Here is a 130,812-nt window from a genome sequence, read left to right as displayed (position 1 = left end):
TAGCTTGATACATGAACATAGATACATTTCTCATAGTGTCATTAATTTACATAACTTGTTACCGTTTGGGTTGTGGTAGAGATAGTTATTTAGATATTTTGTTCTAACATCATTACACACTCGACATACACATAAAAGTGATATTCATCTTCAAAACAATAAGTTTTATAAATCCTACAAAGTCTATGTTCTCTTGCAATACCTTCATATCTGCCTTTTTCAATAAATAGATCATGTGAGCCACAACAAAATGGAGAAAGAGCTGTTCTAAACTTATGTAAATTTACACTTAATAGATAAGGTTCTAGTATAACAGTTGTCTTAAATGTAGTGTAGTAATTTGCTTTTCTAGAACTCGACAAGGAACCATGCCATTTGGATGTACATATCTTTTAAGGCATGAGTCAAACGGGAGAAGAAATGCTGTGGCATATCTACATGTAGCTGTAACCAAATATAACCATATCTACCTGTTGCTGTAACCATATATAACCATGTCTACCTGTTGCTGTAACCAAATATAACCATATCTACCTGTTGCTGTAACCAAATATAACCATATCTACCTGCTGCTGTAACCAAATATAACCATGTCTACCTGTTGCTGTAACCAAATATAACCATATCTACCTGTTGCTGTAACCAAATATAACCATATCTACCTGTTGCTGTAACCAAATATAACCATATCTACCTGTTGCTGTAACCAAACATAACCATATCTACCTGTTGATGTAACCAAATATAACCATATCTACCTGTTGCTGTAACCAAATATAACCATATCTAACTGTTGCTGTAACCAAATATAACCATGTCTACCTGTTGCTGTAACCAAATATAACCATATCCACCATCATGTAACATGTTTTTAACGTCTACCCGTCTCTACCCCAGCACACAACACCAGCAGCACCCGTATACGCTTGCATTACTGATGGCGTCAATACCGGGTATTGATACAGGCATTCTAGGGCACTAATACCCACGGGTATCCTGCGACATCCCGGGTACAACCACAGACGCTGAAGGTACAGCACGGGTAGACTGCGACATTCCCGGGGTACAACCTCAGACGCTGAAGGTACAGCACGGGTACCCTGCGACATCCCCGGTACAACCACAGACGCTGAAGGTACAGCACGGGTACCCTGCGACATCCCAGGTACAACCACAGACGCTGAAGGTACAGCACGGGTACCCTGCGACATCCCGGGTACAACCACAGACGCTGAAGGTACAGCACGGGTATCCTGCGACATCCCAGGTACAACCACAGACGCTGAAGGTACAGCACGGGTATCCTGCGACATCCCAGGTACAACCACAGACGCTGAAGGTACAGCACGGGTACACTGCGACATCCCAGGTACAACCACAGACGCTGAAGGTACAGCACGAGTACACTGCGACATCCCAGGTACAACCATAGACACAGACCGGTACAGCATGAGTATGTGGAGTATTATTGACATACTGTTGCCTGTACCTATATACTTACCTATTTCTGACGCCGCCTACCCCGTAGCTGGAGAAGCCCTGGTGATATGACAATCTCGCATCCAGTAAAGCAGACCCTTGTTTACCCGTACGTGATGAGCTCCGGATTAAACGACAACTGTGGGTCTGTCAACTGGCGGTCTGTCAACTGCCTGTAGGAATATGTCCAGTGTTCTCAATGGCGAGAGAACGACGTCAAGGGGAATTCCCTATCTGAGTCCAGTGCGCATGCTCGTGAATAAACAGCTGATTACGGGACGATTCGCTTCCGAAGTCGTGGATTATGACGGTGTAAACGGTGCACACATGCAAGGCGTTGACAGGTGCGTTCGAGGCGACTTGGAAGAACACAGGTGAACCTTTGTCTGTCACTCCTTTCTTCCTATCAACCATTCAATCAATCAAGTTTATTTCGTAATTCAGGCACATGGCCCATAGTACAGTTGTAAGATAAATTATATTTTAGGTCACGTGTCCAGAGTGTCGCTGGCAATCTCATTTTAAATAATGTATATAAACATAAACCTATCAAACGTATCACTCCATAAATTATAGCTACTTTATCAAGCGTAGTACATTAATGTCACAGGATTTAAATAAATTTGCAAACGTGATATTACCTTTATATTATTTATGTAATGAGGTAAGAAAAGTATTTCTCAAGTGAATATATTTCTTACATACAAAAAAGACATGGTATTCATCCTCTACGAAATGAAGGTCACAGTCTTTACATATAGATTCTGTATGAGGTATACTTAACGATGACCTTTTGCGAATAATGTTGACTCAAAAGTTGTGAAGAGTCGAATTTTACACATTGCTCTAACTGATCGTTTGTCTCTGAGTACTGTTATGTATAAGTCGGGTTGCAGAAGAGATTTCATATTAGCATAATGCACTAAAAGATAGACGACTCTCAACTGTGGTACCATGATTGGAAATATATAAATCTCTTAAGCGTCTTCTAAATGCAGATAAAAACATGTTCTTATCACCAACATCTTGGAATAACCACACATACGCTAAACCGCTTTTAAATAACATGAGTCTCACACACGATGCCCAATTGACTTTTCCATTCTCATCTAAGCATAACATAACATTGGACGGGGTATCGACTTGCATTTATTCGCAAAATCTGAACCCAGTACTTAATTACCCTTATTGTATAAACATACAAGAACGTCCAGTTTCACCAGTATAGCTTATGTAAACGTGATGAATGAATGAATGAATGAATGAATACTCTTTATTTCCCCCAATGATTTGGAGAGTAGTACATACGATTACATTACATTATTTGACAACGGCAATGACAACATACATATAAATACAACAGATTGAGCTGGGTAAGCAGTAATGAAGTGATGCATGAAACTGTATTTACATGATGTGGGACATAGCTTCACAAATACAATATGAGCTGACATGTTTAGCCACGATACTCATGAATGTTGCCCAGCTGTCAAGTGTCATGTCCTGGACCACATCTGTAATGACACCGAGGTATGTCAGAACCTTGACGTCATCACTAGACGTGTCCTCAAGTCTGAGATAGGTGTCAAGGCTAACCTTGTCAAATAATGACTCACTAAGTACATTTCCCTGCTCCATAAGAGCGTCACAATAAAGCAATTGGTGCTTAACAATGTCATCACATTCACAGTTACAGACAAGACACAGTCATGATTTTACAGGTAATATGCCGAGCTTTACAAGAGCATATACAGGGGGGAAGCAATATCATACCATACACAAAGAGACCAGAGACGATGTGGGGCAAGGCGGGTGTGGATAGCACTAAACCTATACATGTATGGACGTTATTGCGAAAAATTTCTCCCATTCATATTTTCAGACTCACGCGTAGCTCGTTGTACCATGCTTTTCCATACACTCTTAGATGGAAATTCCCCAGAGTTGATGAGTTTACCTAAGACGCCTGAGAATCCATACTTTTGGGCCACATTTAGCAGATCATGTGTTATGGATCTGGCACTGTGTGAGAGAGTCGTGACATACTGGGATAATCTAAGATATAGAGAAAATCGGCTTCACAATGGTTGTGCCTGCTGCTCTACAGAGTCGTCCCAGAAAGAGAAGCTTCATTTTCTCCACCTTGCCCAGCATTGACTACAATCCTAGAACCTGAGTTGTAGCAGCTGTAGAGGATCTCCTGTGAAGGTTTTGGACTCGTCGTGCAAAGTAGCGCTGTAGGGTTTCCATCTCACTGATCTCACGGTTGTTGATATTAGGCCAGAGCTCACATGCGTAGAAGGCAGAGGAGAAGATCACTCGTTGCCAGATATTCGATGAAGGTACTGGGCTCAATCCTCCATCTCTAAGACCAACATCTCTCAGGGAGTTGATTGTCTGTCGCGCCTTAGCACAAGCTCTGGTAGTTCGTTCACTTGCTTTTTCCGTGTGTATCAGAGAGCCGGCATAAATCGTACTGCTTTGGATCTTCATTGTCACATCTCCAATTCTGAACACAGGTCTATTACAATGTCTTCTGTTATTGCTAAAAGACAAGACACAGCTGTTATTGGCGTTATACGTCAGTCTCCAGCGCCGAGCATACTGGTGGATAGTATCAAGAGACATTCAGTCCATGTACACTCGTACTCACAACAGTAGTGTCACCAGCCAGTACTACCGCCGGGATGTGCTCCTTACCAACAATTAGTCCACATTGTAGATTATCAAGCTGATATATCAGGTCATTAATATAGACTAGAAACATCCATGCTGAGAGCACGCGACCTTGTCCTACTCCTTGTTGGACATGAAACAAATCACTTGTCCTCCCATTGTATTTAACACAAGCACTTGCTTCTTGGTAAGATTGACGGATAATGTGCCATGCACGGCCTTTCACACCAAGATTGTATAGTTTCAGTAGCAACCCCTCATGCCATATCCTGTCGAAGACCTTTTTGTTATCCAGAAAGGCAACATATATATTTGAGTGTCTCCCTGGATGATAGGAAATAGCCTCTTTTAACACATATGTAGCAACACTGGCGCCATGCTCTTTCCGGAAGCCGCACTGGAGACGATGTGGGAAATCAGGATTAATAGATGTAGGACTCCAGTCTGTCTAGCAACAGCCTCTCAAATACCTTCCCAATCACGGATGTTAGAGTGATACCACGATAATTAGCTGAGTTGCATTTATCTTTATTATTCCCTTTGTAGATTGGAATAATAGTTCCAGTTCTCATCATGACAGGTGTGTAACAAGTACTGATCATCACATTGTAGAGTTGTGCCAGATGTATAAACAGAAGATTGTCAGCATCATGGAGGTGTTCTACAGAAATACAGTCCGGCCCAGGAGACTTATTCTTTTTCAGCCTCTTAACGGTTGATTTCACTTCATTAGATGCAATACTTGTCGTCGGGACTGGGTCGGTCTTTGATATGTTACTGTTTGCTATATTACAATCCTTTGATTTTGTTTCCTCATAAAAGTCCGTTTCAAACTCAGGCCTACCGAGAGGAGACGGCAGATCACCATAGTAATCAGTCCACATATTGCAGATGTCCTCGGGTGTGCTGGCCGTCTTGTCTTTATACTGTAGAGATGTACATGTTACATTAGTCTTCCTCTGTTTCCTGACAGTTCTAAAAAAATCACCAATGTCCACTTCACAGGCAGAGTTGAGCTCTGTATACTTGTGTCTGTCCCATTGCCGTTCGGCTTTTCTTTTCTGTCAACGGAAGTTGCATTTAGCTGCTGTATACTGTTTATAAGAGCCACGTGCATCTCCCCTAGGTTTACCTTGAGATATCCATTGTCGTCTAGCATGACGCATCTGGTAGTGGTAGTAGTCTAGACTAGATCCTCTCCAATAGGGTCGAAGGTATGGTCTGTAGTATCCTGTTGGGATGTACATTGCTGTTGACGTGTGGAGAGAGCTCACTATAGCATCAAAATAATATTCCACCATATCGCTGTCAGCATATGTCAAGTCTGGTAGGGTGTCACCAAGTATTTTGTTAACTTCAGAGGATTACATCTTCAGTTCAATGCCATTCGCCTTCTGCCATTTGTAAGTTGGGGGAATACATAGCTTTTGCTGTGTTAGGAACGTATCACTAAGGAATGATACCACCACTGGTGAATGATATGTATGATGTAAACCTAATGTACGTATGATGTAAACGTGGTGTACATATGATGTAAACGTGGTGTACGTATGATGTAAACCTAATGTACGTATGATGTAAATGTGGTGTACATATGATGTAAATGTGGTGTACGTATGATGTAAACGTGGTCTACGTAAGATGTAAATGTGGTGTACGTATGATGTAAACGCGATGTACGTATAATGTAAACGTGATGTACGTAAGATGTAAACGTGGTGTACGTATGATGTAAACTTGATGTGCGTATGATGTAAATGTGGTGTACGTATGATGTAAACTTGATGTACTTACGATGTAAACGTGATGCATGTATGATGTAAACGTGATGTACGTATGATGTAAACGTGATATACGTATGATGTAAACGTGTGGTACGTATGATGTAAACGTGTGGTACGTATGATGTAAACGTGGTGTACGTATAATGTAAATGTGGTGTACGGATGATGTAAACGTGATGCATGCATGATGTAAACTTAATATACGTATGATGTAAACGTGGTGTACGTATAATGTAAACGTGGTGTACGGATGACGTAAACGTGATGTACGTATGATGTAAACGTAGTGTACGTATAATGTAAAAGTGGTGTACGGATGATGTAAACGTCTGCATGTATGATGTAAACTTAATATACGTATGATGTAAACGTGGTGTACGTATGATGTAAATGTGGTGTACATATGATGTAAACGTGGTGTACGTATGATGTAAATGTGGTGTACATATGATGTAAACGTGGTGTACGTATGATGTAAACGTGGTCTACGTATGATGTAAACGCGATGTGCGTATGATGTAAACGTGATGTACGTAAGATGTAAACGTGGTGTACGTATGATGTAAACTTGATGTGCGTATGATGTAAATGTGGTGTACGTATGATGTAAACGTGTGGTACGTATGATGTAAACGTGGTGTACGTATAATGTCAATGTGGTGTACGTATGATGTAAACGTAGTGTACTTATGATGTAAACGTAGTGTACTTATGATATAAACCTAATATACGGATGATGTAAACGTGATGCATGCATGATGTAAACTTAATATACGTATGATGTAAACGTGGTGTACGTATGATGTAATTCTAATATGCGTATGATGTAAATGTGATGTACGTATGATGTAAATGTGGTGTACTTATGATGTAAACGTAGTGTACGTATGATGTAAACGTGATGCATGCATGATGTAAACTTAATATACGTATGATGTAAACGTGGTGTACGTATGATGTAAACGTGTTGTACGTATGATGTACACGTGGTGTACATATGATGTAAACGTGATGCATGCATGATGTTAACTTAATATACGTATGATGTAAACGTGGTGTACGTATAATGTAAACGTGGTGTACGGATGATGTAAACGTGATGCATGCATGATGTAAACTTAATATACGTATGATGTAAACGTGGTGTACGTATAACGTAAACGTGGTGTACGGATGACGTAAACGTGATGTACGTATGATGTAAACGTAGTGTACGTATAATGTAAAAGTGGTGTACGGATGATGTAAACGTCTGCATGTATGATGTAAACTTAATATACGTATGATGTAAACGTGGTGTACGTATGATGTAAATGTGGTGTACATATGATGTAAACGTGGTGTACGTATGATGTAAATGTGGTGTACATATGATGTAAACGTGGTGTACGTATGATGTAAACGTGGTCTACGTATGATGTAAACGCGATGTGCGTATGATGTAAACGTGATGTACGTAAGATGTAAACGTGGTGTACGTATGATGTAAACTTGATGTGCGTATGATGTAAATGTGGTGTACGTATGATGTAAACGTGTGGTACGTATGATGTAAACGTGGTGTACGTATAATGTCAATGTGGTGTACGTATGATGTAAACGAAGTGTACTTATGATGTAAACGTAGTGTACTTATGATATAAACCTAATATACGGATGATGTAAACGTGATGCATGCATGATGTAAACTTAATATACGTATGATGTAAACGTGGTGTACGTATGATGTAATTCTAATATACGTATGATGTAAACGTGATGTACGTATGATGTAAATGTGGTGTACTTATGATGTAAACGTAGTGTACGTATGATGTAAACGTGATGCATGCATGATGTAAACTTAATATACGTATGATGTAAACGTGGTGTACGTATGATGTAAACGTGTTGTACGTATGATGTAAACGTGGTGTACATATGATGTAAACGTGATGCATGCATGATGTTAACTTAATATACGTATGATGTAAACGTGGTGTACGTATGATGTAAACGTAGTGTACGTATGATGTAAACGTGATGCATGCATGATGTTAACTTAAAATACGTATGATGTAAACGTCGTGTACGTATGATGTAAACGTAGTGTACGTATGATGTAAACGTAGTCCACGTATGATGTAAATGTGGTGTACGTATGATGTAAACGTAGTGTACTTATGATGTAAACGTGGTGTACGTATGATGTAAACTTAATATACGTATGATGTAAACGTGGTGTACTTATGATGTAAACGTGGTGTACGTATGATGTAAACGTAGTGTACTTATGATGTAAACGTGATGTACTTCTGATGTAAACTTAATATACGTATGATGTAAACGTGATGTACGTATGATGTAAACGTTGTGTACTTATGATGTAAACGTGATGCATGCATGATGTTAACTTAATATACGTCTGATGTAAACGTGGTGTACGTATGATGTAAACGTGGTGTACGTAGGATGTAAACGTAGTGTACGTATGATGTAAACGTGGTGTATGTATGCTGTAAACGTGGTGTACGTATGATGTAAACGTGATGTACGTATGATGTAAATGTGGTGTACGTATGCTGTAAACGTGGTGTACGTATGTTAAAACCGTGGTGTACGTATGATGTAAACGTGATGTACGTATGATGTAAATGTGGTGTACGTATGATGTAAACGTGATGTACTTACGATGTAAACGTGATGCATGTATGATGTAAACGTGATGAACGTAGGATGTAAACTTAATATACGTATGATGTAAACGTGGTGTACGTATGATGTAAACGTGGTGTACGTATGATGTAAACGTAGTGTACGTATGATGTAAACGTGGTGTACTTATGATGTAAACGTGATGCATGCATGATGTAAACTTAATATACGTATGATGTAAACGTGGTGTACGTATGATGTAAACGTGTTGTACGTATGATGTAAACGTAGTGTACGTATGATATAAACGTGATGCATGCATGATGTAAACTTAATATACGTTTGATGTAAACGTGGTGTACGTATGATGTAAATGTGATGTACGTATGATGTAAACGTGATGTACGTATGATGTAAACGTAGTATACGTATGATGTACCAGTTTCCTTTGTTTTGATTTTGCACCGGCACAGAAATTCTGCTTGTTTTTTGTTTTTGTGGCCAAGTGAAGTTTTAAGTATTTGTGTATATGTTTCATTTCAGCTTTTAACTTTAGAGACAGTGCACTACAAAATCTTCGATACTGTAAGAGCAGCCCTGCACCCTGCATTTAACAATAGACCACTATACGGGGTCAGGCCAGGCTTTGACCCATGCGCTTGCACTCGGCAAAAGTTCCATTTCAACATTTAACTTTACAGATAGTACACTACAAACCCTTCGAGTTATACAAGCCCTCAATACAACGAGCCCTGCATTTAACAATAGCCACCTTGCTGAGTCAGGCCAGGTTCTGACCATGCGCTTACACTCAGCACAAGTTTCTTTTGTCTGTCTGCTTTAGTTTCTCTGGTCAGCTTACTATCTATTGTGTATGTAGTTTTAAACGTTTCGGTCAGGCATGTCTTACACATATGTTGAGGACATCTTCCCGAGGCAAGAGAGTAAACTGACTTTAAGAACTGGACTTTTATAGTCAGTTAACTCACTTGCCTCGGGAAGATGGTTTGAGGAAGTCATTTTGATCGGTTTGTTTAAAATTAACCCCTTGGTGAGTGCATTGAAACAATCATGATAAGCCCTGAAAATATAATATAAAAATCATAATTTATTTTTTCAAAAAACATAACATAGCTGGAGAGACTTCCGCCCGTATCCCCCTCAAGACATATATGATTGAAAGGACAGAGCTGCAAAACATACATATATATCACTTTTGGAGGGTCCGCCCGGAGAGCGGAAGGTCCGGGGTTCGATCCCCGGCCGCGTCATACCAAAAGACGTTAAAAGATGGTACTTGTTGTTACCCTGTCTGGCGCTCGACATTGAGGGGCTAAAACAAGGACTGGTCGGCTCGGAGTCAGTATACTGTGTCTGAGTGGGGTATTCATGTTAAACTGCGGCATGGTATCTCAGTGAGCTAGCACTATAAATCGGCATCAGTCCGGACTAGTACAAGAAGCCACAGACACACACGTGCATGCACGTCGCTATATAAGTGCAATAATCTTGGACGCGACGTTAAACCCAATTTCACCTCACCTCACTTTTGGAGGGTGGATATGGGCGCAAATCTCTCCAGCTGCATTATGCTTTTTTGAAAAAAGATTTATTTATTTATTTATAATGTTTATGATTTTCAGGGCTTATTATCACGATTGTTAACAATGCACTCTGAATAAACATGGCTGTCATCTGAACCTGCAATAAGCTTCGTGTGAGTGTTCCCCACCCACATCATACACGCTACTTCATTTTGTTTTGTAGTTGTTTGTTTTTTGTTTAATGACTGATGAGTACAGTATTCCAGGCGTACGGCTGTAAATAATCGGGTCTGGACCAGACAACCCAGTGACTGACATCAGCGGCATCGATCTCCCCACTTCGGATACGATGGCAACGGACGATCCATTTCGTCGTCATTGACAACCAGCTAGGTTGCTAGGGACCTACGTTGCTAGGGACCTACGTTCTTACCCGGAATCCCCACAGGTCGAACTAATAGTCGTCATTTAGCCGCTTAATGCCGAGCGCCAGGCAAGGTACAAAGTACCATCTTTACAGTTGTGGTATAACATAGCCAGGGACCCATACCCTCCGCTCTACCACTAGACCACGGAGGCGGTCGAGTACAGAAAGAGAGATATTTAATTGTCATGGCAGAACAGATATGTTTTAATGTTTGAATCGTGAGTTGTGATATTTCAAAACGCGGAACCTGTTTCTCTTTCTGCTTCTTCAACACGTGATATGTTCACAGGACTTCCTGGAATGAAGGAGTGAGTGAGTGAGTGAGTTGGGTTTAACGCCGCTTTTAACAGTATTACAGATAAATCAGGGCGTGTCAGCTTAATGTGGGTGGAAAGTGATGCAGGTCTCAGACGTTTACCACTTCCCTGAAACCCACGAGCATGGGTATGGTGCTGACAAACCTAGAAACATAATCAGGGCCAACAGGGATTCGAACCAACAGTCAGTGAGTGAGTGAGTGAGTGAGTGAGTGAGTGAGTGAGTGAGTGAGTGAGTGAGTGAGTGAGTGAGTGAGTGAGTGAGTGAGTGAGTGAGTGAGTGAGTGAGTGAGTGAGTGAGTGAGTGAGTGAGTGAGTGAGCATGGTTTTATGCCACTTTTGGCAATATTCCAGCAATATCATGTCAGGAGACACCCGAAATGGGCTTCACAAATTGTATCTATGTGAAGAATCGAATCCGGGTCTTTGTTGTGATGAGGAAACGTTTCAGCAACAAGGCTACCCAACCGTGTTACCCAACCCAAGGTTACAGATGTAAAAGGACAAAAACTTCAGCAAGAGATTTGTGAAGCTTTATTCTATTGTGTACAACTGATGGACTCCACATGTTGAACAGCATTGCAGGTGGAGAGGGGGGGCGGGGGTCTCCAGACATCTCACACTGCAGGTGGTGGAGAGGGGGGCGGGGGTCTCCAGACATCTCACACTGCAGGTGGTGGAGAGGGGGACGGGGGTCTCCAGACATCTAACACTGCAGGTGGTGGAGAGGGGGGCGGGGGTCTCCAGACATCTCACACTGCAGGTGGTGGAGAGGGGGGGCGGGGGTCTCCAGACATCTCACACTGCAGGTGGTGGAGAGGTCTCAAACCTCCTGCATGAGCTAACACACTTATGTTACTTTGTCCAGTTCATATTTACGGTAGTTATGGTATCAGGGGGCAACTGCTGAGGGGGTAACTACCAAAGGGGTAACTACAAAAGAGGTACTGCTGAGGGGGCTACTTATTTAGGGGGCATTGCTGAGGGGGCTACTTATTTAGGGGGCACTGCTGAGGGGGCTACTTATTTAGGAGGTACTGCTGAGGGGGTTACTTATGTAGGGGGCATGGCTGAGGGGCTACTTATTTAGGAGGTACTGCTGAGGCAGCTACTTATTTAGGGGGCACTGCTGAGGGGGCTACTTATTTAGGAGGCACTGCTGAGGGGGCTACTTGCAGAGGGGGAAACTATCGAAGCCGTACTGCTGAGGGGTGCTACTTATTTAAGAGGAATCTGGTGAGGGGGCTACTTATTTAGGGGGCACTGCTGAGTTGGTATGCTGAGGGGACACTGCTGAGCGGGTATGCTGAGGGGGCACCTGTTTGGGGTGGTGGGGAGGGGTGGGGGTGGGGATGTGGGGTTGGGGATGGAGGGTGGTGAGCTGGGAGTGCAACTTCTAAGGACTAACAAAGGAGTACACATCCTGAATGGTGAGTGAGATGTTTCTGCCATAAAGGGCTCATTTGCTGAATGACAACTGGCATCTCAAGACAATGCTATCTGTCCACTTCACTAAAGCAATACTGAGCAACAGATTTCACAGAAAACACAACCCTGACAACTTGATGACAATTGCTGAGAAACAAGAAATTGTTGTGTTATAGGAAAATAGACAAAATCATTAATATTGTTCCAGTGTTGAAAAATACATATCAACATATTTGCATATTGTTTGGTAAAAAATACTGCAGTGTACTCAAATTACATAACATACACACTATTCACATCTTGTTTCAGTACTTTAGTGGAGAAATGACATCAGTTGACTGACCAGTAGAATACATCACACTTCACCATCAACACATCGCAGCGGTCACTACAAGGACACGGTTCATAGTTTGGTTTTCAGAGGAATCGATGCCACCTAAACAAGGGAGGTAACCCTGATCACATTTTTATTTTCTTCTCTGCAATGTATTTGAATCCATTTAACTGCACCGGCACACATCTGAAAACTTCTTCATCAAAACCATATTGTACTACTGTACCTGGCCTGCACTGAACACACTGCACTAATAATTTAACAAAGTGAATACTCATTCCTGTACAGAAAGAGATTATCTGACACATTTTTCAAAACCATCTGATTTACACAGATGCAAGCATAATATAAATAAAATTCACAATTTCAATTTTATCCTTTGTAAACTCTGATACAGCCGTAAAGTCATACAGTTGTAAAGTCATACAGCCGTAAAGTCATACAACCATAAAGTCATACAGCACAGCATGGCACTACAGTCGTAAAGTCATACAGCCATAAAGCCATACAGCCGTAAAGTCATACAGCATGGCACTACAGCCGTAAAGTCATACAGCCGTAAAGCGATACAGCCGTAAAGTCATACAGCCGTAAAGCCATACAGCCGTAAAGTCATACAGCCGTAAAGTCATACATCCGTAAAGCCATACAGCTGTAAAGTCATACAGCCGTAGCCGTAAAGTCATACAGCTGTAAAGTCATACATCCGTAAAGCCATACAGCCGTAAAGTCATACAGCCGTAAAGCCATACAGCTGTAAAGCCATACAGCCGTAAAGTCATACAGCCGTAAAGCCATATAGCCGTAAAGTCATACAGCCGTAAAGCCATACAGCCATACAGCCGTAAAGTCATACAGCATGGCACTACAGCCGTAAAGCCATACAGCCGTAAAGTCATACATCCGTAAAGTCATACAGCCGTAAAGCCATACAGCCATAAAGTCATACAGCCGTAAAGTCATACAGCATGGCACTACAGCCGTAAAGCCATACAGCCGTAAAGTCATACATCCGTAAAGTCATACAGCCGTAAAGCCATACAGCCGTAAAGTCATACAGCCGTAAAGCCATACAGCCGTAAAGTCATACAGCCGTAAAGTCATACAGCTGTAAAGTCATACAGCATGGCCATACGTGGATGATGCGAGGCTCTCAATCATGCCTTCAAATAGATTCCAACAATAAATACGCAGCCCTTCCCACCACAACAAAACTACAGGTTGCCAGGTAACACCAACAATGAACAGTGAACAAACTCCAAGATTGTCGATATGATCATGATTATTATAACCATGGTGATATGATGATTGTTGTTATAAAATTAAGAAGTGCCATTGGCTTCAGGAAGCAGCACACAGACAAATCACACACGCAATTCAATATAAAACACACTGGGGAGTGTCCACATGGCAGGCAACGTTCAAACAATGACCCCAGTCGTGAGTGAGCCACCACACCACATATGAGGGATGAGGAGGAAACACACTTCATCAGCCTCAGAAACAATTTGTCAGAATTATATGACAGAAGACAATGTGACACAGATTGTTAATATTTAGGATTTGAGACCACTATTATCAGATCCAGGAAAGGCAAAGGGACACAACTCTGCATGGCAAGTTGCCTCACATGTCAAGGTTATAATATTAATTCCAATAACTGCTCTTCTGAATTTATCCCCAACTATGAAATTTAAGAATCATGACAAATTCTCTCCAAAAAAATCAAACTCAACAAGGTGTGTGTGTTTGAGTGTTGTATGCCGACAAAGACACTCTATGGTATATACAAGGGTTATTGCATGGGCAGCATTGCCTCCTAGAGGTCAACTTCACCAGACTCACTGATTGGTTTTAGAGGTTGACCTTTGACATAACCTTGACTCTCAGATTCATTTTCTGACTCGGTGACACTCCCACTGTGGACGGTGTCGATATCTGAGTTCTCCTCCATGCCGGAGAGGTTTGTGTTGGATTCATCCACCCAGTGCTGTATTCGGTCATTGTCACTGAGCTTCATGCGGGTCTGGCCGGGCACGGGACTCTCGCACGGCTTCGTCACGTCGGCCTTGCATCTGTCCATCCCTATCATGTCTGTCATGATCGTTGAGCTCCCGTCTCCAAGCGTCCGTGATGAGTGGGTTGACATCACCTCGCTTCTATCCAATGTGCGCCCAGAATGTTGAGAGAGAATTTCAGCACTGAGATCAAAGTTTCCTGTGTGGATTGAGTCGATGTGCGGCAGCTCTTCCACCGTGTCTGATGCATGCTGGGAACTTGCTGTGTCATCACTTTCTGAATACTCGTCCTCTTCCTCTTCCTCATCATCATCCTCGGAATCATCCGCATCCTCGGTTTCATTTTCAGCCTCGCTTTCACCGGGACCAGCCTCTCTATCATCCTGAACTGGACTCTTCTCATTGGCTGACGAGGGAACCTTGACCGGGACCTCCGAACAGTCTTCAGTGTCAGCCTCGTTCCCGTCATCGATCTCATCCACCGGCGACTGAAAACTTGGGGAAACTTTCACTTCAGTATGAAGGCCATTTCCTACAATAAGATAACTGCTTTTAGGGACGTCCTTAACAATTTCATAACCCTTGCTGTCTGTTTCGGGCTCGGAGTGGGGGTAGTTCTCGGAGATTGGTTCGGAAAGGATGCTGCTGGTGAAGGACATGACGCTGCACCCGGACGGGGTCCGAGAGTGTCCCATGTGGGCGTAGATGTGGGTGGTGCCCCGGTGGGGGTTGTCCTCCATCTCCTTCTCAATGCACAGGACCATCTCATTGTACGCCTGCCGCGCCTTCTCCGTGTAGTCCATCAGCTTGTTGAACGTCTCCTGAAACACCAGGGAAGAAAGGAGTGAGTGAGTGAGATGAGTGAGTATGGTTTTACGCCACTTTTAGCAATATTCCAGCAATACCACGGCGGGGGACACCAGAAATGGGCTTTACACATTGTACCCATGTCGGGAATCGAACCCGAGTCTTCAGCGTGACGAGCGAACGCTTTAACCACTAGGCTACCCGACCACCCGACACCAGTGAGTGAGTGAGTGAGTGAGTGAGTGAGTGAGTGAGTGAGTGAGTGAGTGAGTGAGTGAGTGAGTGAGTGAGTGAGTGAGTGAGTGATATAACGTTGTGTCAACTTGATGTGGGAGGAAAACCCGTAGCGATGTAGGTCTCCGACATTTACCACACGAGAACACGTATGGTGCTTCAAAACCTCAAAACATGATCGGGGAGATCCGGGATTGGAACCCACAATCATAGGTTTCTGACTACCCAAAGGACTCTACACTCTACACAGCAAATGTCTGTGCCTTAGATGACTGGGCAACCAGCGATAGAAAGTGGCACTAGTCTTATAGGCCTTGCCATCCTGACCAATAGTTAAGGTATGATAAGGACGAGTAGAATTTTGCCATTTTTAAGGGTTTAGCTATATGTTATCATTATAGTGAGTGAGTTGGGTTTAACGCCACTTTTAACAGTATTCCAGTTATATCGCGGCGTGTCAGCTTAATGTGGGAGGAAAGCCCGAAGTGATGCAGTTCTCAGACGTTTACCACTTCGGTGAAACCCACGAGCACTGGTATGGTGCTGACAAACCTAGACACATAATCGGGGGGTGGGGGGAACCAAGATTCGAACCCACAATCATAGGTTTCTGGCGTGCCCAAGAGACTGAACTCTGCACAGCGAATGGCGCCTCAGAAGACAGGGCCACCTGGGCCACCCGTGCCCCCTTGTTATCATTATAAGCACTAGAGTACGAGAACAGTTATTATCCCCAGCAGCCTGAGTTACGTGATGCTGTACACCATGGAATTAATGCAATGATCCACACTTTCGGGTTGCAATGCAGACAATCCAGTGATTGATATTGTCAGCCTTGTTAAAAAGGGCTAGGTCACTTGATGTGAAACACTTGCTATTTGATGAGGAAAGACAAAAATTCTCTGTATATTCATTGATCAAAAGGGTATTTGAAATAATCTTCAACACCAAGGCTCTTTCCATTGCTACGTTCAATGATGAAGGGGAGGTAACTCCTATATAAGGTGTTCAGTTTAGGTTCCAACAAGATTACCTCCTTCTTTGATAGGCATTTAGAAGTTGGAGTACTAAGTAAGGATAAGAATTTATGGATAAACAACTTCTTTATTACAATTAAGAGTGACGTTTCGGTGTAGGTGCTAACACCTTTATCAGGCAAGTGATAGACAGAGTGTGGTAGACAAGTGTATATACACAAGTAGGAGGCAATGTTTATACAGTAGAGTAGATATTGTTATACTGGAGTGGAGAGGCCTGTTTTGTATACACAAGGGTAGTGATGACAATCATCTTAATTGTAATAAAGGAGTTGTTATCCTTACTAAGATTACCTCCCTTCACTTGGATACCTCAACCCAATACATATGGTGTTTTAAACAATCGGTTTCCCTAGCAACTATTGTCTTTTCTCTTCTCCCTATCTCAATATTGTGTATTTACCTGAACATACGATTTTCGCAAGATTGTTGCTGATGTTCTATATTTCCTCCATTTCTTGAAGTGTTAGTCTGTCTACAGACCCAGATACACATATACCAAATACAGCCCATGCAAGTCTATAATGTTTGGCAAAATGACAAGTTGTTTCAGAGACTAGATGTTAGTCTAATGAAGTGTAGAAGTTATGGACGAATAACATTTATAGGATAAGTAAAGATTTTAGACAGCATGGTTACACTTACAGATGGGATTTTCATCTCAACACATCACCGAGAATATATATATACTGTTGCCCAATCTAACTCTGCAGTAGAAGACAAGGGAGGTAACTCACCTCACAGCCGTCATAGTTGAACACTCCCGCACAGCTGACGGGGACCAGCTTGGCACAGGCGCGGCCCAGGGCGCGGCGACCCAGGGCGAACACGAAGGGGATGTTCTGATCCTGACACATGTTGAGGATGTTGTTGAGGGCATCGTCTAGTCCTCCTGCAGCACGGATAGTTCAACGTCATTTACAGTGTCACACACATATATATATTGCGTATGTGTTGTATAACGTGAGTCATATGTGTATATGTGTGTTATACTCCTCGTCAGATGTGTATATGTGTAATACGTGTGTCATATGTGTTATATCGTGTGTGTCATATGGGTAAATGTTAGATTGCGTGTGTCAGATGTGTATATGTTATACTATATGTCAGATGTGTATATATGTAATAAAACGTGTCAGATGATGTGTATATATGTAATGACACATGTGTCAGATGTGTATATATGTAAAAAAATGTGTCAGATGTGTTAATGTTATACTATATGTCAGATGTGTATATATGTAATTAAACGTGTCAGATGTGTATATATGTAATGAAACGTGTCAGATGTGTATGTATGTAAAAAAATGTGTCAGATGTGTTGATGTTATACAACGTGTCATATATGTGTATTTATGTATTGTTCAACATGTGTCACATGAATATATGTAATATAACATGTCTGATGTGTATAGACGTGTTATGTCATATGTATATATGTAAAACAACATGTAAGATGTGAAGATGCTTGTACACGGGACGGACATGCATGCATGAAAGGATGCAACTTGGTGAGACTGGGCCACTGGGTTCCCGAGACACTGAGGACAAATAACCTGAGGCGGGTTCAACAACTTGTCTGCTGGTGTGAAACCAGTGAAAAGTCAGACACCCAATATGTACAGTGAATATAGGATCCCATTTGACAGATACGTCACAACGCCGTTATCTGCATCCGAGAACTCGGACTTGTGGACTGTGGGCTTGTGTTTAAACTAGACTGATGTGATGACGTTACCTTTAGATCTGCATCCGAGAACTCCATCACGGAACCCTAACATGGAACAAAACGGTGGACTTGTGTTTAAACTAGACTGATGTGATGATGCTACCTTTAGATCTGCATCCGAGAACTCCATCACGGAACCCTAACATGGAACAAAACGGTGGACTTGTGTTTAAACTACACTGATGTGATGACGCTACCTTTAGATCTGCATCCGAGAACTCCATCACGGAACCCTAACATGGAACAAAACGGTGGACTTGTGTTTAAACTAGACTGATGTGATGATGCTACCTTTAGATCTGCATCCGAGAACTCCATCACGGAACCCTAACATGGAACAAAACGTTGGACTTGTGTTTAAACTAGACTGATGTGATGACGCTACCTTTAGACTGGATCTTCTCCAAGTTGGGCGAGATGATGACGCACTTGATCTTCTTTAGCTTCAGGTGCTTCGTCACCTCTCGCAGCCCCAGCACCAGCCTCCGCCGCACCTTCGCCTACAACAACACCGATGTTAAACTAAATATATATAATTACAAAACAAGAAACCGGTGGTTACTGTTTTTATCAAAACGAGCGTATTTCAAAACTTGGAAATATGATGAAGCTGCAAGGACCCCTGATGATGATGGTAACCGTGGTTATGCCTGGAATGTGTTTGGGTGATGTTTCTTTTAAAGCTTGAATATGTTCTGGGATCATTTGCACACCAGGATCCAACGAGAAGGATGAAATGTATAGTGTGAGAAAGGAGAATTCTTGAAAATATATTTTATGAGCAAAAGCAAGATACTTAATGAAATAGGCTGCAATAAAAACTGTAACTGTGACGACAGTATTTATTACCAAATTAAATTTCTGGTATAAGGGTGTGAACGAATACAACATTCAAGCTGTTTATTGACTATAGACTGTTCTCGCAAGGAAAAAATCTAGCAATACTACTGCTGTCTACTGCTGTACCCCAGGTCTGTCTACTGCTGTTCCCCAGATCTGTCTACTGCTGTACCCCAGGTCTGTCTACTGATGTACCCCAGGTCTGTCTACTGCTGTTCCCCAGGTCTGTCTACTGATGTACCCCAGGTCAGTCTACTGCTGTTCCCCAGGTCTGTCTACTGCTGTACCCCAGGTCTGTCTACTGCTGTATCCCAGGTCTGTCTACTGCTGTTCCCCAGGTCTGACTACTGCTGTACCCCAGGTCTGTCTACTGCTGTATCCCAGGTCTGTCTACTACTGTTCCCCAGGTCTGTCTACTGCTGTAACCCAGGTCTGTCTACTACTGTTCCCCAGGTCTGTCTACTGCTGTAACCCAGGTCTGTCTACTGCTGTATCCCAGGTCTGTCTACTGCTGTTCCCCAGGTCTGTCTACTGATGTACCCCAGGTCAGTCTACTGATGTTCCCCAGGTCTGTCTACTGCTGTATCCCAGGTCTGTCTACTGCTGTTCCCCAGGTCTGTCTACTGCTGTAACCCAGGTCTGTCTACTGCTGTATCCCAGGTCTGTCTACTGCTGTTCCCCAGGTCTGTCTACTGATGTACCCCAGGTCAGTCTACTGATGTTCCCCAGGTCTGTCTACTGCTGTATCCCAGGTCTGTCTACTGCTGTTCCCCAGGTCTGCCTACTGCTGTTTACTGCTGTTCCCCAGGTCTGTCTACTGCTGTACCCCAGGTCTGTCTTCTGCTGTTCCCCAGGTCTGTCTACTGCTGTTCCCCAGGTCTGTCTTCTGCTGTCTACTGCTGTTCCCCAGGTCTGTCTACTGCTGTACCCCAGGTCTGTCTACTGCTGTTTCCCAGGTCTGTTTACTGCTGTTCCCGAGGTCTGTCTACTACTGTACCCCAGGTCTGTCTACTGCTGTATCCCAGGTCTGTCTACTGCTGTACCCCAGGTCTGTCTACTGCTGTTCCCAAGGTCTGTCTACAGCTGTCTACTGCTGTACCCCAGGTCTGTCTACTGCTCTTACCTTGACAGGGTCCTTGTGGAACATGCGGTCCTGGAATCGGACCAGGTCCTGGAGGAACTCTGTGCAGCACATGTCGATGTCCTTGTCCAGGACCTGGTTGCAGTATCTACAACAGGAGGCCATGGTCAGCAAGCTTTCTTTACTTAGCACAGAACCTTACACTCTGTACCTGTGATTGGGTTAAAGAGTTATTTCCCTTTGGGATTAAACAGATTTACTCTGAACCTGCAACTGCGACATCAAAGAGTTATCTCCCTTAGTCCGTAGAGAAACTTACTCCCTGGACCTGCGACTATGTTCAAGAGGTATCTCCTGTGGTACACTTCACTCTCGATCTGCAACTGTGTTATAGAGTTATCTCCCCTTTGACAGTGTGGCGACTTACTCTCTGAACCTGCGACTGTGTTATAGAGTTATCTCCCCTTGGACAGTTTGGCAACCTACTATCTGAACCTGCGACTGTGTTATAGAGTTATCTCCCCTTGGACAGTGTGGCGACTTACTCTCTGAACCTGCGACTGTGTTATAGAGTTATCTCCCCTTGGACAGTTTGGCAACCTACTATCTGAACCTGCGACTGTGTTATAGAGTTATCTCCCCTTGGACAGTGTGGCGACTTACTCTCTGAACCTGCGACTGTGTTATAGAGTTATCTCCCCTTGGACAGTGTGGCGACTTACTCTCTGAACCTGCGACTGTGTTATAGAGTTATTTCCCCTTGGACAGTGTGGCGACTTACTCTCTGAACCTGCGACTGTGTTATAGAGTTATCTCCCCTTGGACAGTGTGGCGACTTACTCTCTGAACCTGCAACTGTGTTATAGAGTTATCTCCCCTTGGACAGTGTGGCCACTTACTCTCTGAACCTGCAACTGTGTTATAGAGTTATCTCCCCTTGGACAGTGTGGCGACTTACTCTCTGAACCTGCAACTGTGTTATAGAGTTATCCCCCCTTGGACAGTTTGGCAACCTACTCTCTGAACCTGCGACTGTGTTATAGAGTTATTTCCCCTTGGACAGTGTGGCGACTTACTCTCTGAACCTGCGACTGTGTATTTTCATCATGGCCTTGAGGTCCTTGCTGTGTCCGGTGATGGGGCTGTTGACGCCAGAGCTGAGGGGGCTGGCCCCGGGGGACAGGGGGCTCATGGAGATCGGTGACGTTTGGCTGATGGGGGACAGGTCGGCACTGGTTGAGGCACCGTTCCCCAGCTCCATCGAACTCTTGGAACTCAAACCTGTCAAATGAAGTGGAATAAGACAAGACCAGCACAGGCTGCTGACACCCGAGTCCACCCTGAGAACCAACAACGGACTCTCTCTCACTCTCACTCACTCACTCACTCTACAGTTCCTGGCCCCACTTACCGTCTTGAGACAGGTCACTCTCCGCATTGACGACACCGATACCCACGGGAGGCCTGGTGAGGGAACATAGAGAAGCATATAGTCTATACCAAACATATAAATCAAACACACTCACACACACAACATAAGAAACACACACACACACAAAACAGCAAACACACAACAACAAACACATAACAGCGGACATACAACAGCAAACATACAACAGCAAACACACAACAGCGGAAACACACAAAACAGCAAACACAACAGCAAACACAGACACAACAGCAAACACAGACACAACAGCAAACACAGACACAACAGCAAACACAGCGGACACACACAAAACAGCAGACACACACAAAACAGCAAACACACAACAGCAAACACAGACACAACAGCAAACATACAACAGCGGATACACACAAAACAGCAAACACAGACACAACAGCAAACACAGACACAACAGCAAACACACAGACAGCAGCAAACACACAGACAACAGCAAACACACAACAGCAGACACATAACTGCGGACACACACAAAACAGCAAACACAACAGCGGACACACAACAGCGGACACACAACAGCAGACACAACAGCGGACACACAACAGCAAACACAACAGCGGACACACAACAGTTGACACAACAGCGGACACAACAGCAAACACACAACAGTTGACACACAACTGCGGACACAACAGTTGACACAACAGCAAACACAACAGCTGATTTACAGCATCACACATACAACAGTACACTCACACAAACAGTACACATTATTATAAAGTTACATATTAGGCTCAACAATAACCAAAATGTAACAAATTGTTTGTACAAATTGTTTGCATCGTGTGAGCTGTCCATCCATCTAACCCTTCTTACTCTGCTATATGCAGCCCTGTGGGGTCGTTGTCATCGTCCAGCAGACGCATCTTCTTCTTCTGCTCTCGTTCCTTCAGGATCACCTATGGCACAAAGGTCAAGGTTACAAGAACACCAACATTGAGGGAGGACAATGTTGAAGAACGCCGACATTGAGTAAGGACAAAGTTGGAAGAACGCCAACATTGAGTAAGGTCAAGGCTGAAAACATGCCAACATTGAGTAAGGTCAAAGTTACAAGAACGCCAACATTAAATAAGGCCAATTTTACAAGAACGCCAACATTGAGTAAGGTCAAGGCTGGAAGAACGCCAACATTGAGTAAGGTCAAAGTTACAAGAATGCCAACATTAAGTAAGACCAATGTTACACAAATGCCAACATTGAGTAAGGTCAACTTTTCATGAACGCCAACATTGTGTAAGGTCAACATTACAAGAATACCAACGGTGCGTTGGTGAAGTGAAAGGTTCCAAGAATACCAACATTGTGCTTGTGAAGGAGGACAAGATAAGAACCATGGAAAGTCAACTTGGATGGAAGCCAGAAACGTAAGTTGTTATCTGGCTTCATTGCATTATTTCACTGCGTGTCAAGTCACATTCAGCGATATTCCAGCTATATTATCAAGGCTGGACCAGACTATCTAGTGATTGAAATTGACAAAACAATTCATGTCTTTTGGGTACCCAATCAACCAATTCACTGAGTCGAACCACACAATTCAACTGGTTACCTATTGCGACCAGCACAAGTTGTTGGGGACCGAGCCTAACTACACAATTCAACCGGTTACCTATTGCGACCAGCACAGGTTGTTGGGGACCGAGCCTAACTACACAATTCAACTGGTTGCCTATTGCGACCAGCATGGGTTAATGGGGACCGGGCCTAACTACATGATTCAACTGGTTGCCTATTGCGACCAACATGGGTTGTTGGGGACCGAGCCTAACTACATCATTCAACTGGTTGCCTCTTGCAACCAACACAGGTTGTTGGGGTCCAAGTCTAACTACATGATTCAACTGGTTGCCTCTTGCAACCAACACAGGTTGTTGGGGACCGAGCCTAACTACACGATTCAACTGGCTGCCTCTTGTGACCAGCACAGGTTGTTGGGGACCGGGCCTAACTACACAATTCAACTGGTTGCCTATTGCGACCAGCATGGGTTAATGGGGACCGGGCCTAACTACATGATTCAACTGGTTGCCTATTGCGACCAACATGGGTTGTTGGGGACCGAGCCTAACTACACAATTCAACCGGTTACCTCTTGCGACCAGCACAGGTTGTTGGGGACCGAGCCTAACTACACAATTCAACCGGTTACCTCTTGCGACCAGCACAGGTTGTTGGGGACCGAGCCTAACTACATGATTCAATTGGTTGCCTCTTGCGACCAACATGGGTTGTTGGGGACCGAGCCTAACTACACAATTCAACCGGTTACCTCTTGCGACCAGCACAGGTTGTTGGGGACCGAGCCTAACTACACAATTCAACCGGTTACCTCTTGCGACCAGCACAGGTTGTTGGGGACCGAGCCTAACTACATGATTCAATTGGTTGCCTCTTGCGACCAACATGGGTTGTTGGGGACCGAGCCTAACTACACAATTCAACCGGTTACCTCTTGCGACCAGCACAGGTTGTTGGGGACCGAGCCTAACTACATGATTCAATTGGTTGCCTCTTGCGACCAACATGGGTTGTTGGGGACCGAGCCTAACTACACGATTCAACCGGTTACCTCTTGCGACCAGCATGGGTTGTTGGGGACCGAGCCTAACTACACAATTCAACCGGTTACCTCTTGCGACCAGCACAGGTTGTTGGGGACCGAGCCTAACTACACAATTCAACCGGTTACCTCTTGCGACCAGCACAGGTTGTTGGGGACCGAGCCTAACTACATGATTCAATTGGTTGCCTCTTGCGACCAACATGGGTTGTTGGGGACCGAGCCTTACTACACAATTCAACCGGTTACCTCTTGCGACCAGCACAGGTTGTTGGGGACCGAGCCTAACTACATGATTCAATTGGTTGCCTCTTGCGACAAACATGGGTTGTTGGGGACCGAGCCTAACTACACGATTCAATTGGTTACCTCTTGCGACCAACACAGGTTGTTTGGGACCGGGCCTAACTACACGATTCAATTGGTTGTCACTTGCGACCAACATGGGTTGTTGGGGACCGAGCCTAACTACATGATTCAACTGGTTGCCTCTTGCAACCAGCACAGGTTGTTGGGGACCGAGCCTAACTACACGATTCAATTGGTTACCTATTGCGGCCAGCACAGGTTGTTGGGGACCGAGCCTAACTACATGATTCAATTGGTTGCCTCTTGTGACCAACATGGGTTGTTGGGGACCGAACCTAACTACACGATTCAATTGGTTGCCTCTTGTGACCAACATGGGTTGTTGGGGACCGAGCCTAACTACACAATTCAACCGGTTACCTCTTGCGACCAACATGGGTTGTTGGGGAACGAGCCTAACTACACGATTCAATTGGTTGCCTATTGCGACCAGCATGGGTTAATGGGGACGGGCCTAACTACATGATTCAACTGGTTGCCTCTTGCAACCAACACAGGTTGTTGGGGACCGAGCCTAACTACACAATTCAACTGGTTGCCTATTGCGACCAGCATGGGTTAATGGGGACCGGGCCTAACTACATGATTCAATTGGTTGCCTCTTGCGACCAACATGGGTTGTTGGGGACCGAGCCTAACTACACAATTCAACCGGTTACCTCTTGCGACCAGCACAGGTTGTTGGGGACCGGGCCTAACTACACAATTCAATTGGTTGCCTCTTGCGACCAACATGGGTTGTTGGGGACCGAGCCTAACTACATGATTCAATTGGTTGCCTCTTGCAACCAGCACAGGTTGTTGGGGACCGGGCCTAACTACACCATTCAATTGGTTGCCTCTTGCGACCAACATGGGTTGTTGGGGACCGAGCCTAACTACATGATTCAATTGGTTGCCTCTTGCGACCAACATGGGTTGTTGGGGACCGGGCCTAACTACACGATTCAATTGGTTGCCTCTTGCGACCAACATGGGTTGTTGGGGACCGAGCCTAACTACACAATTCAACCGGTTACCTCTTGCAACCAGCACAGGTTGTTGGGGACCGAGCCTAACTACACGATTCAATTGGTTGCCTCTTGCGACCAACATGGGTTGTTGGGGACCGAGCCTAACTACACGATTCAACCGGTTACCTCTTGCGACCAACATGGGTTGTTGGGGACCGAGCCTAACTACACAATTCAACCGGTTACCTCTTGCGACCAGCACAGGTTGTTGGGGACCGAGCCTAACTACACAATTCAACCGGTTACCTCTTGCGACCAGCACAGGTTGTTGGGGACCGAGCCTAACTACATGATTCAATTGGTTGCCTCTTGCGACCAACATGGGTTGTTGGGGACCGAGCCTAACTACACAATTCAACCAGTTACCTCTTGCGACCAGCACAGGTTGTTGGGGACCGAGCCTAACTACATGATTCAATTGGTTGCCTCTTGCGACCAACATGGGTTGTTGGGGACCGAGCCTAACTACACGATTCAATTGGTTGCCTCTTGCGACCAACACAGGTTGTTTGGGACCGGGCCTAACTACACGATTCAATTGGTTGTCACTTGCGACCAACATGGGTTGTTGGGGACCGAGCCTAACTACATGATTCAACTGGTTGCCTCTTGCAACCAGCACAGGTTGTTGGGGACCGAGCCTAACTACACGATTCATTTGGTTGCCTCTTGCAACCAGCATGGGTTGTTGGGGACCGAGCCTAACTACATGATTCAATTGGTTGCCTCTTGTGACCAACATGGGTTGTTGGGGACCGAGCCTAACTACACGATTCAATTGGTTGCCTCTTGTGACCAACATGGGTTGTTGGGGACCGAGCCTAACTACACAATTCAACCGGTTCCCTCTTGCGACCAACATGGGTTGTTGGGGACCGAGCCTAACTACACGATTCAATTGGTTGCCTCTTGCGACCAGCACAGGTTGTTGGGGACCGAGCCTAACTACATGATTCAATTGGTTGCCTCTTGCGACCAACATGGGTTGTTGGGGACCGAGCCTAACTACACGATTCAATTGGTTGCCTCTTGCGACCAACACAGGTTGTTTGGGACCGGGCCTAACTACACGATTCAATTGGTTGTCACTTGCGACCAACATGGGTTGTTGGGGACCGAGCCTAACTACATGATTCAACTGGTTGCCTCTTGCAACCAGCACAGGTTGTTGGGGACCGAGCCTAACTACACGATTCATTTGGTTGCCTCTTGCAACCAGCATGGGTTGTTGGGGACCGAGCCTAACTACATGATTCAATTGGTTGCCTCTTGTGACCAACATGGGTTGTTGGGGACCGAGCCTAACTACACGATTCAATTGGTTGCCTCTTGTGACCAACATGGGTTGTTGGGGACCGAGCCTAACTACACAATTCAACCGGTTCCCTCTTGCGACCAACATGGGTTGTTGGGGACCGAGCCTAACTACACGATTCAATTGGTTGCCTCTTGTGACCAACATGGGTTGTTGGGGACCGAGCCTAACTACACAATTCAACCGGTTACCTCTTGCAACCAGCACAGGTTGTTGGGGACCGGGCCTAACTACACAATTCAACCGGTTACCTCTTGCAACCAACACAGGTTGTTGGGGACCGGGCCTAACTACACAATTCAACAGGTTACCTCTTGCGACCAACACAGGTTGTTGGGGACCGAGCCTAACTACACAATTCAACCGGTGACCTCTTGCAACCAGCACAGGTTGTTGGGGACCGGGCCTAACTACACAATTCAACCGGTTACCTCTTGCAACCAGCACAGGTTGTTGGGGACCGGGCCTAACTACACAATTCAACCGGTTACCTCTTGCAACCAGCACAGGTTGTTGGGGACCGAGCCTAACTACATGATTCAATTGGTTGCCTCTTGCGACCAACATGGGTTGTTGGGGACCGAGCCTAACTACATGATTCAATTGGTTGCCTCTTGTGACCAGCACAGGTTGTTGGGGACCGAGCCTAACTACACGATTCAATTGGTTGCCTCTTGCGACCAACATGGGTTGTTGGGGACCGAGCCTAACTACACGATTCAATGGGTTACCTCTTGCGACCAGCACAGGTTGTTGGGGACCGAACCTAACTACACGATTCAATTGGTTGCCTCTTGCGACCAACATGGGTTGTTGGGGACCGAGCCTAACTACACGATTCAATTGGTTGCCTCTTGTGACCAACATGGGTTGTTGGGGACCGAGCCTAACTACACGATTCAATTGGTTGCCTCTTGCGACCAACATGGGTTGTTGGGGACCGAGCCGAACTACACGATTCAATGGGTTGCCTCTTGTGACCAACATGGGTTGTTGGGGACCGAGCCTAAATAACACAATTCAATGGGTTGCCTCTTGTGACCAACATGGGTTGTTGGGGACCGAGCCTAACTACACAATTCAATGGGTTGCCTCTTGTGACCAACATGGGTTGTTGGGGACCGGGCCTAACTACATGATTCAATGGGTTGCGTCTTGTGACCAACATGGGTTGTTGGGGACCAGGCCTAACTACACTATTCAATTGGTTGCCTCTTGCGACCAGCACAGGTTGTTGGGGACCGAGCCTAACTACACGATTCAATTGGTTGCCTCTTGCGACCAACATGGGTTGTTGGGGACCGAGCCTAACTACACGATTCAATTGGTTGCTCTTGTGACCAACATGGGTTGTTGGGGACCGAGCCTAACTACATGATTCAATTGGTTGCCTCTTGCGACCAACATGGGTTGTTTGGGACCGAGCCTAACTACACGATTCAATGGGTTGCCTCTTGTGACCAACATGGGTTGTTGGGGACCGAGCCTAACTACACGATTCAACTGGTTGCCTCTTGTGGCTGACTGGGAACCTCAAGGGGGTTTTCACTGTGAATACAATCCATACCTTCTTCAAGGGACTTGGTTTCTTGGGCTTTGCATTTTCTCTCTCTTTTCCTCGTTTGGCCGGTGCTGATGAATCCAATAAATTGGCTGACACTTTGGTCTGACAGGAAGTAGAAAATTTACATTGAAAACATTGTTTGGTTTTTCTTGTTTCTGCAACCTCCAGGTTTTTCAAATTTTGAAGTATTCTACTGTCATTAATAAAAGTTTGGCATCCTCAATGTGCTAAAACTGTCATAAATAAAAGTATAGCAGTAATGATTGTCTTGGTGCTCAAACTGTCGTAAATAAAAGTATAGCAGATATGATCGTCTTGGTGCTAACACTGTCATAAATAAAAGTATAGCAGTAATGATCGTCTTGGTGCTAACACTGTCATGAATAAAAGTATGGCAGTAATGATCGTCTTGGTGCTCAAACTGTCATAAATAAAAGTATGGCAGTAATGATCGCTTGGTGCTAACACTGTCATTTATAAAAGTATGGCAGTAATGATCTCTTGGTGCTCAAACTGTCGTAAATAAAAGTATGGCAGTAATGATCGTCTTGGTGCTAACACTGTCATGAATAAAAGTATGGCAGTAATGATCGCTTGGTGCTAACACTGTCATTTATAAAAGTATGGCAGTAATGATCTCTTGGTGCTCAAACTGTCGTAAATAAAAGTATGGCAGTAATGATCGCTTGGTGCTAACACTGTCATTTATAAAAGTATGGCAGTAATGATCTCTTGGTGCTCAAACTGTCGTAAATAAAAGTATGGCAGTAATGATCGTCTTGGTGCTAACACTGTCATGAATAAAAGTATGGCAGTAATGATCGCTTGGTGCTCAAACTGTCATAAATAAAAGTATGGCAGTAATGATCGCTTGGTGCTAACACTGTCATGAATAAAAGTATAGCAGTAATGATCGCTAGGTGCTAACTCTGTCATGAATAAAAGTATAGAAGTAATGATCGCTTGGTGCTAACACTGTCATGAATAAAAGTATAGCAGTAATGATCGCTTGGTGCTAACACTGTCATGAATAAAAGTATGGCAGTAATGATCGCTTGGTGCTAACACTGTCATGAATAAAAGTATGGCAGTAATGATCGCTAGGTGCTAACTCTGTCATGAATAAAAGTATGGCAGTAATGATCGCTTGGTGCTAACTCTGTCATGAATAAAAGTATGGCAGTAATGATCGCTTGGTGCTAACTCTGTCATGAATAAAAGTATAGCAGTAATGATCGCTTGGTGCTAACACTGTCATGAATAAAAGTATGGCAGTAATGATCGCTTGGTGCTAACACTGTCATGAATAAAAGTATGGCAGTAATGATCGCTAGGTGCTAACTCTGTCATGAATAAAAGTATGGCAGTAATGATCGCTAGGTGCTAACTCTGTCATGAATAAAAGTATGGCAGTAATGATCGCTTGGTGCTAACTCTGTCATGAATAAAAGTATGGCAGTAACGATCATCTTAGCACTACGCATGTCGGAAGTCAATGTTAAAGTAGGGCAGCAATGATGGTCTTGGCTATGACTGATGCAAATCATTGCTAAAGTATGGATTACAGTGCCATGAATGTCATAGATATAAGTATAGCAGTAACGATCGTCTTGGTGCTAAAACTGTCATAAATATAATTATAGCAGTAACGGCCCTCTTGGTGCTAAAACTGTCATAAATAAAAGTATGGAAGTAACGGTCGTCTTGGTGCTAAAACTGTCATAAATAAAAGTATGGCAGTAACCGGTTGTCTTGGTGCTAAAACTGTCATAAATAAAAGTATGGAAGTAACGATCGTCTTGGTGCTAAAACTGTCATAAATAAAAGTATGGCAGTAACGGTTGTCTTGGTGCTAAAACTGTCATAAATAAAAGTATGGCAGTAACGGTTGTCTTGGTGCTAAAACTGTCATAAATAAAAGTATGGCAGTAACGGTCGTCTTGGTGCTAAAACTGTCATAAATAAAAGTATGGCAGTAACGGTCGTCTTGGTGCTAAAACTGTCATAAATAAAAGTATGGCAGTAACGGTCGTCTTGGTGCTAAAACTGTCATAAATAAAAGTATGGCAGTAACGGTCGTCTTGGTGCTAAAACTGTCATAAATAAAAGTATGGCAGTAACGGTCGTCTTGGTGCTAAAACTGTCATAAATAAAAGTATGGCCGTAACGGTCGTCTTGGTGCTAAAACTGTCATAAATAAAAGTATGGCCGTAACGGTCGTCTTGGTGCTAAAACTGTCATAAATAAAAGTATGGCAGTAACGGTCGTTTTGGTGCTAAAACTGTCATAAATAAAAGTATGGCAGTAACGGTCGTCTTGGTGCTAAAACTGTCATAAATAAAAGTATGGCAGTAACGGTTGTCTTGGTGCTAAAACTGTCATTAATAAACGTATGGCAGTAACGGTTGTCTTGGTGCTAAAACTGTCATAAATAAAAGTATGGCAGTAACGGTTGTCTTGGTGCTAAAACTGTCATAAATAAAAGTATGGCAGTAACGGTTGTCTTGGTGCTAAAACTGTCATAAATAAAAGTATGGCAGTAACGGTCGTCTTGGTGCTAAAACTGTCATAAATAAAAGTATGGCAGTAACGGTCGTCTTGGTGCTAAAACTGTCATAAATAAAAGTATGGCAGTAACAGTTGTCTTGGTGCTAAAACTGTCATAAATAAAAGTATGGCAGTAACGGTTGTCTTGGTGCTAAAACTGTCATAAATAAAAGTATGGCAGTAACGGTCGTCTTGGTGCTAAAACTGTCATAAATAAAAGTATGGCAGTAACGGTCGTCTTGGTGCTAAAACTGTCATAAATAAAAGTATGGCAGTAACAGTGTCTTGGTGCTAAAACTGTCATAAATAAAAGTATGGCAGTAACGGTCGTCTTGGTGCTAAAACTGTCATAAATAAAAGTATGGCAGTAACGGTCGTCTTGGTGCTTAAACTGTCATAAATAAAAGTATGGCAGTAACGGTCGTCTTGGTGCTAAAACTGTCATAAATAAAAGTATGGCAGTAACGGTCGTCTTGGTGCTAAAACTGTCATAAATAAAAGTATGGCAGTAACAGTCGTCTTGGTGCTAAAACTGTCATAAATAAAAGTATGGCAGTAACGGTTGTCTTGGTGCTAAAACTGTCATAAATAAAAGTATGGCAGTAACGGTCGTCTTGGTGCTAAAACTGTCATAAATAAAAGTATGGCAGTAACGGTCGTCTTGGTGCTAAAACTGTCATAAATAAAAGTATGGCAGGAACGGTCGTCTTGGTGCTAAAACTGTCATAAATAAAAGTATGGCAGCAACGGTCGTCTTGGTGCTAAAACTGTCATAAATAAAGGTATGGCAGTAACGGTTGTCTTGGTGCTAAAACTGTCATAAATAAAAGTATGGCAGTAACGGTCGTCTTGGTGCTAAAACTGTCATAAATAAAAGTATGGCAGTAACGGTCGTCTTGGTGCTAAAACTGTCATAAATAAAAGTATGGCAGTAACGGTCGTCTTGGTGCTAAAACTGTCATAAATAAAAGTATGGCAGTAACGGTCGTCTTGGTGCTAAAACTGTCATAAATAAAAGTATGGCAGTAACGGTCGTCTTGGTGCTAAAACTGTCATAAATAAAAGTATGGCAGTAACGGTTGTCTTGGTCCTAAAACTGTCATAAATAAAAGTATGGCAGTAACGGTCGTCTTGGTGCTAAAACTGTCATAAATAAAAGTATGGCAGTAACGGTCGTCTTGGTGCTAAAACTGTCATAAATAAAAGTATGGCAGTAACGGTCGTCTTGGTGCTAAAACTGTCATAAATAAAAGTATGGCAGTAACGGTTGTCTTGGTTTTAAGATCACTTTGTGGAAGGGCCCTGGACTCTCCACCTCTCCTCACCAATTTCTCCTCTTTCCTCCGCGCGGGGCTCTTCCTCCCGTCCTCCTGAGATACCTCCTTCTTCTTCTGAAACGTACAACATCAGAAGTTAGCGTCGTGCTCTAAGCTGGCGCCACTATTGTTTTAGTTGCTGGGTAACGGATAGTTGTTGAACACGGCAGTATTCCAGCTGATCCACAACCATCTCCGGACATACACAAACTGGTGCTTCATATTGGAGTGAGTGAGTACGGTTTTACGCCGCTTTAGCAATATTCCAGCAACATCACGGCAGGGGGAACCAGAAATGGGCTTCACACATTGTACCCATGTTGGGTATGAACCCGGGTCTTTGGCGTGACTAGCGAACGCTTTAACCACTAGGTTTCCCGACCGCCCGTCTTCATATTGGAAGAGTGGTGGCAGGATACACTGATGCATGACTGGATCGTGATATTTTACTTCCCGATACAAGTATTGATCGCAGTCGCACACTCAGTAGAAAATATTGATTCACATCTTAAATGTTTACCTTATAACTGTTACACCAAACACTGATTAGTAGTGAAAAGTAGTAGTGAAAATTAGAAGTGAAAAAGTAAATATTTTCATCCATTGCACCATACTTGACACTGCCAACTGTAAATCGTCAGTGTGCGAGGTATTTAGCCATCCTGTCTATGACAAATATGGCTAACACACCACAGATAAGAGCACTTACAAGAATCGTGATACGAGTGAGAGCTTTAACCACTAGGCTACCCCACTGCCCCTCATTAACACGAGGTACACACAGTATTTCAGTAGGAACTCTGAGATCACAACATGATATGAATAGAATCTCGTAACAGCGACCAAAGCACCACCTACAAGCATGGCGGAACACAAGGACATGGCCAATAATGGATGCACCCGCTGCATTTAAATTTTCAGTTTGCTATCGAAGAAATGGCATGCAAATGGCAGCGGAAATGTATCAAACACTCATCATGTTGCATCAGTGATCAGAAAACACTGTTACACATCCTACTTGGCAGAAACTCACATGTCCCCATCTTGATCAGGGGGGTTTAGTGTACAATACACACCCTGCTTTGCGGAAAGCATGTGCTTTCCATGAGTGAGTGAGTGAGTGAGTGAGTGAGTGAGTGAGTGAGTGAGTGAGTGAGTGAGTGAGTGAGTGAGTGAGTGAGTGAGTGAGTGAGTGAGTGAGTGAGTGGGTGAGTGAGTGAGTGGGTGGGTGGGGTTAGGGTGTATGAGTTGGGTTTAACATCTCTTTTAACATTATTCCAGTTATATCACGGCGTGTCAGCTTAATGTGGGAGGAAAGCCCAAAGTGATGCAGGTCTCAGACGTTTACCACTTCGGTGAAAACCACGAGCACGGGTATGGTGCTGACAAACTTAGTAACATAATCGGGGCGAACCGGGATTCGAACCCACAATCATAGGTTTCTGGCGTGCACAACTCTGCACAGCGAATCACTACGCCTGAGACGACTGGGCCACCCCGTGAAGACCTTGTTAATGATTGGGACATGGGAGTTTCTGATAGTTAGTGAGACATTTCAGTTTGGACAGTTAAAGATGTGTCGTGGGATTCTCTCACATCAAGAGTACACCTTACAATATAGTGCCATTACAGGGCATTATTCAAAATTATAGACATGTTATATCGCCATAACAGGGTGATATTACATTATACAATAACTGAATGTAAGCATTGTTTGCAGTTCATTGTGCAACCTGCACTGTCAAATGTAACGGAACAGTAGAGTGTGCATATTATACATAGTTTGGGGTAAATATGGGCTGAATTTCATTATTATTTTTTTGCTCATTATTTTGGATATTCCGCAATATCAATAAGTACCGTATTCGACGTAATAAGCGCCCCGCTCTAATAAGCGCCCACGGCGATATTAGCTAATATATTGGCTAGTGAACAATCCAAATGAGCATCCCTTCCAATTCATCAATGTTCACAAGACTTATTCATTCGTGTATAATACGCACTCGTGTGATACATGCAACCTTAATCATGGGCAATTAAATCCTAGAAAAATATATCTGTCGTCCATAAACCTTTCAGGCTGTCAGCATAAACCACGAAATGTATCTTTCAACTCTGTTTTTTTTCACCAAAATAATATTCTAATAAGATACCCCTATTTCTAATTTTGAGAGCGCCCTGGGTGCTTATTAAGTGAAATACGGTATGTATCATGATATCACGAGACCTTTGGGGAAACTCGGCTCTACACGAGCCATCAAACAGAGGCAGCCTGTGATCCAGGTCGGAAATAAGTAGAAATTAAAAACTCCTGTGATTAATCTTGCTTAGTGTGCCACGCCCCTCACCTCCAGAGCCGTGATCATGGCTCCGATATCAAATGCAATTGGCTGCTTTGACTTCTTCCCGCCTCCTCCTCCGCCATCTTTCTTGGCCTCCTGGACCACAGCTGGCTCTGAGATTATTCCCCCTTGTTTGGAACTCTTCTGTGACTTGCTGGAGCTCGCCTCCTGACTTCCAGCGAGGCCCTGTTTGGGTTTGAGACTCAACTCTTTCAGCATCTGCTGCTCCAGGCTGATCTCGGCCAACTCCACCTCCGCCGCCTTGTTGGCAAGCTCTCGCCGTTTCCGCCGTTTCCGGGCACTTTTTGATTCCTGTTTTGAGTCTGAAAGAATAATTGACACATTGAGTGAGGTTGGTTGGTTGGTTTGTTGTTTAATGCCGCACTCATCAATATTTCAGCGGTCTGTAAATTATCGGGTCTCGACCAGACAATCCAGTGATTGATATCATGAGCATCGATCCACGCCATTGGGATACGATGACATGCATCAACCAAGGACACATAGAGGATGAGGGTGGACTCTGAGTAGCCATCATTTCGGTGGCCAAGTGCGACTTAAATCTATGACAATCTTAAGTGAGTGAGTGAGTGAGTTGGGTTTAACGCCGCTTTTTACAGTATTCCAGTTATATCGCTGCGTGTCAGCTTTAAGTGGGAGGAAAGCCAGAAGTGATGCAGGTCTCAGACGTTTACCACTTCGGTGAAACCCACGAGCACGGGTATGGTGCTGACAAACCTAGAAACATAATCGGGGCGAACTGGGATTCAAACCCACAATCATAGGTTTCTGGCGTGCCCAAGGGACGCAACTCTGCACAGCGAATCGCGGCGCCTTTGACGACTGGGCCACCCGTGCCCCCCTATGACAATCTTGGCAACCTAAATGTAATGATGACTGGTGACAATATCTGTTTGAGATATCTGTTGCTCCCTAAAGACGTAGGTTCCTAAATATTCATTTCAGGAGCTTCTTGGCTGAGCGAAACAGTTGAGGATCATGAAAAATTCGGTGTTTTTTTCTGTAGTGAGGCTGGGCACACAATTTCATAAAAACATCCCAAAAATATTCCTAACTTTTTTTGTTCAGTAGATACTAAACCAATGAGTAGATATAACATTAGAAACATAGTTTCACATCTTTTGTTATTTTCAAACTTGTAAGGAACTATACCCAAGGCAACATCGTCATGAATTGGAGCCTTATAACACTTAGTGAGTTGGGTCGGGCACCTCACTGATCGGCATTTCAGTTGTCTCATGGTATGTCGTCATGAGCAGGGAGTGAGTGAGTGAGTTGTGTTTAACGCCGCTTTTAGCAATATTCCAGCAATATCATGGCGGGGGACACCAAAAATGGGCTTCACACATTGTACCCATGTCGGGAATCGAACCCGGGTCTTCGGCGTGACGAGCGAACGCTTTAACCACTAGGCTACCCGACCGCCCTGAGGAGGGAGTGAGTAAGTGAGTTGGGTTTAACGCCGCTTTTAACATTATTCCAGTTATATCACGGCGTGTCAGCTTAATGTGGGAGGAAAGCCCGAAGTGATGCAGGTCTCAGACGTTTACCCAAGAGCACGGGCATGGTGCTGACAAACCTAGAAAAATAACCGGGGTGAACTGGGATTCAAACCCACAATCATAGGTTTCTTGGACCACTGGGCCACCCATGCCCCCCCATGAGGAGGGAAGAGAACCTGAAGTGATGCAGGTGTCGGATGTTTACCACCTTGTTGAAACCCACTAGGACAGGACGGGTATGATGCTGACAAACCCAGAGTGACATGTTCCTATTGATATCTTCACATTCCATCAGTGTATTCAGGTACTGAGCCGTGAACATCGGCAACACACTGACAGCCCCTCCATCACTACTCTCAAGTCATCACTGTTCTGCTTGTAATCAGTGAAGCATGCCCGACCCTCTCTGTCCCTGTCGGCCTCTAATGGTCATCAACATCACGTGCATGTCTCAAGGAATTTACAAAGAAAAGGCCATAGGCTAAGAAAATTTGCCACACTGAATCTGAATGGTCCCGTGGTCACAGGGGATGCAGCAAGCTCCTCACAGCGACAGCCCGTTCGCGGAGCTCTCTATACTTTCGCTGCCACCAGTCATAACTCCCCACTGTGATAGGTGGCCACAACCATGCTTGGAGTTGAACTAGCAACCGAAAAACCGTTATGTTTACAAACAAGTGACGACTGTCGTGACGCCGAATACACTGCTAAATTATTTGAAATTCTGTTTCATTAAAACTATCATGTTATTGATATAGTAAGAATCTAAGGGAGAAGTTGGTTGATTTTCCGTTAGTTTGCAATCTCGAACCAATCTGATTATTAAAACAACAAAGTAAATTCCTCTGGAAACCATGGTCAGTTGTAAACCTTTTCAAAATGAAATATGATGGTATTCCCAAAGACATAAACAAAGGTATAAACGGTGCTACATTTGGGGTTAGAGGGCAAATTTCAATATTCTTTTAATGGCTGCGTCCACATTGGTGGCAGCGACGTTACCGAGAGTGTAACAAAGGTGTCACACGCTGGGGGGGAGCTTGGGCATGCAGGTGTATCTGTCAAGTGGGTTTTTGATAGCTCAGGGTTTATCTACACTTGCTCAGAGGCTGCTATTCAGCCCCTAGTTTGCAGCAAATGATTGTGATTTATAATCCTAAATCATTTGTTTTAAATATCAGAGAGATATTGTAGGAGAGGACACTGTGAACAGGATGCTATTAATGTCCAGGGGTTGTAAATCAATGTATTGTTTTGTTCCTTTTTTTGTTGTTTAACGCCACACTCAGCAATATTCCAGCTGTATGACGGTGGTCGGTAGAAAATCGAGACTGGACCAGAAATCCAGTGACTGACAACATGAGCATCAATCTATGCAATTGAGATACGATGACATGCATCAACCAAGTCAGCGAGTCTGACCACCTGATCCAGTTAGTTGCCTCTAAAAATGAGTTGCTGAAGACCTATTCTACCCCAGTTCTTCACGGGTCAGTTGTGTCCTGGGCCTCGTATCGGGATACACTACTGTATCAGCATATTGTTACACCACTCATAATGTTACAAAAATGGACAAAATCAAATATAAGCTTTTTCATCAAAATTATTTTAAAAATGTGAAGCAGTAAGCATTTCACATTTCATATTTCCCATCTGCTGTTACAGGATTCACATGAATAGTTGTTAGAACTAGAATGGCCTGTACCCTCATCAGATAAAGGAAGATCTAAACATAGCAATTACTTTAACTGTCATGAACTTATGGTCAATGAGAGCCGAACTGCTAGTGAGATAGCTGGACATGGAAATGTAATAAGTAGTTGATTGTGCGTACAATGAGTTGCGGACCAGGTAGACTAGCCTTGCTCCAAGGCTGTACTGAAAGAAAAGTCCATGGATGTGTAGTAATTCTATGCTCCTGATAGGCAAGTCTAGACATGTGGACAGTACAGGGGAATCCACTCTCTTATAGGGAAAACTTGTGCTTATTTACATCATCTAGAAATTATGATTTAAACTAATAATTATTGCTGAGAGACTTGAGCAAGTCTACAGGCAGAGTGTGTCGCTATGACAGCCACCCTCTGCTTCCCGCAGCAGTTGCCATCACAAAGAGACTCGGTGTCCATGGCTGTGGTGAAATATTAATGCTGAGTGTGGTGACAGTTAGCTCCCTCACATGTGTGTCACAATATCCGTCATGGAACAGTGTTAAGAAACAAAAAATCACAGTTACAGTTTAATGGTCGACTCATTTGTAAAACAAGTAGCTAGTAATTAGTCTAACACACATCACTGTAACGACCAACAAGGGAAGAAATACCCACAGACAAGGCGCTGTACCTCCAGAGCACATTCATGGAAGGGCTGTCAATTAGGGATTCTCAGAACTGCTTCTAACTGGGGCCAGGGGGGTATATTCTGTTCTAATCAAACCAATCTCATCTTGTGGAAGTAATGTGACATTCTGACCTAGAAGCATGTGAAGCCTGGCCTCTCCATGGGAACCTCTCGGTTCATTCATGTCGACTCCTACTGGGGCAGCCCCACCTCCCAGGCCAACCTTCTTGTGTATCAGCTAGCTTACCCACAATAGCAGCATATATACACACCATAGCAGCATATATACACACCATAGCAGCATGTATACACACCATAGCAGCATATATACACACCATAGCAGCATGTATACACACCTTAGCAGCATATATACACACCATAGCAGCATATATACACACCATAGCAGCATATATATACACACCATAGCATCATATATACACTATAGCAGCATATATACACACCATAGCAGCATATATACACACCATAGCAGCATATATACACACCATAGCAGCATATTTACCCACCATAGCAGCATATATACACACCATAGCAGCATGTATACACACCATAGCAGCATATATACACACCATAGCAGCATATATACACACCATAGCAGCATATATATACACACCATAGCAGCATGTATACACACCATAGCAGCATATATACACACCATAGCAGCATATATACACACCATAGCAGCATGTATACACACCATAGCAGCATATATACACACCATAGCAGCATATATACACACCATAGCAGCATATATATATACACACCATAGCAGCATATATACACCATAGCAGCATATATACACACCATAGCAGCATATATACACACCATAGCAGCATATATACACACGATAGCAGCATATATACACACTATAGCAGCATATATACACACCATAGCAGCATATATACACACACCATAGCAGCATATATACACACCATAGCAGCATATATACACACCATAGCAGCATATATACACACGATAGCAGCATATATACACACTATAGCAGCATATATACACACCATCATGACCATAGCAGCATATATACACACACCATAGCAGCATATATACACACCATAGCAGCATATATACACACCATAGCAGCATATATATACACACCATAGCAGCATGTATACACACCATAGCAGCATATATATACACACCATAGCAGCATATGTACACACCATAGCAGCATATATACACACCATAGCAGCATGTATACACACCATAGCAGCATATATACACACCATAGCAGAATATATACACACCATAGCAGCATATATACACACGATAGCAGCATATATACACACTATAGCAGCATATATACACACCATAGCAGCATATATACACACCATAGCAGCATATATACACACCATAGCAGCATATATACACACCATAGCAGCATATATACACACCATAGCAGCATGTATACACACCATAGCAGCATATATATACACACCATAGCAGCATATGTACACACCATAGCAGCATATATACACACCATAGCAGCATGTATACACACCATAGCAGCATATATATACACACCATAGCAGCATATATACACACCATAGCAGCATATATATACACCATAGCAGCATATATACACACCATAGCAGCATGTATACACACCATAGCAGCATATATACACACCATAGCAGCATGTATACACACCATAGCAGCATATATACACACCATAGCAGCATATATACACACACCATAGCAGCATATATACACACCATAGCAGCATGTATACACACCATAGCAGCATGTATACACACCATAGCAGCATGTATACACACCATAGCAGCATATATACACACCATAGCAGCATATATATACACACCATAGCAGCATGTATACACACCATAACAGCATATATCATGTATATACACACCATAGCAGCATATATATACACACCATAGCAGCATATATACACACCATAGCAGCATATATATACACACCATAGCAGCATATATACACACCATAGCAGCATGTATACACACCATAACAGCATATATACACACCATAGCAGCATATATACACACCATAGCAGCATATATATACACACCATAGCAGCATATATACACACCATAGCAGCATATATACACACCATAGCAGCATGTATACACACCATAGCAGCATGTATACCCACCATAGCAGCATATATATACACACCATAGCAGCATATATACACACCATAGCAGCATGTATACACACCATAGCAGCATATATACACACCATAGCAGCATGTATACACACCATAGCAGCATATATACACACCATAGCAGCATGTATACACACCATAGCAGCATATATATACACACCATAGCAGCATATATACACACCATAACGACATGCATGGATCGGTTGCCTGTGATACGTAACAATGGGATGGACTTCCAAACACAAGGGTGCTATACAACACCAGGGAGTGTAATACGTAAACACTCTGGTGTTATATATGTTGAAAAGAGCTGTGTTGATATCACACGTTGCCAGGTCAGTGTATGATACAGTGCAACAGTGTTACAGTGGACTGGTCTAATGTTGTTCCTGACCCCACATAACCCTGGCCAGGTCAGTGTATGATACAGTGCAACAGTGTTACAGTGGACTGGTCTAATGTTGTGACTGACCCCACATAACCCTGGCCAGGTCAGTGTCTGATACAGTGCAACAGTCTTACAGTGGACTGGTCTCATTTTCTTCGTGGCCCCTCATAACCCTTGCCATGTCAGTGTCTGATACAGTGCAACAGTGTTACAGTGGACTGGTCTAATGTTGTGACTGACCCCACATAACCCTGGCCATGTCAGTGTCTGATACAGTGCAACAGTGTTACAGTGGACTGGTCTAATGTTGTGACTGACCCCACATAACCCTGGCCAGGTCAGTGTCTGATACAGTGCAACAGTGTTACAGTGGACTGGTCTAATGTTGTGACTGACCCCACATAACCCTGGCCATGTCAGTGTCTGATACAGTGCAACAGTGTTACAGTGGACTGGTCTAATGTTGTTCCTGACCCCACATAACCCTGGCCAGGTCAGTGTCTGATACAGTGCAACAGTGTTACAGTGGACTGGTCTCATGTTGTTCATGGTCCCACATAACCCTGGCAATGTCAGTGTCTGATACAGTGCAACAGTGTTACAGTGGACTGGTCTAATGTTGTGACTGACCCCACATAACCCTGGCCATGTCAGTGTCTGATACAGTGCAACAGTGTTACAGTGGACTGGTCTAATGTTGTGACTGACCCCACATAACCCTGGCCATGTCAGTGTCTGATACAGTGCAAAAGTGTTACAGTGGACTGGTCTAATGTTGTTCCTGACCCCACATAACCCTGGCCAGGTCAGTGTCTGATACAGTGCAACAGTGTTACAGTGGACTGGTCTAATGTTGTTCCTGACCCCACATAACCCTGGCCATGTCAGTGTCTGATACAGTGCAAAAGTGTTACAGTGGACTGGTCTAATGTTGTTCCTGACCCCACATAACCCTGGCCAGGTCAGTGTCTGATACAGTGCAACAGTGTTACAGTGGACTGGTCTAATGTTGTGACTGACCCCACATAACCCTGGCCATGTCAGTGTCTGATACAGTGCAAAAGTGTTACAGTGGACTGGTCTAATGTTGTTCCTGACCCCACATAACCCTGGCCAGGTCAGTGTCTGATACAGTGCAAAAGTGTTACAGTGGACTGGTCTAATGTTGTTCCTGACCCCACATAACCCTGGCCATGTCAGTGTATGATACAGTGCAACAGTGTTACAGTGGACTGGTCTAATGTTGTTCCTGACCCCACATAACCCTGGCCAGGTCAGTGTCTGATACAGTGCAACAGTGTTACAGTGGACTGGTCTAATGTTGTGACTGACCCCACATAACCCTGGCCAGGTCAGTGTCTGATACAGTGCAACAGTGTTACAGTGGACTGGTCTAATGTTGTTCCTGACCCCACATAACCCTGGCCAGGTCAGTGTCTGATACAGTGCAACAGTGTTACAGTGGACTGGTCTAATGTTGTTCCTGACCCCACATAACCCTGGCCAGGTCAGTGTCTGATACAGTGCAACAGTGTTACAGTGGACTGGTCTAATGTTGTGACTGACCCCACATAACCCTGGCCAGGTCAGTGTCTGATACAGTGCAACAGTGTTACAGTGGACTGGTCTAATGTTGTTCCTGACCCAACATAACCCTGGCCAGGTCAGTGTCTGATACAGTGCAACAGTGTTACAGTGGACTGGTCTAATGTTGTGACTGACCCCACATAACCCTGGCCAGGTCAGGCTCTGGCCCTCCACAACAGGCAGCCTGGTGCGAACATCCCAACACACCTGGCTCCACACACAGTATTGACTGACTAGGACGTAGATGTATACCCCAACACACCCAGCTCCACACACAGTATTGACTGTCTAGGACATAGAGGTATACCCCAACACACCCAGCTCCACACACAGTATTGACTGTCTAGGACATAGATGTATACCCCAACACACCTGGCTCCACACACAGTATTGACTGTCTAGGACATAGATGTATACCCCAACACACCCAGCTCCACACACAGTATTGACTGTCTAGGACATAGATGTATACCCCAACACACCCAGCTCCACACACAGTATTGACTGTCTAGGACATAGATGTATACCCCAACACACCTGGCTCCACACACAGTATTGACTGTCTAGGACATAGATGTATACCCCAAACACCTGGCTCCAAACACAGTATTGACTGTCTAGGACATAGATGTATACCCCAACACACCTGGCTCCACACACAGTATTGACTGTCTAGGACATAGATGTATACCCCAACACACCTAGCTCCACACACAGTATTGACTGTCTAGGACATAGAGGTATACCCCAACACACCTAGCTCCACACTCAGTATTGATTGTCTAGGACATAGATGTATACCCCAAACACCTGGCTCCAAACACAGTATAAATTGTCTAGGACGTAGATGTATACCTTTATCAGCTGTAGATCACAGCATTATTAGTTCAACTGATCAATAAATCTTAGCAGGTGTGAGGTGCTAGTCTGCCATAGTCTCCCTGATTCCGAGCAAGGCTTCTTTGTGTATAAATGACACGTCAGGGATCAGTGTAGACCAACATTTAGTCTTTGAAATCTTATATTACACAATACCCTTCTCGACTCTAAGATTAAACAAATAATTTTCCCCGATGCTGATTTAATAGAGCTAGCTAGAACTGGCTAGACTTGCTTTTGTATACATATGCACATTGGTTTTTTTCATAAAATGAATATATTCCACTGTCATGGTGCAGGACTGGGATGAGTGAGGCAGACACCAGGAAGAGATGTCTGCACGGAGAACAGATCACAAAGTCACATGGTGTGATGTATTCAAACGTGCTGGGGTCAATGCAAGCAAACCCATAAAAGCAATAAACTATTCAGGCCGTGTGTCCCTGCATGCATGGTGGCTTGTACAAGTCCGGGCTGTAAGGCCATCCGACTGCATCATGGATGCTCTCAGTCAGACCTCTCCAACTCTTTCAACACTAGTCAGTTACTGCTGTGACACCGAGTTCCCAGAGACTCTTGTGTGTTAGATGAAGTCTACATTTATCAAGGAAATTATCTCCTTGTAAAACATCATGGCTGCTATGTTATACATCATTCGAAACGTCTAATCCTACTGTTTATACATATGAAAGTTATGTTCAACAAATTATTTTAAAAATATATTTTGACAATTTTTAGCAAAAATAAGATTTCAGAAAATCCACGTATCTATTTCTTTTTTATTTTTATTGTTTATGTAATTTGAAAATTATTTTATAGAGAAAACAAAATATGCTGACTCCGAGACGACCAGTCCTTCAGGTACACAACACAACCTCCAGGCTAGACCACAACACAACCTCCAGACTAGACCACAACACAACCTCCAGGCTAGTCCACAACACAACCCCAAGGCTAGTCCTCCAGGCTAGCCCACAACACTACCTCCAGGCTAGCCCACAACACAACCTCCAGGCTAGTCCACAACACAACCTCCAGGCTAGACCACAACACAACCTCCAGGCTAGCCCACAACACAACCTCCAGGCTAGCCCACAACACTACCTCAAGGCTAGCCCACAACACTACCTCAAGGCTAGCTCACAACACTACCTCAAGGCTAGCCCACAACACTACCTCAAGGCTAGTCCACAACACTACCTCCAGGCTATTCCACAACACAACCTCCAGGCTAGCCCACATAACAACCTCCAGGCTAGCCCACAACACTACCTCCAGGCTAGCCCACAACACAACCTCCAGGTTAGCCCACAACACTACCTCCAGGCTAGTCCACAACATAACCTCCAGGCTAGCCCACAACACAACCTCCAGGCTAGTCCACAACACAACCTCCAGGCTAGCCCACAACACAACCTCCAGGCTAGCCCACATAACAACCTCCAGGCTAGTCCACAACATAACCTCCAGGCTAGCCCACAACACAACCTCCAGGCTAGACCACAACACAACCTCCAGGCAAGCCCACAACACAACCTCCAGGCTAGACCACAACACAACCTCCAGGCAAGCCCACAACACAACCTCGATGCTAGTCAACAACACAACATCCAGGATAGCCCACAACACAACCTCCAGGCTAGCCCACAACACAACCTCCAGGCTAGACCACAACACAACCTCCAGGCTAGTCCACAATACAACCTCCAGGCTAGCCCACAACACAACCTCCAGGCTAGTCCACCACACAACCTCCAGGCTAGTCCACAATACAACCTCCAGGCTAGCCCACAACACAACCTCCAGGCAAGCCCACAACACAACCTCGATGCTAGTCAACAACACAACATCCAGGATAGCCCACAACACAACCTCCAGGCTAGTCCACAATACAACCTCCAGGCTAGCCCACAACACAACCTCCAGGCTAGTCCACAATACAACCTCCAGGCTAGCCCACAACACAACACAAATACAAACAACATCCGGAGTTCAGTGGGTGCACAGGACACAATACACACTGAGACCGGCCGGCGGCTGCCACTAGTGTCAATAAATCAATGCCTTTGTCACCGATACCGATTCCAAGAATAGCAGCTCTCTAACAACAATCTCCAACACAGCAAGCTCCACAAAAGTCAATACTTTTAGTATGTCACTTCACATGTAAACAGTCCAGAGATTAACTAGACTTAGGTTTAAATTCACATCACGGCCATATCAAGATTTTTCTTTTTCTCAGATAAACCATTGTGAAATTTACAACAAAGGCTAAAAATGGCCCACGTCTCTTATGAAAAGACATTTCGTAAATTTCTCTTGCCATGTGTTTTTCAAGAAACTAAACATAAAGAACATATATCCCTGTGTGTGCGTCTGTGTGCACAGTGCAGCATGTTTGCCTGTGTGAGTGTGTGTCTGTGTGTGTGTCTGTGTGTGTGTGCTCAGTGCAGCATGTTTGCCTGTGAGTGTATGTGTGTGTGTGTCTGTGTGTGTGTCTGTGTGAGTGTCTGTGTGTGTGTCTGTGTGTGTGTCTGTGTGTGTGTGCTCAGTGCAGCATGTTTGCCTGTGAGTGTATGTGTGTGTGTGTCTGTGTGTGTGTCTGTGTGTGTGTCTGTGTGTGTGTCTGTGTGTGTGTCTGTGTGTGTGTGTGCTCAGTGCAACACGTTTGCCTGTGTGATTGAGTGTATGTGTGTGTGTCTGTGTGTGTGTGCTCAGTGCAGCATGTTTGCCTGTGAGTGTATGTGTGTGTGTGTCTGTGTGTCTGTGTGAGTGTCTGTGTGTGTGTCTGTGTGTGTGTCTGTGTGTGTGTGTGCTCAGTGCAACACGTTTGCCTGTGTGATTGAGTGTATGTGTGTGTGTCTGTGTGTGCTCAGTGCAACACGTTTGCCTGTGAGATTGAGTGTCTGTGTGTGTGTCTGTGTGTGTGTCTGTGTGTGCTCAGAGCAACACGTTTGCCTGTGTGATTAAGTGTCTGTGTGTGTGTCTGTGTGTGTGTGTGCTCAGTGCAACACGTTTGCCTGTGTGATTGAGTGTCTGTGTGTGTGGCTGTGTGTGTGTGTGCTCAGTGCAACACGTTTGCCTGTGTGATTGAGTGTCTGTGTGTGTGTCTGTGTGCGTGTCTGTGTGTGTGTGTGCTCAGTGCAACACGTTTGCCTGTGTGATTGAGTGTCTGTGTGTGTGTGTGCTCAGTGCAACACGTTTGCCTGTGTGATTGAGTGTCTGTGTGTGTGTCTGTGTGCGTGTCTGTGTGTCTGTGTGCTCAGTGCAACACGTTTGCCTGTGTGATTGAGTGTCTGTGTGAGTGTCTGTGTGTGTGTCTGTGTGTGTGTGTGTGTGTGTGTGTGCTCAGTGCAACACGTTTGCCTGTGTGATTGAGTGTCTGTGTGTGTGTCTGTGTCTGTGTGTGCTCAGTGCAACACGTTTGCCTGTGTGATTGAGTGTCTGTGTGTGTGTGTGTGTGCTCAGTGCAACACGTTTGCCTGTGTGATTGAGTGTCTGTGTGTGTGTCTGTGTCTGTGTGTGCTCAGTGCAACACATTTGCCTGTGTGATTGAGTGTCTGTGTGTGTGTCTGTGTGTGTGTGTGTGTGTGTGTGCTCAGTGCAACACGTTTGCCTGTGTGATTGAGTGTCTGTGTGTGCTCAGTGCAACACGTTTGCCTGTGTGATTGAGTGTCTGTGTGTGTGTCTGTGTGTGTCTGTGTGCTCAGTGCAACACGTTTGCCTGTGTGATTGAGTGTCTGTGTGTGTGTCTGTGTCTGTGTGTGCTCAGTGCAACACGTTTGCCTGTGTGATTGAGTGTCTGTGTGTGTGTCTGTGTCTGTGTGTGCTCAGTGCAACACGTTTGCCTGTGTGATTGAGTGTCTGTGTGTGTGTCTGTGTCTGTGTGTGCTCAGTGCAACACGTTTGCCTGTGTGATTGAGTGTCTGTGTGTGTGTGTGTGTGTGCTCAGTGCAACACGTTTGCCTGTGTGATTGAGTGTATGTGTGTGTGTCTGTGTCTGTGTGTGCTCAGTGCAACACGTTTGCCTGTGTGATTGAGTGTCTGTGTGTGTGTCTGTGTGTGTCTGTGTGTGTGCTCAGTGCAACACGTTTGCCTGTGTGATTGAGTGTCTGTGTGTGTGTCTGTGTCTGTGTGTGCTCAGTGCAACACGTTTGCCTGTGTGATTGAGTGTCTGTGTGTGTGTCTGTGTGTGTGTGTGTGTGTGTGTGTGTGTGTGCTCAGTGCAACACGTTTGCCTGTGTGATTGAGTGTCTGTGTGTGTGTCTGTGTGTGTGTCTGTGTGTGCTCAGTGCAACACGTTTGCCTGTGTGATTGAGTGTCTGTGTGTGTGTCTGTGTGTGTGTGCTCAGTGCAGCATGTTTGCCTGTGAGTGTCTGTGTGTGTGTCTGTGTGTGTGTGTGCTCAGTGCAGCACGTTTGCCTGTGTGATTGAGTGTCTGTGTGTGTGTCTGTGTGTGCTCAGTGCAGCATGTTTGCCTGTGAGTGTGTGTGAGTGTGAGTGTGAGTGTGTGTGTGTGTGTGTGTACTCCCATAATGTGAGTTGTGAAGCCATTCGTAAGGTTGCACACTCACAAAGCGAGATCCGACGTAAAGTACACAATTTCTAATCTCCGTGCAAAATAATGCTATTCTCCAAAGCTGGACATCACTTGTTTGTCAAGTTTCAAGCAAGACGTGTGAAGTAGTTCCTCCGGTTGGCACCTCGTGGCGCTGCCCCAATACACAGCGCAAAAATTTAACCAATCAGCTTGACATCATTTGTTCGTAAAATTTTAAGACGTGTGAAGTAGTTCCTCCGGCTGGCACCATGTGGCGCTGTCCAATACACAGCGGAAAGGGCATACCTTCAATGTACAGAGTCCGTAATCTATTTGGTGAGTTGCATTATCAAAGAATTTGAAGGAATTTCCTCAACACATGTCTCTCTTCCCACAGTTGTTTGGTCTTAAAAATAGGGGACGACACATAAAAAGAGTCACAGTTGTTATTTTCAGCAACATCAGTTGGAGATACCGTACATAACTTGCAAGAAGATAAAACTCAGCTTTGTTACATTAAAAATGTAAAAACACAACAGTCAAACATGTGATTACAGATATCAAGATAGGACAGTGTACACAGGCCTCCACAGAGTGATAAGTGTTGAGTGGAGATATGTTTAAACAAGTAATGCCTGCTTTCAAACGTCTCCCGTGACAACAGATACCCCAATACAGTGGATGGGGGGTGGGCGACGGGTGGTTTAGGACGGTTTGGGGCTTGGAGTTAGGGGAGGGATCGGAGTTAAGGGAGGGGTTGCAGTTACGGGAGGGATCGGAGTTAAGGGAGGGGTCGCAGTTAGGGCAGGGGCTGTGATTAGTGAGAAGACTGGTATGTCTATAAGACTAAATAAGAACATAATAAATTTGACAAAAAGTGAGCATGGCTTACTAATACCCAAGACTCCAACATATTTCTAAGTTATAAACATGGAAAAGCAATATTTCTAAAAAAAACTGCAACTCAAAATCAAACTTTGCACGGGAAGGACTCCATGACATAGCTGTTAAGATACAGGTCTCACAAACGTATCAGTTTTCAGAAAATCCAAATATTGATATCAGACTTCACACTGCACCTCTTCTACGGGTATAAAAATTTTTCACCAAGTTTGAAAAGATTCTAGGGAGTAGTTTTAAAGTTACAGGTCATACACAAAAATTTCCTCAGAAGGACGGACAGAAGAAAGGATGGACTGAATTCCTTGGTATACCTATGACCCTTTCAGATCGGGGTTATAATAAACAGCCTCAGAAAAGTGACCTCGAGCCAAGGCCTCAGAAAAGTGACCGTGACCTTGGAAGATCTCAGAAAAGTGACCGTGACCTTGGACCAAAGGGACATAGAAGAAGCTCACCTTGCCAGTTGTCTGTGTTTTCATCGCCAGTCTGTTCACGACTCAGATCGAAATCATCCGACTGACGTGACGAACATCGTGATACGTGTGAACTTGGACTCTGAAAAATACAAATGAAAAATGGATCAAGTCTGGTGTTGTAACTTAAACTAATGTTTTGCTGAGTGAGTGAGTGAGTGAGTATGGTTTTACGCCACTTTTAGCAATATTCCAGCAATATCACGGCGGGGGACACCAGAAATGGGCTTCACACATTGTACCCATGTCGGGAATCGAACCCAGGTCTTCGGCGTGACGAGCGAACGCTTTAACCACTAGGCAACCCGACCGCCCCGTTTTGCTGAGATAATAAGTTACTAAGTTACTAAGTTACTAAGTGAACGACCAGCCGCCATCCTGATGTAATCGCCCAGTTGAGCACTGAATGAGTGTCAGCCTTCACATGTCAGTTACATCCCTGGCACCGGGAGGGGGACCTCTTCAGCCTTCATGACAGCCATCCTCACAGGTGTAGAGGAACCCAGCATCAGAATAGAGTTGAATCAGGATTCGAACCATGAACAAAATATTCAGGTGCAGAACTGTCCTCTTCTCTATGTAAAAGGGGACATAACTCTGTGAGCGGCAACACACCTCCTCTGCTCTATGTAAAAGGGGACATAACTCTGCGAGCTGCAACACTCCTCCTCTTCTCTATGGAAAAGGGGACATAACCCTGCGAGCTGCAACACACCTCCTCTGCTCTACGTTTAAGGGGACATAACTCTGTGAGCTACAACACTCCTCCTCTGTTCTATGTAAAAAGGGGATATAACTCAGTGAGCTACAACACTCCTCCTCTGCTCTAGTCCCAGCATGTTGCACCTTGTGAATAGTTTGGAAACTTTCAACAGATATTTTATACTTTGTCAACATTGGCAAAATAGGAATTCCTTTTGGTCGATGTGTTTGTTTGTTTGTTTGTTGTTTAACACCACACCTAGCAATATTCCCCAGTCTTCACAGGTTTATTGGTCGATGTGAAGAAGAGATCTCAATCCTAAAATTTCACAAACCAGACATAAACCTCTTCACACTAGAACAAGATAATATTTCACTTATACCACTAAGTGCAAGTGCGCAGATATGTCAGCTTGAACTAGTCCAGACTAAGGATGGATTTGTAATGATAGCCCACTGAGATACTACGTCACAGTTAAACATGGATACTCTACGCAGACACATTCCACAGACTCTGAGCTGACCAGTTTTACCCTCATCATGCAGACCACCAAGCAGGGTAACAAGTACCATCTTCAATGTCTTTTGGTAAAATGCAGAAAGGGAATAAAAAAGCAGACACTCAATCCACTAGACCGAGACAGAGGCGGTCTCGGGATAGACTCTCTTTCGACTAGACCAGGACAGAGGAGGTCTTTAACAGTATTCCAGTTATATCACGGCGTGTCAGCTTAATGTGGGAGGAAAGCCCGAAGTGATGCAGGTCTTAGACATTTACCACTTCAGTGAAACCTACGAGCACGGGTATGGTGCTGACAAAACATTAGAAACATAATCGGGGGGGAACTGGGATTCGAACCCACAATCTTTTGCTTCTGGAGTGCCCAAGGGATGCAACTCTGCACAGCAAATCGTGGCGCCTCAGACGACCGGGCCACCTGAGCCCCTGTAAGTCGTTGTTATGTAACACTCGATATACAGTGAGTGAGTGAGTGAGTGAGTGAGTGGGTGGGTGGGTGAATAAGTGAGTGGGTGGGTGAGTGAGTGAGTGAGTGAGTGAGTGAGTGAGTGAGTGAGAGGAATATTCTACCATATTTTTACACTACAGAGTCTAATAGAGAAATGTCTAAGAGTAAAAGAGGTGGAAAATGTTTTATGCACTTTTCGTTGATTTTTCAAAGGCGTTTGACAGAGTAGATAGAACAAAACTATGGACGCTGTTAGAATCGCACGGGATTAGCTTGAAAATGAGTAATCTTTTGAGAAGTATATACACCAATGTCAAAGCCTGCGTGAGACTAATAACGAACTGTCAGAAAGTTTTACTATTGATTTAGGTGTTAGACAAGGCTGTATAATGAGTCCGTTTCTATTTTCCTTTTTCATTAATGAATTAGCTACTCAAATACAAGAAAATTGCTCCCATGGTATACAGTCACATCCAGATCTTACGGAATTATTTCTGTTGCTGTATGCAGATGATGTCACACATTTCTCCTCGACAGTGATTGGTTTGCAAAAGCAAATTAATGAACTTGAAAAATTCTGTAAAGAATCAAACTTAGTTGTAAATAGAGAAAAAACATGAGTTTGCCACTAACGTGGCTATATCCCCCGACCCTGTTGCCGAATTTATGACATAATTAAATCTAAACAAGCCATAACCTTTTTTAACCGAGGTGGAACTGTCATGGATATTGACAAAAAAAGAAGAGAAGACCAGGACAGAGGTCTCTGGGGAGACTCTCTATCCCGTAGACTGAGACAGAGGTGGTCTCGGGGAGACTCTCTATCCCGTAGACTGAGACAGAGGTGGTCTCGGGGAGACTCTCTATCCCGTAGACTGAGACAGAGGTGGTCTCGGGGAGACTCTCTATCCCGTAGACTGACAGAGGTGGTCTCGGGGAGACTCTCTATCCCGTAGACTGAGACAGAGGTGGTCTCGGGGAGACTCTCTATCCCGTAGACTGAGACAGAGGTGGTCTCGGGGAGACTCTCTATCCCGTAGACTGAGACAGAGGTGGTCTCGGGGAGACTCTCTATCCCGTAGACTGAGACAGAGGTGGTCTCGGGGAGACTCTCTATCCCGTAGACTGAGACAGAGGTGGTCTCGGGGAGACTCTCTATCCCGTAGACTGAGACAGAGGTGGTCTCGGGGAGACTCTCTATCCCGTAGACTGAGACAGAGGTGGTCTCGGGGAGACTCTCTATCCCGTAGACTGAGACAGAGGTGGTCTCGGGGAGACTCTCTATCCCGTAGACTGAGACAGAGGTGGTCTCGGGGAGACTCTCTATCCCGTAGACTGAGACAGAGGTGGTCTCGGGGAGACTCTCTATCCCGTAGACTGAGACAGAGGTGGTCTCGGGGAGACTCTCTATCCCGTAGACTGAGACAGAGGTGGTCTCGGGGAGACTCTCTATCCCGTAGACTGAGACAGAGGTGGTCTCGGGGAGACTCTCTATCCCGTAGACTGAGACAGAGGTGGTCTCGGGGAGACTCTCTATCCCGTAGACTGAGACAGAGGTGGTCTCGGGGAGACTCTCTATCCCCTAGACTGAGACAGAGGTGGTCTCGGGGAGACTCTCTATCCCGTAGACTGAGACAGAGGTGGTCTCGGGGAGACTCTCTATCCACTAGACTGAGACAGAGGTGGTCTCGGGGAGACTCTCTATCCCCTAGACTGAGACAGAGGTGGTCTCGGGGAGACTCTCTATCCACTAGACTGAGACAGAGGTGGTCTCGGGGAGACTCTCTATCCACTAGCCTGAGACAGAGGTGGTCTCGGGTAAGACTCTCTATCCCCTAGACTGAGACAGAGGTGGTCTCGGGGAGACTCTCTATCCACTAGACTGAGACAGAGGTGGTCTCGGGGAGACTCTCTATCCACTAGCCTGAGACAGAGGTGGTCTCGGGTAAGACTCTCTATCCCCTAGACTGAGACAGAGGTGGTCTCGGGGAGACTCTCTATCTACTAGACTGAGACAGAGGTGGTCTCGGGGAGACTCTATCCACTAGACTGAGACAGAGGTGGTCTCGGGGTAGACTCTCTATCCACTAGACTGAGACAGAGGTGGTCTCGGGGAGACTCTCTATCCCCTAGACTGAGACAGAGGTGGTCTCAGGGAGACTCTCTATCCACTAGACTGAGACAGAGGTGGTCTCGGGGAGACTCTCTATCCACTAGACTGAGACAGAGGTGGTCTTCAGGAGGCTCTCTATCCCCTAGACTGAGACAGAGGTGGTCTTCAGGAGGCTCTCTATCCACTAGACTGAGACAGAGGTGGTCTTCAGGAGGCTCTCTATCCACTAGACTGAGACAGAGGTGGTCTTGGGGAGACTTTCTATCCCCTAGACTGAGACAGAGGTGGTCTCAGGGAGACTTTCTTTCCACTAGACTGAGACAGAGGTGGTCTCGGGGAGACTTTCTATCCACTAGACTGAGACAGAGGTGGTCTCGGGGAGACTCTCTATCCACTAGACTGAGACAGAGGTGGTCTCGGGGAGACTCTCTATCCACTAGACTGAGACAGAGGTGGTCTCGGGGAGACTCTCTATCCACTAGACTGAGACAGAGGTGGTCTCGGGGAGACTCTCTATCCACTGGACTGAGACAGAGGTGGTCTCGGGGAGACTTTCTATCCACTAGACTGAGACAGAGGTGGTCTCGGGGAGACTTTCTATCCACTGGACTGAGACAGAGGTGGTCTCGGGGCAGGCTCTCTATCCACTAGACTGAGACAGAGGTGGTCTCGGGTAAGAATCTCTATCCCCTAGACTGAGACAGAGTTGGTCTTGGGGAGACTCTCTATCCACTAGACTGAGACAGAGGTGGTCTCGGGGAGACTTTCTATCCACTAGACTGAGACAGAGGTGGTCTCGGGGAGACTTTCTATCCACTGGACTGAGACAGAGGTGGTCTCGGGGCAGGCTCTCTATCCACTAGACTGAGACAGAGGTGGTCTCGGGTAAGAATCTCTATCCCCTAGACTGAGACAGAGTTGGTCTTGGGGAGACTCTCTATCCACTAGACTGAGACAGAGGTGGTCTCGGGGAGACTTTCTATCCACTAGACTGAGACAGAGGTGGTCTCGGGGAGACTTTCTATCCACTGGACTGAGACAGAGGTGGTCTCGGGGCAGGCTCTCTATCCACTAGACTGAGACAGAGGTGGTCTCCAGGCAGACTCTCTACCCACTGGACGGGGACAGAGGTGGTCTCCAGGCAGACTCTCTACCCACTGGACAGAGACACAAAGAGAATCCTCATCATGTCTGTTTACAAACAACATATCAACAACAACAACAACAACAACAACAACAAAAACAACAATGTATCAACAACCACTACAGAATCAGGGTGACCTAACAGCCATGACTCAACTCAACATACACGTGTTGACAGCCGGCACTTTTGTTGTGTCACCATACCTCTACAGTCAGTGAAAAAAACAAAGACAAATATTTCAGATAAACATATCCCCGACAAAGATTTAAATAAAAACTCACTGCATTTCACACAGATAACCTTTTTGACTTACTTCGAGAAACTGTTCCAAGTGGTGGGGTGACATGTAGTTCACTGATAAGGACCACTATCAAGGAAGAGGCTTTAAGGCAGAGTTTTAACATTGGAGCACCTGCATCACTTCAGCCTTTCCTCCCACATTAAGCTAACTCCGCCATATAACCGTAAAACTGTTAAAACTAATAAAAGCAGCGGTAAACCCAACTCACTCACTCACTCAATACAAGGGCACAGAATCAGCCAGTGATTCATCTGCAGGAGGCAGAGCTAAACATGCTAAACAAATACATACCATACGCAAAATAATCATCATTACACAAATATCTTAGGTTGTTTTGCGTACAAATATGCATGAAATTATGACAGCGCTCCATATTAATATTCCAGCTAGATTACCCAATGAGGATGTTTCATGTATTTACCAGTGCAGGTATCAACATGATCAAATACACCAGACAGGAACTGAGTCAAAAAGCATAAATTGTCACCAGAAACATTTTCTGCAGTAATATATTTGTGGTTGGTTATTATTGGTTCAAAAATACTCAACAGATCTAACATGCAATATACCGTATTCGACGTAACAAGTGCCCTGTTCTCTAATAAGCGCCCAAGGCGATTTTTGCAAATAAATTATCTAGCAAACAATCCCAATTAGCACCCCTTTGGATTGATCAGTGCACACAAGACTTGTTTATTCGTTTATAATATGCACTCATGTGTTGTATGCACCCTTAATTATGGGCAATTAAATTCTGGAAAAATATATCTGTTGTATATCAACATTTCAGGCTGTCAGAATAAACCAGGAAATTTACGATCTTCCAACTGTGTTTTTTTTCCACCAAAGTAATATTCTTATAAGAGCTCGCTATTTCTAATTTTGAGAGCGCCCTGGGCACTTATTACTTCAAAAACTGTAAGTCCAATAATCTTGAATCCCCATTTCAGGCATATCCCAGCAGAGTGAGGTGCCGAAAAGCCAAGAACATGACCAAGGCGAAGTGGGACTCGAACATGCGATCATACGTTGAAATCATGTCAAAGGGAGGCAACTCTGCCCAGCAAATTGCAAACCTTAGACAACTGGGCCACCCGTGCCCCTGAACCATATAGCACCAGCACAGAGTGTGTCTACTGTCACCTATAGCACCAGCACTGAGTGTGTCTACTGTCATCTATAGCACCAGCACTGAGTGTGTCTACTGTCACCTATAGCACCATCACTGAGTGTGTCTACTGTCACCTTCAGCACCAGCACTGAGTGTGTCTACTGTCACCTATAGTACCAGCACTGAGTGTGTCTACTGTCACCTTCAGCACCAGCACTGAGTGTGTCTACTGTCACCTATAGTACCAGCACTGAGTGTGTCTACTGTCACCTACAGCACCAGCACTGAGTGTGTCTACTGTCACCTATAGTACCAGCACTGAGTGTGTCTACTGTCACCTACAGCACCAGCACTGAGTGTGTCTACTGTCACCTACTGCACAAGCACTGAGTGTGTCTACTGTCACCTATAGCACCAGCACTGAGTGTGTCTACTGTCACCTACTGCGCCAGCACTGAGTGTGTCTACTGTCACCTATAGCACCAGCACTGAGTGTGTCTACTGTCACCTATAGTACCAGCACTGAGTGTGTCTACTGTCACCTATAGCACCAGCACTGAGTGTGTCTACTGTCACCTATAGCACCAGCACTGAGTGTGTCTACTGTCACCTATAGTACCAGCACTGAGTGTGTCTACTGTCATCTATAGCACCAGCACTGAGTGTGTCTACTGTCACCTATAGTAGTGAGTGAGTTGGGTTTAACGCCGCTTTTAACAGTATTCTAGTTATATCGCGGCGTGTCAGCTTAATGTGGGAGGAAAGCCCGAAGTGATGCAGGTCTCAGACGTTTACCACTTCGGTGAAACCCACAAGCACGGGTATGGTGCTGACAAACCTAGAAACATAATCGGGGTGAACCGGGATTTGAACCCACAATCATAGGTTTCTGGCGTGCCCAAGGGACGCAACTCTGCACAGCGAATCGCGGCGCCTTAGACGACTGGGCCACCCGTGCCCCCGTCACCTATAGTACCAGCACTGAGTATGTCTACTGTCACCTACTGCACCAGCACTGAGAGTGTCTACTGTCACCTATATTTCACAAACTGGTATCAGACCCACTACTTTAGATGGCTCCCAGCTTTGTTTGACAACAATAGGAATAGGACCCCGGGTCATTTCCATGCCCCACAAGCATGACAAGCACCTGCTGGAGTGAGGCACACAATGACACTCCATTGCTTGTTTGTTATTGATAGTTGCCCTAGTGGGCTTGATTTAAATATCTCCCACCCTGAGTTCATCATGTCATTGTGACTGACAGACTTATTATGGCAACAGGCGGCGGTCGCCCTGTAAATACTGCAGTCAACAGGCAGCATGTGCTCAGGCACAAACACACACATTTGGGAGGGTTTTTTACACTCATTATTTGTCTTTCTCAACCAGGGACACAAGGAAGAATGTTGTGAAATTTTAATTTCATTTCAAAGCAATTTTGACAGGAAAATGATTTTGGATATGAGAATAAAATTCTATGTCCACATGTGTCCTAGAATAAATTATCTCCAATGCTGGTGAATACAGAATAATGATCTTCACTGCTAGTGAATACAGAATAATGATCTCCACTGCTGGGGAATACAGAATAATGATCTCCACTGCTGGTGAATACAGAATAATGATCTCCACTGCTAGTGAATACAGAATAATGATCTCCACTGCTGGGGAATACAGAATAATGATCTCCACTGCTAGTGAATACAGAATAATGATCTCCACTGCTGGGGAATACAGAATAATGATCTCCACTGCTGGTGAATACAGAATAATGATCTCCACTACTGGTAAATACAGAATAAATTATCTCCACTGCTGGGGAATACAGAATAATGATCTCCAATGCTGGGGCATACAGAATAATGATCTCCACTGCTGGGGAATACAGAATAAATTATCTCCACTGCTGGGGAATACAGAATAATGATCTCCACTGCTGGGGAATACAGAATAAATTATCTCCACTGCTGGGGATTACAGAATAATGATCTCCACTGCTGGGGAATACAGAATAAATTATCTCCACTGCTGGGGAATACAGAAAATTTATCTCCATTGCTGGTGAATATATGAGAACAATTATACACACTGCTGATGAAAAACAAAGAAAAACAAACAAAATAAAATTGGCACAAAGACTTTTTCTGAAGACACAAGGGTGAGATAATATTTATCATACAAAATACTCTTCTAACTTTTTCAGTTTGTAAACAGTAATAAGCAGTGTCATCATGGTCATGTGTGTACAAGTTACAGCTAACCCGACTCAGTGGCAGAGAGTTTAGTGATGTCATTTGATTGTGATGTCATGCTAATTGATGACATAACAATGGTCTGCAACACATGGGGCGCGTTGCAAGCCACGAATCACTTTGAGCAAGCAAATTAATCGCTCACCCCGGGGTCTACAACAGTTCGAAGTGCTTGCGCATTCTCCCAAAATGGCGGCGCAAGTACCGCTTGGCTGCCTAGATGGAAGGAAGAATGTAATAGCAGAGGCTCAATGACGAGCTGATGAAATTTATGACTACTTTGAAGATGTGGAGCAGAATGGGGATGATGGGTGTCAGCTGCCCTCCCACATTTCTCGTTGATCCAGTCAAGATTTTCTTGTTCCGCTGTCAAAGACAGCCGATATTTTGGTTTGAGAACGAAATGACCTCAGCCAGTGATTATTTCACTTGCAAGCGGCTGAAAGTTAGCGCACTGTTGTAAGGCAAATCGCTGTACATTGCTTGCAAGCGATTGGTGCTTTGCAACACGCCACGGGTGATGCACTTCATTGCTGTGTTTGAAATAAAACCCTACAAGACAGAAGGGCAGGGGGCCAATAAATGTTGACTTCACATCTTCAAAGTTACCTGTCTGCATTCAGACATTATAAACATTGAAATGTCGTGAAAAATAAGAGACGAATCGAATATTGATTCTGTAGAAATAATGCTAACAATAAATTGAGAATCCACCGGGAGGCATAACAAAACTGAATACATAAGTAGTCTAAATACTATCTGCCAGACAGTCGGACAAGTGGAGGTCAATTTCACGAAGGCCGCTAGAAAAGTTACCAGCCTTGGGCCTGAGGGCAGGCAGCTATATCAGACACTGCTTCACAGTAGCGCGATCTCCGAGGGGTCTGAGGAGAATACTTTGAGACCAGCAACCTCATGCAGAGAGTAGAGCAATCTCATGCAGTGAGTACAGCAACCTCATGCAGAGAGTACAGCAACCTCATGCAGAGAGTACAGCAACCTCATGCAGAGAGTACAGCAACCTCATGCAGTGAGTGCTGCAACCTCATGCAGTGAGTACAGCAACCTCATGCAGAGAGTACAGCAACCTCATGCAGTGAGTACAGCAACCTCATGCAGTGAGTACAGCAACCTCATGCAGTGAGTACAGCAACCTCATGCAGAGAGTACAGCAACCTCATGCAGTGACTACAGCAACCTCATGCAGTGACTACAGCAACCTCATGCAGTGAGTACAGCAACCTCATGCAGTGGGTACAGCAACCTCATGCAGTGAGTACAGCAACCTCATGCAGAGAGTACAGCAACCTCATGCAGAGAGTACAGCAACCTCATGCAGTGAGTACAGCAACCTCATGCAGAGAGTACAGCAACCTCATGCAGAGAGTACAGCAACCTCATGCAGTGAGTACAGCAACCTCATGCAGTGAGTACAGCAACCTCATGCAGTGAGTACAGCAACCTCATGCAGTGAGTACAGCAACCTCATGCAGTGAGTACAGCAACCTCATGCAGTGAGTACAGCAAGCTCATGCAGTGAGTACAGCAAGCTCATGCAGTGAGTACAGCAAGCTCATGCAGAGAGTACAGCAAGCTCATGCAGTGAGTACAGCAACCTCATGCAGTGAGTACAGCAAGCTCATGCAGTGAGTACAGCAACCTCATGCAGTGAGTACAGCAACCTCATGCAGAGAGTACAGCAAGCTCATGCAGTGAGTACAGCAACCTCATGCAGAGAGTACAGCAACCTCATGCAGAGAGTACAGCAACCTCATGCAGTGAGTACAGCAACCTCATGCAGAGAGTACAGCAACCTCATGCAGAGAGTACAGCAACCTCATGCAGTGAGTACAGCAAGCTAGGCATCGATTTTCCATGTTTACACCACCAACAACCACTCTGTCTGACAGATTAAGTTGGGCATACCTTTGGTCTATAAATCTCTGTGATTATAAATAATCCTACATGAGATGAAGCGATTTGTTTCCAGGTAATATCCCCTGCGTACCTACGAGCGACTTATGATATACATCTCCCTATCAGGTGTTACTAATCCAGCATTAGTTGGTAAGGTGAAATGGGGTTTATTGTCACGTCCACGGTTATGGCACTTATATAGCGACACGCATGTGTGTGTGTGTGTGCTCTGTGTGTGTGTGTGTGTGTGTGTGTGTGTGTGTGTGTGTGTGTGTGTGTGTGTGTGTGTGTGTGTGTGTGTGTGTGTGTGTGTGTGTGTGTGTGTGTGTGTGTGTGTGTCTGCTTGCTCTCGTCCGGACTGATGCCGATTCTATAGTGCAAGCTCACTGAGATACCATCCCACAGTTTAACATGAATACCCCACTCAGACACAGTATACTGACTCCAAGCCTACCAATCCTTGTTTTAGCCCCTTTATGCCGAGCACCAGACAGGGAAACAACAAGTACCACTTTAACGTCTTTTGGTATGACGCGGCCGGGGATCGAAGCCCGGACCTTCCACTCTCCTTTAGGGTATAGATTCAATACCACCAAATCACCAGACTCGTGAGGATCCAGGTTAGAATTGGTGTTCAGCAACCCATGCTTGCCGTAAAAAGCGACCATGCTTGTCGTAAGAGGTGACTAACGGAATCGGGTGGTCAGGCTTGCTGACTTGCTTGTCGTAAGAGGTGAATAACGGGATCGGGTGGTCAGGCTTGCTGACTTGCTTGTCGTAAGAGGTGACTAACGGGATCGGGTGGTCAGGCTTGCTGACTTGCTTGTCTTAAGAGGTGACTAACGGGATCGGGTGGTCAGGCTTGCTGACTTGCTTGTCGTAAGAGGTGACTAACGGGATTGGGTGGTCAGGCTCGCTGACTTGGTTGATGCATGTCATCATATCCCAATAGCATCTGGTCCAGACTCAATTATTTACAGACCGCCATCATATAGCTGGAATATTGCTGAGTGCAGCGTTAAACAACAAACAACAACAACCAAACCACTGGACCTCAAGATCCTATCAGTTGTATAAACATTGAAACAAACTGTGAAGGTAACTTTGGAATCCAATTAGTACATGTCCTAGAAACTGAACTGATCTGAAACCCAGTGTCTCATACTGGCTTTGCTTCACATAACTTTCTTTCATAGGGTGCAACCTGGTTTTGTGTTGTGCAACCTGGTTTTGTTTGGCACAACTTGGTTTTGTGTTGTGCAACTTGGTTTTGTTTGGCACAACTTGGTTTTGTGTTGTGCAACTTGGTTTTGTTTGGCACAACTTGGTTTTGTGTTGTGCAACCTGTTTTTGTTTGGCACAACTTGGTTTTGTGTTGTGCAACTTGGTTTTGTTTGGCACAACTTGGTTTTGTGTTGTGCAACTTGGTTTTGTTTGGCACAACTTGGTTTTGTGTTGTGCAACCTGGTTTTGTTTGGCACAACTTGGTTTTGTGTTGTGCAACTTGGTTTTGTTTGGCACAACTTGGTTTTGTGTTGTGCAACCTGGTTTTGTTTGGCACAACTTGGTTTTGTGTTGTGCAACCTGGTTTTGTTTGGCGCAACTTGGTTTTGTGTTGTGCAACTTGGTTTTGACGAGCAACCTGGTTTTGTTTGATGCAACTTGGTTTTGTTTGTTGCAACTTGGTTTTGTGTTGTGCAACCTGGTCTTGTGTTGTGCAACTTGGTTTTGTGTTGAGCAACCTGGTTTTGTTTGGCGCAACCTGGTTTTGTGTTGTGCAACTTGGTTTTGTGTTGAGCAACCTGGTTTTGTTTGGCGCAACCTGGTTTTGTTTGGCGCAACTTGGTTTTGTGTTGTGCAACTTGGTTTTGTGTTGTGCAACCTGGTTTTGTGTTGTGCAACCTGGTTTTGTTTCATGCAACTTGGTTTTGTGTACTTGGTTTTGTGTTGTGAAACCTGGTTTTGTGTTGTGCAACCTGGTTTTGTGTTGAGCAACCTGGTTTTGTGTTGAGCAACCTGGTTTTGTGTTGAGCAACCTGGTTTTGTGTACTTGGTTTTGCGTTGAGCAACCTGGTTTTGTGTACTTGGTTTTGTGTTGAGCAACCTGGTTTTGTGTTGAGCAACCTGGTTTTGTGTACTTGGTTTTGTGTTGTGCAACTTGGTTTTGTGTTGAGCAACCTGGTTTTGTGTTGAGCAACCTGGTTTTGTTTTGCGCAACTTGGTTTTGTGTTGTGCAACTTGGTTTTGTGTTGTGCAACTTGGTTTTCATGTCAACATGCACCTGGCAGCTAGTTGTCACTCTCCCTATGATGATAGACATATATATTTCGTTGAGTAAACCATTCACAAGACCTCATCCCCCCTAAATATGTTAACATTAATTCATCATGACACAGCCATGGTAATACATCATAAAATTTAAACGTAGTATATATTTTTGTATGAATAAATCTGATATTGTGAGAAATGTTAGCATCAAAGTGATTGTACAAATATCGATACACCCATGGCGAGGCTGGCTATTTGGAGCAAAATCTAAATCTGTATATTCCAATGTGATTACTAATTATTATGTCATTTCAAAATAGCATGACATGTCGTGACGTCAGTTCAGTTGGTGAGACACAGCCAGGGGAGTTCTCCCTTCAAGAAAAGTGTGTGTCTATAGTCTGTACAGACAGACAGCATGGTCAGTAGTGCTTGAATTGAAACATGAAACTCAAGCAACAGTGTTTGAAATTAACCATGACAGTCCATCAAGAAGTCCATGTCATAAGCCAAATGCCAAAGTTAATGATTTAGATCCTCTAGTTTCCAATACCATGGGAGCGGGTCTCAATGCCTTGTCATAAGCCTAATCATAAACCTCTCTGGTGGTCACTTGTACGCAAGACGGGAGAGCCGTCTCACGTACACGTTACGTCCTCTACTGCTAATGTTTAAGTTAAATATATCGGGGTTCCTGGAATCGAAAATCACCAGAGAAGACTTCAATGACCCCAGAGACGCCTTAATTTCAAACACTGGTTGAGAGAAAAATTGACATAATCTTCCTGAAAAAAAAGATGTAATGAAAATTGTTCTTACCGACTTGAGTATCTGACTGTAGGATATGGAGCTCTGGCGTGAGATTATATCCACATCCCGCTCCTGACCAGATTCCACGTTGCTAGGATACAGATCCGGGAACTCACTATCATCCTCGAAATGTAACGTAACATCAGAAGTACGCGACACATTTGAGCTTGAGAATGTCCTCCCCGTAGCAGACAATCCATCGCTTTGTCCCCCATCCTCTTGCGTCCTCTTCTTCCTCTTTCTGTTTCTCCGTCTTCGACGTTTCTTCCCCCCCTCCGCCTTCTGCGCGCCCTCATTAACATCCGATTCATTATTTACAGTTATCACAGTAACTGGGCTTTGAGAAGGTAGATTTGTGTTATCACAGGTTGCGATGAGCTCTGACGCAGCAACATCGCTGTAACTTAACGTTCTCCGCGTACCAGGTTTTTGTTGAGCAATTGTTGCGTAAGTCAGTTGCTGCCCACTTTGAGGTGACAGGTTGCTATGGTTACGTCCAAACAGGTTGCGGCCATGTTCCTGCTCTGGTTGCGCAGGAAGTAACAAGGGACCGACTGGGTCGGTTCCGTTGGAGCGAACATTTCTCCGATGTAAGGGACTACTGTATCCACTGTCGGAATCCACCTCCGAGTCCGACGTATAAGACACATGATTGGAATCGTAACTGTTTTTATCCTTTCTCTTCCATGAATGGGAAACAGTGTACAAGGCATTTGGTCTTTGGGACAGGGTCAAGGCAGCCAGTTCGTCTGAGAAATCTGAAACAGTCAGAAGGCAATTGTGGAGTCAGCGAGGGAGCTTCCAGTGGGAGTATTCCTCATTGACTAGGTGAGGTGAAATGGGGTTTAACGTCGCGTCCAAGATTATTGCACTTATATAGCGACGTGCATGTACATGTGTGTGTGGCTGCTTGTACTAGTCCGGACTGATGCCGATTTATAGTGCTAGCTCACTGAGATACCATGCCGCAGTTTAACATGAATATCCCACCAAGACACAGTATACTGACTCCGAGCCGACCAGTCCTTGTTTTAGCCCCTAAATGCCGAGCGCCAGACAGGGTAACAAGGAGTACCATCTTTTAACGCCTTTTGGCATGACGCGGTCGGTGATCGAACCCCGGACCTTCCGCTCTCCGGGCGTTCCTCATTGACTAGGAGCAGGTGAGGGCTATGAAGTAGAATTCTGAACCAGTTCTTAACAATTAATTTTGTACCAATAATTGGAACAGAATAAAACTGATAGAAATGAAAATTTAGAAAATGTAAAATTAGTTGGGCTGCAAATAGAATCGTATCACGAATATAGGGTAACGAGTATGAATATTAATACACTAATACAATAACAAGTCAGCAGTCGATGTATAATTTGTTACATTCAGTGAAACAATAACAACATAAATTATTTGACATGGTTTGTTAATTATTAACATATTATACATTTATATACTGCACTTATCCAAGTATTTGTATCTGCTCAAAGGCGACATTGAACAGTGACCACAATACTGTCAAATTAAATGTTATAAGAGTGTTGTCTTCAATGAAATCTATGCATATACTTATGGATATTTTTAGGTACAGGGAATGTAAATGCACAAGATTGCATATTTTATAAATATTCGATTCTAGTGGTCATGAATAACAAATTCTATTCATGAATAGATACGGTTAGATTCACTGAATACGCGAGTTCATCATAACAGCCCTAAAAATTAGTCAAAATTTTTGTCCTGAGGACCAGTGAGTGAGTGGGTATTGTTTTACGCCGCTTTTAGCAATATTCCAGCAATATCACGGCGGGGGACACCAGAAATGGGCTTCACACATTGTACCCATGTCGGGAATCGAACCCGGGTCTTCGGCGTGACGAGCGAACGCTTTAACCACTAGGCTACCCGACCGCCCCTGAGGACCCGTGGAATGCGGTCCCACTAGTCCTTTCACATACATGTAGTATGGAGGCTGTACAAGTGGTTCTTCTCAAAGGACCACTTTCCTTGCATTCTGCAGGACATAACTGAAATTATCATAAATAAAAGATCACCTGTTTGAACGGAAATATCTTTACAAATGATTGTCCGAGGTCTTGATCTTGATTTACTGTCGTCATGACAACCAACAAATGAGTTGTTCGGCCATGTTTTCCCATGATTCTGTGCTGAGGTGGTGTATGTCATGGAGTCGACCTGATTGCTTTTCTGAAAGATGGCACGGGGTCTCAAGATAAACATTCACCAAGTGGGATAATAAACATGACTTGGATTACATTACAGCCATGTTATTACTCAATGGGTGCACTACGATCCTCCATCTCCACCATCCCCTCAAACAGCGGTAAGAGGTTCGCAACGCCCATACTTTAACATAGGATAATGATAGTCACAGCTCTAAGATGATCGTAACTTCCATACTTTAACATAGGATAATGATAGTCACAGGTCTAAGATGATCGTAACTCCCATACTTTAACATAGGATAATGATAGTCACAGCTCTAAGATGATCGCAACGCCCATACTTTAACATAGGATAATGATAGTCACAGCTCTAAGATGATCGTAACTCCCATACTTTAACATTGGTTGTTGGTTTGTTGGTTTACGCCGCACTCAGCAATATTCCAGCCATATGACAGCGGACTGTAAATAATCGAGCCTGGACCAGGCAATCCAGTGATTGATATCATGCGTATCAATCCACGCAATTGGGATACGATGACATGCATCAACCAAGTCTGCGAGCCTGACCACCCGAACCCATTAGTCGCCTCTTACGACAAGCATAGTCACCTTTTGCGACAAGCATGAGTTGCTGAAGATCTATTCTACCCCGGATCTTCCATACTTTAACATAGGATCATGTTTGTCACAGCTCTAAGATGATCGCAACTCCCATACTTTAACATTGGATTATGATAGTCACAGCTCTGAGATAATCGTAACTCCCATACATTAACATAGGATTATAATAGTCACAGCTCTAAAATGATCGTAACTCCCAGAGTTCAGCACAGGCATACGACAGGCGTAGCACTAAGATGATCGTCACTTCCATAGTTCAACACAGACATACGACAGGCGTAGCGCTAAGATGATCGTAACTCCAAGAGTTCAACACAGGCAAACGACTGGCGTAGCACTAAGATGACCGTAACTCCCTGAGTTTAACACAGACATACGACTGGCGTAGCGCTAAGATGATCGTAACTCCAAGAGTTCAACACAGGCATACGACTGGCGTAGCGCTAAGATGATTGTAACTCCCTGAGTTTAACACAGACATACTACTGGCGTAGCGCTAAGATGATCGTAACTCCCAGAGATCAACACAGGCATACGACAGGCGTAGCGCTAAGATTGCTCTGTAGAGTCTTACCCTAGTAACTTACCAAACTTGATGAGAACTTGTTTCCTGGTGAATTATGAAAGTTATTCCACGCAGATGGTGAAGATATCTGTTGATGTATTGAGCTCATACCAAACATTCCATAGCTAGTACTGTATCCATTCATTCCCGGCTGCCCAAAGTTGGGGGGGAACACGGGGGTAGGTAGTAAGCCATCCCCCATGCCCGTCACTGTACCCCCATCAAACGTCCTCCCTGACATGGCCTGGACGGGTGGCACGTAGCCCTGTACATTGGTGGACCACTGCTGACTAGGGAAGGAGGCACCGCCGACACCACGGCCCCGTGACTTGCCTCCTCGACCTTCACAATACAACAGGGAGTGACTTAGTAAAACAACACGAGACTTAGTGAAAACAGGACCTGACTTAGTAGAAACAGCATGTGACAACAGTAAAACAACATGTGACACAGCAAAACAAGGTGTGACACAGTAAAACAACATGTGACAGTAAAACAAGGTGTGACACAGTAAAACAGCATGTGACAGTAAAACAACATGTGACACAGTAAAACAAGGTGTGACAGAGTAAATCATGTGACAACAGTAAAACAACATATGGCTTAGCAAACCACATGTGACACAGTAATACAACATGTGACACAGTAAAACAACATATGGCAAAGCAAACCACATGTGACACAGTAAAACAACATGTGACACAGTAAAACAACATGTGACACATAAAACAGCATGTGACACAGTAAAACTGCATGTGACACAGTAAAACAGAATTGACAGTAAAACAGCATGTGACACCGTAAAACATGCGACACACAGTATATTTTACACACAAAAATATTAAAGAGAAAATGAAAGCATTTGACTGTTAAGTAAATTAGACTGTCACCTGTAAATGCCCTTCCGGTGCCACGCCCACGTCCCACGCCAGGCGCCCCCCACTTGGTGGTCCCCCTGAAACATGAAACAATTCCAGGCTACTGGTTAGCATCTGTCCGACAACAGGCACAGGGAGGCGGAGGCGGAGGAGGTGGATTGGTTGGTTTGTTGTTTAACGCTGCACTCAGCAATATTCCAGCTGTATGACGGCGGTCTGTAAATAATCGAGTCTGGACAATCCAGTGACAATCCAGTGATTAATATCATGAGCATCGATCCACACAATTGGGATCGATGACGTGCATCAACCAAGTCAGCGAGCCTGACCACCCGATCCCGTTAGTCGCCTCTTACGACAAGCATAGTCACCTTTTGCGACAAGCATGGGTTGCTGAAGACCTATTCTACCTGGGATCTTCACGGGTCAGGCGGAGGATAAGGAAGAGGAGGAGGAGGAAGAGGAGGAGGACAAGTTCTCCCCATGGTTTCTGTTTGCCGCTCATTGCCAGAAATGTACCGGTAAAATAGGCCAGGGACGGTAAAACAAAACAGGATCGGCAGTAAATATGACATTATTATCTTGAAATCAAACTCTTGACCAAATCTTTCTTGGACTAAATGCTCTCTTAAAACTGAAATATGTCTCAGTATGCTGTTACTACAACCGCACAGGAAATTCCAAGTTTATATTTAGCCAAGCTCACCCATTGGTCGACATGTATAACATGCTGTCTCGTTGCCAACAGGTGAACATTGACACAGCATTGTTTTGAGGCTAACATTGCGGTAAAGTAGACAATTTTTTTAAGTTTGATTCATTGATAAAAGAAAAACAAGATTCAGAAGAGGCGTGGTGATACAAACACAATGAGTAATGATACACGGCCTAATGAGACGAGCTCAACGTCGGCCATAGCCTAAACTAAGTTGGTTGGTTGGTTTGTTGTTTAACGCCGCACTCAGCAATATTCCAGCTATATGATGGCGGTGTGTAAATAATCGAGTCTGGACCAGACAATCCAGTGATTGACATCATGAGCATTAGATGACATGCATCATCAACCAAGTCAGCGAGCCTGACCACCCGATCCTGTTAGTCGTCTTTTACGGCAAGCGTGGGTTGCTGAAGACCCATTCTACCCCGGAATCTTCACGGGTCCGAAAACTAAGTCCTCAACACGAATGATTTAAGGAATTCCAATGGTTGTGAAAATGCAAGTTAAGAAAATGACAGTATGAGTGGGGTGATATTTGTACATGTAATTTTCAAGGACAGAAACAATAATGTTTGGACAATAATAAAGCTTGATGTGCTGTCGGTCTATTGGCCTGGTTAATCTAACACTGTATGGGTACACCCCCTCGTCAATCCATGGCGAGGATCAATTGTTCAAACCCATCGACTCTTCTGGTCAAACAAATCTAGAAACAGAATCGGGGCGAACCAGGATTCGAACCCACAATCATAGGTTTCTGGCGTGTCCAAGGGACGCAACTCTGCACAGCGAATGGCGGCGTCTTAGACGACTGGACCACCCAGTGTGGTTAGACACCCCCCAGTGTTACCGCCCTCCCTCCACCCAGTGTGGTTAGACACCCACCCAGTGTTACCGCCCTCCCTCCACCCAGTGTGGTTAGACACACCCCAAGTGTTACCGCCCTCCCCCCCACCTAGTGTGGTTAGACGCACCCCCAGTGTTACCGCCCTCCCTCCACCCAGTGTGGTTAGACACCCCCCCCCCCCAGTGTTACCGCCCTCCCTCCACCCAGTGTGGTTAGACACCCCCCCAGCGTTACCACCCTCCCTGAACCAGACAAGGGTAGTTAACGGACAGCCATTCTCGTCATTCACCACAATTTGAAAACAGTTGAGATGTGCAGGATCTGTTTGTAGCCATACTGCCAGCCGACAGTTTCATCATGTATCGTCTCTGTCAATCTAAAGTCAATGTTCACATTGCCTTACCTGTCCATGTCAGACCAACACCGCCGATTCTAACGACTTGACTCCACAGAGGCAGGTTCTAACGACTTCACTCCACAGAGGAAGGTTCTAACAACTTGACTCAACAGAGGAAGATTCTAACGACTTGACTCAACAGAGGAAGGTTCTAACGACTTGACTTGACTCAACAGAGGTGAAATGAGTAAGCTGAACAGTATCTTATCAGTTAGCCTTAACTTATCAGTGGCCGACTAAACTACTGGCATCTGTGGGCAGAACAAGCAAAAAGAATCTGTGGACTAACTATACTACTAGTATCGCGATACAGACTGACGATACTACTAGTATCACGATGCAGAACAATACTAAGAGTATCGTGATACAGACTGACGATACTACTAGTGTCATGATATAGACTGAAGATACTACTAGTATCACGATGCAGAACGATACTACTAGTATCATGAAACATATGATGGTGTGTATTTATAATGTGCACCCCTCTCCAGACAGCTGTGTACTTTTTTTTAAAAAGTGCACAGGTTAGAAACAAAACACCAGAGCTCCAGATAACTTTTTTTAGTAATTGAGTTTTTACTTGAAGGTTTCTATTTTAACTGGGTTATTACATTTTCCATTGGCTAACCAAAATTTGTTCACTCATCTATTCATCACTCTATTGGGTTTTTCCCAAAATGAGTAAGCTTTTTGAGAGCTTCTAAATATAGGCTTGATTTGGAAAGTAAATTAGTGTGTAATTGTGTTTCGGAAATTAGCTCCGTTGTACGCATGCTGAGAAAGCTTCATTGGGTATCATTGTGCTGTTTTCAAACAATTGAGTTTTTTATTTAATGCATGCGTTTCTGTACGCAAGTTAATTGAAAGTAATGGGGTTTTGAATAGTGTTGGGGGGTATTTTACGCAAATATGCAGTAATCTGTAGCTCTGAAATACAGTATACAAGGTAATTTCAAACCTAAAATAGGTTTTATCTCTCAGACGTTCTTGGCAATAGTAACAGGTGATGTACAGGTCACTCATATCGTAAATAGACAGCATACTTGGCAATTATCTTGTAAAGAAATAAACAGAAGTTTTAGAGGAATGTCATTATATATATTATGTCTGTTGTAAGCGAATTGGCGAAGATGAACGTGGATGGCAGGGACTATGAATTACTTTGTACTGTCTGCCTGAACTATCCACAACTATCAGATCCGAAATCTTGACTGGTGGTGGGATTAAAAAATAAGTTCAGAAATGAAAAATTAAAATGTCAAGGGAAAAGGAGGAAATATGTTCACTGCTGTGAAAAGGAACGAACTTCAGTCAGCACAATATCATGCAAAATCACTGACTATATTTCTTACTTTTTCATTCATTAAGGGTCAGGGTCAGGGTCAGGGTCAGGGTCAGGGTTATTAAGGTTAATTGCAGAACATGGTAATAAGCGAGAACATGAAACTTTATTAAACGTCTAAGGGCAAGTGAAAACATTGCAGGACAAGTATAAAATAATATCTACTTGACCTGCAGGACAAGTGTTTTGAATATTTTGAGCCCTTGGCTGTATTATATAAAGGGGAACTCACCTTGATGCCTGATCAGGCTGTATAAAGGGGAACTCACCTTGATCCCTGATCGGGCTGTATAAAGGGGAACTCACCTTGATCCCGGATCGGGCTGTATAAAGGGGAACTCACCTTCATCCCTGATTGGGCTGTATAAAGGGGAACTCACCTTGATCCCGGATCGGGCTGTATAAAGGGGAACTCACCTTCATCCCTGATTGGGCTGTATGAAGGGGAACTCACCTTGATCCCTGATCGGGCTGTATAAAGGGGAACTCACCTTCATCCCTGATCGGGCTGTATAAAGGGGAACTCACCTTCATCCCTGATCGGGCTGTATAAAGGGGAAGTCACCTTGATCCCTGATCGGGCTGTATAAAGGGGAACTCACCTTGGTCCCTGATTGGGCTGTATAAAGGGGAACTCACCTTGATCCCTGATCGGGCTGTATAAAGGGGAACTCACCTTCATCCCTGATCGGGCTGTATAAAGGGGAACTCACCTTGGTCCCTGATCGGGCTGTATAAAGGGGAACTCACCTTCATCCCTGATCGGGCTGTATAAAGGGGAACTCACCTTGGTCCCTGATCAGGCTGTATAAAGGGGAACTCACCTTGGTCCCTGATCGGGCTGTATAAAGGGGAACTCACCTTGGTTCCTGATCGGGCTGTATAAAGGGGAACTCACCTTGATCCCTGATCGGGCTGTATAAAGGGGAACTCACCTTGATCCCTGATCGGGCTGTATAAAGGGGAACTCACCTTCATCCCTGATCGGGCTGTATAAAGGGGAACTCACCTTGGTCCCTGATCGGGCTGTATAAAGGGGAACTCACCTTGGTCCCTGATCAGGCTGTATAAAGGGGAACTCACCTTGGTCCCTGATCGGGCTGTATAAAGGGGAAGCAGCTTGTGATGTAGCCTGGGACCTCTGTGAGGGGAACACCTCCCGGCTGTCTGTCAATGTGACTGACAGGTGAAGCCACGCCCACGTTGGTGGTGTAGCTGCCAGGGGTGAAGACAGGGGCGTCAACAGACAGGGACGACGACTGAAACAAGCAATGCAGGGAGTGCCGTCACTGATGGAACAGTTCAGTCACAATATATCCACTCACGAGTATCACGATAAATCTAATAACATTAGATATTCTGTATGTGTATAGATACAAAATATTCTATCTGGACCTGCACTTGATCAATATGCTAATTATGAACCAAGCTGGTCCATTCAATGTTCAGAACTGAATTTTCTGCCGACTTATTGCCCATCAAAACCATGAAAATATCAAACAATAGAATTATTCTGTGGCAGTGGCACAAAATTTAGCATCAATATTCATAAATTTGTGTTGATTTAGTATCGATAATATTCACCGATATCGTGATATACGATGACATTCATACATGAAGCCCATCTCAACAGAGTGCCAGAAATTTGGTGAGTGAGTGAATATGGTTTTACGCCACTTTTAGCAATATACAAGCAATATCATAGCGGGGGACACCAGAAATGGGCTTCACACACTGTACCCATGTACTAATTGCGTAGATCGATGCTTATGATGTCAATCACTGGATTGTCTGGTCCAGACTTGATTCATTAGACAGATGTAATTTAGCTGGAATATTGCTAAGTGTGGTAGAAAACAACAAACAAAACAAACTAAATTCTGTAATAATTAATCACTGGATTGTCTGGCAGCTAATCCTTTAGATCCAAACTTTAAATGTTTCAAGACAGTACAGACAGAATAGTAAAGATTTTTTTCACATGAGTTAAGATGCTGACACAGACACAACAATAGGAGTGAAAAGGGACATACGGTTATATATTACTGGGATTGAAGTTGTAAGAAATCAGAAGCTGTTTAAAAACAAGGCCTAAAAACTTAAACATATTCAACTGACCCACAAGTACAGCATATTATTGACATATTGAACATAAGCACTATGTTCTGCGGTTTACTCAATGTTGGTAGACATTATTTATGAGAAAGTAATATGTTGTATGGTACATTGATGACAATCAATTGGGATTGTTGTTTATTGTTTGTGTATCGATAAATAGCCCCACGTGTATCGTATTGTGGGTCAAATATCGCGCTGCATCGGAATATCGGTGTATCGTTTCCCCCTTAGTATCATGTAGACAGAGTTCACGCTGTCACCAGTCTCCACCCCCACCTCCTTGTTGTCAGTCCCAACACGGAGCAAATTAATCTGACAAGTTAGTCTGAGTTCATATCTTTGGGGAATATTTCACTTTGGTTTGAGATTAAGTTGCTAGAAATAGATATTTAACCTCAAAGTAAGGCAAACAGTTATACCCCTCCACTAAATATAGACAACGAGAAACCCTGATTAAAAAAAGACAAGTTGACTTCATTTGAAGAATATACTCTATTGATAGTCACTGATGTGTGTCCGACAACAGACACTTCTCTGGTCCTTTATCCGCAACTCTACTGGGCCTAGCAGTCACATGAGTTACCGGTTCAAGACTAATTTTACCCGTACACAGGAACACATGTATATTATCAGCAACGGCAGATCACATGTTGGGGTTAAGTGAGCCCCAAGGGCAGATCCAGCATTTCTTTTGTTCGTTTGTTTGTTGTTTAACGCCACACTCAGCAATATTCCAGCTATATGACGGCGGTCTGTAAGTAATCAAGTCTGGACCAGACAATCCAGTGATTGACATCATGATCATTGATCTACGTAATTGGGATGACCACCTGATCCCATTAGTCGCTTCTTACGGCAAACATAGGTTGCTGAATTTCTAAAAGGGAAGGGTCCAAAATATCAAAACCATCTCTCAGTCAATTTTACTGCCAACAACATACTACAATGGTTTTCAAAAGGGTGTGTGTGTGTGTGTGGTTTAGTTTTCAGACAGAAGTATCCTCATAGGTTGTCGCTATTCAGGGAAGTACATTTTCAGGTCTCCATGGTTACAAAACCATTCTAAATTATGAGGAATATTCTGTACACACAGAGACGAAGCTGTTCAACAGAAAAGCATCCACAAAGTGTCGAAAAGTAAATACTGGGCACCTTTCCTTGTCTGCTTCACACACTTCACGTCATGAGGAACTAGCTTCCTGGTAGAAGTTGTACTGGCAGATCTGCAGGCGACCTCCACATGGGTCCTTGTAGCAGGCGACCTCCACATGGGTCCTTGTAGCAGGTGACCTCCACATGGGTTCTAGTAGCAGGTGACCTCCACTTGGGTTCTAGTAGCAGGTGACCTCCACTTGGGTTCTAGTAGCAGGTGACCTCCACATGGGTTATAGTAGGAGGTGACCTCCACATGGGTTCCAGTAGCAGGTGACCTCCACATGGGTTCTAGTAGCAGGCGACCTCCACATGGGTTCTAGTAGCAGGTGACCTCCACATGGGTTCTAGTAGCAGGTGACCTCCACATGGGTTCTAGTAGCAGGTGACCTCCACATGGGTTCTTGTAGCAGGTGACCTCCACATGGGTTCTAGTAGCAGGTGACCTCCACAAGGGTTATAGTAGCAGGTGACCTCCATATCGGTAATAGTAGCAGGTGGCCTCCACTTGGGTTATAGTAGCAGGTGACCTCCACAAGGGTTATAGTAGCAGGTGACCTCCACATGGGTTATAGTAGCAGGTGACCTCCACATGGGTTCTAGTAGCAGGTGACCTCCACATGGGTTCTTGTAGTATTCGACCTCCAATTGGGTTATAGTAGCAGGCGACCTCCACTTGGGTTCTAGTAGAGGGTGACCTCCACATTGGTTCCATTAGTGGTCAATATATACAGGGCTGATCGCCTACAGTAAAGCTGTTTTTTAGTGCAATTTGCCTACACTATGAAAAATGCACCCCTAACATTAATTGTGGACTAATTTTTTTGTGTATGTTATTATTACTTTAATATCTGTGACAAACCTGTGAGTTGCTTAGAAACATGTTGTTTATATACACCCAGAAGATTAAAGAGAAACTATGTATTTTCATAAGCTATTAATCCTTTTTAAACCATGGCTCTTTTGTCTTTGACCGTGGTCTAACTAACTGAATTGTTAGTTAAACACTTGACAATGACGGAACTTCTTTTTCCCCCTATCATTTGTCTTGATGATAGAACAATTTCATGAAAAATGTTTGTCGCCAGCTGGATTCGAACCCGCAAAGACTGCACTGTAAGGCTAACGAATGTAGTCTTCTGCCACAGCGACATGGGAGAAATGGTGTGAAATTAACAAGTAATAACTTACAACAGTACCAATTGCTTCTCCCTTTATGAACTGCGAAATGAGTTTTATGCAATTTTTATACAGTATGTTACTCTAGTATTTGTACAGTACTTGTGATTTTGTAACTTTTTGTTCAACGAAACGAACAGATCTATAGAAAAGAAATTACTATTATCTTGATCAGGGCTATATTTGCTCATAATAGGCCCATCAACATGGGCAAGTAATATTTAGTTGATTGACAAATGTGCTCGAGTTGGTCTAAAATGAATGGCATACTTGCCCCGAGACATGCATTTCATAACCCAAATCGGCAAAGTGCCTTTAACAAAACAATGTTTTTTAAGCATTTTAGGTGCCATAAATGTTGGACATGGTTTAAGGAATGTTAGACCACTCGGACCCTAGTGTCTAATAGTTGAAATGGTTGATTAAACCACTCGGTACTGCATGCCTCATGGTTTAATTAACCATTTCAACGATTAGACACTGGGTCCTTGTGGTCAAACCTGTACATAAAAAAGAAAAATAGTTGTGTTCACAGTCAAGCTATTGGTATCTAAACAAGGTACTCCAAACATAGTAAGAGATTAAAATATTTAGGAGATATTGTAATTTGATAAGATAAAAGTTTTGACAAAGTAAAAGTGTGGGATAAGGTCTGTGTCATTAATGGCCCTGTGGGTTCCAAGATAACACAACTTGTGTTTTGGTCACTTCCTGACTGCAGACAGGCTACAGAGGTCCGACTGTTCCAGACACTGGAGGAAGCTGTCACGGCCAATAGTAGACTTGCCCTCCATCCTGAATTAATCCAGACGGACATTGAAGTTGTCTGATGTACACAGATACCTCTCCCACTATTCCCAGGCCACATGGAGGAAGGTCCAGACAGACATGGAGGAAGGTCCAGACAGACATGGAGGATGGTCTAGACAGATGTTGAAGTTGTCTGATGTACACAGATACCTCTCCCACTATTCCCAGGCCACATGGAGGAAGGTCCAGACAGACATGGAGGAAGGTCCAGACAGACATGGAGGATGGTCTAGACAGATGTTGAAGTTGTCTGATGTACACAGATACCACTCCCACTATTCCCAGGCCACATGGAGGACGGTCTAGACAGACATTGAAGATGTCTGATGTACACAGATACCTCTCCCACTATTCCCAGGCCACATGGAGGACGGTCCAGACAGACATTGAAGATGTCTGATGTACACAGATACCTCTCCCACTATTCCCAGGCCACATGGAGGATGGTCTAGACAGACATTGAAGAGAAAACAGAACGAAGCAAGCTCGCTCAGCATCTCTATGGCGCCCGACCCCGACAACAAAAGAAGATCTACCGTGAAATGTAGCAACGTATCGCCAGATTCAAGGAACTTCTTCAGATCGGAGTAGCAAGCCTGCTCCAGTTCCTTGATGCTGCTGGGTTACAGCTAAAACTGGACTAAATGAGAATTGTTAAATCTAAGAGTGTGATCAATATCTGCGAACAGTGTCTAATATTTATCAGCGTTGGTGATCAGTAAGTATTGTAAGGGTTTTACAATGTTAAATACTTTCAGTGTCAAAATGTATTTTATATTTTCATTGTAAGGGTTTTCAAAAGTCAAATGTTTTTCATTACGGTATCATATATATATCTAATATATATACATGTATGTAATAACATTACAATGTTAGAAGCGTTAGATCTTGTCATTCTGATCAAATGTCAATTATAATGATTTAACCAGGGATAAATCTACTCCCCCCCCCCCCCCCCCGTCCCGCGTCTCGGACGCATTAAATTCTGACAGGACCCATATTTTTTATACGTGCGTCCTGCAGGACGCAAGGTTTTCATGAAACACTAATGTCCTTTTTTGTGGAAAATCATTATCAACGTTTTAAACGAAGTTTTCTTTTGTCTAAATGCGTGCATAAACGAGATTTTGGTCAATCGATTTTCCATGGAAAGTCCCAGTCTAAAAATAACTTAATACGCATGTGCGATGTTTTTCTTTAAAACGCGATAGCTGATTGGTTGTCAATAAGCAAGTTACCAATCGTAAGCAAACTTGTATATGACTTCGGTTTCTGTTGTTGATAATTTCTCTGGCAGTCAACAAAGCAAAGCTGTCACATTCTCAAAAAACTTTGTCATCGATGTTTGGTCAGAATGATACAATTGAGACAAGTGAAACTGAGCGAAGGCAAGTCTCAGTCAGCCAATGAACCTGTCAGAAAACAGAAAGTAAGAACATTCCAGTCAAATTGGCTAACTGCACACCGCTCGTGGTTGATATACGATAAGGAAATCGACTTCGTGTATTGCAAGCTTTGCACTGAAAATCGTAAAACAAATGGCATGACACGTAATGCTAAGTTCAGAAATTTCCAAAATGTACCTTGACCAGGCATATAAATAATAATGATCATAAATTGTCAATTCAGACTCCGAAACTTCGTGAAGATTTGCAGGTAGCACATGCACGTATGACAGCAAAACAAGATAAGGCAGCTGTCGCCTTGTTGAAATCTATACACTGGTTAGCTTGTGAAAACGTCCCCCTGACAAAATTTAAAAGTTTTATTAAACATTCCTGAGACCTTTGTAATGTCACGTGTTTGAAAATAAAAACAGTTTTGAAATATTTGTGGCATTTATTTTTATTTGGGACTCATTAAAGTTTCAAAGGGACTCATATATTTGAGATTGGACTCATAAATAAATAGTCAGTTCAGTGAGTCCCAGGACTCAGGTAGTTAAATTTGTAGATTTATCCCTGTTTAACATTGTGAGATGTGTCAGATATGTATCAGAGCTCCAGATAAGCTGCGTATCTGCGTAAAATATGCATCAGAAAAGCAGAAATATGCAGTAAAATAAAATCCAAGCGTATCAAATACGCAACGAACATTACAGATACACTACAAAATTAAAACTTGTGCGTATCATCAAGATATTGTGAAGTAACCCTGCGTATTCGATAAGCAAATCAGCAACTTACTTTAAAATTATAAACGGGCATTCCGTTACATCATGATCATTTGCCATCACACTTTTTTGTGGAAGTATCGTGGTATTTTTGAGTCCTATAAAGCTCTCGAACCCACATGACACCAGTTTGCAGGGACTAGACAAATAGTGTTTTTAAAAATTTAACTTAAATACCTACATGTGTAAAAACTAGTGGTTGACAGAAATTTGAATACCCAGATAGAATTACTGATACCCAATGATTTTAAAATGCATGGGTAAAATACCCACAACACAAAAAGCTTATCTGGAGCTCTGATGTATTATCATTTTTTAATTTGTTTGTTGACAATAGCATTTCCTTTATAAGTGCATTATGGGATAAAGGCTTTGCTATTGAGTTCCCTGAAACATGAAGTTGTTTTATACACTGTAGGCAAAATGCATGGCAGGCAATAGAAGTTACCCAAGAGGATTTCCCACTCGCTGTCAACAAAGTCCCCCAATGTTTCCCCCTTGCTGATCTGAAACCCAGTTTTGGGTCCTAACGCTAATTGGCATCTGGTGATTACGCAGAGAGACTGAGAGTTGAAGTATTGTTTCCCTAACCACAGGCCCAGAGTGTCATCTTCACACTCGGTTTTGTTTGTTTGTTGTTTAACGCCGCACTCAGCAATAATCCAGCTCTATGACGGTGGTCTATAAATAATCGGGTCTGGACCAGACAATCCAGTGATTGACATCATGATCATCTATCCACGCAATTGGGATCGATGACATGCATCAACCAAGTCGGCAAGGCAGATCACCCGTTCCCGTTAGTGGCCTCTTACGACAAGCATAGTTGCCTTTAACAGCAAGCATGGGTTGCTGAAGACCTATTAACACCATATATGAATTATTCTACCCCGGTCACACTAGGAACAAATATTTGAAGTTCATACCATTCCTGAAATTAAGCAACAGATCAAAATACTCCTTGTTTACCTTTTCTCTTTCTCCTTTTCTCATTTGTTCGACGCTCTTAGACTTCAGACATAGTTAACTCAAACTCTCACAGTCGCAACAATTTACAAATCGTGTTGTCAATATGTGATTACTTTTCGTGAGAAATCCCTTCATGTCCTACTGTGCCAAGTCATGTTCCGTGGACGAGGCCTCTCGCCAGGTGAAAACATTCCCGTCAGAAACGCGGCAAATTATGTTACCTGGTGAATTGATCATGGGATGTCCAAAGTACACACTACAGTTATTTTACACTTTACCGCGCCACGTACAGTTTAACGAGTTTTACTATGGAAAAAGCATGTGTATTCGATGTGTCGATGGCCCCGCCCATACCGGCAATGTTATTTGGAAAGCCATTACGCACTGGAATGTAGGTTACCTTTGATTATTGAACGCATATCTCACCTGGACGTTTGATGATTCCGTCATTTCAGAATATGTCCTTTCTACGTTATGAAATACCAATAATATATCGGTATCATCTTGGAAACTATCCTTGTTTTGGAAATTTTATCGAATACATTTCACAATATTTACCGGAAGTACATTGCCAAGTCACGTGATCTTTCTTGTTTAGGGGAGATAATTCATGTCTGTATACGTTTTGCCTAACAACATATAATTTGTTTCATATGGCTCGAGAATAAATTTATTTATTTATTTAAATTATTTCTTTGTCCGATAGTTTGTATTTTTGTGAAAGGTGCATGAGGTCGTACAAGTACCTGTGCATGATGTACAGTCTTACAAATACACTACACTGTGAATGGTGATAACGTTGCGTTCAAGACCTTTGCACTTCTCCAGAGCGACGTGGAAACACACGTGTGTTGATGCTTGTACTCGTCCGGATCTACACCGCATTTATAGTGCTAGCCCACTGAGCCACAATGCAGCAGTTTTACATGGATACCTCCAGTATCGACATACCGACCCCGACCCCGACCCCGAGCCGACCATAGTGCCGAGCGCCAGGCAGGGGAACAACAAGTACCATCTCAAAACGATTTTTGGTGTGATGCTTCTTGAACCACCAACCTTCCGCTCTCCAGGCAGACGCTCGATCCACATGACCACCGAGGCGATCCAAGACACTTTGAAAGCCCCGTATGCATATTAGTAAACTAGTTGATTGTTTGTTGTTTAACACCACAGCAATATTCCAACTATATGATGGCGGGAAAATTATATGAAAGGAAAATTGAAAATCAGGAATGACACCAGGTGTCCGCGAAAAGGATGAGCATGTCCTGCCCTTCCAGTAGAACCCGCCACTCATTTGATTTGCATTTAAAACAATTATGCGTTTGTTGATCGATTCCTGTCCTGGAATTCAGCGATTCTCATTTCTGTATCGCAAAACGAAGTGAACCGGCCTGTTCCGAATGTAAATAATAAGGACCGCGCCTTAAATTGTCATGGGTATTTGAAAATTCCTGTTGTTTCCGAGCGCCATAATATTTACATCAGAGCAGGAGTTTCAGCGGAGGGACATTTGCTTTCTGATTGACATTTGATTGGCTCAAGAACACGGTTAGAAAGTTGACATTTGATTGGCTAAAGAACACAGGGTTAGAAAGTTGACACACGGTGTTACACACGGGGCTACACACGGGGTTACACACGGGCTACACACGGGGTTACACACGGGCTACACACGGGGTTACACACGGGCTACACACGGGGTTACACACGGGTTACACACGGGCTACACACGTGGTTAAACCACGGGCTACACACGGGGTTACACACGGGCTACACACGGGGTTACACACGGGCTACACACGGGCTACACACGGGGCTACACACGGTGTTACACACGGTCTACACACGGGGTTACACACGGGCTACACACGGGGTTACACACGGGCTACACACGGTCTACACACGGGGTTACACACGGGGCTACACACGGGGTTACACACGGGCTACACACGTGGTTACACACGGGGCTACACACGGGGCTACACACGGTCTACACACGGGGTTACACACGGGCTACACACGGGGTTACACACGGGGCTACACACGGGCTACACACGGGGTTACACACGGGGTTACACACGGGCTACACACGGGCTACACACGGGGTTACACACGGGCTACACACGGGGTTACACACGGGGCTACACACGGGTTACACACGGGGTTACACACGGGCTACACACGGGGTTACACACGGGCTACACACGGGGTTACACACGGGTTACACACGGGGCTACACACGGGGTTACACACGGGCTACACATAATCAGCCAGTCACACTGAGACCACACAATCCTCACTTTACTCGGCTCTTACTTGGCACTTCTTGATGCTTGATTATATATTGGGAATCTTCTGTTAATCTGTAACAGCGCCATGCATGTACCTGAAAATACCGGCGACTTTAACATTATCATGTGTGTGTCAACACCGGCAACTGTAAAATTGTTTTACCGAATGGTCGCCCATAGACCCCATTGCTCAGAATATTTTGATCCAGAATTTTATTGTTCGATTGAAGACGTTGAAAGTAGTCTAAAATAGTTAACAGGAAACTAGTATCTCTCAATATCGCACACGGGCCGGTAGCTATAGATGCAATGGTAACACACATTGTGATCGATGGAGTGTGTCACACTGCGTATTGCCAGACTGCGCTGGCTGTAGATACGACAAGGGAGCTGCAGATCTTGAGCATGGGACGATCATTCAGCCAAGTCTGTCGACGAAATTTTAAGTCAAAGAAGGCCCGGGCTATCTCCAAATTGCCCCCGTGAACTGGACCGTTATGTATGGGCGGCCATTCGGTCCCCAAATAGGCAAATGTTACAACTAAAGTATTGAATGTTACTTTGTCCTATATTTCAACTTTGTATATGTTTTACCTAATGGCCGCCCGTAGTTAGATTTAGTGTGACCCGTTCGGGAATATAGGGCGGTACAGTGAGACGGGTGGTACAGTGAGACGGGTGGTACATTGACAAGGGTGGTGCAGTGACAAGGGTGGTACAGTGACAAGGGAGGTGCACTGACAAGGGTGGTGCAATGACAAGGGTGGTGAGGTGACACGGGTGGTACATTGACACGGGTGGTACAGTGACAACGGTGGTGCATTGACACGGGTGGTACAGTGACACAGGTGGTACATTGATACAGGTGGTACAATGACAAGGGTGGTACAGTGACAACTGTGGTACAGTGACACGGGTGGTACAGTGACATGGGTGGTACAGTGACAAGGGTCGTACAGTGACACAGGTGGTACAGTGACGGGTGGTACAGTGACAAGGGTGGTACAGTGACAAGGGTGGTACAGTGACAACGGTGGTACAGTGACGGGTGGTACAGTGACAAGGGTGGTACAGCGACACATGTGGTACAGTGACAAGGGTGGTACAGTGATACGGGTGGTACAGTGACAAGGGTGGTACAGTGACAAGGGTGGTAGAGTGACAACTGTGGTTCAGTGACCCGGGTGGTACAGTGGTACAATGACAAGGGTGGTACAGTGACAAGGGTGGTACAGTGACATGGGTGGTACAGTGACAAGGGTGGTACAGTGACACGGGTGGTACAGTGACAAGGGTGGTACAGTGACAAGGGTGGTACAGTGACACGGGTGGTACAGTAGTACAATGACAAGGGTGGTACAGTGACAACTGTGGTACAGTGACACGGGTGGTACAGTGACATGGGTGGTACAGTGGTACAATAACAAGGGTGGTACAGTGACAAGGGTGGTACAGTGACAAGGGTGGTACAGTGACAAGGGTGGTACAGTGACAAGGGTGGTACAGTGACACGGGTGGTACAGTGACAAGGGTGGTACAGTGACAAGGGTGGTACAGTGACACGGAAGGTACAGTGACACGGGTGGTACAGTGGTACAATGACAACTGGTACAGTGACAAGGGTGGTACAGTGACACGGTTGGTACAGTGACAAGGGTGGTACAGTGACACGGGTGGTACAGTGACAAGGATGGTACAGTGACAAGGGTGGTACAATGACAACTGTGGTACAGTGACAAGGGTGGTACAGTGACAAGGGTGGTACAGTGACACGGAAGGTACAGTGACACGGGTGGTACAGTGGTACAATGACAACTGTGGTACAGTGACAAGGGTGGTACAGTGACACGGTTGGTGCAGTGACAAGGGTGCTACAGTGACACGGGTGGTACAGTGGCAAGGATGGTACAGTGACAAGGGTGGTACAGTGACACGGATGGTACAGTGACACGGGTGGTACAGTGACAAGGGTGGTACAGTGACACGGGTGGTACAGTGACAAGGGTGGTACAGTGACAAGGGTGGTACAGTGACACGGGTGGTACAGTGGTACAATGACAACTGTGGTACAGTGACAAGGGTGGTACAGTGACAAGGTTGGTACAGTGACAAAGGTGGTACAGTGACAAGGGTGGTACAGTAACAAGGGTGGTACAGTGACAACTGTGGTACAGTGACAAGGGTGGTACAGTGACACGGGTGGTACAGTGGTACAATGACGGGTGGTACAGTGACAATAGAGGTACAATGACACGGGTGTACAGTGACATAGGTGGTACAGTGACACGGGTGGTACAGTGACACAGGTGGTACAGTGACACGGGTGGTACAGTGACGAGAGGTACAATGACAAGGGTGGTACATTGACATAGGTGGTACAGTGACAAGGGTGGTATAGTGACACGGGTGGTACAGTGACAAGATAGACACAATGACAAAGGTGGTACAGTGACAAGAGAGGTACAGGTGGTACAGTGACATAGGTGGTACAGTGACACGGGTTTTATAGTGACACGGGTGGTACAGTGGCAAGGGTTGTACAGTGGCAAGGGTGGGACATTGATAACTGTGGTACAGTGACACAGGTGGTACAGTGACATAGGTGGTACAGTGACAGGGATGGTACAGTGAAACAGGTGGTACATTCACGACGGTGGTACAATGACGAGAGGTACAATGACAAGGGTGGTACAATGACAAGGATACAGTGACGGGTGGGACAGTGACGGGTGGGACAGTGGCAAGGGTGGTGCAGTGACAGGTGGTACGGTGACGGGTGGTACAGTGACACAGGTGGTACAGTGATGGGTGGTACAGTGACACAGGTGGTACAGTGACGGGTGGTACAGTGACACAGGTGGTACAGTGATGGGTGGTACAGTGACACGGGTGGTACAGTGACACAGGTGGTACAGTGACACAGGTGGTACAGTGACGGGTGGTACAGTGACACGGGTGGTACAGTGATGGGTAGTACAGTGACACAGGTGGTACAGTGACGGGTGGTACAGTGACAGGTGGTACAGTGATGGGTGGTACAGTGACAAGGGTGGTACAGTGACAGGTGGTACAGTGACACAGGTGGTACAGTGACGGGTGGTACAGTGACACATGTACAGTGACGGGTGGTACAGTGACACAGGTGGTACAATGACGGGTGGTACAGTGACGGGTGGTACAGTGACACAGGTGGTACAGTGATGGGTGGTACAGTGACAAGGGTTGTACAGTGACACAGGTGGTACAGTGACACAGGTGGTACAATGACGAGTGGTACAGTGACACAGGTGGTACAGTGACGGGTGGAACAGTGACACAGGTGGTACAGTGACACAGGTGGTACAGTGATGGGTGGTACAGTGACACAGGTGGTACAGTGACGGGTGGTACAGTGACACAGGTGGTACAGTGACGGGTGGTACAGTGACACAGGTGGTAAAGTGACAGGGGTGGTACAGTGACAAGGGTGGTACAGTGACACAGGTGGTACAGTGACGGGTGGTACAGTGACAAGGGTGGTGCAGTGACAAGGGTGGTGCAGTGACAAGGGTGGTACAGTGACAAGGGTGGTACAGTGACACAGGTGGTACAGTGACAAGGGTGGTACAGTGACACAGGTGGCACAGTGACGGGTGGTACAGTGACACAGGTGGTACAATGACACAGGTGGTACAGTGACAAGGGTAGAACAGTGACACATGTGGCACAGTGACGGGTGGTACAGTGACACAGGTGGTACAATGACACAGGTGGTAAAGTGACAGGGGTGGTACAGTGACAAGGGTGGTACAGTGACACAGGTGGTACAATCACAAGGGTGGAACAGTGACACAAGTGGTACAGTGACGGGTGGTACAGTGACAAGGGTGGTACAGTGACGGATGGTACAGTGACACAGGTGGTACAGTGACACAGGTGGTACAGTGACACAGGTGGTACAGTGACGGGTGGTACAGTGACAGGTGGTACAGTGACAAGGGTGGTACATTGACACAGGTGGTACAGTGACAAGGGTGGTACAGTGACGGGTGGTACAGTGATAGGTGGTACAGTGACACGGGTGGTACAGTGACAGGTGGTACAGTGACAAGGGTGGTACAGTGACAAGGGTGGTACAGTGATAGGTGGTACAGTGACACGGGTGGTACAGTGACAGGTGGTACAGTGACAAGGGTGGTACAGTGACAAGGGTGGTACAGTGACACGGGTGGTACAGTGACAGGTGGTACCGTGACACAGGTGGTACAGTGACAGGTGGTACAGTGACGGGTGGTACAGTGACACAGCTGGTACAGTGACAAGGGTGGTACAGTGACAAGGGTGGTACAGTGACAGGTGGTACAGTGACACAGGTGGTACAGTGACAAGGGTGGTACAGTGACAGGTGCTACAGTGACAGGTGGTACAGTGACGGGTGGTACAGTGACACAGGTGGTACAGTGACACAGGTGGTACAGTGACAGGTGGTACAGTGACAATTAAGGGTGGTACAGTGACACAGGTGGTACGGTGACACAGGTTGTACAGTGACACGGGTGATACAGTGACAAGGGAGGTACAGAGACACGGGTGGTACAGTGACAATGGAGGTACAATGACAAGGGTGGTACAGTGACACGGGTGGTACAGTGATACAGTGACACAGGTGGTACAGTGACAGGTGGTACAGTGACACGGGTGGTACAGTGATACAGTGACACGGGTGGTACAGTGACACGGATGGTACAGTGACAATGGAGGTACAGTGACAAGGGTGGTACCATGACAAGGATACAGTGACAGGTGGTACAGTGACAAGAGTGGTACAGTCGTACAGTGAGAAAGGTGGTACAGTGATAATGGTGGTACAATAACAAGGATACAGTGATAGGGGTGGTACAGTGACAAGGGTGGTACAGTCGTACAGTGACAGAGGTGGTACCGTGGTACAATGACAAGGGTGGTACAATGACAAGGATACAATGACAGGTGGTACAGTGAGAAGAGTGGTACGGTCGTACAGTGACACAGGTGGTACAGTGATGGGTGGTACAGTGACAAGGGTTGTACAGTGACACAGGTGGTACAGTGACACAGGTGGTACAATGACGAGTGGTACAGTGACACAGGTGGTACAGTGACGGGTGGAACAGTGACACGGGTGGTACAGTGACACAGGTGGTACAGTGATGGGTGGTACAGTGACACAGGTGGTACAGTGACGGGTGGTACAGTGACACAGGTGGTACAGTGACGGGTGGTACAGTGACACAGGTGGTAAAGTGACAGGGGTGGTACAGTGACAAGGGTGGTACAGTGACACAGGTGGTACACTGACAAGGGTGGTACAGTGACACAGGTGGTACAGTGACGGGTGGTACAGTGACAAGGGTGGTGCAGTGACAAGGGTGGTGCAGTGACAAGGGTGGTACAGTGACAAGGGTGGTACAGTGACACAGGTGTTACAGTGACGGGTGGTACAGTGACAGGTGGCACAGTGATGGGTGGTACAGTGACAAGGGTGGTACAGTGACAGGTGGTACAGTGACACAGGTGGTACAGTGACGGGTGGTACAGTGACACATGTACAGTGACGGGTGGTACAGTGACACAGGTGGTACAATAACGGGTGGTACAGTGACGGGTGGTACAGTGACACAGGTGGTACAGTGATGGGTGGTACAGTGACAAGGGTTGTACAGTGACACAGGTGGTACAGTAACACAGGTGGTACAATGACGAGTGGTACAGTGACACAGGTGGTACAGTGACGGGTGGAACAGTGACACGGGTGGTACAGTGACACAGGTGGTACAGTGATGGGTGGTACAGTGACACAGGTGGTACAGTGACGGGTGGTACAGTGACGGGTGGTACAGTGACACAGGTGGTAAAGTGACAGGGGTGGTACAGTGACAAGGGTGGTACAGTGACACAGGTGGTACACTGACAAGGGTGGTACAGTGACACAGGTGGTACAGTGACGGGTGGTACAGTGACAAGGGTGGTGCAGTGACAAGGGTGGTGCAGTGACACAGGTGGTACAGTGACAAGGGTGGTACAGTGACACAGGTGGCACAGTGACGGGTGGTACAGTGACACAGGTGGTACAATGACACAGGTGGTACAGTGACAAGGGTAGAACAGTGACACAGGTGGCACAGTGACGGGTGGTACAGTGACACAGGTGGTACAATGACACAGGTGGTAAAGTGACAGGGGTGGTACAGTGACAAGGGTGGTACAGTGACACAGGTGGTAAAATGACAAGGGTGGAACAGTGACACAAGTGGTACAGTGACGGGTGGTACAGTGACACAAGTGGTACAGTGACGGATGGTACAGTGACACAGGTGGTACAGTGACACAGGTGGTACAGTGACACAGGTGGTACAGTGACGGGTGGTACAGTGACAGGTGGTACAGTGACAAGGGTGGTACAGTGACACAGGTGGTACAGTGACAAGGGTGGTACAGTGACGGGTGGTACAGTGACAGGTGGTACAGTGACAAGGGTGGTACAGTGACAAGGGTGGTACAGTGACAAGGGTGGTACAGTGACACGGGTGGTACAGTGACAGGTGGTACCGTGACACAGGTGGTACAGTGACAGGTGGTACAGTGACGGGTGGTACAGTGACAGGTGGTACAGTGATGGGTGGTACAGTGACACAGCTGGTACAGTGACAAGGGTGGTACAGTGACAAGGGTGGTACAGTGACAGGTGGTACAGTGACACAGATGGTACAGTGACAAGGGTGGTACAGTGACAGGTGGTACAGTGACAGGTGCTACAGTGACAGGTGGTACAGTGACGGGTGGTACAGTGGCACAGGTGGTACAGTGACAGGTGGTACAGTGACAATTAAGGGTGGTACAGTGACACAGGTGGTACGGTGACACAGGTTGTACAGTGACACGGGTGATACAGAGACAAGGGAGGTACAGAGACACGGGTGGTACAGTGACAATGGAGGTACAGTGACAAGGGTGGTACAGTGACACGGGTGGTACAGTGACACGGCTGGTACAGTGACACAGGTGGTACAGTGACAGGAGGTACAGTGACAAGGGTGGTACCATGACAAGGATACAGTGACAGGTGGTACAGTGACAAGAGTGGTACAGTCGTACAGTGAGAAAGGTGGTACAGTGATAATGGTGGTACAGTGACACGGGTGGTACAGTGGTACAATGACAACTGTGTTACAGTGACAAGGGTGGTACAGTGACAAGGTTGGTACAGTGACATAGGTGGTACAGTGACAAGGGTGGTACAGTAACGGGTGGTACAGTGGCAACTGTGGTACAGTGACAAGGGTGGTACAGTGACACGGGTGGTACAGTGGTACAATGACGGGTGGTACAGTGACAATAGAGGTACAATGACACGGTTGTACAGTGACATAGGTGGTACAGTGACACGGGTGGTACAGTGACACAGGTGGTACAGTGACAAGGGTGGTATAGTGACACGGGTGGTACAGTGACAAGATAGACACAATGACAAAGGTGGTACAGTGACAAGAGAGGTACAGGTGGTACAGTGACATAGGTGGTACAGTGACACGGGTTTTATAGTGACACGGGTGGTACAGTGGCAAGGGTTGTACAGTGGCAAGGGTGGGACATTCATAACTGTGGTACAGTGACACAGGTGGTACAGTGACATAGGTGGTACATTGACAGGGATGGTACAGTGAAACAGGTGGTACATTCACGACGGTGGTACAATGACGAGAGGTACAATGACAAGGGTGGTACAACGACAAGGATACAGTGACGGGTGGGACAGTGACGGATTGGACAGTGGCAAGGGAGGTGCAGTGACAGGTGGTACGGTGACGGGTGGTACAGTGACACAGGTGGTACAGTGATGTGTGGTTCAGTGACACAGGTGGTACAGTGACGGGTGGTACAGTGACACAGGTGGTACAGTGATGGGTGGTACAGTGACACAGGTGGTACAGTGACACAGGTGGTACAGTGACACAGGTGGTACAGTGACGGGTGGTACAGTGACACGGGTGGTACAGTGATGGGTGGTACAGTGACACAGGTGGTACAGTGACGGGTGGTACAGTGACAGGTGGTACAGTGATGGGTGGTACAGTGACAAGGGTGGTACAGTGACAGGTGGTACAGTGACACAGGTGGTACAGTGACGGGTGGTACAGTGACACATGTACAGTGACGGGTGGTACAGTGACACAGGTGGTACAATGACGGGTGGTACAGTGATGGGTGGTACAGTGACAAGGGTTGTACAGTGACACAGGTGGTACAGTGACACAGGTGGTACAATGACGAGTGGTACAGTGACACAGGTGGTACAGTGACGGGTGGAACAGTGACACGGGTGGTACAGTGACACAGGTGGTACAGTGACGGGTGGTACAGTGACACAGGTGGTACAGTGACGGGTGGTACAGTGACACAGGTGGTAAAGTGACAGGGGTGGTACAGTGACAAGGGTGGTACAGTGACACAGGTGGTACACTGACAAGGGTGGTACAGTGACACAGGTGGTACAGTGACGGGTGGTACAGTGACAAGGGTGGTGCAGTGACAAGGGTGGTACAGTGACAAGGGTGGTACAGTGACACAGGTGGTACAGTGACAAGGGTGGTACAGTGACACAGGTGGCACAGTGACGGGTGGTACAGTGACACAGGTGGTACAATGACACAGGTGGTACAGTGACAAGGGTAGAACAGTGACACAGGTGGCACAGTGACGGGTGGTACAGTGACACAGGTGGTACAATGACACAGGTGGTAAAGTGACATGGGTGGTACAGTGACAAGGGTGGTACAGTGACACAGGTGGTACAATCACAAGGGTGGAACAGTGACACAAGTGGTACAGTGACGGGTGGTACAGTGACAAGGGTGGTACAGTGACGGATGGTACAGTGACACAGGTGGTACAGTGACACAGGTGGTACAGTGACACAGGTGGTACAGTGACGGGTGGTACAGTGACAGGTGGTACAGTGACACAGGTGGTACAGTGACACAGGTGGTACAGTGACAAGGGTGGTACAGTGACGGGTGGTACAGTGAAGGGTGGTACAGTGACAGGTGGTACAGTGACACAGGTGGTACAGTGACACAGGTTGTACAGTGACACGGGTGATACAGTGACAAGGGAGGTACAGAGACACGGGTGGTACAGTGACAATGGAGGTACAGTGACAAGGGTGGTACAGTGACACGGGTGGTACAGTGACACGGGTGGTACAGTGATACAGTGACACAGGTGGTACAGTGACAGGTGGTACAGTGACACGGGTGGTACAGTGATACAGTGACACGGGTGGTACAGTGACACAGATGGTACAGTGACAATGGAGGTACAGTGACAAGGGTGGTACCATGACAAGGATACAGTGACAGGTGGTACAGTGACAAGAGTGGTACAGTCGTACAGTGAGAAAGGTGGTACAGTGATAATGGTGGTACAATAACAAGGATACAGTGATAGGGGTGGTACAGTGACAAGGGTGGTACAGTCGTACAGTGACAGAGGTGGTACCGTGGTACAATGACAAGGGTGGTACAATGACAAGGATACAATGACAGGTGGTACAGTGAGAAGAGTGGTACGGTCGTAAAGTGACAAAGGTGGTACAGTGGTACATTGATAATGGTGGTACAATAACAAGGATACAGTGACGGGTGGTACAGTGACAAGGGTGGTACAGTCGTACAGTGACAAAGGTGGTACAGTGGTACAATGACAAGACTGGTTCAGTGACAACTGTGGTACAGTGATACAGTGACAAGACTGGTACAATGACAAGGGTGGTACAGTGACAAGGGTGGTACAGTGACGACTGGTACAATGACGAATGGTACAGTGACACAGGTGGTACAGTGACGGGTGGTACAGTGACACAGGTGGTACAGTGAGACGGGTGGTACAGTGACAAGGGTGGTACAGTGACAAGGGTGGTACAGTGACAGGTGGTACAGTGATGGGTGGTACAGTGACAAAGATGATACAGTGACAAGGGTGGTACAATGACAAGGGTGGTACAGTGACAAGGGTGGTACAATGACAAGGGTGGTACAGTGACAAGGGTGGTACAGTGACAAGAGTGGTACAGTGACAAGGGTGGTACAGTGACAAGGGTGGTACAGTGACGGGTGGTACAGTGACAAAGATGATACAGTGACAAGGGTGGTACAATGACAAGGGTGGTACAGTGACAAGGGTGGTACAATGACAAGGGTGGTACAGTGACAAGACTGGTACAATGACAAGGGTGGTACAGTGACAAGGGTGGTACAGTGACACAGGTGGTACAGTTACAAGGAGGGTACAGTGACAAGACTGGTACAATGACAAGGGTGGTACAGTGACAAGGGTGGTACAGTGACAAGGGTGGTGCAGTGAGAAGGGTGGTACAGTGACACAGGTGGTACAATGACAAGGGTGGTACAGTGACAAAGGTGGTACAGTGACAAGGGTGGTACAGGGACATTCAAATCTTAACAAATAGTGGAGTTCAATGTAATAAAAATTGGGATACGCCTTCATTTGCATCTCAGACATCTTTGGCAGGCATTGACCACTGATCTTTTGTGAGTGTACATCCGGGCCCTTACATATAATTGGAGAAGAAATAACATACAGAATAGAACAACTGATTTTAAATGTTACTTTTATGTCAAATTTAAAGTTACATCTGAATTCTTTTTCTATTCTGACATTATTTTTAGATAATTAATATGGTAAATGAAAATCTACCATGCATCTATCAAGCAATCAGTTACTCAGTTGCAATATACACACCAGTCATCATACTTTGAAATAAAAGATTTACTTATATTATTCTGCCCCTTATAAAATGTACACACTGATCCATCATTTCTCACAGAATTCTGAAACTTGTGCCTTTAAAATAGTACATTACAGAGATTTGTCCAAACAAACAACTCATACTGACCCTCCCAAAAAATGTAAATCATAGTTATATCTTCTTTCAGTAACATAATATTAATTATAATGTTGACAAGTTATTTCCCCTACGACCCATACACTGTCCTGCTGTAGCTATATATGTGTACGGGCGGTCTGGTAGCCTAGTGGTTAAAGCGTTCGCTCGTCACACCTAAGACCCGGGTTCGATTCCCGACATGGGTACAATGTGTGAAGCCCATTTCTGGTGTCCCCCGCCGTGATATTGATGGAACATTGCTAAAAGCGGTGTAAAATCAAACTCACTCACTATATATGTATACTGAGATCCAGACAACAGTACTCCAAGACACCTGGAGTATTAAGTCTATTAATTAGTCTCTTAGTATAAGATATTCTATAACAAATATGATTTTCGAAAGTTTATGATCAAATATTCTGATGATGACACGAATGCAAATTGAACCCCACAATCCCTCCATGTAGATACATGACTTTATTTATGTTATTTGTTTTATGCATATAAAAGATAACACTTATAAATGTTACAGTCAGTGTCTAGGATCAGTCAGTATGTATATGAATGAAAATTTACAGTCAGTATGTATGTTGGCTGAATCACTCAGGCAATGTGTATAGTGACTTAAATTTCCAGTCAATATTGCCTGAAAAATGAGACTGGATTTTAGAGAGTGACTGAAATGAATTAGACTCCTTAATTTAATCCCCCCCCCCCCATTTTCATTTGGATCTATTTTGATCTTAGGAAGATCAAAGTACATTACGCAGGTTATTAGAATGTTTCCATGAAAGTATACCTGCCTTATGTCCTATGACTCTCACGAGTTCAGTTAGAGTTGCCTCCCTTGGTCACGCCAGAAACCTATGATAGTTGGTTCGAATTCGTGTTCACCCCGATTATGTTTCTAGGTTTGTCAGCACCATACCCGTGCTCCTGTGTTTCACCGAAGTGGTAAACGTCTGAGACCTGCATCACTTTGGGCTTTCCTCCCACATTAAGCTGACACGCCGTGATATAACTGGAATACTGTTAAAAGCGGCGCTAAAATCCCAGCTCACTACGAGTTCAGTAATAGATAATGGCTGCTAAAGAGTCGTGCATGTGTAATCTAATACTGGTACACATGCACAAGTATACCAAGACACCAAATAAAATAATAACAGTCATTGTGCAATGCAGATATCTGTTGGTATAAGGTGAAAAAAATAACTTTAACAATTTGTTTATATGGGAATTTGAAACTGTTTAGAATAAGGAAATATAATTATATCTACTAAAGCCTAACGAAATTTAGAATGAGGCCTGTCTGTATTACAGTCATGTGATGGTTGTCAAAGCAAACTGGATGTAGACAGTGCCAATTGTAACACAATTATCATTACAGAGGTTGGAAATTAGTATGAATATTTGGTCTTAATTTATAAGGCGCAAAATTGTAGTTGGTATAAGAGCCCTTGAATATGTATTTAAACCAAAAATGTTGTGTCTTCTGTGTCTGAAAAGAATATGATTTTCTAATTTTTAAAATAAAAAAGGCCACAATAAAATATATCTTTTATTTATCATGATGAAATAAAATCTTGGCAGTATCTGACAAACACAGCCACCGTATACAAAATCTTTTTTTTATACAACATACACCAACTAACCCTTTATATATCAAAATAGATTTCAGTGATTTTCCATTTTCTATTGAACATTGTGTTATGATATCTAATTGATGACATCATTTGTCAGTGCCTGTTTCTTTTACGATTCCCTTCTCTCAGTTATATACCGGATAAATACTTACATGTGTTGCGACCCGACCCGTGAAGATCCGGGATAGAATACGTCTTGAGCAATCCATGCTTACAGTAAAAGGCGCACCATGTTTGTCGTAACAGGCGACTAACGGGATCGGGTTGTCAGGCTCGCTGACTTGGTTGATGCATGTCATGATCCCAATTGCGTGGATCGATTCTCATGATGTCGAGGGCACTGGTGGCCCAGTCGTCGAAGGCGCCGCGAGTCGCTGTGCAGAGTTTCGTCCCTTGGGCACGCCAGAAACCTATGATTGTGGGTTCGAATCCCGGTTCAACCCGATTATGTTTCTAGGTTTGTCAGCACCATACCCGTGCTCGTGGGTTTCACCGAAGTGGTAAACGTCTGAGACCTGCATCACTTCGGGCTTTCCACCAACATTAAGCTGACACGCCGTGATATAACTGGAATACTGTTAAAAGCGGCGTTAAACCCAACTCACTCACTCATGATGTCAATCACTGGATTGCCTGGCCCAGACTCGATTATTTACAGACCGCCGTCATATAGCTGGACTAAGTGTGGCGTTAAACAACAAACAAACCACGTGTTGCTGTCAAAATTCACAATATGTAAGCTCCTGTCATTTTGCGTTGCATAAGACCTTCACATTTTGCGTACCGCATCACCTAACCTCTGTATGCATACAATCTCAATGAAATCGCACATAAGTTCTCGCTTCTGCTAAAGTTTGTTTGAACTGACATCTGATTTTAATAAGATTGTGCAGGCCTATGATGTAGCCTGCTTGGCGATACTACAACATAGATATGGGTACGTGTACAATGAAAGTCTACTTCATTGTTAAAAGTGTGCTATTCCAACATCGAGGGCACCACTTTCAGAACTGATTACAAAACGTCAACAAAGCGACCTGGAATGAACGATCAGCTGATCGCACCGCCTTACTTTGAACGGGTGTGTGGTCGTTAACTACACAATACATACAGCCGTGGTCATCCCTGATGTCACACTGAATCATGGAATATCTATTTCCGGACATGACAATGGATAGATCATGTTTTGACGGAAAGATATACTGTCCACACACCAGCGTGGCCGTTGCCGATAGAGGTGAAGGCTCTACTGGTTAACTGTCTATAGATGCCAGAGTCACATGTACCGCTCGTATCGCGCATACCCCATGCGCCGTCAGTTTAAGGTTCTTCTTGTTAACTGTCTATAGGTGCCAGAGTCACATGTACCGCTCGTATCGCGCATACCAAATGCGCCGTCAGCTTAAGGTTGGACCGTCCGGGTTAATGAAGGAAAGATAAAAGATATAAAGATCGCGCATTGCCGATATATAGCGGAATAATTGCTGATATTGTGGGATAATTGCTGATATAGCATGATAATTGCTGATATAGCGTGATAATTGCTGATATAGCGAGATAATTGCTTATATAGCGTAACAATTGCTGATATATATCTGGATAATGACCGATATAGTGAGTGATAATAGGTGATACAGCGGGATTACTACTGATATATAGCTGGATAATTGCCGATATATAGCGTAACAATTGCTGATATATATCTGGATAATGACCGATATAGTGAGTGATAATAGGTGTTACAGCGGGATTACTACTGATATATAGCTGGATAATTGCCGATATATAGCGGAATAATTGCTGATATTGTGGGATAATTGCTGATATAGCATGATAGTTGCTGATATAGCGTAATAATTGCCGATATAGCGTAATAATTGCTGATATAGCGTAACAATTGCTGATATATATCTGGATAATGACCGATATAGTGAGTGATAATAGGTGTTACAGCGGGATTACTACTGATATATAGCTGGATAATTGCCGATATATAGCGTAACAATTGCTGATATATATCTGGATAATGACCGATATAGTGAGTGATAATAGGTGTTACAGCGGGATTACTACTGATATATAGCTGGATAATTGCCGATATATAGCGGAATAATTGCTGATATTGTGGGATAATTGCTGATATAGCATGATAGTTGCTGATATAGCGTAATAATTGCCGATATAGCGTAATAATTGCTGATATAGCGTAACAATTGCTGATATATATCTGGATAATGACCGATATAGTGAGTGATAATAGGTGTTACAGCGGGATTACTACTGATATATAGCGGAATAATTGCCGATATATAGCGTAATAATTGCTGATATATTGATGTTATTGCTCATTTATAGTGGAGTGATTGCCAATAGGAATCAGTATTATTGTCTTTGTAACAGGATAGTGGCTGATGTTTTGGAATAATTTCGGATAGACCCGTAAAGAAAAGGACTTCAGCAACCCATGCTTGCCGTAAAAGAGGCGACTAACGGGTGGTCAGGCTCATTGACTTGGTTGATGCATGTCATCGTATTCCAATTGCGTGGATCGATGCTCAAGATGTCAATCACTGCATTGTCTGGTCCACGCTCAATTGTATACAGACCGTCGTTATATAGCTGGAATATTGCTGAGTGTGGCGTTAAACAACAAACAAACAAAGTGCTGATATGGAGGTATGATTACTGATAATATATTTTATTTCATACTCAGATGAATAGATGAAACCTAAAGAGTAAGATTATTGCTGATATAGTAAGATTATCTCTGATATAGCGGGATTATTGCTGATATAGTGAGATTATCTCTGATATAGTGGGATTATTGCCGATATAGTTGGGTTATTGCTGATATAGTGGGATTAATGCTGATATAGTGGGATTATTGCTGATATATAGCGGGATTATTGCTGATATGTAGCGGGATTATTGCTGATATAGTATGATTATTGCTCTATATCAGCAATAGTCCCACTATATCAGCAATAATCCCGCTACATATCAGCAATAATTCCACTATATAAGCAATAATCCCGCTACATTAATGGGATATAATGGAATTCAAAACTGTGAAGTGTATTTATTTGTCAGCGTGATATATGCAGAACTCTATTCTACTTCAAAGTGAGGGCTGAAGAGGAGGGACATATATGTCCCTCTAGGTTAACCCGCTGGATGCCGAGTATTTTGTCTGATGCACATTTTCCTAAGATCTGAAAAGTGAAGGTTGTGCGAGCATTGCGCTCACAAGGCCCTGTTTCTACCTCCGTCTATGAACTTATGCAGATATGTAGAATATTAAATTTCCAATCTGATGGTGTAAATGTACTTGTAAATATTAAACCGGTTTTGAAAAAAGACTGCTAAGTGTTGTCCACGAATTTATTCTGCGTTGAAAAACAACAAATTTCGCCGCTTTTTATCGTACACAGATTAAAAGTACTGTGCGACGATTTATTTTATTTAGCAGCTTTACCGAAACTGCTTGGCAAACACAATTCTGCTTTATGCCTGAAAGACATAAATATATATCAAGTGAATGTATATGCTTATGTATAAGGTTATACAATCATTACATAACGTAGACTGCCGTAAATGTCGAAAACTGACGTCAAAAGTCGACAGAGAGGTTACACACGTACAAAGAAAGGGGGCATAACTCCACTATGCTTAGCACCAGTTTTTTGTAACTTAGATCACTTGCTGAGAATTAGCTGTAGATAAGGACAATATATTTTCGTGGTGTTTTGTTCACGAGAAACCAAACTGTTCCGACACAAATCTATCGGCCCTATCTAACCTATAAATTAGTCCTTAGATTCCAACATTCTCCTGATTGTGTAAGTGTAATTTGACTAATATTGCACCATTATTAATGGAGCACTACCCTTTTCATCAAATGTAAAGAATTACTAAAAAATTACCCCATTTTATTAGACGTCATGGCTGGTTTTATTTCTTGGACGTCTGAAAGACGACATTGGTATGTTGATTAATATATATCTCCCCTAATTTTCGTTCATAGTATGGTAGATCTCGCTGTGTAAAACGGAATAAGACGCTTTCGGCACAACATAAAATGACTGCTTTTACCATGTAAATGCTGTTTTAAATAGATAAACAATTTGATAGTTTACCGTGTATCTTAACTGGACAAAACACGCACCGGTTTGCCTTCATAATTATGAAGTGAAATGCCAAAAGAATTTTTCAAAACAAACAAAATTATATTCAATATTGGACATGTTGTTATTATTATTATTATTATTATTATTATTATTATTATTATTATGTGATTATTTCTCTTTATCTCGTTACAGAATTATTTTTTTCTTATTATACAGTAAAATTGGTATTGAATTGTCAGGATAATCGTATCAGGTCCGACCAAGGGGGGTACATGTCACGGTCTATATGTTTTACACTTTTCAGTTCTTGGAGAAATAAAGTAAACAGTTTAATATCCTGTGATCACAATATTTAAAAAAAGATGAACCCATTGATTATGTAATACAAAACGACAGGAATAATTCGTAAATAGTTGAAACACTTACCTTCTTCTAAAAATGTGTGCATATATTTCACAAAAATAGTATCCAATTTCTTAAAGTAATATATTCGTTTTTGAAATAAAATAAAAAGAGACGGCTGTTCATTAACCTGATCATATGAAATTACAATATGGATTATTTACACTCCAAAGACATATGTAGATGTTACATTTCATCTTCTAACACCTGTCTGAAGGTAAGACAAATCAAATACGACACTGTTTATATAATAAACTTATCAATTTCTATGTAAACAATGTTCAAACAAACATTACATTATCCAAGGTTCATATATTTGTGCCCTGTTTCTACATATATCATAGTGAACATTGATACAATCCATAGTGAAATTCATTGTGTGAATAAAATGTGTAAAATATGCAAAATCTACATCATTATTGAAACTGTAAGCAGCAGGGTACAGTATGATCGTGTGTACTTTCATTCAAGGACCTTCACCTCAAAGAAATGATCACATATGTACAACAATGTTGACGTATGACATCACTACCGGTAACCGACTTTTACAAACTGACGTGTTCACTGACAACAGTACACGGGACTTTAAGAGGGGACTTTCGTTGATTTAGGGATCGTATGCACATAAATGGGACATGTAAGTAATCAGAAACAGTCGATGTGCGTGACTTTGCGTCCGTCATGGCGTCACGGAGGACGGAAACTAAGACAACTTTTGTTCAATTTACCAAATCATTTCAATGTATCTTCTTCCTACCTCTACCCATGTGTATTCTGAAAATGTTGAGCCAATGTATGCAACGAATAGACGAATGGATAGCTCAAAATATGAGAAAACTCTACAATGTGTAAAATCTGTATTTTGCTTTGTTTACGTCACAAACAAGTGCAGTTTTCCAAGTACAGAGTTCGTTTTCACACCACATTTTATTGCTTGATTTCATCTCGAGACTTTGTATTGGTGACAAAGACCATTTCTCACTTGATTCTAAAATGCATGAGGAATTCAAGGATGTATGTATCGCAGCTGAGTTTGAACTATTCATGATGTTATTGGCGTCTCATTACCGGCATACATGAAACGTGATTTTGTAAACACTATCCAATATGGCGGGAAATTTACTTCAGCGCTCGTGTTTGCGTATTTTCCTGAACGATTCTAGGGTTATCGGCGACGTTTTGGAATGATCATTGGTGATTTAATAAAAGACAGATACCCGTGATCACTTATATGGCATTATCAAAAATCATTTTTCTGAGTAAATATCCGGAAATTTAGATTTAAAAAATGTTGTATAAAACGCTTTGGGGGGATGATTTATCATTAGGCGACATTGACGATGTACCTAGTTTTCAGTTATTGTGGTTTGCTTAAAATGACAGTGGTTGATATTACAGAATAGGGAATTTCACACAGAATTCAAAACTGTTAAGTGTATTTGTGAGCGTGATGAATGTATTGTGAATTTTATTCTACTTCAAAGTGAGGGTTGAAGAAAAGGGACGTTAAAACGTGCAGTCCCGGTACTTTTCTTACGGTTTGTGTTTGTTATTTACCTTTGTAGCGTTCAAAGTATTGCTGCCGTATTTTATGTTGAAACAGTAATGTTAGGCAGAATTGAAGCCGATATTTTCTAATTGAAATGGTGAAAAGTGTGAGCAAAACGTAGATCTTTATCTATCACGCTGATCAGAAAAAAATCATTTTAACCCCCTGGATGCCAGAGGGACATATATGTCCTTCCTCTACAACCCTCACTTTGAAGTCGAATAAAATTCAAAATACATCACCCATACAAATACACTTCACAGTTTTGAATAAGGTGGGAAATTCCCTGTTCTGTGATATCATCCACTGGCATTTTAGGCCAAGCAAAAGTACTGAAAATGCTCTCTGAAAATTAAGTACATCGTAAATGTCGCCATTTTTTACACATTACTAAATCACCACTCACGGCGTTATTTACAGCATGTTTTGAAATCTAAATTTAGGATATTTACTCGGAGAAATGAATTTAAAAAATAGCACATTAGTGATCACGGGTATCTGTCTTTTATGAAATCACTAATGATCATTCCAAAACGTCTCCGATAACCCGAGAATCGTTTCGAATGTTTTGGAAAAAAACGCAAACACGAACACCGAAGTGAACTCTCCGCCATATTGGCTAGAGTTTACAAAATCACGTTTCAGGCACACCGGTTATGAGGCGCCTGTAACATCGCCTATATTTCAAACTTAGCTGCCATACACACATCCTTGAATTCCTCATACATTTTAGAATCAAATGACCAATGGTCTTTGTCACCAATACAAAGTTGCTGGATAAAATCAAGCAAAATATGTTAGGGGTGAAAACGAACGCTGTGCTCGAAAAACTGCACTTGTTTGAAATGTAAACAAAGCAAAATACAGATTTTACACGGTGTAGCATTTTTTTCCGATTTTGAGCTATCCATTCGTCTATTCTATCAAGACATTGGCTCAACATTTTCAGAATATGCACGGGAAGAGAATAGTAGGAAAAATTAGGGAATTTAAAATAGATACATTGCAATGATTTGATATTTTCAACAGAAATTGTCAAAGTTACCGTCCTGTGTGACGCCATGACTGACGCAAAATGACAACGGTATTTATCGGAATTTCTGCCTATTTCGGTTCTTTTCAATGAAAATTATAACAACAAATAACAGTACTTAGATTGTCAGAATGTTTCTGATTACTTACATGTCACATTTATGTATATGCGATCCCTGAATCAACGTAAGTCCCCTCGTAAAATCCTGCGTACTGTTGACAGTGAACACGCCATTTTGTAAAAGTCGGTCACAGGTAGTGATGTCATACGTCAACATTATTGTACATATTTGGTAATTTCTTTGAGGTGAATGATGTAGATTTTGCATATGTTTTATACATTTTTTCACACAATTAATTTCCCTCTGGATATTTGTCAATGTTCAAAATGATATCATACCCAAATATAAGCCACAACATGTATGAACGAACCTTTGATAATCTCCTGTTTGTTTGAACATTGTTTACATAACAATTGATAGGTTTGTAGTGTCGAATACGATATTTCTTTCCTTTGGACAAGTGTTACAAGATGAAGCGTAAAGGTAACTGCAGCATGTACGTATTTCTTGGGATGTGTAATAGTCAATATCATAAGTTCATATAACCAATGTCTTTGAATAGCTGTTTCATTTCATTTTAAAAATAAAACTGAATAGATCTATATTACTTTAACAAAATGGATAATATTTTTCGTAAAAAGATATGCACACATTTCTGAAAGAATTGTCTTGGTCTTGGAATTATTTTGTTTGTCGTTTGATACACAGAGCCGTGATATCTAACGATTCGCCAGGTGCTTGTTAGCCACAAACAATTTTTGCATTATATAATCAATGGGTTCATTCTTTTTTTAATATTGTAATCACAGGATATTAAACTGTTCACTTTATTTCTCCAGGAATTGTAAAATGTATAAAAATAAAACCCATGCCAAGTACCCTAACTGTTGGAACCTGACAATTCTATACCAATAGAGCTTTCTTCGCATCTTTTAGTGTGTAATTCTGAGACGAGATGAAGAGAAATAATAACAATATCTGTCCAATATTGAATATAATTTGGTTGTTTTGAAATATTCTTTTGGGTATTTCATTACGTAAATTGATGCCAAACAGGTGCGTGTTTGTCCAATTAAGACACGATAAACTAGCTACATTCTTACATATTCAAGACATTTTTTAATTGGTGAAAGCAGTCATTTTATGTTGTGTCGAAAAAGGGTCAAATTCCGTTTTACACATCTAGATTTTCCATATCAAGAGCGAAAATTAGGGGAGATATATATTAATAAAAATACCAGGGTCATCTTTCTCCGACGTTATGAAAGACATAAAACCAGCCATGTCGTCAAATAGAACGGTGTTATTTTGGGGGGTATTTCATTACATTTGATGATAAGGCTAGTGCTCCATTAATAATGGTGCAACATTAGTCAAATTACACTTACACATTCAGGAGAATGTTGGAATCTTAGGACTAAGTTATAGGTTAGATAGGGCCATCCATTTCTCTATTACCTCTTTTTTATAAGCACGATTTCATCATTTCTTATGGGTTTTTTTTTACAACTAAACGTATACAGTTTCTTTATCGATATTTGTGTTGGAATAGTTTGGTTCCTCGGAAACAAAACACCAAGAAAATATATTATCCTTACCCACAGCTAATTCTCACAAAGTGACCTGAGTTACAATAAACTAGTGCTAAGCTTAGCGGAGTTATGCCCCCTTTTCTTTGTACGTGTGTAACCTCTCTGTCGCCTTTTGACGTCATAGAGAAAAATCAGTTTTCGTCATTTACGGCAAGCTATTTTTGGCATTGCATGTTTGTCGTTCTACATACGCATATAATTTTTAAATTTGAAGTTTACACGATATAAGGCTTTTCCATTGGACGAGAGGTCGGTCACATGACCGCGAAATTGATGTTCATAAGTGTATGAACGACACAATTTGACGTTCATACGTTTTTCATGAGACCGTGTTCTTGAAATGACGTAAACACTGACAGACTACTTCCACATTCCTGGGGAAACCCCTGGGAATTCCCTAGCACGAAAACATGCATAAGCGTTCTCTCTGATCATTTGGAACCTTTATTCTTGGTCTCAGCGTTTCAGTATACTTTGAGAAATGTCAGAGAGCGTGACTGCATGATTGTTCACGAATATCCTCGCTACGGCCCATCCTAATGAACAAACGAAGAAATGCACATCTAAACTATCGTAGTATCGACTCGATCCGTGCCTAGGCTGACATTGACCGTCTCCAGCAATCTATGAATTTACCTTTGTGTCTGTTTGACGCATGTTTATTCACCTTTCAATGATCGGCCAGTTGATCAATGATGACTAACACATGTAACCGCCAAGGGTTCATCAACAACTTCGGAAATCTCTCCAGTCACGTTTATCGTGTCGACCATTTTTTGACGTCTTGTACTTGATGTAAATGTATTACGACGCACTGTCATTGTGACTGACTTACTGAGGTAGTTCTTTACAGGCCTTTCTCATCTAATGAGGATATGATTTAAACACTTGTGCTGCGTAAGATGTTTCTGGAGAGCAAGTTGTGCATCCATACGCCCATGTCACCTCTCTTTTGAGGAACTATTTTACGCCGCAATATAGCTGGATGTTGTATGGCTGTTTGTGTAAACATGAAGTCACACGTACTTAATAAAATTGTGTTTAGATCTTAGCCTACATCTTTTGAGGTAAGAAATTGTGATAAAAAATTTATAAGAATTGACCTTCACTTTGTGTGAGTTCATTGGAGTGTGAACCTTCATAGAGTGAGGGCCAAACATTGTATGAACGTTGTCGCAAGCTCCGACGTTCATACAGTTTGGCCCTCACTCTATGAAGGTTCATACGCCAATGAACTCACACAAAGTGAAGGTCAATTCTTAAATAACTCCATTTGGTATATGGTTATGTCGTTCAGATATTAGGCAGTATTTTGTTCGTTCACAGATTCCGTAAAGCTTGTAAATAAAAAAAAATAGTCGCACAGTACTTTTATTGGTGTACGATAAAAAGCGGAGAAATTTACTGTTTTTCAAGGCAGAAAAAAATCTCGGGCAACACTTAGAAGTGTATTTTTTTAAACCCGTTTAATATTTGCAGCTAACTTTACACCATCAAATAGGAAATTTAATATTCTCCACCTCTGCGTTTTTTTATAGCCAGAGGTACATCTAGTGCCGCGTGAGCACAATTCTCGCACAACCTTCACTTTTCCGATCTTAGGAAAATGTGCATCAGACAAAAAACTCGGCATCCAGCGGGTTAACCTAGAGGGACATATATGTCCCTCCTCTTCAGCCCTCACTTTGAAGTAGAATAGAGTTCAGCATATATCAGCTGACAAATAAATACACTTCACAGTTTTGAATTCCATTATATCCCATTAATGTAGCGGGATTATTGCTTATATAGTGGAATTATTGCTGATATGTAGCGGGATTATTGCTGATATAGTGGGATTATTGCTGATATAGAGCAATAATCATACTATATCAGCAATAAACCTCGGCATCCAGAGGGTTAAATTTCAGCAGCACTAATTTGCAACACATTTTTCCCTGTGTTGTACTTGCGTGTGCGTATATCATGAAGCCAGTATTGCGTCGCCCTGTGAATTACTGATGTCGTATTTAGTAGAGAAAACAGGCGGCAGCTTCAGTGTTTAGACCTAAGCCGGAATGCCGTGACGTCATAGACAGTGTGACGTCACTGTCACTGTACATTTGGCGCCACGTCAGCTGGGCGAACCTCGGCTCGGTCTGAGGTCACCGCGTTCAGCGAGATGTAAACAAACAGTTTCTTGCCTGTTTCATGACAAATAATAAACTTTTGACGTAAAATCAACAGGAAATATATTACGACCTGCATATATAAATCCCTAACGAGGTGCAGTGTTTACATACCACATCATCTCTATTTACACTCAGTTAACAATTTCTCTTACCTGATCATGAGAACTTCCAAACACAACAAATGACGAAATGTCTGAAAATGTTTGGGTCAACTGCAGTATTTGGGTCCCCACTTCGGGGGTTTCCGTAAGGAGACCGCTGCCTTCGGCAGCTTCGCTTATATATAAGCGCGCACGCGCAAGCGTGCTGAAATCCGTTAGGAGGCATTTTTTAGCAAAAAGGGCCCCAAAAATGAGATGGACGTGAAATATGGTCTAAACGAGTTTTACGATAGAGAGTGAAGCCGAATTATCGAACTGTCGACTTCTTGTTGTTTGTGGGCGGGACATAAATGACGTATGACGTCACGTGTCTGATCATGTGACTTTCCTTATATGGACTCGTTACTACGAGAATAACTTCGCTCATAATTTGTAAATTCATAAACTGTGGCTTGTACAAATAAAACAGAGTCGACTTGGAGTACAGTGATGACATCTTTGCATAGGTATGGGACGAATGCGGGAATGTAAGACAATTATTCTGTTCAAAACGTTATGAGAAAAGAAATATTTCAGTTGTTCAATTGATCAGTTTCTAAGTTCACCGGCCGTGTTTACATTTATTAAACTTAGGAAGCAAAATGATCGTTTAAGAAAAAGATGAAAAAGAAGCAGAAAAAGAAATTGAACTAGGTCTAGATGGATCCACAGACTTAGGTCCTAGAATCTATATGACAGTCAAAACGAATTCAACGTTTCAAATGATTTGTTTGAATGAGAAAGTATCTATCGATGATCATTTTCCTATGAAAATTCACATGCTTTCATAAAGGAAGTTATACCATAATGCGATTTATTTGAAAAAGGGGGATTCTCCCCCTTTACCCCCCGTATTTTACTTTAAAAATGTCATAAAAGTGGGGTTGTACCTGCCTTGACCACCACTGTGTTGTCCGCCCCACAAAATATATTGTTCAAGTATCAGAATGAACTTACCGTCGTGCGATTTATTTGGAAAAAGGGGGGTGTAATCCCCCTTTACCCCCCCCCCCCCCCCCCCCCCCCCACAATTTTTATTTCGACAAGAGGGGACAATCCACCCTTGAAGCCCCCGTGTGTTGTCTGTGTAACAAAATACTGAACTGCAGGCAGCGTTCGGTAGAAAAATGGCGGCCAACAAATTCTCTCGCTTCGACCGTAAATAACGAACTGCGCATGCGTGGAACGTTTTTCATTCGACAACTTCCGTAAACACGTAAAAACGTTCCTTCCGAAGTGGGGACCCTAATACTGCATTCTACCCAAATGTTTTTACAAGTTTTATTTATCTCCAAAGACAAACAGTTTCACATAAATAAAGACATATTTACAAACGACGACGTGAACGGCACGCCACGTCTCTGTCAGCGTCCTCCTCCACCGTCTACACAAACACGACACTGACATCACTGAGCGCCGCGGGACACGAGGAGATCCGCCACTCGCGGATATCCCCAGTCTCTCGCCACGTCGTCCGCCGTCTGCCCCGATTTGTTCCTGGCGTCGATGTCCACCACGTTCAGAGACAGCACCAACTTCACCGTCTCCAAGTCTCCTCCATAACAGGCGAGGTGGTGAAGGGTGTTGTCACCGTCCTCGTCCACCAGTGACACATCGGCCCCTTCACTTACCAGGAACTCCACCATGTCTCTGTGTCCCTTGTCTGCTGCCCTCATCACCGGTGTCATGCTCCGCCATCCTCTACTGTTGATGTCCACCACGTGCAGAGACAGCACAAACTTCACCGTCTCAAAGTGTCCTCCCATACAGGCGTAGTGGAGGATGTTGTCACCGTACTCGTCTACCAGTGACACATCGGCCCCTTTACTCACCAGGAGCTCAACCACGTCTCTGTGTCCCCCGCCTGCTGCCTCCATCACCGGTGTCCAGCTCCCCCCTCCTGTACAATTGACGTCGACGCCCAGAGACAGGAGCCGCTTCACCTCCTCCAGGTTCCCGTCCCTGCTGGCGTCATGGAGGCCCTCGCAGTCTGCTGGTGATGGAGTCGCTGTAACACAAAATAAACTCTGTACACATCCAGACATCTTTGTCATACATCTACATGGTTCACACCGCCCGTGTTGACACGTTACACAATACATCATCAAACACTTCCAACATGGCTGACAATACAAGGATCAAGGGGGAGGACGACAGCTGGTTCATGTAATCAAGGATTATGTATTCAATGTTTAAAATCTTTCTGTTACATCCAGTAGTTGTAATATTATTCTGTGTATGGGTTGGTGACCTGAGTTGATTAATGTCAGCCTGTTTGTTGTTTTACGCTGTACTCAGCAATACTCCAGCTATATGACGGTTAGTTGTAGAAACTGTTTGAATACAGGTTTATGGAGTGAGCTACCATCTGCTTGTTTCTTCGATCTAGGCTGTGGAGTTAACCTCGGGGTCACTCGACTCGGGTCACTCGATGCTGAAACACAGAATATGAAGTTCAGAAAACTATATATAGCACATAAACATTATAAATACTAGTACTGTCGGCAGACACATTATTGCCATTCGACAAATTGAGATTGTTATTCATCGACGCCGCGTGCCTACACGTTTGTTGGAATGAGTTTTATGGTAGAACTGTGACTGCAATTGTTGACTTGTTAGAAATTAAGAAAATAATAATAGATTTAATGTCTTTGTCAACCTGATGATTGGAGAGACTGTTTATATGCAGGGTTGTGGAGTGGGCTCTCTGGCTGATATGTGTTACACAGTTGGACAGTGACAATATCTACCACCTGCTGGGATCTTCCACCTACCGTGTAGAGCAGTCTCTTGTTGCGTCAGTTGGATATGTGACAGCCCCTCGATCTGTCCCGGATTTCTACTCGGGTGACTTGAGGCTGAAACAAAGAATATGCTGTTCAGAAATACTGGCCACAGACATTTGCATTTGCACAAATGTGTTGCCTTTTACAATATTAACTGAAGAATTAGATTTAAAAAAAACATTTGTTAAAAATACACGATAGCGTAATGATTGACAAATCCCTTAAATTAGATTTAGATGTTTGTTCATCTGCCTCGAGTGTCTATATACAAAAACCTCCTCAGTCCAATTTCTAAGGTTTGAATCTAAGTGTATTAAGCTATGTAAAACATAAGTGTCACTTCACTCAAAGTAAAATCAGATCGAAAACAAAAAGCAAAACAGAATATGTGTATTATTTTGGAACACCCCACGAAGTTTCAAACAGCTGTATGCCTAGACACCAACTGTTTCAGTCCAGTGGTCCTTATATACTGATAACATGTAGCAAAACCCTTGATAATGGCAGTTTGGACTGTAGGACTATAGGACTAAGGCCAATTTCTAACTCTGGGTTTAACATCAGCTACCTATTCATTATTTCAATTGATGCAATGATTAGTATTTTAGTTTGAATTAATTAATTCTGGGGGTAATTGTTATCACATCGTTGATGCGTTATTTCGTTGCGGCAAAACTTCTGCATATGAATATCAATAGCAAACCTACATTGTACATACAGGTCAAATACTAAACATTGTTTTCTTATTTATATTGGCACTCGTGAAGAGCAACCTCCTCGTGGTGAGTGCTGGGTAGCGCTAATAGCTCTTCCCCCGTGCGGAACCGGGGCAGAATATTTCCACAGCCTCCCATTGCTGGTCGTATGAGGCGACTAAAATGGGCAACCTGTTTGCCGTGGGTTGCGTCCCTGTGTCGGCGGAGGACGGGAGTCTGGTAGTTGAGGGCACTGGTTCCTGGAACTGTGTTCCTTTGCCCAACACACTATTTCGACCCTTACTTCGCCTAGACGGGTGGTAAGATGGGCCCGGTCTTATCAATCGGCTGGTCATGCCAGGCCCTGTGCGTAATATTGTATATGCACACCTGTGTTGTATTTTACTGTATATTTTGGTCTTGGCCGTGCATAACTTGTGTGAATACTCAATTTTGGATGTAATAAATTGCCTAGAGTCTTACGCCAGAAGGCGGTGGCTCATGGGCCAATCTGGTGATGTTGACCTCTGTATTCTTTATGTCTCCAGTTTCTTGTCATGGACTGAACCTGCCTGGCACTACATCTGGTAGATAAATATAGCTATTCAAGTCATATTTGCTGGAGTATAACATCCCTGTATCCCTGGTGTTTGCATCCTGGATATCAGGTGCAATATAACACTGTCCTTGTTGACACTCGATGGCGGGTGGGGAACAGGGGTGCTGAATTATATTCTTTTCATCATGGCTCAACAACAATCTGGTTCTTCTCGAAATGAAAAAAAGAGACGTCTAGAGGAAATTGAAATTACAACTGGAAATGTTTCTCAAAATATTGATTCCTGGGCTCGATTCCTGGTAATTGAGGCTGCTGACAAACTACCCATCAAATTGAATCCTTTTGCCATATCTAAGGCTGTGTCTGGGATTTGCGGTGAGGTCAAGAACGTCACACGTCTCCGTAGTGATTCGCTTCTGGTGGAGTGTGCACGGAGACAGCAATCTCTCAATCTTTTATCTATCTCTACCTTTGCCAATATTGAGGTTGCTGTGTCTGTGCACAGAACATTAAATTCTTGTCGAGGCATTGTTCGTGACAGAGCTCGTTGTCTGTCCGACATGTCTGAAGAAGAAATCGTTACAGAGTTGGGAGACCAGGCCGTTACTGAAGTTAAACGTTTCACAATGAAGAAAGACGGTGTCATCACAAACACTAATACTTATCTCATAACGTTTGCCCGTACATCCCTTCCACAGTCAATTAAAGCAGGTTATATGAACATCGGAGTGGATGTGTATGTCCCCAATCCGCTCCGATGCTACAAGTGCCAACATTTCGGTCACGGTTCCAAATCCTGTCGCAACTCTGTGGTATGTCATCGCTGTGGTGACAGCCATGAGAGCTCTGACTGTGATCATGATTTGAAGTGTGCAAACTGTTCTGGCCCACATGTTGCTTCGTCAAAATCTTGCCCTGTGTGGCAAATGGAATCTAAAATAATGAAACTCAAATGTGAAAGAAACATATCCTACCTGGATGCCAAAAAACTATTTAAAGATCAGACCACGACTCCATCTACCATTTCCTACTCTGCTGCAGTCTCTCGCTCTGTAGCAACATCCTCTATTTCGTGCCAGACTGACTTGACATGGGTCAAGTCAGAAAAACCTGTTGCTACTATTCAACTCACTGAACATATTACTGCCACTCACTCTAGTTCAGGATCTCAAACTGAGATTCAGCCTGAGAAACATTCTCAAACGTCGAAATCAGTCGAAAAAAGGGAAAAAGAAATTGAATAGAAAACAAGCACCGATCGTCCCTTCACCTTCAGAGGTTCCTTTACAGAACTCATTTGGGCCTCTGGATATGGAGGTTACTCTGTCCTCACCGGACAGGCGGAGGAGTAGTTCCTCCTCACATTCACGCGAGCGATCTCCAATTGAGCCACCATGACTCAATTGTCCAACATAATACAGTGGAATTGCAGAGGACTTAGGCATAATTTTAATGAGATACAATTATTAATACAGGATTTTCAACCGTCAGCATTGTGTCTTCAGGAAACATACCTGAAAACTACAGATCAGTTCACCTTACGACAGTACAATGACTATCATTCATTTTCTCCTCCAGGAGATAAAGCAACGGGAGGCTCTTTATCTTGGTGCGACAGGGGATAATACATAGTCCTGTCCCTCTTAATACCAATCTTCAAACTGTTGCTGTTCGTCTGACTCTGCACATTGCTTTTACGCTGTGCTCTTTGTATATCCCTCCTTCTTCTGATCTTCGACGGTCTGATCTTCAAAGTCTGTATGACCAGCTCCCAAAGCCCTGCATCATCATGGGTGATCTGAACGGACACAACCCGCTTTGGGGAAGTGCAAATACCAGTTCTAAAGGAAAAATCGTTGAGGAATTTATTTCTGACAACAACCTGTGTATTTTTAATTATGATTCTGCCACATATTTACATCCAGCCACTGGAACTTATTCTGCCCTCGATCTGTCACTCACAGACTCAAACTTGTATAATGAATTTGCATGGTCAGTCCATGATGACCTGTGTGGGAGTGATCATTTTCCCACAGTTCTTAAAACTGTTAATCCTACTGATGAGCTACCATCATGCAGATGGAACTTTACCAAGGCTAATTGGTCCTTATATGAGGTACTGTGTACTGACACAATAAAACATCACATTTTCCAGAATATTCCAGATCCGATACAGTTGTTTTCGGATTTACTGAATGACATTGCTGACCAAACCATTCCTAAGTCCTCTGAGAATCCCCATATTCGTAAACCATGGTTTACAAATGACTGCAAACAGGCCAGAAAGTGTAGGAAGAAAGCAGAAAAATATTTTCGCCGACATCCTACAGTCCATAATTTGGATAAGGTTCAAATTACAAATGCCAAGGCACGACGTGCTTTTAAACAAAACAAGCGACAATCTTGGAGGAACTATGTCTCCAAGATAAATTCCCGTACACCCATGTCCAAGGTGTGGAACATGGTTCAGAAAATAAAAGGCAAAGGCTCAAAATCTTCTGTTCATCATCTTAAGGATGGTGATCAGTTATTAACTTATAAAACTGACATTGCAAATAAGCTTGGAGAAACGTTAGCAAAACATTCTTCAACATCAAATTATGTCCCAGAGTTTCAAAAAACTAAGAAACAACAGGAAAAGATCAAAGTAAATTTCACTTCTGATAATGGTGAAGACTATAATGAAGTCTTCTCATTACATGAGCTACACACCGCCCTTGAGCAAGCTCATGACACAGCAATGGGTGCTGACAACATACATTATCAGCTTTTAAAACATTTACCTAAATCCTGTCTGGAGACACTTTTAGATATATTTGATCAAATATGGATATCTGGGAATTTTCCTCCTTCATGGCATAATGCCATTGTAGTTCCAATACCAAAGCCTGGCCGGGATCATACAGATCCCTCTAACTATAGACCTATATCCTTAACAAGTTGCGTGTGTAAAACCATGGAACGAATGGTGAATAATAGATTAATTTGGTATCTGGAAACCAATAATCTAATTACAAATATCAAATGTGGTTTCAAAAAAAATCGAAGTACTATCGACCATTTAGTACGCTTAGAATCCTTTGTGAAAAATGCTATTGTAAACAAACAGCATGTAGTGTCAGTCTTTTTCGATCTTGAAAAGGCCTATGATACTACGTGGAAGCACGGCATTCTAAAGGATTTACATGATTTTGGTTTGAGAGGCCGTTTGCCTCATTTTATATCACAGTTTTTAACTGACAGACAATTTCAAGTCCGAGTGGGTTCAACCCTGTCTGACCATTATACTCAGGATCAGGGTGTCCCACAAGGCAGTATTTTGTCTGTAACATTATTTAGTATCAAGATAAACAGTCTGTCAAAAGTTTTGAAGGATTCCGTTGATGGGTCGTTATTTGTGGACGATTTTAACATTTCTTGTTGCGGGAAAAACATGAACACTATTGAGAGACAATTGCAGTTGTGTCTCAATAAAATCCAAAAATGGTCCCTTGCTAACGGCTTTAAATTTTCTAAAACAAAAACTAATTGTATACACTTCTGCAGGAAATATAGACAGCACAAGGACCCAGAACTGTTTCTATCTGACACACCCATAAAGGTAGTTGAGGAGACTAAGTTCTTGGGGCTTATTTTTGACCGCCACCTGACATTCTTGCCACATATAAAATATCTCAAGGCAAAATGCCTAAAAGCATTAGACTTATTGAAAGTCGTCTCAAACTCCAAGTGGGGCGGGGATCAGACAACCCTTCTCCATTTATACAGATCTTTGATCCGCTCAAAATTGACTACGGTTCCATCATTTATGGTGGAGCCTGTAAAAGTAACTTACAAAAACTGGACTCAATTCATCACCAGTGCTTGAGGCTCTGTCTTGGAGCTTTCAGGACCTCTCCTGTTGACAGTCTCTATGTGGAGGCTGATGAGCCTTCAATAAAACAACGCCGTTTAAAACTTGCTTTACAATATATCACAAAATTAAAATCAAATCCATCTAATCCAGCCTATGATTGCATATTTAATCCTCCCTACGAGGACTTATTCCATACAAAACCGAAGCTTGTTCCTCCACTAGGGATTAGAATAAAACCTCATGTAACAGCAGCAAATATTGACCTTGATTTTGTTGCACCGTACCGTTTACTGTCTACACCTCCTTGGCAACTAGTCCACCCCGTTGTAGACCTCACACTTACTAATTTTAAAAAATCAGACACAAATCCGTTAGTCTTTCAGCAAGAATATATCCAGTTGAGATCAAAGTACGATTCTCACCGCTCCATTTTCACTGATGGATCCAAGGATGGTTGCAAAGTTGCCAGTGCTACCGTCGTTGGATCAAAAACTATTTCTTCCAGATTACCAAACAATTGTTCTATCTTTACTGCTGAGGCCAAGGATATTCAAACTGCTTTGGAATATATTCAGACACAAAATATCTGCAAAAACTTCATCATCCTCTCTGATTCTTTGTCATGCCTACAGGCATTTAAAAATGTTCGCTCAAATCATCCACTCACTCTTGATATTTTAGAATTACACAATACTCTTGCCACTGGCCAATACGACATCGTCTATTGCTTGTTACCCAGTCATGTTGGAATCACGGGTAACACTATGGCTGATGCTGCAGCAAAAGCAGCTCTCAACAAATCTGTGACCCCACTTCTTATACCATAAAGCGACTACAAACCTTTAATTAGATGCTATATCAAAGTCCTTATGCAAAAGAAGTGGGACACCCAAGTAGGTACAAATAAATTACATGCAATAAAACCAACTATCGGTTACACCTACTTGGGTTGTCAGTCCAGATTTGAGGAGGTCATTTTACGACGATGTCGTATTGGCCATAGCAGATACACTAACGAATATTTGTTGAAAGGTGAAGATCCTCCATTTTGTATCCCTTGTGATGAGAGAATCACGGTCAAGCATGTCCTGCTTGACTGCATTGATTTTTCCATCACAAGGGATAAATATTTCAAAATTACATCCATAAAGGATCTTTTTAATCAAATCAGTTCTCCTTTAATCATCGGTTTTTAATAGAATTAATAGATAAATTTTGATTATAATATGTACAGTATAAAGTAAATGATTTTTAATTTGGTGGAATGAAATCATAACTGAGATTGTTAGTGGCTGTATCTTCACAGGGGGTTGAAGTATCGTAAAACAATTGTCCCCCTGGGAAGGTACGTAAGTCCGGTATCCTTCAACGTATCATTTCATTTCTCTGTGATTTTAATCGTAGTATTTTTGTTGATTTTACCTCTTTGGCTAATCTTTCTGATCATCGCCAGTGGCCAGAGGGATGGTGTAAATCCTGCTGGGGTACCATGTAGGTAGCAGAAGTACCGTAAGTCCCCATGGTCCCTAGTATGGTGGCCTAATTTTGGTTGCAGGCGATCTACAGCCCCTTTTTTATATTGTGTCGACTGTTATAATCTGATTATTTTATTATTCTCTAACTAGTTTTACAATTATAATCTGTGATATTTTGCTAGTTGTTGTACTGTCCTTCGACGACAGCTCTTAATATATTATATAAATACATAACTTGCTCAAGTCACGATATGGCTGAAATAATGCCGCTGTGACTTTAAATTTTAACTCACTCACTCACTCTTATTTTTATTATTGCATTCAATGATATTCCTGTGTATTTAAATAATACTCAGGTATTTGTTGTCAGTGAGAATCAATACACACCATATATATTTTGACCAGAAAGATATGGCACCCACCAGTGGGAAAAAAAGTTGTTAACGTCGTTTTTAGTGAGACAATGGACATTTTACACACATTGAAACCTGGCTTCTCTTTGTTCATATTGCATCTGACAGTTGTTGCAGAAAACTCCAAAATAAGCCTGGAATAACAGTACTAGATCTACATGTAGAGTGTTTCGACGACCTATCGTTAATTAATTGTTGTTCCACGCACTTTAAGAGAATTGTCGAGTTACCATGCTAATTATACGAGGATATTTTTTCAGATTTTGCCGTTGGGGCACCTGTAGCCATCAAAACATGTTGATGAAAAAGAAATGTCAGCTGCAAAACTGTTTGTTATTAAACAAGTAAATGTCATTATAGGTACAAATTCATCTCTTTCCAATTGCCAGCTGTGCTGGTGACATTCAAGGCTTTTCAAGACAGAAACTAAAACCGAGGCTTTTCAAGAGGGACTTTCACATTCAAGGCCTTTTCAAGCCTGTATGAACTCTGATTATGTAGATCTAATTGAAGTGATTGTTTAACGCAGATATATATATCGTTTGGTGCGTCGGGATGTACCATGTTTATGGTTATTTTCGGGAATTCCATTAAAAATCAAACCTAAACATACGACAGAAACAGATTATTTCAGTGATGTCACAGCGAGCGACAGGTCTACTTGACTTGGCGCGTGTACAACACAGTTGCAAATCCGTATCAGGCAAACTATTTGTAGCACTGCCATAATGTGAACAAACCGAGCGTTGGTGACAGCAGAGACCATATAATATCTATTATTATGGTCTCTGGTGACAGTATTACAATCATCACAGCTCTGCTTACTATCTGAGGCACGTCGCTATATAAGTGCAATAATCTTGGACGCGACGTTAAACCCAATTTCACCTCACCTCACCTCACTATCTGAGGCAAACACTGTAGTCGACACAACAGAACTTCATGTTTTTACGGTGTTTTGGTTTAAAAAGAACAAGGCTTACAAACACGTGGAAACAGGCGTGCATGGTGACAAAGACTGAAATGGCGACTGCCCGCGTGATAAACGCCAAATTGTTTTTGCATTTGTCTGTTTCAAATCAGTCAGAAACGAATGAGAATCATGCACATTTACCAAAAATATCTTTTCTACCTTTCCATGACATTCTTGAAAGATGTTGGTAGATCTACAGAAACATATGTATTCTACATTATTTTCCCGCATTGGATTAACACAGAGCTAGAGCCTATAGATTTCGGCCTAGTGTGAAGATTAGGCTAATACATTTGGCAACGGACTGCAGGCTAGTGGGGATGCATGTCAATGAATTTCAGCTATTCTATGATTCAGAACAAAGCTTTTAAAAAATATGAACGAACAACACATCCGACACTTGACTGTCCCGATTTAGAACAGTCTCATTTTGTCTAAATTGCTATCAGTTCAAAGGTTTAGACCTACAAGCATATATTCCTATCGGTTGAAATGCCATGTTGAAAAGTTTACATCCAGACGTTTGTTGATCCCCAAAACATTGTGTGAAGCAAGCAACTGATTCCTACAACATTCATACTGTCGAATATCAATCTAACTATATGTATAGTAATTCCATCTAATTTCCTAAAGAATTCTTAAACTTAGCGCAAACTGATAACTTACCCACCGAGTACGTCCTAACACGTCCTACACATCTCACTGCCTGTCATGAAATGCCTGGACCGACGACCGGGAAGGTGCAAACTATGACGTTACTGTGACGTATCAGGAGTATGACATAGTTTGACGCTCGACTGCTTGTGGGGATCAACCGCGAGTGACGCTACACCCTAAACTTATTATCCAGCCAGCCACCATTCGTAGATTAATGCAGTGTGGAGTGATATACTATAAATCTTAATGGTAAATATATGCATTCATAAATTTCCAGACAGTAAATAATAATTGTTCTTAAAATTAACGCAAGAGAAAAACACTTGACGATTCACCGATCGGATGCAACACTGGTTTAGAAATAACCTGATTGAATTTTTAAATTAAAATATCACAAGGAATAATAATTAATTGAAACTGACTCGGTAATATTCATAAGTGCATTATGTATGCATTACAGGTACGTCATTGCTGACAGTTAAATGGAAACCGACCTTGGTGACAAACGTATCGTTTCACGTTTAAATTATTTGTGCAAAGGTTAGTTAATTGTAATTCATTATATCTGTGGCTGTGACATTTGGGTGAAAGATTAAATGCATTATGTGTAAAAAAATAATATTAACGTGGACATTTATTGGGGGAGATGGAATCAATCACAGGCAACCTGCTTAAAGATGGGCCAGTTGAGTGATCGGAACGCTCATTTTGGGTTTATGAATATATATTATCCTATATTCGATATACCCTTATATTTAAGGTGGTTGGACAGAGTTAAGGGATCTTGGCGGAGTTAAATACGTAAAAAAATACACTTTACAAATTAGACAATGATATGGTTTACAAAATAGCCACATCAGTTTCTAATTTGTAAAGTGTATTTGAGTATCCGAGATTTTATTTCCATGACTAGTCTAGACACAATATCAGTTGAGATCGTTCTATAAAAACTGACGTCATATAATTTTAGCTTGACCAAAGAGTTGTGTTTCAGTGACCATAGCACTTATGGATGTCAAATGTAAAATATTTGACTGTCATCGCCTACCATGCGTTTTGAGATAGTTTGTCGTATTATAAGCGAAAGAAATGTCACTATGGCGCCATTGTCTGAGTATTCCTTTACCACAGTCGACACGCACATTGTATTCCACCATCGCTCTCGCTCAGATACAACGGGTGGCCATATTGCCACGTATACATCTACACATCTTGTTCAATTACGAGGCTCCAGTGACGCGTGTAAAATGTTGCGTCGTCGTCCATAATGACACATCTTATCTTTTCCAAATTCAGTCACGTGATGTGTGTGATGGTCACGTGGCCGTCATGTTGTCTGCTGCCGTTCGAAAATCTCTTTCTGTACGATGGGCAAATCTGATGATCTTACTGTTTGGGATATTACCTCCTATCAGAATGGCGAACATTGTTCAAAGGGATGCCCTCAAACCATGAACTATTTGTGTTTTGATCGGAAAATAACTGAGATCAGCTGACTGGTTACTCAACCTCTGTCGATTCCCTTGTTTCTAAGATGTCTCTTTTATCACTGTAAGCAAACACAGTATTAAAGCTATCGCATCGTTAGCCATGATTTTGAATGTTGTATTTGTAAGAAATATCAGCCGCTGACATAGTAATTAAGCGTCGCATTGTCGCTGTTATATTTCTTATTGCTTATTTTCAAAATATTTACTGAACCTGGAATTTTCATGTTAAATGAATGCGCCCAAGTATTTAACTCAGTCACAGCAATAACACATGTGCATACTTATGTCTGTAAGGAAGGAGCTAAATATGTGGGTTAAAGGGTCGTTGGTTATCTGAAGTTTGATGCAGTAAGCTTATAAACATCGTCAAAACATAATTTAGGAATATGATCTTAATTTATCGATATAGGATTTTCAAATCAAATCGTAGGTATGATCCTTTCTAGCGTCTTAGTCTTGTTGGATTGTAATCATGGATGTATTAAAAATTTAGCTACATAGAATGCCTGGGTCAGAACGTATTTTGATTGTAGGACATTCTTTCATTGCTAGGCTGAAAAAGCATATTGCTTGGGGACATGATCGTTTTAGATATGATTTTGGATTGACAGGGCAAAGTAGTGTGTATTGGTTTGGGATCGGGGGATTGACACTGAATCGTCTGAAAACCATTTATTTGCGCGATTTCGAGGAGAGATTGTATTACTACAACCAAGAAATTCTTGTAGTTCAACTGGGTGGCAATGGTTTGTGTCGTTCTGACGTTCTGACGTTTTTCCAAGAGATAAAATAAAAATATAACATCATCAAGCTTGTCATCTGCGAAGAATTCCCTAGGTCTTCCGATAAGCTGTTGTAGTTGGGTATGAGAGAAAACGCCTGCAATGTAACCAGTACTTGAGTGTTATGCTACCGGAGAGAGGCATGTGTTTTTGGAAACATAAGAAAAAATTTCATTCTTCCTTGTCTATTTTCCAGAAGGATGGGGTACATTTGACTGATGATGGCAATTTTCATTGTCTGTAATTTTTGCCACAAATGAACAGGACGTTCTCGGGTCTAAGGGTTTTGAGTATAAATGAATTTAATATTCTTTACAGACAGTGATATAGCAGAACTAGAGTTGCTCGTGTTGTATACCGGACGAATGGTGCCGGCAGTGGCCTGGCCTGAAGAAACCAGTTCGAATCTTCGGTAATGGCTTAAGTGGGACTTGGCTATAAGCAAGTGTAAATACGCGGATGGTTCCCCATAACCGGCATTCGTTTAAGTAGGTCCCCAATTGAAAATGTCTTTGTCAGGGTCACACTGAGAAAAATGACAGTATATGTGTGCAGATGTTTATGATCGTAAACCTAATCCCATGTAATTTGGTAATTATTTATTGATTTTGTGCGGATATTTACTGATTTCCCAATTTAGTTCTGTATGTACAGATTTCTGGGTTAACCTTCGCGTCCCAACTCAGGAATCTAAACGTAACATGCCATGCTTCGATGATTGTCGACTTTTGTTCCGGAAACACAGGTTAATTAGGCTGGTGCCAGGAGAGACGAACATTTCCCACGTGTGCACCACCGGGAATAAGAAGTGGCAACCGTCGCCGGGAAGTTGATGATGATGACTTTCAGCCAACGAAAGATATGTTTTGAAGGTCGTGACAACTGCGGGCTTATGTTTCAAGACAATAGCGATTAACAACGCCACACTCATCTCAAACAATGCACTGATGATGATGACGTCACCATGGAATGTTCCAAAACAACACATTTGTGGAACCTTAATGTCTTGGTGGTAAGATCGCTGGCTTTGTGTGCTGGTAATAAAGGTGCCTCACTCTGAAAGTGTGGGTTCGAATCCTGGAACTTGGTGACCAATGTCTAGTTATTTGCAACAGCATTCAAGATGAACAGAACATGTCAAGTGTTATTTATGCATTCTTTATTCATTGTATCCTGTCATTTGTTTAGAGCGGTAATGATGTGTCCGTGGAATATGTGTGATTAATATATTGCCAGATTATTTGTATAGAAGAAAACAAATTCTCATGTATGTAACTGACAGATTTCAATATATTATAGAAAACCAACCTTTCTGTATCTGTTCCGTCAAGACTTGGATGAGTTTCACCTGCATCGCGTCACGTTCATTAATTTCCTGTATCTGTAATAATGAATGGGTAGCTATCTGGTTGGCCATTGTATCAACAAACTCATAGCAGTGATCAAACAAATACAGCGTACGATTATGACGAAAACAACAAAATGGGAACAACACACTGTGATTGGGCATGGTAACCATGGCGACTGAAACTTGTTCACCGTGTCTGTAAAGTTTAGAAAATTTAGGAAGTACCTCACAGGTTTCGAGAGTGCGTTGTTTCCATGCATGCTAATGCTCAGGTCGGTATGTATGCAGATTTAAATGTCAGTCAGAAAAGATTTAAGCAGATGTTAAGGGGTTTGATCAGACGGTGTTAACATTACCTCTCCTTATGTTATCCTAATACGATTAGAGCCATGTCAACAATTGTGAAGTATAATGGAAGTAAAATAAAGTGGCATGAAGGAAAAGAACTCCTTAAAGGCATATGCGATATTTTTTATGTGAATGACTTTGTCGTCCTTGTATTGAATTATTGTTGTTACTTTCAAAATGTTGCTATAATCCACTCACCACACTATGTATTCTAACTGTATATGTCTCTGTTTCTGAGTTGTTTTTCCTGGTGTTAACTTACCTAACATCTTCAGTCTTGGAGTAAATAAAAAAAATATTGTCCATATTTCCTCCAAGACTGAAGATACATCAATAAATGACGTTTTATGACTTTAGGTTTCACATATGAAAAGTCCTCCTCGTTTTTTTTGCCTTTTTCGTAACCTGAATTTCCATGAAATCTCGAAATCTCGAAACCACTCATTTGTATCACCCATGTGTAGTTCATTCCATACATTTAATAAATAAAAAAAGCAATAAGCTGCTTTAAAGTCCAAACTACATTGTGTCACCTGTCACAGATGATGAGTGACATAATGATGGAGAGATACAGTTGCTGCCACCTGATTGCTGTCATCTGATTAACACACGAGTGTTCCTGGTTAAGTAAATGGAGCAGTACTTGCCTTCCTTTGTAATTCTTCTTTTTCTCTCCGTCCATCTGAAGATAGTTATCAAATCTTTTAAATGGTATCATGTCAACAACCTTCAAAAAATATCTTGACAGCGTAGCATGAGTTTCATAAGACTTCATTCAGTGAAAAATAATAAGCTTGATATTTGTAGGTAGTATAACCAATATACATGTATAATTGCCTGATTCTATGTATGTATTGTATCATGCATACCTTCAAGTTGTTTTGCCATTTCTGCTTTGATATGCAGTTCATCTGTTTCAATTTTCTGTACCTGAAAATAATTTTGTTCATATATCATACAGTGAGTGAGTGAGTGAGTTTGGTTTTACGCCGCTTTTAGCAATATTCCAGCTTCACAGGCTTCACACATTCACACATTGTACCCATGGCGGAATCGAACCTGGATCATCGGCGTGATGAGAGAACACTTTAACCACGAGGCTACCTGACCGCAGAACATAGATATCTTATAGTGTGAACACATGAAAAAAAGCTCTGCCGCTCTCTATGGCGAGCGTCTTAACAACATGGAGTCGATTGTTTAAAATGTACCTATGGAAATACAGTTGTTGTACACAAGGGGATATCCAGGGGTTTCTACACGAAAGAGAAATAAGTTCAGAACTGACAATGTTATATCCAGAATACATCCTCCTGAAAAAAGTGCGAACTTTGGGCCTTTCCTATGATTTGAGTGTCAGGTGCATGGTCATACACTACACGTCCGCCTGGAGAAGGTGTAGTTACATGAGATAGTTCTCAAATGCAAGTTCATATACTGTCCTAACGTAACACAGGCTGATCCACACACAACAGAAAGTAACACCGGTATGGCATTTACAGTATAACGGAAATAATACCAGTAATAGAAGCTATGTATTTTTTGTAAAAATTACACAAACCAATACATGTACTTGCACGAACTATAGAAACGTCGATGGTGATGGTGATTGCATGACCACAACAACCACATGTTATAAGATGAGAGCTAGTTGTTCAGGTATGTCGAAGGACATAACGTAGATATTTGTCTTTTTCTTTTGTTTGTTTGTTTGTTTGATTGTTTGTTTCTTAACGCCGCACTCAGCAATATTCCAGCTATATGACGGCGGTCTGTAAATAATCGAGTCTGGACCAGACAATCCAGTGATTGACACCATGAGCATCGATGCACACAATTAGCATACGAAGACATGCATCAACCAGGTCAGCGAGCCTGACCACCCGATCCGGTTAGTTGTTTCTTACGACAGGCATAGTCGCCTTTTACGGCAAGCATGGGTTGCTGAAGGCCTATTCTACCCCGGATCTTCACGGGTCTACTTCTGTAAGACCCACGAGCACGGGTATGGTTGTGACACACCAGATAAATCAGGGCGACTCTTCGACAGGAACACACATTCTGCACAGAAACATACACAGACCAGACCCTCTGTTCACATCATATGTAGGAGACAAGAGACAATCATCTAATTCCTAGACGAGTTTGACTGCAGCATCCACCCATCCAGAGATAGAGCCAGTTACAAATAGTCGGACATCGAACATATACGCAATGAAAACTATGGAAGCGTCTTAGTTCCTTAATCCCACAGTCTAAACGTTATTCTCCCTCTATGTGGATGTCATGAGTAGTATCATCTACGTAGAAGATATTTGTTTTCAGAATGTGTTTGTTCACTAATAAAAAAAAGTTTCGAAACAATCTGTTGGAATACTTGGATTACATAAAACGCTTGTGCCATTAGTTCGAAATCTTTGAATTTATAAAAGAACTTGCCCTTGCAGCCATTTTTTCCTGTTCTTTTTTCTGATCTGAAAAAAGAAGATTTGAAGTTTTGTGTGAATAATTTGTTGATATTTTGTCATTGTACAGTTTACTTATAGAAGGCATGAGCAAAACATTGACATTGAACATTATTTAAAAGTATTATGTATGTTCTGAATGATTTCAATGATTTCGAATACTAAACATGCCCTTTAAGATTTAGATCATATGAATAGTATTGACACAATTTATGATTACAACATAAGCGCTTTTATGTATTTTCGATGAATCACGAAATTACAAACCAGCAGCGTTGTCGTATCATTTGACACTCGATTACTTTAAGGACAGTTCACATTCACATTGAAGGAAATAAAACATACCTAAGATGTCTTTTTTCAAGTGTTCAATCTGTGAAACAATAAATATTAATGAAGTATGAATGTTCATAAAAAAATAATCTGCTGTACTCCTGCCATGTGACAGCTGCCTGTAAACAATCAAGTCTGGACCAGACTGTTTAGTGATTGATATCACGAGCAATGGTCCAAGTACAGACAAGTAGTAGGGATACGATGACAATCAGGTCACCGAATCTGACCAGCTAATATATGTAAAGGTATAGCAAAGTGTCACGGGCCTTATTAGTAAACCCTTCAGATGAATCCCACAAAGTTTACTGAATGACGTAAGCAGACCTTTGATGATGAAACTCAAAAGCTTAGTTAAGTTGTAAATCATTTGTATAACCCTGATTTTGTTAAATGACATCTTACCAATATGCACAGCTCTGCAACGCTCTCCCTCTCAGATGTAAGAAAATTAAATTATTTTAAGCAAATACATATAAATAAGGCAATATGTTTTGTTTTTTATAAAGAATCGTATTAACTCATAAAACTCTCTTGTGTGGCTGTGCTAACATTACTTATGTTTCATAGTTGCAATTGTGTTGCCCACTCAGTCTGTAGAGCCTTAAACGCTAGAAATGTAAGATGAATTGTTTGTTCCACTGACACATGTCTTACATTTTATCTCACCGCCATACTTTTCCAGATCCATTTTCAGGCCCTCCATCTGCAATTGAAACTAAAAAATATCATAATGGCAATGTTGTGTAAATCGTTAATCCTGAATACGTACGTACACATTACCCTTTGTTTATGTATGAACAATTAATTTCAGAAAGTGGTGAAATGTCACAAATGTTACAGGTGGGATAAGCATTTTCTTAGTGAAGTAAAACTTCTAGAGCTTTTATGATTTTGGGCCCATCTGGGATTCGAACCCACACTCAGATTGAATCATCTTATCGACAACACAAAAAATCAATTTACAATTATCAGGCCTGTTTCCAGACATTGGAGAGTGACGTAATTCTGAGTGGACCTACATTAATTCTAGTGCCTGTTACGTCTTGCTTCTGCCACTTACCTGTCCCATTATATTGCCTTGTTGATTGTAAACCTAAAACTGTGTGTTTTAATATAGTTTGTTTATTATACTTTAGACGTGTCTGTCCATTTACTGATTTCACAATTTAGCTCTGTACGTACTAATGCCCGGGTTGGTTAATGTTTCTGTTTCAATTTGTAACAACCCCCCCCCCCCCCACACACACACACACACAAATAACGATACACAGCTGTTGAAATACGACATACCCTTTTTTCGAGATCTGGGATGGCATTCGTTGTGTCTGCAAATTAAAATATTAGACATAAGATTTACATAAAACGACACATTTATAACTCTTTCTCAGTTAATTTACAAGATTCGACTACTTGGTGGATAGTGTGTGCGTGTGTGCGTGCCTGCATGTGTGTGTGCGTGTGTGTGCGCGAGTGTGTGTGTGCGCACCTAACTCTATACATGATAATTTATTACTTTTGAGCAGGGTCTTATTCTAAGTTAAATGGAAAAGACTTACTGATGTCAATGATTTCACAGATCTGTGTGAAACACACATATTGCTTTCAAATCAAGGCAGCTCATTGAAGTCCGCGATAAAATGTATTCAAATGATCAATGATAATAAACTGTGGACGTGACTGTTAATTACCGACTATACTAGACATTGCATAAACTGGGTGGAGGTGTTTATGTATCAGTTGCAAAGAAAGGACTCTACTGTCTACATGTTAAGTGCAATGTCGTGTCCTGTCCTGCTCACTCTCCGAGCTCTATGGCATCACAACTCACCACTTGGTGAAGGATTAACCAATGAGAATGTGTTCGTTTTGAGCCAAGATGTACTGGCATTAAAGCTGAACATACCATTTCATATTGCATCAGCTATTGTCAGGACTGTTAACTGTTGATGTTTGACCTAACCCTATAAACAATATTATTCACTGTTCAGTGCAGTAGAAATACAACCCACCTTCGACAGTTTCTCTAAGCAGTACAAGCCTGATTTCAACTGTTTGTATCTGTAAACATGACACAGTTTATTTTGAAGCATTTATAAAAGTATATGATCCACATAACAGTGACTTTGCAAGAAGGCATAACATGCATGCTGTATATGAAGAAATTGTTTACTTATATAATTTAAAAATCCAGTTTTGTTTAAGTTAGAAAGCATTGGTTACCTGTTTCTTTAAATCTGGAATAATGTTGCTCTCCAAATCTGTAAATGATCAAAAGTTGTAAGATCGGTATCTTCCAAATATACGTGTCATTTGAGAGAGTATATCAAGTGGCTATATCAAGCTAATTGTGAATGTTTACAGACAGAAAATAGATCACACGATGAACTAGTAAAGGTTACACGTGCATAATGATTATTCTAATGCTAGTTCCATTTGACGTAATTGAAGAATTAACTTTGCTACTCACTTTCTATTTCGTCTGTGTGGGTTTTAACATCTTCCATCAGCTTTCCTATCTAGAACAGCAATAGCTATTTTCGTCATATTGTAGGACGTTATTTTTGTCATATTGTAGGACGTTATTTTGGTCATATTTTAGGACGTTATTTTTGTCATATTGTAGGACGTTTAAGTAAGCTATGCTAACGTACATATACACTTTCAGCTCTAAACCACAAGTATAGTTGAAGTGACGCCGGATTTGATGTTGGTAAAAAGATCAATTGTGCTGGCTACAAAGTACGCTATTTCGGAATATTTGCATATTTGCAAATATGTTCAAATCATCCAGTATCCATCCTATGATCTAAAATGTGATGTTGTCTCGCGTGATCTGACATAGTTGACTTGAGTTTTTATTTTTTGTTTGTAGTTAGGCATGTTTTTATTGATAAGTCCAATATTCAAATTAGTGCATACTATGCTCTGATCATAATGTAACTTCTGTGTCTTTAAGATTCTGACACCGAAGTACTAAATGATCTTCTGTACAGATAACTAATTATCATAACAAGACGTTCTGTGTGGGATTTTAATTGTAACATCAAACATATTACGTATGTTATCATGAGCTCTGTTCACAATGGGATGTACATACAGTAACGTAAGCTGAAATGTCGCATGAATCTGCATATTGCATATAAATTAGCACCATAACCGCACTGTAAATTTAAGTAACAGTGTAGAAATGTGTGACATTTGACATTATATTTAGACAGGTGTAAACATCTTCTATTCATTATGGAGTGTATTCTTGTCAGTGAAAGTTTACATTACCTTCTTCTCCATGTTTTGTATGTCCACGGCTTTAGCTGGAAGTACAAAGAAATATTTTAGTGCAAAAAGCTTCCACTGCAATTTATGATTTCTGATAAAAGGAAATATAAGCAACAAAACCTTTTCTATGTTCATAAGAAAGAGGGATCCATACCACATGCTTGTTGTTTGAGCTGTTGCACCTCCTTTTCCAGATTATTCGTCTGAAATTCAATAAATGAATTCGTATGTATTTAGTGAGGAAATATATCTATAGGCAGATTAAAACAATGATACTTTCCACCACTTTCAGTCTGTTTGAAGGACAGGGTTTCCAGAGTAATATCAGTAAGAAAATACATCATTAATAGAACACTCTTTCAGGTCACTCAATACAATAAGCATAGTGAAAGAAGTAGCACTGTCTGTATATCTATACAGACTAAACACCCACGATCAAAAGCAAACGATACAATACGTATCTCCCACAGTCCCCTTCCTTTCCTTTCCCCCTACCAATATGTTCATAAACTTGACACAGCCTTAGCTATATATGTTTGCATACAGAATGTGACTTTTACTCACCTTTGATTTCAGATCTTGAACAACTGCTTGTTTGTCTGTCAGTAGAATATACATGCACATGTTAAATGGTTAACACTTTTTAAATAGTTCATATACTCTAATGTCAGTACCATCAAGTAACTCTTTAATAAATTTATAATGCAATATAACTGTTGATGTTGATAACAATTTTACGTTCATAATCGCACAAAAGATTGGTCTGGGAATGGTCCTACTTTGGTTCATAATGTAATGGAGAATGTTATCTGAATACACAAAAGTGTCAAAATCAATAAGATTTATTGTATTTGTTAAATTTATGAATATTTGTAAATTTGTGTAAGCCAAGTCAGGATAGACATGGTAACACATTCAGTGCAAGTCACAGGGGAGCTTGTAGTTCTGCAAATGTTAGAAAAACAATTTCAGCCTTAATTCTCAATTAAAATGTGACTGGGCAACTATATTATCACCTCTTATTACTTTCATAACAATGTTGGAATAATATTAATATTAAAAATTAGGCAGCTCTTGTTCATTCCAATTGACTTTTCTACACATCACATTCTGAAGGCCGTCCTCGTTGATATACATAAAATCCCCAGACATAAGAACATAAGCTGAAATTGTATTCAAATGTGGGATACGGTTAAATTGATACATACCACATTTCTCACGCTCCCGAACGGTCAGCTTACTGCGCAACTTCCGGAGCTAAAACATCAAATGTTATTGCATTGACACTGCACTCTGCTTGTCGTAAAAGGCGACTTACGTGATCGGTGGGTCAGGCTCGCTGACTTGGTTGTTGCATGCTATCGATGCCAAATGCGAGGATTGATGCTCAGTCACTGGATTGTCTTGTCCAGACTCGATTATTTAGAGACCGCCGTCACATAGCTGGAATATTGCTGAGTGCGGCGTTAAACAACAAACAAACCAAGCAACTGAACAATGGAAGTAAACACTATTGCCAGTACAAGTTTCAGTCGCTGATTGAACATACTAAATTATTGAAATGTTCTGTTAGCAGTCAATCTCATGTCGCTAGACTGTCATATAAGATTGCTTCACATATGGAGGATACAAGTCTGTGTGTTGTATCTGCAGAGGATTCGCGTAATACAACATTCAACCAGTTATCATGACTACTGTGGTTCTCAAACTGTGTGAGCAAGTTGGCAGGTGAAGGTGTTTTTATCACTTATGTAGCTACAACTAGAGATATCGATCTCATTAATTCCCAATCTAAAACTATGATGGTGGGGAACAACGTATGTTCAGATCATTTGAATCAGGAGAACAGCCTACAACCGATAATAATGGATCCATACACAGCTTCAGAAGATCAGACGTGGTTTTGGACCCACACAGCTTCAGAAGATCAGACGTGGTTTTGGACCCACTCACAGCTTCAGAAGATCAGACGTGGTTTTGGACCCACACAGCTTTAGAAGATCAGACGTGGTTTTGGACCCACTCACAGCTTCAGAAGATCAGACGCGGTTTTGGACCCACACTGCTTCAGAAGATCAGACGTGGTTTTGGACCCACACAGCTTCAGAAGATCAGACGTGGTTTTGGACCCACTCACAGCTTCAGAAGATCAGACGCGGTTTTGGACCCACGCAGCTTCAGAAGATCAGACGTGGTTTTGGAGCCACAAACAGCTTCAGAAGATCAGACGCGGTTTTGGACAGCTTCAGAATATGAGTCAGCGATGACTGAGTGATGCACCAATAAGATCGCATGTTTAAGAAGGGTGTGTTGGTTGTGAAGTGAGAACACTACACCTTGTTTAACCGTATGCGGGTCCTTTAGTGGTCTGATTACTTGTTGTGTAATCTCATTGGCTCGGGGCGTTTAAACATCGGTCCTGGTTTGGTCACACTTGTAGCAGGACTCCTGGGTGAGTTCAATAGGCACTCAATCAGATCCTCATCCCAATACGTCTAGTAAGTAGTTTTGCAGTCAACGCACACACATGTACATACTGAGTTTTAAATTATCTATGATATAATTGTGATTAATAACACATCCTTGTATGAAAGTGTTATTTTCGAAGGGAGAAAATGCATCTACTTACATCATCTCGTAGTCTTTCATCATCACCTGTAAACAACGATTACAATCAAACTTAAAGTTGCCCTTACAATTGTTTTAGCAGTTACGCCCTTTGTCAGTTCTGTTTAATTCAATTTATTCCATTATGAATGTGTGCTATTTTAACAAGGTGACATGCTGCCAACCTCGTTACTACTCTATTTAAACAAAGAACAGGAGGACAGCAAGAAATTACCATTCAAAAGTTACTTCTGGTGAAACTCGGGGACTTCAGAAGCAGAATCGATGGGAGACATTAAACAGATACATTTACCTTGTTCGTTGACAGTTTGTTTTACTCCGCCATACACAACTCCTACATTGAACACCTCCTTGGCGGATGCGTTTTGTCCCATCTTTGGTGCAACGTGAATATTCCGAGCACCGGATTCAGGGTGAGTGTTGTCATCATCCTGCTTACTCATGGTGGCGGTAAATCTAGAATGGGAAAAAGGTGTGTCATGTCATCACGTCATTTGTACAGCTGGATCTGAATAGGTCGGCCTCATGGACAATAAAGCACGACCTCATCGGGCCAGGGTCGTTGATGCCTTCTCAGAGCAGGAGACCAGCCTGGCCATCAAACCTCAACCCTATCGAACACATGTTGAACGAGCTTCTGATCACCCTCTCACAATGCGCTGTCCTTCCGCAACTGTACAGGAACTCAGCAATGTTCTAACTGACGAGTGGAATCCAGACACTTGGATGCGAGAATTCACTGACTGACACCATAATGAAACTTTTTTCATATTATTAAACATACAAATCCTTTGGATATAAGTCTTTGGGTCTCTTGGGTACGGTGTGGTTTCGCATTGTCATCTTGCCAATTCGTCAGTATATCGCTTGCTAGTCAAATGTGATACCGCCCCACACCACCCTATACTGGCCATGGTCAATAATTGTTGCTCTGACATGACGCTCGCGGCGTCCCACAAACTAGACGTATCAATGTTAGATTTGCCAAACATTCGGGGATATGGGATATTGACGTTCCTCCAATCTATGCTACACTCAGCTCGCCATTTTGTCTGTTCATTGAGGTACTGTGTCGAATGCATTTCTAAGCATGTACTCAACACAATTACAACCAGCCTCAACGACTTCAGCAAATGCTTGCCAAATATAATATGTACATCACTTGCTTGACAACGGCGTTAGAACCTACACCGAAAGTTGATGATCAATATATCTTACCGTATTTAGTCTGAATGCCTAATGCAATGAAGTCACATTGTTCAAAGAGGATAATACACCCACTGCCTGCTCGACATTTCCATATGATGTTGAAGACCAACCATGAAATACTGGTATTAAACATTTGCTTTGTGGAATAAGGTACAGGGTATATGTATGAGGTGTAAAGTACAAGGTATAAGATATAAGGTATGAGGTATATATATGAGATATGAGATATGAGGTTTTAGGTATAAGGTGTAAAGTATACGGTTTTAGGTATAAGTTATAAGGTATGAGGTATGAGGTATGAGGTATGAGGTATGAGGTAAAAGGTATAAAGGTATAAAGGTACAAGTTACTAGGTAGAGG

The 130,812-nt window shown here is 43.1% G+C and overlaps 4 protein-coding genes across 4 annotated transcripts in view; all 4 read right to left on the bottom strand.

Annotated features, from left to right (window-relative positions):
* Positions 1–1,710, bottom strand: part of LOC124121953 (E3 ubiquitin-protein ligase TRIM56-like) — a 22,011-nt gene extending 20,301 nt beyond the window's left edge. Inside the window, exon 1 of the mRNA XM_046485090.2 lies at positions 1,502–1,710. The gene's annotated coding sequence lies outside the window, so the exon portion shown is untranslated. The remainder of the gene's footprint in view (positions 1–1,501) is intronic.
* Positions 1,711–11,380: 9,670 nt separating this feature from the next.
* Positions 11,381–79,800, bottom strand: LOC124121959. Its single transcript, XM_048395322.1, has 17 exons — positions 79,641–79,800; positions 71,897–72,072; positions 67,519–67,583; positions 66,651–66,970; positions 65,308–65,461; positions 63,271–64,019; positions 49,655–49,754; positions 34,870–35,186; positions 32,531–32,596; positions 28,662–28,760; positions 22,651–22,733; positions 21,781–21,833; positions 21,446–21,650; positions 20,412–20,517; positions 18,834–18,948; positions 17,457–17,611; positions 11,381–15,462 (listed from the first exon to the last, which is right to left on the bottom strand). The coding sequence occupies exons 1-17, from the start codon at positions 79,662–79,664 to the stop codon at positions 14,443–14,445; spliced, it is 3,807 nt and encodes a 1,268-aa protein (XP_048251279.1). The 5' UTR covers positions 79,665–79,800; the 3' UTR covers positions 11,381–14,442.
* A 26,621-nt stretch (positions 79,801–106,421) lies between these two features.
* LOC124121963 (ankyrin repeat domain-containing protein 50-like) lies at positions 106,422–120,361 on the bottom strand. The gene is made up of 4 exons (XM_048395320.1): positions 120,151–120,361; positions 107,931–108,014; positions 107,519–107,587; positions 106,422–107,161 (listed from the first exon to the last, which is right to left on the bottom strand). The coding sequence occupies exons 1-4, from the start codon at positions 120,359–120,361 to the stop codon at positions 106,560–106,562; spliced, it is 966 nt and encodes a 321-aa protein (XP_048251277.1). The 3' UTR covers positions 106,422–106,559.
* Positions 120,362–121,087: 726 nt separating this feature from the next.
* Positions 121,088–130,812, bottom strand: part of LOC124121961 (myosin-3-like) — a 13,205-nt gene continuing 3,480 nt past the window's right edge. Inside the window, exons 2-17 of the mRNA XM_048395321.1 lie at positions 129,536–129,699; positions 129,245–129,270; positions 127,824–127,872; positions 127,180–127,214; positions 126,770–126,818; positions 126,616–126,650; positions 125,807–125,855; positions 125,560–125,597; positions 125,349–125,397; positions 124,630–124,664; positions 123,996–124,042; positions 123,742–123,778; positions 123,349–123,376; positions 122,978–123,012; positions 121,408–121,468; positions 121,088–121,220 (exon numbers count right to left, since the gene is read on the bottom strand). Of these exons, the coding sequence (XP_048251278.1) occupies positions 121,162–121,220; positions 121,408–121,468; positions 122,978–123,012; positions 123,349–123,376; positions 123,742–123,778; positions 123,996–124,042; positions 124,630–124,664; positions 125,349–125,397; positions 125,560–125,597; positions 125,807–125,855; positions 126,616–126,650; positions 126,770–126,818; positions 127,180–127,214; positions 127,824–127,872; positions 129,245–129,270; positions 129,536–129,686 (783 nt within the window). The 5' untranslated portion in view covers positions 129,687–129,699 and the 3' untranslated portion in view covers positions 121,088–121,161. The remainder of the gene's footprint in view (positions 121,221–121,407; positions 121,469–122,977; positions 123,013–123,348; positions 123,377–123,741; positions 123,779–123,995; positions 124,043–124,629; positions 124,665–125,348; positions 125,398–125,559; positions 125,598–125,806; positions 125,856–126,615; positions 126,651–126,769; positions 126,819–127,179; positions 127,215–127,823; positions 127,873–129,244; positions 129,271–129,535; positions 129,700–130,812) is intronic.

This window comes from Haliotis rufescens, unplaced genomic scaffold (genome assembly GCF_023055435.1).
Source record: "Haliotis rufescens isolate VD_foot unplaced genomic scaffold, xgHalRufe1.0.p SCAF_14, whole genome shotgun sequence".
Classification (NCBI taxonomy): Eukaryota; Metazoa; Mollusca; class Gastropoda; order Lepetellida; family Haliotidae; genus Haliotis; species Haliotis rufescens.
This window is presented reverse-complemented; position numbering and strand designations above follow the sequence as displayed.

Coding starts and splice junctions, on each gene's coding strand:
- LOC124121963 (XM_048395320.1), bottom strand. CDS start 120,361: ATGGTTACCATGCCCAATCACAGTGTGTTGTTCCCATTTTGTTGTTTT. Junction 108,015..120,150: donor GACGGAACAGATACAGAAAG/GTTGGTTTTCTA, acceptor TCTTTGTTTCAG/CCTCAAGTCACCCGAGTAGA. Junction 107,588..107,930: donor ACAAGAGACTGCTCTACACG/GTAGGTGGAAGA, acceptor TCTGTGTTTCAG/CATCGAGTGACCCGAGTCGA.
- LOC124121959 (XM_048395322.1), bottom strand. CDS start 79,664: ATGACGGAATCATCAAACGTCCAG. Junction 64,020..65,307: donor AGATATTTCCGTTCAAACAG/GTGATCTTTTAT, acceptor TGACTGTTTCAG/ATTTCTCAGACGAACTGGCT. Junction 18,949..20,411: donor TCCACAAGGACCCTGTCAAG/GTAAGAGCAGTA, acceptor GTGTTGTTGTAG/GCGAAGGTGCGGCGGAGGCT.